This window comes from Acipenser ruthenus, chromosome 10 (assembly GCF_902713425.1).
Source record: "Acipenser ruthenus chromosome 10, fAciRut3.2 maternal haplotype, whole genome shotgun sequence".
Taxonomy (NCBI): Eukaryota; Metazoa; Chordata; class Actinopteri; order Acipenseriformes; family Acipenseridae; genus Acipenser; species Acipenser ruthenus.
In genome coordinates, this window is record NC_081198.1 from 33,940,990 (window position 1) to 34,085,168 (window position 144,179).

Below are 144,179 nucleotides of genomic sequence, written 5' to 3' on the forward strand. Positions count from 1 at the left end.
TTTTGAGTTGGCTCTGTTGGGAAAATGAGCCTTGTTCTTTTCTTTATTTTTACTTTAAACGCTGGGATTACTTCATCCTCTTTGCCCAGGACTTACCTGTAGGGGGACCTTTAATTCATCGGTGGAACCTGGAAACAGAATGAAAGTTTGTGCACAACCCTGAGCAAGGATAATACAATTGCAGAGACTGGGAAGGATAACTTACTTTGGAGTCCTCCTGGTGGCGAGTGGTGAAATTGCAGGCCAGGAGGCCTACAAGCGATTGAACTCCTAACACACCCCAGAGTGTGGGGCGGTGTTTTGTGTTTGACAAGCCTGGAGTTAAATGGCCAAGAGCTGGTGAGAAAACTGCATGGGACACAGTAAACACAGATCTCTGCTTTGCATTGAAAAGGTTAAGAGGAACAGTTGAAAAGAAGCTGGATAAATTTCGGGACATCATCTACACATATGGAAGCGAGAGGTTTGGAGTTGAAAAAAGGAAGGAAAAAGTACAAACTATTCCTGGAAAGTCTAGATGGCAGCACGAGATTGAACGCTTAGTTAGAGAAAGGAGACAGCTGAGGAAGCAATGGAGAAGAGCAGAACAAAGTCAGAAGGAGGGACTCAATCTCTTACAAAGGGTCATAAAAGATAAGCTTGCAACATTGCGCAGAGCTGAGCACCTACGGAAATGCTACAAACAGAAGGAACGTGCGATAACTTTTTTAAAGACCCATTCAAATTTGTAAAGAAGTTATTCACCAGTGAGAAGAATGACACACTAAAAGCATCTAAGTTTGAGCTGGAGAGATATTTGGTGGAAACACATACAGATTCAAAAAGGCAATTTAGTTTTTCAACTTCAGAATTCAGCACTACATGGCAATGCCTAGAGGCTGGAATAATGGCAGGATGCACCATTTCTCCACTGACTTTTACCATGGCAATGGAAGTAATCATTAGGGCATCAAAATGGTTAGTAGGAGGAGAGCGCTTGGCTTCTGGAATGCGACTACCACCAATTCGAGCATACATGGATGACATGACAACCATGACTACAACAGTAGCCTGCACTAATTTGTTATTGGGCAAATTAACCAATAACATTGAATGGGCATGAATGCAAGTCAAGCCCACTAAATCAAGGAGCATCTCTATAATTAAAGGCAAAGTAGTAGATAAAACATTCTTCATTAATGGTGAGGTTGCTGTGGCCACTGACTGTGTACGAGGTTTCTTTGACAACAGTAGAGAAGCTGGAAGCTTTAATCAGTTCATACATCAGGAAATGGTTGGGAGTTCCACGCTGCCTCAGCAGAGTGGGACTTTATGGTAAAGGAATACTGCAGCTACCATTCTCCGCTCTAACCGTGGAGTTTAAGTGCGCCAAGGTCAGACTAGAAATGACATTCGAATTGGTGATATCATGGGGCAAGTTCAGCATGGAAAAGGAGGTCTTGGTCTCAGTTCAGCTCCTCCTACATGGCACAAGGCAGCCCCAGCTCAACGGAGGAAGCTGGTAGTCAACGAGGTGCAAAAGCAGGAGGAGAGGATGAGGTGTATAAAGGCCATTACCCAGGCCAAGCAGGGAGAATGGATGAGATGGGAGAGTGTGGAACAATGCAAGATTGGCTGGCAAGACCTATGGTCAGTGGAACAGAGCAGGATCAGTTTCCTCATCAGGTCAACATATGATGTTCTCCCATCACCACAGAACCTAAACCACTGGTTAGGAGAGGACCCCTCATGTCCTTTGTGCACATCACCTGCAACATTAAGGCACATTTTGACAGGATGTAAGGTGGCTCTTAGCCAAGGATGGTTTACTTGGCGCCATGACCATGTGCTGCGATGTTTGGCCTTAGCATTGGAAGACAAGCGTAACATGACCAATAAGTTGCCACCTGTTCCATCAAACCATTACACACAAAAGACAACATTCCTCCGCCCAGGAGAGCAACCACCAAGAAAAGGTGTTAAAACCAATCCTCGCCCAGGACAACTGGAAGCTGCTAGAGACTGGAAAATGCTGGCAGATGTTGGTCAACTGCTTATTTTTCCACCTGAGATTGTCATCACTAACCTTCAACCAGATATTGTCTGGATCAGCACGCCTTGTTCACCTGGTAGAGTTAACAGTGCCATATGAGGATGCTGTAGATGAGGCGTATGAGAGGAAGAAACTGCGGTATGCTCAACTAGCCACTGAACCGGAACAGCGAGGATGGAGTCCAGCGAGTCCAGGTTTACCCAGTGGAGGTGGGTTGTCGAGGATCTGTGGCACACTCTACAACCCGGTTTCTCAGAGACGTCAGATTCAGTGGCCAAGAGTTGTGTCAAACAGTGAAGAACTTATCTGAAGCAGCAGAGAGGAGCAGCAACTGGCTGTGGTTGAGACAGAAAGATTCTGGCTGGGGATCTCAAGCACAATAGAAAGAAAGAAACGCTGATGTACGGGTAAGTAAGCTGGGCTGAGTTGAGTGGGGGACGGAGGGGGGTGATGCTGGGACGCCAGAATCACCATCGAGCCCTCTTGAGGTGTCGTGGGCTAGTCGACGAAACACTGAGGATGGAAGGTGCCCACTTGAAGACCCCAGAGATGTACCCTACTTAGCTCAATCCAGACGGTTGTCATGCTGATGCGCCGGGGAGACCGCACTGTGGTTGATCCCTGGAGCCAGCATCGCAGCCGTTGTGTGTGCTGATGCGCTAGGGAGGCAATAAGCTGATCCCTGGAGCCAGCATTACACTTCAGCCATCAACACCAGACAGAAGGATATCTACATCATCATATGGAAGGAAGCACAAATGGATGGAGACACAGATGGATCACATTAGTTTACTATAAAGCTATGTCTTAGTTGGTGCTTATCTTGGCAAGAGCCGAGTTCAAATCAGCATGAAGTTGTAACTTCTACTCTTGTGTAATGGAAATCAAGATAGATGGCTTTTTTTTTTTTTTTAAATCTGTGCCGTCCGATTTTTACCCACACGCCAGATAATCGTAAATCACCATTGTATATGTGAAGTTATCTAAATAAATGTACATTCTTGTGACGGGCTGACCGGGGTAAGAAGACTCAGAGTCAGGATGTTCAGGGAAAATAAAAGACTTTTAATTAAACAAAATACACAAAACAAAAGGCACAATGGCCAACCAAAAAGACAAACACAAAAACAGGCTCTAAACAAACTATACCAAAAATAACCACTCACTCTCTCATACAGGTCTTCTCACTCTCACAAACACTCACCAACTAACATACCCAACCACTCCCTTTTATACAGGTGCCTGGGCTAATTGGGCAATTCGCACCTCATTAGCCCAGGCACATTCCACACATTCCTCACACAAACTCACTGAACCACACCCCAAACTCACTCTAAACAATACAAAAAACACAAAACCACCACAAAATAGGCTGCACCCCATCACACACCTCCCCTCCTTGTGCGCAGCACAACATGGCCTAAATGGCCACCTCCCCCCTTAAAGTCCCAAAATTGTCTCTTCTGGTGCTGGGGAGAAGGCAGAGGCTTCCCCTGGCCCACAAGCAGTCCGGTGGTCCCAAGCAAAGATAGTCCGGCAGCCCCGGGCCATAACAGCAGACCCTCGGGAGGCGACGGCGGCAGCGGACCCTTGGGAGGCGACGGCGGCAGCGGACCCTCGGGAGGCAAACTCGGGAGTGGGAGCTCCACTTCTCCCTCGTACTTCGTAACTGGTGATTCCCCTGGCAATGCGGAGCACCAGGCAACCCTAGGAGAAGCGGGACCCTCGGCGACCCCAGGTGAAGCAGAACCCTCGGCGACCCCAGGCGAAGCAGGACCCTCGGCGACCCCAGGCGAATAAGGACCCTCGGCGACCCTAGGAGAAACAAAAGCGGAGCAGCAGGCAACCCCAGGCGATGCAGAGCAGCAGGCAACCCCAGGCGATGCGGGCGATGCGGACGATCCAGACGTGGCATCCCTGAGCGGAGTGGCTGTGGCATCCCTGGGCGGTGTGAGGCAGGCATCCTTGGGCGGTGCGAGGCAGGCATCCTGAACCACACCCCAAACTCACTCTAAACAATATAAAAAACACAAAACCACCACAAAATAGGCTGCACCCCATCACAATTCTGCATGACAAAATGCACAATTTTAAATGAAGTTTACAAATTATACACAAAATAGGTATTCCCATTATTTTATTTCATTTCCATTTGGCTGCTGCTTGCAGGTGAGAGAGCCGTCTCGCTGTACGCTAGTAGTTTCCATAAGAGTTCCCCTTATTTAGTCGTTGAGACAGGAAGTGATGTATGTTACCTGCGACAATTACGTTTTTTAACGAGAAATGCATTCATTAACAACCTAATCGACTCCATTTTATAGGATTAACAAATTGATTTAATTAAAACATTTCACTTGAAAATCACTTACTACTAAAGCACTTGTTTCTATACCATGAGTTCGAAAAAAATAACACTGTTTTTTGAAAATCCTGCCCCTCTTTTTCCATTTATATGGTCGATGAAGTAAACTATTTTCTGTCTAATCTCATCTTTTTCACACTCAATCTTGTTAAACACATGTATACAATCACCTGACTCAGTTGCCTGCAAAACTGAAACTTGTGGTTAGATATAAAGGGGTACATGTAAGTATAGACGCAATGCAAATAATTGCAGATGAAAAAATCAAATTACATTGCGGCCAGGAAATTATTTTGCACTGTGCACTATGTAAGCTTAAGAGCAATGCAAATTACTCAACATACACAAATAATGATCTGCAATTATGATAAAATGTCTATTTAGCAGCTGCACTTGCAGCCCAGAGGTGACGGAGTTAGGAGTACAGAGAGCATGCGTGGAGCACAAAAATACAAACAAACAAACAAATGTGTCAGAGGAAGGGCAGCAAAGTCTTCTTGGAGCACGGAAAAGAAAATAAACGTTTTCTGGGAAGGAGCTGAGAGTCCATACGGCTGAACTCAGTCAGCATGAAACAGAGTTGTTTGGAAAAGCCTCAGCCAACATCAGTTATGCAAGTATCCTTAGGAAATTATATGTATTGGCCTGCCTTTTTCAGCATGACATCAGAAAATTGGGCTATCCTTCCAGACATTCCAACTGTGGTCTGAAAGGAACCAGAGGCTAAGTAGTGCAGAGAACACAGCACTTTCACATGCGCAGGGATAACGGTCCCTAGATTGAGGCTGGGGTCTAGCTCATCCCTCAATTCAGCAATTAGGTCTAGGATGACCTGCGGAGTGAGACGATAATGCTTTAGCACCACATCCTCCGGCATTCCAAACAAAGTGACCCTGGGATGAATATGCAGGTGTTTCTGCCTCTCCTTAACTAGAGCCATGTGTCGCTGCATCAGAAAGCGTACCACAGCAGCCATCCTGACGCCAATGACAGGTCTCTGCAGGTGTGTGCTTTTATACAGCTCTTAATTACTGGCTTCTAAAGTGGTTTGCACCATGTAAGAAGAGGTGTAAAGTTTTTGGAGGGTCAGCAATTGCCCAAGTGCAAGGCAAAGTATCCAGATCCCGCCCAATTCCATGCTCTTTTCTTCATTTGAATGCATTGCAATATAATTTTAATGGATTAATGATGGCAAAGTTCAAATCTGATAGTGGGTGTAGAACACCAGGTGAACACCATTCTTTACATACGCCGTATTTTTAGCGTCCGCTAACATCAGACTTCATGGCTGCTAAATACGATTTACAGACGCATTATGGGGGTTTCGCACCCGCAAATCACTTTGTGTGTGGCCATACGCCTACTCCAAAGTGGGGATCATGTGTAATACACGTATATGCTAATACATTCATTTAAGAAATCTTACCTTGAATGTAGTGATATTTGTATGATAAAGTACAATAGAGCAGATACAGTTATAAAAGTGCAGATAAAGAAACAAGACATCTTTATTGTCAATTACCAAGATCCAAATTGGAACAAATATAAGATCTGTTCCCAGAAACATGATAGGGTCCAGGGGCTATCATATCACATCCCCTCTCTGCCAAATAGTGTATTTGTATATATATATATATATATATATATATATATATATATATATATATATATATATATATATATAGACGTGCTCAAATTTGTTGGTACCCCTCCACAAAAAACAAAGAATGCACAATTTTCTCTGAAATAACTTGAAACTGACAAAAGTAATTCGCATCCACCATTGTTTATTCCATATTTAATAAAAATCAGACTTTGCTTTTGATTTTTTATTCAACATAATATTGTAAATAATAAAACAAATGAAAATGGCATGGACAAAAATGATGGGACCGCTAACCTAATATTTTGTTGCACAACCTTTAGAAGCAATCACTGCAATCAAACATTTTCTGTAGCTCTCAATGAGACTTCTGCACCTGTTAACAGGTAGTTTGGCCCACTCTTCCTGAGCAAACTGCTCCAGCTGTCTCAGGTTTGATGGGTGCCTTCTCCAGACTGCAAGTTTCAGCTCTTTCCATAGATGTTCGATAGGATTCAGATCAGGACTCATAGAAGGCCACTTCAGAATAGTCCAATGTTTTGTTCTTATCCATTCTTGGGTGCTTTTAGCTGTGTGTTTTGGGTCATTATCCTGTTGGAGGACCCATGACCTGCGACTGAGACAGAGCTTTCTGACACTGGGCAGTATGTTTGGCTCCAGAATGCCTTGATAGTCTTGAGATTTCATTGTGCCCTGCACAGATTCAAGGCACCCTGTGCCAGGCGCAGCAAAGCAGCCCCAAAACATAACCGAGCCTCCTCCATGTTTCACTGTAGGTATGGTGTTCTTTTCTTTGAAAGCTTCATTTTTTCGTCTGTGAACATGATGTGAGCTGATGTGACTTGCCAAAAAGCTCCAGTTTTGACTCATCTGTCCAAAGGACATTCTCCCAGAAGGATTGTGGCCTGTCAATATGCATTTTAGCAAATTCCAGTCTGGCTTTTTTATGTTTTTCTTTCAAAAGCGGAGTCCTCCTGGGGCTTCTTCCATGAAGCCCACTTTCGCTCAAAAAGCGACAGATGGTGCGATCAGAAACTGACGTACCTTCACCTTGGAGTTCAGCTTGTAACTCTTTGGCAGTTATCCTTGGTTCTTTTTCTACCATTCGCACTATCCTTCTGTTCAATCTGGGGTCAATTTTCCTCTTGCAGCCGCGCCCAGGGAGGTTGGCTACAGTTCCATGGACCTTAAACTTCTTAATAATATTTGCAACTGTTGTCACAGGAACATCAAGCTGCTTGGAGATGGTCTTGTAGCCTTTACCTTTACCATGCTTGTCTATTATTTTCTTTCTGATCTCCTCAGACAACTCTCTCCTTTGCTTTCTCTGGTCCATGTTCAGTGTGGTGCACACAATGATACCAAACAGCACAGTGACTACTTTTCTCCATGTAAATAGGCTGAATGACTGATTACAAGATTGGAGACATGTGTGATACTAATTAAAGAAACTAATTAGTTTGAAATATCACTATAATCCAATTATTTATTATCTTTTCTAAGGGGTACCAACAAATGTGTCCAGGCCATTTTAGAATATCTTTGTAGAATAAACAATAATTCATCTCTTTTCACAGCTTCTTTGCTTTATTCTATGACAGACCAAAGGCATGCAAGTATACATGATAAAATAGCTTTTAATTTCATCACTTTTCAGGAGGAATGAAGCATTATTTCAGTGAGCTGTAAGGGTACCAACAAATTTGAGCATGTCTGTATATATATATATATATATATATATATATATATATATATATATATATATATATATATATATATATATATATATCTCAGCACTTCTGTTTCTGATAAAAATCTGCATTGTCAATGGAAGTTTTGTTTCTGACTGCCTAGTATTGAAAAGAAACATTTAAGTTTTCATACTGTCAAGGATTTAGCCACAAGGTCACCCCTGCCAATCAGGGATGCAATGTGCCAGCATGACATCAGTTTTCCTTGGCGTATCCCTGTGGTGTAGTATCCTTCCGCTCTGGAAGTGATACTGAGCTATTGCACACTGCAAATATACAATGCAGGGCTGAAGTGAACAAAAAAACAAAAAAACCAAGTCAATCTAATAGAGACTGCTGGCTCACATGCAATTGAAAGTCATGCCACGTTCAAGCTGATCTTGTTGGGGATTGTGACAGAGAGCAAATGAATCCGACTCAACAATCTCCCTCCCGAACGTAAGGGCATGGTATAACAGTTACAATGTGCCCCGGACTGGATGGTTTGACAGTTCATTCCAGGGTCAGTCGGAAGTCAGCCATCCAAAAAGGAGGTGAAGCCACAATACTAGAAGTCAGCGCCTTACTGCGGTAGGCGATGTGTCAGTCATAGATGGGAGTCATAGATGTGATTGCAGTCGCTACCAAAGGGGGTGTGATTGAAGGTATATTAGGGGGTGTGGCCGAGTGCTCTGTTCCTCTGTTATGGTTACGGACTGACCGAGAGGAGTAAAATAAACCGTGAGTGTTTAGTGTTGTATTGTCTGTCTCATTAACTGTTATTTGTCATTGTAGGCGGCTGAATATCCCAGACTGCACTTCACCACTGTAATCACTATTAATGTGTATTCACAACACTTGCACCCAGAGCACTCACTATTGGACTGGTGACCATGTAGGTGTTTTAAAGTGTGTGTTTGTTATTGTTTCGGGACTGAACCCCCGTGGTTTTGACTGGCTGTACACATTGTTGTGTATAGTCAGTCTTATTAGTTAAAAGCAATTAATAAAGCTTAGTTTTCACCATTGAACTGTTGTTGGACTGTTGTTGTTAAGCACTGCATCACTACAAACCACTTTGCCACAGAGATCAATCATTGCAGGACCTGTGATTTTTATATTAAAAAAAGAAAAAAATAGCACACACAACATCATAACAAGTGCTCTGGCTTTTCTGTTCTGTACCAGATCATGGATCTTTATTGCTGTGTTACCTGTTTGACAATGTGGGCAATATTATTATTATTATTATTATTATTATTATTATTATTATTATTATTATTTATTTCTTAGCCGACGCCCTTATCCAGGGCGACTTACAATTGTTACAAGATATCACATTATACAGATATCACATTATTTTACATACAATTACCCATTTATACAGTTGGGTTTTTACTGGAGCAATCTAGGTAAAGTACCTTGCTCAAGGGTACAACAGCAGGCATTTTGAACAGAGTTTTGAAACAGACTTTAAAGTTATAATTGTAAGAGGTTGTCAGGATGTTAACAATGAAAAGAAATTACAGGTACGTTATTTAAACAGTTGTATCAACATGTGGGGATGTGTACCACTACACTACTTACTCTTTAACATTAGGAAAAAATAACACAACACAGTTTAATGATACATATAATATATAATAATAATATATAAATATATATAGGACACAGCAACCTGCCCATCGTAACTGATATTTGCATAAGGGATAACTTGCATAAGGGATACATAAATGCACAATGGATAAATCAGGAACATGAGGGATATTTACACAAACAAATGTGTGCTGCATTGTTTTTAACTCAAAAAGAAGTTATTTTAAAAATGTTAAATTAATTTCTGAAGCAATGTTTCAACATTCTTAGTTTACACGTTTGTGCGGATCTGCTTCATCAGGAACCACATTACTTAATACATGAGGTAGCTTCAGATACACAAAATTCACTCCTCTTTGTAAACTAAACTACTGTCCTCCAGGTACTACCTGTAGCAGGGGTTATGAATGCAATATTTAGCTATGTTATAGCGCCAGGAAGCAAAACAAAATGTTTTTGTATACTGATAACATTTTATAAGAAATATGTATAAAGCTAAAACACAAACCTTATTTAATTAACCATACACCTTTTTATTATTATTTATATAAATACCATACAAATAAAAGTGACTGGTCAGTGTATAGAGCCAGTGGTTTTACTAGCTTCTGTGGACCCGAACCAGAACAATGTTCAACCTATTCAATTCTAGGCTCTTTTCACATTCCTCCACTGTCCTTTTTCTTTATGTTGTTGTTTTTTTGTTTTTTATCACACGTCACATTCTGACACTTGACATTTTGCCTTGCAGTGGCAGCACTCCAAATGAATTCCTTTTACTGAGGCAGAGAAGTATGTTGAATTCCTGAAGACGGTTATGCAATTCTCAGAGACAGTCTGGACTGCAATGCGATCGGTCTTGGATTCACTGCTGGCCTGTTTGATGTACAGTATGCTGCAGAGCTAGATGGTTTGCATATGCACACAAACAAATAAGGGAAAACATAAGAGACTTACTGTAGGGCTAGATTCTTCTTACCTGACTTTAACCAACCAGCTATAATGGAATTATAACTGCACATTTGAGACCTATATAAGGAATAGAAGTGCAGATTTAGGGAATTATTTTAATAATTACACTACACTAACTTTTAGTAAGCTATTTTTATAGTATTGTACTTGGTATTTGTTTTCTTACAGAATGAAACGACACAGATGAAAATTTAGAGTAAATAGCTTTAAGAATCAAGCCTATACTCTCTTGAAATGTCTTAAAGGCAATACTAAGCCACTCAAACAATACTATGAGAGGATAGCAGCAGGAAAGAGACTCGGAGGCACAGAAGCTGCAGTTTAAGCACTAATATGCACTTTAATTAACAAAAATAGCATCAAACAAAAGGTTTAAACAGAATACACAAATGTACACAAAAACTGCTGTCAGGCTAGACATTCGCCTCACTGAACAGAAATTTAAACAAACAGCACCACACAGAACAAAAAAAAAATTATAAAGCTTCCTCTCCTTAATGGAGCCCTGGGCTCTCCTTTTATAGACTGTGGCTGCTCCCAATTAGCACCAATTATTCTATTAAGGAGCAACCACATTCTCACATGTTTTTGGCAGGGACAGGAATTAACCCCATCCCTGCCAACCACCACCAAAATACCACAATATTTACAGGCAGAGCTCTTGCTTTGCCACAAATACATTGCAATTGCAGTTGCGAGGAACGGAACGGTTGTAGTTCCCAACACTTAGGTGAAATTTAGAATAAATAAGTCAATACCTGACATACAGTAAGAGAAATAAGTCGCCAAAGTAAGGTCAAAATGTCCTTCTCCTTCTTTGTCTCCCAACGTATTTTTTTCCAGACCCCAGGCACTTTTATCCACGTGTATGTATATTATAGGACATCCGATTTTAATGACAATTAACTTGTTTTGTCAACATCAAAATATACTAGGCAACACACTTATTGTGATGTCTATATCATTTATATTAAATGATTTATTTCTGTTTTAAAATTGAATATTTGACTGCATTTTATTTTATGAAAATAAAAAAAAGGTCTGGTATACATGGGATTTGAAAACCTATTGTCTTCAGTATGCAAGCGTGTTGTGTTGTACTGTTAGTGCTAGACGATTAGTTGAGACAAGAAGTATTTTGAAAGATGAAGTCAGCCAGCTGAGAATTCTTGGGACTTTGCTATATTTTGGAGATTTTTCGAGTCATTATTCATCTTCATCATCATCATCATCATTCTGAGATTCTGATCTTGAGCTCCAAAGAATTTTGGTTTCCTGTCAGTGTAACCCTCACCGTGGTCCCTATTGGTGAAAGGAAGTACGGTTTCCTCTCGATACTGGTTGATGTGAGTAACTCTATTTTTGCTTCCCAGTGGACATTATTAAAAAATAACTTTATTAGCTATATGCTGAAGGATAGTCTATATACAGTATTTGGTAAAAGTAAAAAATAAATAAATAAATACATTAATAAATATTGAAATAAATGAATACATATATATTCATATAAGACATATATTTCTTTATTTCATTATCTTGATATTTATTTATTTTTCACTATCATATAAACACTGGCATTATTTACGAAATCTTTTTCGTTGTTACTTGTTAAAAACTGTAACTTTACTGCTATACTACTTGCAAATGTTGTGAAATGGAAGAACAAACTTTGTGACGTGAAAGCAAGGGTATCTGCAATGCAAGCTGCATTAGAAGCATGTCTTGGGTTTGATTCCCACAAAGGGTTTATATTGCAAACTTAAAAAAAAATTAAATGTATTATTTATGTGTAACAAACACATTTTTAACATGAACAAATTTAGCTGATATGAATGACACTTTCATTGAACATACATAGTTTTTCACACATAACTTTAATGTGTATATATACAGTGTATATATATATATATATATATATATATATATATATATATATATATATATATATATAGGAAACACTTCTTAGATATTGCCACCGCCGAAGAGAAAAGACGGCTATTCCCGCTAAATAAAAGTCTATATCCCAAACATGTGTCTCAATTATTCATACTTTATTCATTAAAACAATGTAAAAACAGGTATGCTGACACGTTTCAACATGTTGTCTTCATCAGAGTGTAATGAACTACAATTAAACAAACTTTTTTTTTGTTTTGTTTTTTTTTTTTGTTTGTTTTTGAACTTCAGAAAGTAAATTCTATGCATTTGTGATTTATAATGGACTACTATGTTTGTAAATTGTAGGTTTTTAGACATTTCAATTAAGTATAATTCTCAAAGATCTGATTTATCTAAATAAAAAAGTTAAATATTGCCAGTATTGTCTTGCAGTGTGTATAGCAGTTAATTAAACATTTACATGCAACTCATTTCTGTGCAAACAGACCACATTTATTGGCTTTGGTCAACCTTATTAATACTGGATTTTATTTCTGCATTGACTATTGCATCATCATAACTATAATGCATCCAGTTCACTCATGCAAAAAAAAATCTATTACTATACCAATGTTCTTTCTGCAATACATCCTACACTTGTATTGCAGAAAGAACATTGGCTTTGGTGTGAATGCATGAAGTGGACAGATTTTTGCAAGTCGGGTTTATAGTCATCATTGTGTATCGTGAAACATCAGTCATTTTCTGTGTAGTCATGGATACAGGAGCACCTGCTAATCAGTTGCCTACTCTATATACGTCTATGAGATCTGTAGTCTTGCTTTTGGTGCCTGGAACAAAGATATGCAACAGTATACATGTCAGAGATATAATTTGCAGAACAAATGAATCCGTCATGTGAGGGAGACTCATCTTCCTCCTCCTGTAGATGTATCCAGTGATAGACTTACAGTATACTCCTCAAGCTGCAATTTGAACCTAAGCGTGTTGAAAACGTACAAAACAGAGGTCAGACAGTGAACCCTGTGACATGAAGCAGATAATAGAACAATGCTTATTCTCTTCCTTTTGATTTTCTTTAATAAAAGTGCAGATGGATTTCACGGTTGTAAAATCGAATACCAAATGCTTGAAACCTGGCTTGGTTTTCTGTTTGAATGGAGCTATTGCCCATAAATTGGGTCTAATTCAATTGTGATTTTTAATCTAGGGCTACAGTATAACTGTATGGCTATAATCACACATTTTAGCCATATAACTGCATGGCCATTACATGGTTTGGGTTGGATTTGTGCTGTTGCTGTGTGAGAAATGAATGGCTATGATCTGATTGGCTGAAAGGACCTTAAACATTGTACAAATGTAGTAAGTGGTTTTGTTTTGGTGGGCAAATGTGTAATCATGAATTTTTTGTTCTTTCTGGATGTATAATCTAAAAGGATTCTATAAAAAATAAGTTTTGATTCCAAGCAGATGAGTGAGAAGAGATAGTGATCTTAAAGAAATTTAGTTTTTTTCTTTTGTTGCGCTGTGGTACTGGAATGACACTGCTGTAAATAATAATAGCTATCCCCTTATGAACCAGGGCCCCTTGCAATTGAGTTCCACTGTAACTTACATCCACCAGTACAAAAGCAGTTCAGTGTCTCAAACTGCTGAAAGCTTTTTCATTGTGCTTACAGAAAGAAATGCAGGTTGTGGTGATGGTGGTAGAGGGGTATGAGGGGTAGCAGAATTCAAGACAGGTTTGATCAAGTCTTATTTGTCTCCACAGCAAATTTCAAAAACAAGTGAGATGTATTATTCTGCACAATCATTAGGATTTCTATCTGCAAAGTTTCCATGATTCACTCAGGGTTGTTTTGGGGAGAGGGTGGAGATATTATAGTTTACTGCAATTACAGATGATATCAAGACTAAAAGAAAATGTATGCCTTTTGTCTTTTGGGTGTCAACTAGAATGTTTCACACATGATTGGGTGTAACTCACAGGTATGATAATACCCATGCTGAAATATTCTGACTTGATTTAAAGCCACAGTACCCTTCAATCCTGCTCAGTTTTATGTAACAGAGCCAAATATTTTGGTTCAAAAAGTCTAGTCTACACTGGTCTACACACTGCTTCAGTGTTTTTGTGCTCATTAGACAAGCTACTGTTTAAACACCAAAAACTACAGATTGTTCACCCTTTAAATCTCAGAAGAGTTGTATGTATTGCTCTCTGTCCGCCGCTGCAACCCCTGCACCGACTTTACGAAACAGTGGCAGACACACATGCCCTGCCACAGCAAAGCCATCAGACCTATAGTGCCGGAAGACAGCATAGATCTGAATGGCTCCACAGCAGACCCGTGGGCGCCCTGCCGACCACAGGAGCCACTTAGAAGCCCTCTTTCTTATGTTCTTATGTATCAAGTGTTGAGAGTTCTAGGGTTGAATATATTCTTCATATTAGCCCATATAATCTGTATAATGTATAACAATGCTTTAACAATGACCTGTATTAGTGTTTAATAACTGTATTTTATTGCTTTTAACAGCTTTTATAATGTAACAAATTATAGATTATATATTTTATATAAAGTGGATACTTGAACTTAAGTGACACCAGTACATGACTCAAATACGCCTGTTGTTTTACAATTTCCTGCAGTTTATTAGAAGTTTTTTTCTCCATATGGTATAGAACAGCAAGCTTAGACCATAGCTTTATCTTTAACAGTACAAATCACAGCACCAATAAAAGTCTTCTAAGCTTGCCAAAGCTGGCCGACCATATCTAATTGTAATCACTATTTTACTCTGTCTGTTTGATCCCCTGGTGTTTGCTCCGGTTGTGTCTGAGCAAGTCCCATCGCTTCCCACAGCCCTGCTGACTTATAGATTCTGAAAGCAGTGAACTCCTGGAAACGCTCTCTGCTCTGTAACCCAATCCCACTGAACACCGGGGCTGTATTTTTATCACTGGCCACTGGCTGATGCAGCTCCGTGAGAGGAGAGAGGGCATCGGGAGACTTCACAGTGGAGCTGTGCCAAAACGGTTGCGTCAGATAGGATAAGATTGGGACATAGAGGCAACTATGAATAAACAGAAAGTTAGGCTAACAGGCTGGTTGACTATATACAGTTACTAGATTTTTTTTTGCCTAATTTAATGAAATGCTGAGATTTAACAACGGTATAAAATGTCATGTACATGTTATACTGCACAAAAAAAAGGTTTAAAATATGCTGTTCTCAAAAAGACAATTCTTCAGCAGAAATTAGGAAACAGGTATATCAACAAATCATTAGATTAGGTAGAGAGATAAAAACGCAAAGTACTGTGCAAAGAAGTTAGATTTAAGACTGTTTTGTTTCTTCAACTTAATTTCATTACCTGTGCACAACATGCTGAACCGTACCAATTTAGTACAGAAGTGGTACTTCATGCTAAAAATAAAGAGTTAAAGGAATTAAATCAGTCTTCGGCAGGTTAGGAATTCAAAATCTTGTGAAAGATGTAGAGGAAATTGTGTTGGAAAGCTTTAATACAATATATGATGTTGATGACATCATTAAAGAGATAGGCGAGGAAGTGAATGTTTAAAAATGTACGTTTAGAATGCTATCTCAAGGGGGACAGGATACTGTTTAGGGGGCAGGTTACAGAAGGAAAACATGCTATATTCAAATAGCTGTACTTCAACAATGCCAGTGTGTTTACAGCAGGAAGTTGATGAGAAGTGATTTACTGTTTTAGGGATTAAAATACAGATAAGGATGTCTTATTTTATTTTTATTTTTTTCAGGCTACATTGGGAAATCAATACTGTAAAATGTAACAGTGCTACACACATAGATTAGGCCTTCATTCTAGAAGCTGGGCCCATCTTAGATTTAACTGCCACAATAACTTGGCCCAATGTTTTTCTTCTCAGCGCTTACAGTTCCAAAGAGCCAAAACAAGAAGCAGAACAGAGAGGCAAAGCCAGTTTACTTCCAGAGATACTATGCAATAATCGATCAGGTATTGATGGCCGTGGCTTTCATTTTGTGAGCCTCAATTAAACATGAATTGATTGATTAAAAGCCTAGTTGGTGCCTCATGTATATACAATATATTATATTACTTGCATGTTTTCAGTTTTGATTATTACCTGTTATTTGATTAGGATTGGTTGCTAATGGTGCCTCAGAAAAAAGATCAATACATTTATTTATAATTCCTGATTACAGTACTTTCAATCCAATCACAAAGTTCGACTACATGTGAAACGTAATAGAAATACATTTTGGAAGCTACTTGTGAATAATGTTCATGTGAAACCCATGCTTAATCCGACCAAACAAGATGAAAATGATGCAAAACTGAGTAGAAAAAGTCTTGAATGAGTCCCTTAAACTTGTTAGTGAACTCACTTAGAAACTTCAAAAAAACATAACTGAGGTTAAACATAAACATTAGTAGAGCAAAGGTAACAATACAAAGCATGTAATTAGTAATGCTTTAAAGAAACCGAACCCCTTACAATGATATCTCATTAGGAAACATACTTGTGGTATAACACCAGAGACTACTACTTATTTTTTGTTCATGGCGCAGTTTACTGTATTTTGTTGTAATAGAGTTACTGTGATTCCCATCCGTGCTGTTATTTGATATTAGCAGTTGTTAGGCCAGGACTCCAGAAGATTACCTTTGGGCAATACTAGCAAGAACTGAACAATGAACTTGTACAGCAGGATATATTTAAAAAAATGAGAAAAAGAATAAATATAAGTGGGAAAACAGACAATTATAATGCTAACATAATATACTGAACCATTAGTGACAGAGAATTTGAAACAAATATTCCAGTTTTTTTTTTTTCTGATTCACATAGCAGTGGTAAAATGTCACACTACAATTAATACTTTTTTAGTCTTACTACCTGTATATTAAAACAGGAAGTGTGAGAAACCTGGATCAAGACAAAAGTGTCGGGACAGGACACCAATGTGAGCCGTCTTGAAAACATTCATTATATGAATTTTTATATTTTTGTAAAATAAATAAAAATGCTTATAGATGTTTTGTATTGTTTTAGTCCCCTATACAGACAGGTTTGTCTTGGTCCAGCTTTCAAGCACTCCCGTTAAAACATACGTGCTGCTACAGGTGAGTTGCTTTTAGTTGACGAGATTATTAATAACTATAAACAGATTTTTGTAAATTAAGGAACAAAACACAGCCAATCAAGGAGAGACATCATTTGGGAAATCAATATGGCAGAAAATGCATGCTGTCGATCAAACAAAAAGAACTGCGAGTAAACAAAAAAAAAAGACTGACATAAAGAAAAAAAACTAAAGAAAAAATATCTGCGTGGGTGGTGGACCACATCTGGATAATCATTTAACCCCGCTGGGAATAAAAGCCTAATCAACTATGAACATGGAAAACATTGACAGAATTTGTGGAACAGATTCTGTATTCCGTCCTCGAACAGGCAATAATGGAATGTACTGTATGTCCAGATTTGTTTAATTTGGTTGTGTAATGAAAGCACACTTTTGATTTTATTTTGTAAATACTTTTGTGCATAACATACATTAATTGGGTGGGTGTGTATTTGCAATATGGGAATATAACAGGATTATAATATGTAACCCTATGTTGCATGTCATGCGTACAACTACATGCAGCCCTTGCCGTTATACAAAGTTTCAACTGTTTTCGTTCTGGTGCCCACAGGGTTACCGAATTGTACATGTATATAAAATTTACATTTTGATAAATGACGAAATGGGTGTCTTGATGTAGACATCATATGTATTGTTTTACATGTGTAGCCTACTTAACAGGCTAGTCAACAGATCCATGGTCATTGATTCAAACATTAACAAATATATCTCCCTGCAGCATATTAACAGAACCGTTTATGTGAAAGGCCAATTTGCAAGATACCTATAGGATATTCTTATATAGGAATGTGTAGTATTTTGGTGTATGACTCTTAATAATTATAATAATTGTAATAGGAAACAACATACTGTTAAACACTATGTAAAATTATAGAAAATGCAGCACTGTAATTGCTACTTAACCTTGCTGATGAAACCTGAGCCTCAACCGATATTGCATGTGATCATCTGGTACTAACACCACCAAAACATTCTGTGAACTGGACCCATAGTTTCCTATGAGCATCAGAAAGCAGAATACACTGCAGGTGGGGTCTTACAAAATGTTTTTTAGCCTTTAAAGTTATGTTTTGGTAACAGCAAAATTGTTATAACTTTGGTTGTGTGTAAATTGGGGTGAAAAAAACCTTTCTAGTATAAATAGTTTATCCACTTGGGAGTTGGTTTATTTCCTTGTACACTGAACCACCCTAAAAATGATCTCTTAAATATATTTGTAGCATCCTTGCTCTGATTGAAAGAAAGGACGAAGTGGGATAATCATGCAAAGTTTTATGCAAAGAAGTTAGAGTTAACTTCAAGACTGTTTTGTTTCTTCAACTTAAATTTCATTACCTGTACACAACATGCTGAACCTTATCTATTTAGTACAGAAGTGGTACTTCACACTAACAATAAAGAGTTAAAAGAATTAAATTTGGCAGGTTAGGAATTCAAAATCTCATAAAAGACATAGAGGCGATTGTGTTGGAAAGCTTTAATACATATATGATGTTGATGACATCAATAAAGAGAGGCGAGGAAGTGACTCATTAAAAATTTACGTTTAGAATGCTGTCTCAAGGGGGACAGGATACTGTTTATGGGGCAGGTTACAGAAAGAAAACATGCTGTATTCAAATAGCTGTAATTCAACAATGCCAGTGTGTTTACAGCAGGAAGCATCCTTGCTCTGACTGAAAAGAAAGGACAGGTGTAAAGTATCTGCAGATGGGCAAGTCATTTCAGGAAACTGATGTAATGTTTTCAAGTTTCAGTTTGGTTTGTCTAACAAGCTAAAAGAATGGCTACCTCCTAGCAATATAAATACAACAGTGAAACTGAGTTTGGTACTTAGTAACAGTGCCCAAGACAAGTCAAAACACTGTTTATTTTGAGATGTTTTGTTTTTGCAAGGGTGTCGTTTGAGATTATTTTAACAGAGCAGATTTAAGCAGTAGTATGTCTGTTTCTTCAGTGTTGTGTTATATTTAGTTGTTACATGTTTAGAATACTGTAGTTGCAATTTAATTGAAATACATCTACATGATATCTTACAGTAAAAAGGTTTTATTGTTTGTTTACTTTCCCTCAACGTTTTCCAGTAACTGGCTTTCAACTATATTTACTTCATCTGTTGAATCCCTAACGCTCAATCGCTTAGTAGTTGTTTGTGGTGTTGCCAACAGCCTTAACATATATATATTTTTAAAACAAACACCAATATACAGTAAATTTTGATAAAACAAAAAATATAGCTCCAAGCTTCCTAAAAAAAAAAAGGGCTGTCCATCAATTACAGCTATTGTATGCTGATATTAAAGTAATTATCTGTTTATATACTACCTGTTGGAATGCTTTGTCTTTGATATTCTGAGTGTGAGAAACGTACAATGTCACTTGCGGCGAAATTATAAGTGTAGTAGCTTCAAATAGGTTCCAATGGGAGCGTGTGCTTTAGACAGTAAAACACAACGCTGCACTGATCTTGTGAAAATGTAAATAGTAAATACTAATCAGAACTTCTAGAAATAACTAATCCAAACGTTGAATCACTTAAATCTTTTACCCTCTGGCATATTTAAATGGCATTTGAAGCTATATTTTCGAAGGCATCTATGTCTTCTAAGAATACTAAGAATATGTATTATTATTATTGTTATTTTGTTTGCCTATTGTTTTTGTATTTTAAAACTCAATTATTCTGAAAATAAAAAGAATGGCTTCTTCCCTGACACAATATTTCTTTATTTAAACTATTCTGTATACTCTCAATTTCAGCTGCAGCAACAAGCACTATTGTTCCTATAGCAACTCTTTCATTGTTGCCTAATCTGCTTTAAAAAAAAAAAAAAAAGCCTTGTCATCATTTTTGAACACCAATAATTTGGTGTTTCTGCCAAAAGAACTCAAAGTATTCATAATTGATTGGCTCTCATCCAGGAAAAGAAGCCACATATTACAAACAAGTCTACCAACCTTGTCTTCAGACAGCAGCTGCAGGACCAACAGAGGCGTTACGTGTTTTGAAGAGTAGTTAAGTTACCAAATTATCTCCAATGGCAAAGCAGTGTCACCATCACTAATTGCAATGATAGCATAAGGTTTCTCATACAATATGTAGAATGGTAACAATACAGTTCACAATACCAGTAGTATCACAATAGTATGAACCAATACACATTTCCAACCCATGAATATCTAATGGTATAAAAAGTGTTTGTGTTGACAACTTATAGATTGAGTGTTTAAAATAATATTTAAAAAGTATAGTCTTTTGCCTTTTGTTTTCGTTTCTGTACCTAATTACTTATTATTATTGTTCTAATTGTTAATAGAAGGTTTGTGATGGAAAGGTGATTAATCACCTGTGGAAAATTGAGTGTATAAAAAAAGGGGGTGTCTACTTGTGATTAAGACTCTTTGTCGAAACACGTTGAGATTTTGTTTGTGCTTTTTTTGTTTTCTAAAAAATATGTTAAGAGAGAAGCTCAAATAAAATATAAGAATAATGGAAATAATTTGTTAAAATAAATTATTTTTGTGAAGAATTGGTTGTCTTTTTCACTCTAATCAATCCATGGCAGTACCATGGTACCATATCAGTACCAGCGTGCTACTGTATTAGTTCCAAACCCATTGTGTTACCATAGCTGGAAACACTGTCTTCTGCTGAAGGTTCAGCAAAAGAAGTGGTCCACAAAGTTCCTGACCACAGGTCAAGGTCAAGGGCATGATAATATTTTTCTATTGATATTTACATCATGTGGCACAGAAGCACAGAGCACAGTAGATTGCAATGGCTTAATTTTCTCTGCACTACTACATCGGTATTGCAGTAGTCGGGATTATGTCAGGTGCAGGCACAACACTGGTGTGACAGGCACAGCTGGAAAGAGAGCTAGGATTAAATTTCAATGAACTACCCAAAGGGATTAGAAATTGCTTAAACAAAATAAATTGCATTTATTATACCAATTTCCACTGCTGTCATGTTCCAGATAAAATGAGTTAAATACTGACCATGATTAACCTTAGGGAGCCTGTGTCAGATATACACTGTTCTGAGAACAAGATATGACTGATGCCAACTAATCCCCCTTGCATAACTGGCTCTGTGTTTATTATTAAAGTCATGGGAAATGTCAAGGCTGGAACTGAACTCAGCAACATATGAGCTGAAGTTCTCTAGAAACACGTAGGTTAGATCCTATTTTATTTTTATTTTTTTAGTGGAGCCATGTCATGGTGATACATATATTGGCGACATCTATAATGTACAACCAGCTCCATCAGTGGATTGGATAGACATGTCTATATACTACTCAATCCAGCCCATTACACACTCCCAACTATCAAAGCTTTTCCGCTTGCTTATCAGTGGAAAGACAGTACACAGTGCCAAAGCATGCAACATGAACTAAATATCATTATAGCAATGATCATCAGAAGGGTTTACCCATTTTGAAACTGCAACTGTGTCAGTAACCATGATTGTGGACACTGTGGGTGCTGTTTTCTCTTTCAAAACACTACAAAGCTGGGGTGTGCCCAAACAATGTGGCATTTGCCTTTGCCTTTCTGCCTTTCCTGTTTGTGAGGTGCTTAGACTGAACGGACAAAAGAAATATGTCGTACTATAGACACCACCCTACAACACTTTTATGAACTTATGCCAGAAGAGTGGACTGAATATTCAGGCTGCTGTTCAGACTGCTGTGATTACTTACTGTACCTCAATATCTAAAAAAAAATCAAAATTTTTCAGAAATAGTGTGAATTCATGTGTGCTAAAGACTGAAACTATGTATCTATTTGGTGTTTAAAGCTGAGGAAACACACAGCCACTTTGTGGCTTGGAATTTGGTTTCAGGAGACTAGGTTTCAGGCCATACATGGTATACCAGGGGAGACAGGGTTTGATACAGGTTGCCTCAAAATAGGTCTCCTGGTCACCTGTTCTTGAAAAAGTGGCTTTGTGTTTCCTCAGTTTAAGTCTTTTGTTTCCTGCATATATAAATAGAAGTATATCCAGTAACATAACAAGACATTTCAATGTAGATGGGATGCATGCTCAAACACGCACCCTGTCTAAATAATATATTTTTTATATATATATTTTATTAAATGACTTCCCTTTTCCTATAAAATTCTTCAAATGGGGATTTCCTGGTACAGTATCTTACATTCACCTTCTTGGAACTAAAAGGGGATTCTTCTGCTCACTGACGAGAAACAAAGGCTGTGATTCTCACCTTTTGTGTTTTAGGATATTGTGGCTTTGTGTAGGAGTCAGCTGGGGATTTTCACTGCCTCCACAATTATCGAATTATCACTGACAACTCCAGAGATTTTCCCAACAAAATTTGTTTTCCTATTCCAAATACCATTGTGCCAAAATCTTAGTGATTCTCAGTTCTTTTTTCTTACAAAGTGGGTGGCGCATTGTTCACCTTGGGAGACCCGGAGATCCTTGCAGCTTGCTCTGGGCAGGAACTGGGTGGAACTGGGTCCAGAGAGATAGGAGACTTTTTGAAGGCTCATGAGACTTTAGTTTGCTCCAGGGACTGGGTGGCCCCAGGCCTCATAATTGCAGTAGTCTCACAATAAGAATCTAAATTGGGATCATGGCAGAGAGCACTGTTCTCTCCCCGATAACCCCAGGATGTTTCCTTTCCTGTTCATTTCAGACAGATAGGGTAAGATCATAGACAAGATGCACAAATCAATAACATGCCATTTTCTTCATACTGTACTGTACACAGCATTTGAATATCCAGCTGTACAGTTACATACCTGCCAATTGTAGGCTGTAGGCATTTCCAGTGCAGTGGTCTATACAACAGTACAGAGCGTCTTGCCAAAGTAGGCTACCTAAGTAACTTAAAGTTAAGGAATCCTTGGTATCTGACTAAATAAACCTTGTTTATTTGTAGTTCTATCTATATTTGTTTTAAAATGGCAACTTATTGTGGACTGCTGTATAAAACATTGAATTAAATGTATTAGACATTGAATTAAATGTATTATTTTGTTTCAATGTATAAATTAGCTACTGTGTAACAACATATTTTTTATATCAAGCCAATCATTTCTTCATACAAGGCCATGTGGATATTTTTGTTGATATTTGTTGCACTATTTGAGAGGATTTTTTTTTTTAGGCAGAAGATGTTCATGTAACAAAAACAAAGTATGTTAGGCTTTGTTATTGTGCCATATTATGACTGATTTTTCTCATTGGTTTGTTTATAATAAGGAACAGGGATTATAAACAAACAGAAAACACAACTAAACGGAGATTTATAAACTAAAGCGGTATTACCCCCATTTTCTGTTTGTTTTGGCAATAACATGTTCTGTTAAATATATCTCTATTATAATATACATATACAACCAATGAACTTGATGACTGACCATTTTTTGTTGTATTTTTGTCATGAATGTGTGAACATTTGGTACATCAGTTCAGGCTTTTCTGCTTTTTTCTGTTCTAATACAATATTACAGTACTTCCTGTAAGCATGGTTTATGGGAAAGTACCTCACTTTCTGTAGCTTAATTATTTTGTGTGTTTCTGGCAGGTTTTCCATATCCAATTCAAATGATAATATAACTTTTGATGGTTTATAATATTTTACCCTTTATTAATTAGCTTGATCACAACTCCCGGGTTTCATCTTGCGTTTGTCTTTTCCTCCACCTCCCTACTCCTCCACTTCCTTCTGTACCGCAAAGCAAACACACAGGGTAACCTCGGGGGGGGGGGGGGGGGGCAGTGAAGCTCACTCCCCCTGCCTCACCGCCCATATAGCAATATGGCAGAGGCTCTCACAGGAAGCCAAAGGGGACCCCCGGCCACACCTGTACTTTTGCAGCTCATGTGCTTTGCTCCTACATAGGCTCTACCCTAATCCTGTCTCAACTCTCGCAGCTCTGGCCTCTAACTGTCTTCTTATTCACAGGTCCCTTCAGGGCTCACGACCCGGCAGCAGCCCTGTCTAACTCTTTCTGTTTCCAGGTCCGAGACCTTCATTTTTTACTGAGAGATTGCCATACCATGATACTATATTAAAAGTAAGAATGCTCTCAATGAGAGATCTATACAGAGACTAAAATTTCCCTGCCAACATCAAAACTTTAGTTTTCTGAGAAGAAACTGTTGTGCCTTCTTATATATGTAATCAACATTTCCAGAAAACATAAGATTTTGGTCTAGCACAGTACCAAGATATTTAAAGCTTGAAACTTGTTCCACCTCTTGTCCCTTTATACTCAGTGGCTTAAAGAGGGGATGTGGTAAGCCTAATGCTTGGCTCCCTCCACAGCACATTTCTTTTGTTTTCTGAACATTGTTCTAAAAAGCTTTCAGCAAACCAAGAAGTCAAAGTGTTAACATACTTAAAATACTGAGATAGTGAAGATTCATCTTTGAGACATGCTACTAATCATCCGCATATTTGATCAAAGTACAGTCACTATTATTACACGTCATCTCATTTATATAAATTGAGAAGAGGACAGGGGACAGGGGTCTTTCCTGGGTGACCCCCGTATTTAAAACCAATTCATCAGATAAAAAACCTTTACATTGACGCGCTGTGGCCGATTGCACAGAAATGCCCTAATCCACAGCACCAGAGTTGTATTTGTTTGTAAATCACATAGACGTTTCAGTAATAAATATAGTTGAATGGTATTAAAAGCAGAGGAGAAATCCATGAACATAATACGTATGTTATAATAATAATAATTGTTGTTCATTTTAATATGATAGTGATAACATTTTACTATTAATACTCAGAAATATCTTCATCTAGACAATGTGGGGATGCTATAAAAAAAGGCCAACATGTTGCTTGGATATATAGTGAAAAGTGTTGAATTTAAATCAAGGGAAGTAATGTTAAAACTTTACAATGCATTAGTAAGACCTCACCTAGAATATTGTGTTCAGTTCTGGTCACCTCGTTACAAAAAGGATATTGCTGCTTTAGAAAGAGTGCAAAGAAGAGCGACCAGAATTATCCCTGGTTTAAAAGGCATGTTGTATGCAGACAGGCTAAAATAATTTAATCTATTCAGTCAAGACTACGCGGTGATCTGATTCAAGCATTCAGAATTCTAAAAGGTTATAGACAATGTTGACCCAGTGGACTTTTTCGACCTGAAGAAAGAAACAAGGACCATGGGTCACAAATGGAGATTAGATAAAGGGGCATTCAGAACAGAAAATAGGAGGCACTTTTTTACACAGAGAATTGTGAGGGTCTGGATCCAACTCCCCAGTAATGTTGTTGAAGCTGACACCCTGGGATCCTTCAAGAAGCTGCTTGATGAGATTCTGGGATCAATAAGCTACTAACAACCAAACAAGCAAGATGGGCCGAATGGCCTCCTCTCGTTTGTAAACTTTCTTATATTTTTATGTTCTTAAGTCTCATTTTGTGAACTTTGCAGACACAGCACTTTGTTCCAGTTTATGATTCGTCCCTGTAACCCAGATTGCTTGTGGGTGACGTCAGACCAGAAATGGACGCACACAGGACAGCGAGGTCAGCGCTGATGCACTTATTTATTTAAAAAAGAAATGTTTAAACAAAACGCTTTACAAAAACAAACGGCACATTGGCCAAAACAAAACAGATAAATAAACAAACACTGTGCATAACCAAGTCTCATGCTGGATTTGGACCAAATTGCTTATATTTCTGTATTTCTCAGTTCTCTTTACTGGCGTTCTGCTTCTGAAGAAACCAACACTGAGAAGTGGCTAATCCGCTCTTTTTATACACATATATTGCTTGTTAGTTATTCAGTCGGCTCAGACACAGTCTGAATGTGAAGTGATTTGGCAGGGAAGGTTATTATTCTAATGCTAATTCTAACCCTAATTCTATTATAAACAGGAAAAAATAAAACATTGTAAAATGTTTTTTATGGTTAGACTGGGGTTAGAAAGCTTGGAATTGACATTGATGTTTAAAGCAGTTTCAATATGGGTGTTTAGGGGTATGTCACAGCAGTTTCAAAACCACCACTGCTGTATAGTTTAATATCAAAGTAAAGCATGTAGCATATAAAAAGGATGAAACTTCATTCAAATTAAGAAAACAACCTGCTAAATCAATCAAGGGGATCAGATGACTAAAGGTGAAATAATAATTTTGCATACGCCTTGCATATCAAAAAAAGCAAAATGTAGTGTGACATTTGCGTACTAGATATTGTACAATAATGAATTTGACCATCACATGTTGTTAGCCCCTGGAGCAAAAGACATTGCATACCTCACAAATCTCTTCCCAGGGGTGTCTGCTGGAAGTTAAAGTATTGTTTTGACTGCTTTTAGCCTGACTGTAAGTGAAAAAAAAGTGTACTAAAACTTTCTAGAGTCACAGTAGAGAGATACTTTGACTCAAATGTAAAGGTTCGATAATCATAAAGTAACATTTTAGTATCTGTTATGGAATAAGAGAAACAAGCAAAATGAATGAGGATTTTCATGAAACTTTAAATATGATATATAAACTAGGGAATGTTTTTTAACTGTAGCTCATATTTTATTGTTATTATTTTAAGTCCCTGTATGAGATATTGGCTTAATAATCTTTTATTGTTGGTATCGTTCAGGACATATCAACCATTTTGTATCTGTAGTTTTACAAAGCTATACGTCCTGTCAACATGTCATATCTCAGAGACCGTTTGAGGTACTGTTGTTCACTTAATTTTTAGACAATTGTACAGGTTGAGCAAGTGTCCCATATGAAGCTGTTGATTTTACTTTAAAATATTACTTTGATAGTGTAGTGCTTGAGACAAGCATGGTCAATAACACTGTATTCAAGGTAACATTTTCTAAATGAACATATTAGCTTTTAGTAATTTATTAGCTCATTGCAGCATTATGTCATAACCTCTAAGTGCTTGTCCAAATGTTTCAACCCTCTTTAAAGGTTTTAATATCACAAAGGTATTTGAATGCAAAAACGTTTCTATGGCAACATATTTTTTTCATTCTAATATTTTGGTGATAAATTTAGTGGGGCAGAAGGCTTGGAAACTGAAGGATAGATTTAGGATTGTAAAAACTGAATTGGAGGCTATGTACAGGAAACATGGTACAGTGCAGGAAGCTGTTAAGTTGGATATTGTTTGCTGCAATCCATTTTAGTAAAAATGGACAAGACAACAGAACTTACAGACTTTTATTTTTTATATAGGGATGAACGTAGGCACTCAATTGGCCTCTATATACCAGACCTCACAAATGTCTGTTTTTTTTTCATGTGGAGAATAGACTTCTCTGCAGATTTCCACCTAAACCTCTCTGAAAGAAATAAAGCAGTATTCACTAAGGAATAGTCATGCATCCCTTCAGAAAAATCAATCAAATCAATGCTGCACATGGTGGCCCATAAACCCTTCAGGCAATATTATGGTAGATGTCTATCTGGCTGTCATTCTCTCTGTATCTTTAAATTTGTAGCACATTGGAACAGTTCACATCTGTTAATATCTCACTATCAAAGTGTCTGCCTCGCTCACTGTCCACCTACGATATGTCTATATAATTTGATATTTATTTGAGATAAGAATAAGAGAATAAGACACAAGTTTGGCAGCCACATAGTAGCATATGATTTATGAGGCACAGATTGAAAAACAGGTACATTTTGTTGCTTTGTTTCCAACATAAAGAGGAAAACCCTCTCGGAAACAGTCTGCCAAATTGCCTCCCCTCTTGTGCGTATAGTCTTACCTTTCCATTATTGATGCACATATTTACTCAAAACAATTTCCTCCAGAGAAAATTACAAACTTCTATTCAAGCGGTGCTGTTTACAAGGGTTGTGCCAGAGTACGAGCACAGATGAGTATTCAGAACGAGTATGGTCATTTTTTTCAGAGTACGAGTAATAAACAAATAGTGATGACTGTCAATCTCATCTAGGGTGGCAGGGAGGATAGAGCCAGGGGGAGCTACACTACAAACTACACAGCAAACAACAAAGTGCAACCAAATTGTTGCCAATGTTCATGAACTGAAATGCTTATATTTAAATGCAAGAAGTATTTAACAACAATAAATCAATATGGATTAAATTTAATGAAAATAAATCTAAAGGTTTAATAGTGGGAGTCTGATGAATCATTAAACGAAACCTTATATGCAAGCATCAAAAACAATAAGTAAGGAAGGGGACACCCTCATTATGGGAGACTTTAACTTCCCAAACATAAACTGGGACCACATGATCTCAGACAACAGTTCAGACAAGATTGTTTCTTATCACAAATGGTGAATGCCCTGACTAGATACAATTCATGTCTAGATTTGGTATTAACAAACAATGAAGCAAGGATACACAGCTTACACATAATAGAACCACTAGGGATAAGTGACCATACTGTGATAGAGTTTGTGGCAAATAAATCAACGGCAGTACACAAATCAAAGACAATGGTATACAATTTCAGGAGAGCAGATTACAAAGGAATGCAACAGGAACTTCTGAACATAGTAGACTGGGATAGAATACTAATAGATAATGCTGTTGAAAACAATTGTATTCAATTTAGGGATATAATGTTAGAAGTGCAGGATAAATTTATTCCAAAAATGAGAAAAGGTAAAATTAAGAAAAATAAACCACGATAGGTAAATCAATCTATTAAGCTGGGTATTAAAAATAAAAGGAAATTATATCTTTCTATTAAATCAAAGGAAGCAGCCTCACAAATACAATATAGAGAGGCCTGTTTTAAAAAGCAGACCAGGAGAGCGAAAAGGGAACTAGAGAGACAAGTAGCAACAGATAGTAAACTTAATCCAAAAGGGTTTTTTCAGTATGTTAATGCTAAAAGGAAACTGAAAGAGGAAGTCAGTAGTTTATGTGACAGCAGTGGTAATTTATTGCCTAAAGACAACCAAATCGCAGATGTACTTAATCAATACTTTGTACAAGTATTTACAAAGGAGGATTTATGCAATATACCAAGGTTATCAGAATGTACGCAAACATCATTACCAGAGTTTGTTATAGAAGACTTTCAGTGCAGGAAAATCCTGCAGAGATATTTTAAGACACTAAGCTACTGTATTTTTCACCCAATTTAGAATGCCTGAAGCGCTATAACAATCTATAAGGAAATGGGTGTCCGTGACGAAAGCACTATGAGCTTCTGAGCTTATTTCTGGCTAAAATAAATAAATAAATAAATAAAAGTAGTGCTGGATATTTTAAGTGCCCCGAGACTTTATTCTCTCATATGTGATTCTCGGCCGCTATCTTTAAGGATTATAAAAACTCAGTACACTGCAGTAAGTAAACAGTTTTGAAAAAAAAGACGATATTAAGTCTACTAGGTGTTGTTTTGCAAGCGGTGACTTTCGCCCCATTCATTTTGGGGCGCCATCACACCGAAGATTTCATAGTGTACTTTATGTTACCATGAATGAAAATGTTGCTCATTGTTTGTTCAATGTCGGAAAACTGTGTTTTTATATTTATACTGTGTTATAATACTGCTCAGTTTCATTGCACAATCGGATTACAAAACTCATCCAAGTGAGTCTCCAATGTAATAACTCCAACATACCTGTTTTGGAATTCACTAATCACTAATTCATTCACTAATCATTAAACTCTGATGAATACAATCAAAAAATCTGCCTACAGGTACAGTGGCTCTCAAAAGTATTCACCCCCCCTTGGACTTTTCCACATTTTATTGTGTTACAACATAGAATCAAAATGGATTTAATTAGGAGTTTTTGCCACTGATCAACACAAAAAAAGTCCATAATGTCAAAGTGAAAAATAAAATCTACAAATTGTTCTAAATTATTTACAAATATAAAAGAGAAAATAATTGATTGCATAAGTATTCACCCCCTTTGCTATGACACACCTAAATACGCTCTGGTGCAACCAATTGTCTTTAGAAGTCACATAATTAGTTGAATGGAGTCCACCTGTGTGCAATTAAGGTGTTTCACATGATTTCAGGTTAAATACACCTGTCTCTGAGAGGTCCCACAGTTGGTTAGTACATTTCCTAACAAAAACTACGTCATGAAGACGAAGGAACATTCAAAGCAAATCCGGAATAAGGCTCTTCAAAAGCACCAATCAGGGGTAGGATATAAGAACATTTCCAAGACATTGAATATCCCCCGGAGCACAGTAAAGTCCATTATTAAGAAATGGAGAGAATATGGCACAACTGTGAATCTGTCCTCAAAAACTGAGTATCCGGCCGAGAAGGGCACTAGTCAGGGAGGAGGCCTATGGCAACTCTAAAGGTCTTCCACGGCTGAGCTGGGAGACACTGTGCATACGGCAACAATAGCCCGGGTGCTTCACAAAACTGGCCTTGGAGAGTGGCAAAAAGAAAGCCATTGTTGAAAAAAACTCACATCAAATCTCGGCTAGAGTTTGCCAGAAGGCATGTGAGAGACTCTGACCAAGTGGAAGAAGATTCTATGGTATGATGAGACCAAAATATAGCTTTTTGGCCTCAATGCTAAGTGCTATGTTTGGCGCAAGCCTAACACCGCACATCATCCTGAGAACACCATCCCTACCGTGAAGCATGGTGGTGGCAGCATCATGCTATGGGGATGCTTCTCTGCGTCAGGGCCTGGAAAGCTCATGAAGATAGAGGGCAAAATGGATGCAGTAAAGTACAGAGAAATCCTGGAGAAAAACCTGCAGAAGTCTGCAAGAGACCTGGGACTTGGGAGAAGATTCATCTTCCAGCAGGATAATGACCCCAAACATACAGCCAAAGCCACACTGGAGTGGCTTAAAAACAAAAAAGGTCAATGTCCTGGAGTGGCCCAGTCAAAGCCCGGACCTCAATCAAAGTGAGAATATGTGGAAAGAGTTGAAAATTGCTGTTCACCAAAGGTCCCCATCCAACTTGACAGAGCTTGAGCAATTTTGAAAAGAAGAATGGGCAAAAATTGCAGTGTCCAGATGTGCAAAGTTGGTAGAGACTTATCCAAATAGACTCATATTTGTAATTGCTGCCAAAGGTGCCTCTACCAAATATTGACTCAAGGGGGTGAATTCTTATGCAATCAGTTATTTTCTGTTTTGTATTTGTAATTAATTTAGAACAATTTGTAGATTTTAATTTTCAATTTCACATTATGGACTTTTTTTGTGTTGATCAGTGGCAAAAACTCCTAATTAAATCAATTTTGATTCCATGTTGTACACAATACAATGTGGAAAAGTCCAAGGGGGGTGAATACTTTTGAGAGCCACTGTACATCTAAGAAAGGTTAAAAGAATTTATCAGAGCAAAATTAGTTGAAAGAAACTCTTACAGAATGCTTCAGGGCACTGCTAGTAGGAGCATTGTGGTTGGTGACTTGGATTCATTCTTTGTGGATAAGGAGACAATACTCATAGAACCCCACATGACCCAAGGGCTGTTTTATTTCATTTGTTTATTTGTATTTTTTGGCAGTCTATATTAGACTGACTGTCTTTTTCCAAAGCTGTCTGTATTCAAAAAACATTAACTGCTTTAGGATTTTCACCAAAAATGGGATTTTCGAAGTTCAGACTAATGTTATTTACATGTTCAAACGTAAAGACATACATAAACAAATCGGGCAATATAAGGTCATCGCAAACTGTCCATAAAACAGAGATTTGTTGAGGTCCACTATACAATAATGCCCAGCTGTCTAACATTAGTACATACAGTGCTTTTACAACATAATGGTGGATGTTGTTTATAAATCTATACAGAAAATATGGGAAATCATATAGCCGGTGTTATCAAGATTATCCTATGACAATATTCTGCGTAGCTGCCTGTACACTGTTCCAGTTGATAAAGCTTGATTACAATCTGCATTCCGCGTTTGGGTTTCTGTGAAAATTCAAGTGTCAGTCCTCTGAAATAATTAACCCATTAAGTACCAAATACATTTTTCTGTAATTATGTAATTTGGTACATTCTAAATCAATGTTTCTTCACAGAAAAAAATACAAATCCTTTGTTTTGGCTACAAACTGCTGCGTCCTGTTTTGAGAACATTCAAGATAGATTTCACACCGGCTATGATGCTCGACAATGTAGTTTTATTATCACTGTGGGGAGGAAAACACATTTTTAGGCTTCAGTTTCTTATTTTATACTGAGACATCATAAAAGCATCTGAAGATTTAACAGTTTACAAGTTATCAAGTTATCAAAACAATATAGTTAAAGAGAACATTCAAATAGCCAGTTAAACATGCTCCAAAAATGAGAAAGCAGCCTGTCCTCAAATAATGTACAATTACACTGAATGGGCTAAAAAGTCAACTTGAATAGGAATATTTTGTGTTGCCATATTTTACTAACACAACAGTTTTCTTTAGTATTTTGCCCTTTTGGTAACTAAGAGGTAGCAAAGTATTACTTTTCTGAATCAGATTTTTTGACCATGGCTGGACAATGCACACACCCAAATGCTAGCCCCCCAAACCCACCACTTAAAAAAAACAAAATAACAAAATAAAAAGAAAGTAGGCTTGATATCTGAAAAAGAAGCCAAAACCACAAATTATGATGGCAAAGAGACCCATAAAAAAAACTTAGTTAAATGTGACATGAAAACCCTGGGGAAGAGTTTATAGTTGCTGACTCATTTTATAAACAGCATGACTGGTATTTTTTTTTTTTAATGTTGTTTATTTTAAGAAAAACTGCATATCAGCACATTTTCCAATGTGATTCACCCTGCGTTGTGTTACATGCCTACCATGCAGCCCTTATAAAACTTTACCATGGTAAATTTGCACGAAATTGACATTTTGCTGTGCCTTTCCCATGCTTACTGGATACCATGCATGTAATACTTCTTTCTATTTACCAAATGTAGTAATCATAGCCAGAGGGCAAAGTTCAGGATTAAATCATAAGCCAACACATAACATGACTGTACAGTACAATAGTAAACTGTGGTTCAGAAACTCTCTATAGACTGAAACTCGCTAGACAAAGCTTCTTGCAGTCTTTGCAATTTCTCTTTGTGAGTAGCTTTCCTATGACAGTACTGTAAATGGTATCAATTCACCAGTGACTGCTCTAACTAGATGATCTTGACTCAACAGTATTCTTTCTAACATCATGTAATTAGACTAAGTTGATTTATCCAGATTACCCTCAAACCACATAAAAGCAGCATTGTGGGCAAAAAGAAAAAGTCTTTTTGGTGAAAGAAAAATAAAACCGATTATTCAGTACTAGTAACAAGGAGCCTAGTTCTTTGATGCTAGTTTTGTATCATTAACAATTAGATTTTTATTTCATTGAAAACTAAATTAGTACAAGACTCAGGCCTTTCATAAGTAATGTAGATAGAAAGCTAGAACACATCATAAAGTTAAAAACAGAGAGCTGTTGTACACGTTATATTGTGTTGTAGTCAAGAGTATATGCAGGTAAAGAGCATTTACCCACTTTTAATTTGGGCAATACAGCGCTTACCCACTTCTCATATAAGGGATACAGAGTTCACTCATTTCTACTCTCTTGTAATATGCAAATCCTGGGTTAAAGACAAGATATTTTAACAGTGAGTATCTGTGTTGTTTTGCTGTGAGCAAGATTGACAGCTGAGAGCTCTCAGTCAGAACTGTGGCGGGAGCATGGGGGCGTGGCCACTGCACTGAGTGTTCTCTGTGTGTGTATGTGTGTGTGTGTGTGTGTGTGTGTGTGTATGTGAGTGTTATGTGATTGCTTGTTTATGTTCTGTTGTTCGCCACGCTGGACTTGCAGGGCTGTGCTAGTAGCCTTCATCCTAGCATGCGAAAGGACGCTGACAGCACCTGAGAGGGGGAAATAACTCTGGGGGGAGGGGGGGGCTCTGGTTGGCTGAGGGCCAATAACAATGTATCTGTTTGTGTTTATCTATTCAATCTATCTGTTCAACTCCACCAAACAGGAGAGTTTACCCACTTTTTTTATTTACTACTACACCACTACAATAATATCATCTCTCCATTCTTATGTTTTAATATCCCAAAGTGATATTAAAGTTGTTGAAATTTGTTAAAACTGAGGGATCTGATTGATGTTAACCTTGATTTGATTGATAATATCTGATTGTGAAAACAGGAGTTTTTCCCATTTACTTCCATTTCTATTTGATGATATTACATGGAGTGGTGCAATTAAGTGATATTAAACATGTTTATCTGTAGAAAGATAGACAGCTAGATAGATCGATACATAGATATATTGCTTAATTAAAAGGTACTTTACTATTGCATGATGATTACAGGAGATACTGAAGGCATGTTATACAAAAATGATGCGCTCACAGCAATTTGCTTGAACAATCTCTCTACAGGTAATAAATCATGCAGGGAGGTAAGCAGAGACCTGCCTTTTCCTGGAACTTCTCCAACGAAGTGTGGGGGGTTGTGCTGAGGTGTCATTTTCCAGGGATGAAGACATATACAGTATGTGTGGCCCAATCTACAGCATGTCAGATTGTCAAGCCAAAACATTTGTATTAAGCTACAGTTTTCCATGTTAGTGTGGAACCAGTAACCTGTAACATACTGCCTTTAGTGGATATCATTTATACATTGGTAAGAAATACTACATAGTACACATGTTATATTCCTAGGGACGGGTTAGTGTCTACACTCTGGTGTCTCAGATATACTTGTAGGGTTGACATGGTTCTAAGGGCAATATTGAGGCTACAAGGGTGCTTTAAAAAAAGGACCTAGGAGATAGTGTGGGGAGAGGGCAAGTTTCTGTGGGGTGGAATAGATAAGTGGTGTCTTATTACATAAATAAAACAAAACACAGTCCAGATACATAGGTGTCTGACACTTTCCATGTGTTTTTGTGAAGCCCCAGGCAAAGCATGCTTGTCTGTTTGTCAGGTGTGAGGATTTTCTGAAAACATGATATCTGTCATAGAATATAATATGCACTGTTATTTTAAAAGAAAACCAAATAAAGCTTTTCATTAAAGAAGTCATTATAATTACTGAAAAGGAAAATTATACAACAGTAACAGCAGAAATCCAACTCAAACCATGTAGCTATATGCAGTTATACTGCTAAATGTGTAATTAGAGCCATGCAGTTATACTACAGTCCTAGAGCACATCTCTGTTCCATTCATTTCTAATAGTTCAATACTGGCTGTGTCACCTTATCTTTCATTCAGAGTAGGCTATCGTACCTCCACTGGCCCACCTGTCACTAAACGCACCACGTTAAAACCGCACAGGCAGTAGAAAACTTTGCATAATTTAAATAATGAAATCAGCAGCATCACCTTCGGCAACTGTTTAAGAATTTGGAATAATCTCTCGGTTACCAGGAGTAGCTACTTGTGTTTTACATATAAAACCTACTGCAACTTGGCTATCACTTATTTCCAGGGGAGACAACCTGAACACAACACCTCAGACTGACTTTCAGTCAGTGACACATTTCTGACAAGATAAACAGAATACACAAAACATCAGGAGTTACACCACAAACACTTTTTTTGTAACTTAAAAACGCTGGGCTTAAACAAGTATTGCATTTAAATTGGGAATACTGGTCAGTTAGCACTCAGACATCCAAGGATAATTATTCACAGGTTTATAATTATAGAGTGATTATTTTGTGCTGAGTAGCTGAATAAAATAAGAGTGATGCACCCTGTCATTTTGTGGAGAAGATAAAGCTGCTTCAGTCATAAAGCTTTACCTTTTAAACTTCAGCACAGTTCTGCCTCCAAGCACTGAATGAAACTGACACCGGCCTGTACTTTCAAAGGGCCTGTCTATTATTTCAATGAAACTGACACAGACTTGTACATTCAAAATAGCTGTCTCTATAACTAATACTTGATCACATCCAGACACTGCACCAGTATTTTGATTTGACATCCAATTTAAATAACTGTGTCTTTCTTTTAAATAATTAATCTTTCAAAAATGGCTATGTTGTGTTGGTAAACAAAATACACTTTATGTTTTTAAAACCCACAGATATTAAAGATATTAATGGTATTTTGAAAACACTTTCTGCATAATTTGCTATAACTTTAGAGCTGGTTGCGGTGTAACTCGGACAAACCTTCTCCCTCCTTGGTATAAATAGCTCTCAACAGTCTTGGACACTGGAGTTGAATTATTGCCTCCCTTAACCAGTCCTACAGTTGTCTCAAGGCCACATAACATCACGTCCTTAATCAATAATTTATTATTATTATTTTTTATTTCTTAGCAGACGCCCTTATCCAGGGCGACTTACTATTGTTACAAGATATCACATTATACATTCTTTCACATTATACAGATATCACATTATTTTACATACAATTACCCATTTATACAGTTGGGTTTTTACTGGAGCAATCTAGGTAAAGTACCTTGCTCAAGGGTACAACAGCAGTGTCCCCCACTGGGGATTGAACCACACAACCCTCCGGTCAAGAGTCCAGAGCCCTAACCACTACTCCACACTGCTGCCCAATAATGTTGACACTGACAACAAAGCATGCTGTCAAAGATAAGGACACCCACTCATAAGTGTGTCTGGGGAACTGCTGTAAGCATTTCCAAAAGTAACATCATGTGGTGTCAAAACAAACATTTTTTTTTTTTTACAAAGAGTTGTTCAAGCTTAAGCAAGATTTTTATTTTCACACAGTCTTTAATAAGAATACCTTTTTTAAATGGTTGGGTTTATTAGTTTCAGTTTGTATGGATCACCTTCCCTTTAATTAGTGAGAGAGAGAGAGAAAACAAGAATGAAAAGCGGTTCCCAGTTTCAGTTGAGGCTTTTCCATACCACAGTGGTATTCAGAGCAATTGACCTCACGAGCAACAGATGTCTCACAGGTCAGTGAGTGAATGCCTGCCTTTGTTTTCGTAAAGACTCAACAAGTGTCCAGCAAGGTGAAGGGTTAGCCACAGCAAAAGGCATTATTTGACCAGTATGTTGACCCCTTAAATAACTGTGAGGTGATACTACAGGGGTTAGCTGTCCCTTATTGAAACCAGACACCTGCCAGGGATGTTGTACTGCATTATGTGATGAGATACAGCCTTGGTTTACAAGCACTGAGCCCCTAGCAACAGTGTGATACTGCAAATCAATAAAGGACATTGGCAGTAGAGGGGAGAGCTCATACTTCAAATTTCCACATTACCTTAACAGAGAATGATTATCTTCTTGGTGAAACATGGAAAAACATTTACAATATACAAAACCATAGAATTACTGCAGAGATTTTTAATTTTATTTTTCTATTTACATCTATATGGATTTCCACAGTGTGCACAGAGATTTTTGCAGAAAGGTTTGCAGTATGTTGTTGTTGTTGTTTAGAGAAATATTAAAACAGAAATGCCTGCAGAAAAAAATATCTGCAGTGTTTACATGAAATTGCGGTTACGAGAGGGGAATGGGGAGAGGGGGCTCCTGGTTCTAATCATATAGTGAGATCAGAGTAAAGCATAGGGAAACATCACATCCAAGTCTGGTTTTATGGTAAGGTTAAGATAAAGTAAATACATATAGTAGGATAGGATATGTAAAGTAACTGTAATATACTGTTGTTTTTATAACTGCGTCTTTACACCCGGGAACTTGAGAGCGGATGTCTACCAGCCTCTGGAGGACAAAGGCCATCCCTGCATGTGTCCATTTGAGTTGGCCAGGTGCCCGGACAGTAGGGGTCCGCTGTAACACAATGAGGAAAAACAGTCCCTGCTGGTTTTGCATCCCTAGCCCGTGGGAGCACCAGAACCAATATGGCGCTTCCTGTGGAATCCCCAGCAAAGACCACAGACTTCGCACAGCCAAGGCACAGACATGCGCCCCCCCCCTCCACTCATGTGGCTTGTGAGTCACTCGGGACCTCATCAGCCCTCTTACCCAATGGGATGAATCAGAAAAGGGCTTTATTTTTTAAAGTTAGTTCAGGGCTAGAGAATCAGTGGAATGTGCAGTAACCAATGACATTTCTTGTTTTAGTTTTCAATGTTCAGGCTTGTAATCAGATGGGGAGGGTGTGATAGATCTAGCAGGTTCTGGTCCAATTAGCAAAGAGGGGAGCTGGAAATGTCTTTGTGGATATCCATTATGGAAGGCCCCTATTGTGAAAAACATGCTCTCTACTAGTCCTTTAGAAAAACTGGTCCCCTGCCAGTGATGTGGTAACTGCTGTGGCAATGTTAGCAATTCTTTATTGAATCCAGACCCTTGTGTTATGCTGCTTACTGTCCTTGTTGAAAGATATAAAGTCATTCCTTTTTACTTTTGGACCTTGTTTTTTGGAACAAATAGGGACTTAAATATCTTGTGGAATGTTAAGTATTTCTGCTGTCATGATGGCTAGCTTGTTTAAATGTGTTGAGAAATCATGAAGCAAAGCGAGTACAAAAGATGCGACTTTTTATGGACTAAAGCAGTAAGAAGGACAAATCCCATACCAACAGATTTTCTGTTGCAATGTAATAACACTATAATGCTAATGCTATGGGGTATTGGCAGAATAGTACCACAGTTTTATTCTGACATACCATAACAACACACATTGATCAATTGTTGCTCAGCGTGTTAACATATCAGGACTACAGGGTGGGCCAAAAGTCCTGGTAAAGGCACCATGTTTTGTGGCTGCAGGGCTAGTCATACAGTCAGGGAAGAACAGGTTTGCATCCTGGCTTTGTGAAGCTGTCAGTCTTTAGCAGGGATCTGCTGGGTTGTGTTTGCTCTGGCGCTCCCACTGGTTAGGGAGGCAAAACCGGCAAGAAATGTTTCTCCTGAACATGCTACAGTAAACCCTATTGGCCAGGCAATTGGTGAACAAGTGGACATGGGGTACCTGGCCCTGGTCTTCCAGATGCTGGTGGCTCGATATCCACTTTAGAGCTCCTGGGTGTAAAATTGGCTTGGTTGTGGGATTGGAGAATGCACACTGATTTTGAGTTATTTTGAGCTGTGGTGGGAATTGCAGCGGTGAATGAACATAAGTGTACATTTTAAACCAGGTCAAAAAACGCGGGCACCAAAATGTTTGATGTATTTTCTCCAAATCCGTTGTGTTGCCATTGCAGGTCATAATGTGTTCAGCTGATGGTTCTGCTCCGATTTCTTCAGGATTATACACCTTACCCCTCTGTGAGGACCGGGAGTGCCTCTTTGAAAATAAAAAACACTTGCTCCAAACTCTTTTAAATTACCTCCAAACAATGAGTAATACTTAGTGTTGGTTCACCTGCAGTTTTGGCTGGCCTTGTGTGACCATCTCTTTGAGCCAATAAGTGGATTTGTACTTTTTTGTAAGTCATGTTTGTCCGCTTCAGTTAAACAATTCGAAATAAGCAATCAAACAGTGCTATTAAATATAAAAAGCTAAAAGTTACGCCATCCTTAGAGACATCTTTAACTGTTTAGATGTTTGCTTTGTCCAATAAACACCCAGATTAAGGAAATGTCTCTGAGGTCCTTCAAGTTATTATCATTTATTGCCATTAACATTCTTTCACATGCCATGACTGAGAGACATCTTGGGAAGGGCCCCCCCTAGTTCAGTGCTTTTAATTAAACAAAGGCACAGTGTTAGTTGCTGTTCAGTTATTTCACTGTGATTGTTTTGTTGAGTTTCTGTTGTTTTTATAACTGCTTAGTCAGTGCTCTGTTGTTCATTATATAACAAACAAACCTTTGATTATAATGGGACCAAGAATGCATTCACTTGAGTGACAACCAAGGCTTTAAAATTAATTTCCTTACTTCTTCTTATTAGCATTAGCAATAATGGTTATAATAGTTATACATAGTTATAACTGGTCTTCCTTTGTGCTGAAGATGTACAATAATTAAAAAATAGAGAAAGAAAATGTGAAAACCCACTTGTCTACATTGTGTGCAAACCTATGTGAGTCTCTAGATCTACTTTAGCTGTCTGAGAGCTGTGTGCACCTATTCAGTAATAAAAATGGGAAAGTAGAAGGATCTCAGTGCCAGTGCAACCAGCTTATCCCACAATGCACTGGCCAAGACAGTTTCCATCTAGACTGTCTTTCGAGAGTTTCTGGAAAGCCAACGTTTGCCGGAAAGCACAGTTTCAGTCCCTTTAGAGGCCCAAATCAAAGAGAAACCTACATAATTGGACACATTTATTTTGAACAGTGTGCTGGTAGATACTCTGCGTGGTCCTAGCATTATGTATTTTTTCAGCCAGTCAGCTTATATAAAGATTAAAAGTTCAATATGTTTATTATACCTTGTACCTAAATGTTTCCTGTGCTGTAGGTCATTTGGTCTGATCAGGGGCGTACACAAGAGGGGGGCGCAAGCAGTGGCACTGGCCCTTCCAATAATCATCTCCAAAATATTGATTTCTGCTTATCAATGTATTGTGGTTCAGTTTCTGTCACTGACACTCACAAACTGAATGTATTTCCTCATAACCTGCGGTTATGGACACGCGTGTAGTCGGTTTGCACACGCGCCCCCATAAGTGCAATTAAGGACGCGCGCGTATTTGTGTCCACTTAATGTTTGAGTCCAGCTGCAGTAGTACAATTAAACAGCACATTTTTTAAATTGTGCTATTTTATGATTGCACTTTTTTGCAGAGGGAGAACATTGATTTAGCCAGTGCAGTAAGTGTCGTAGAGAGCTATTTAAAGGTTTTGCGCAGCCTGAGAACGGACAAAAAGTTTGTTCTATGAGTACTTTTTAAAAGCTGAAAATCGTGCTAATGAACTGAATCTGCAAATGCCAACATTCAGGAAAAGGCGCCCGACAAAAACACTGGAACATTTTTATAGGACTCGCACAGCCAGAATCCTACATTTTTTAACCTTTGCAAGAGAACTATAAAGTCGATTTTTTTTCCCATAAGCTTGATGCTGCAATGAGATTGACAGACAACTTAATCAGAAAAGTAGAGAAACACTCCAAGCCGCGTCCTATCTTGAAAATTTGAATACTGTTAATATACTAAAAGGAAAGCACTTGTGAAGCTGAATCAAGAATTTCAATGCAGAGTTCCTGAAATGCAGTACGATTTATTTGTACACCACATTGAGCCTATATTAACGCTCGGAAATCGGACAATGCAATGGCTTTTCCAGAACTCATGAAGGTCTGTAACAAACACAACCTGGGACTTCTGTATCCTGATGTATTCAACCTATTGTTGCTTTAGGACACGCTACTTGTTACAGTTTCAACTGCAGAAAGATGTTTCAGTGTTAAAAAGCTCCACAGTGTGTGTGTGTGTGTGTGCGCGCGCGTACGTGTGTTGATATGGTTCTATAAATAAATAGCATTACACTCATTGTTTAATGTGTCCCCCAATAGCGGTCACATTTTGTATTCCTGAGCACGCCCCTGCGTCTGATGTATAGACCATTGGAAAGTGCATTGTTTTTTTTCACTGTAGTTTTTAAATCATGAAAAATTTGTATGCTAAAGATAATTTTGCCACAGTACCTCTGTGTTTCTTGTAGTTTTTTAACAATGAATTGCATAACAGTTCAACCCCTCACATAACCTTTCCTCTGTGGCTATCAATCCCAAGATGGACAAGTGTTTCTCAAATGTGGCCACCAGGGTGTGCAGTTACAGCAGTCCCACAGGATCAGCCTTAATCAACTCCTCATCTGTACAGATTTACATTGTCGAGAATTGGGCATTAAAGTGTCCTTGTGGTTTTGGGATGGATGTTGTGAAGTTTCCTATTTTTAACTATTTTCAACCATCCCTTTTTTATAATGTTTCTGAAAGCTTAACAAAAACTTTTCTTTGCTTATAATTTGTATTTTTTCACATATGTTGGCAAAAGAGGACCACATACTTATTTCTGGTGAGAGTATGCCTGTATTTAAAAAATAAATAAATAAAGGTATGGTTTTGTGTGGGTTTTTACGGGGTGTGGGAGGGTGATGTGAATTCTCACAGGACAGGATGAAATGATTTCACATATACAGTATAAATCAATATAACACACAGGTCATAGAAGGTGTTACACATACCATAAAAATATCTTGGTTGTTCAACGGTCTTGTGTAATCCACTTTGTTAGCCACTTATATGAAAAATAACTGCTGTTATCAACTATTTTGAACTAACCAAAAGCAGTTAACCATCCACGATATGCAGCCCACTGATAAGAGGTAGTGTATGGCAGAGGCAGGGAACTGGTGGCCGCCTGCATTGGTGGTCATAGAGCTTTTAACCTCATCTCGAGTCAGATTCTGTAGTGGCAGTGTATCATATAACACTGCCCATTACACTGGCTGCTTGCTCTTGCTAGTTGGAGGAGGTTGTAACAGCTTCCTGTTTCTTCCATCTTATGTTTTTTCTTTAGAAATTGATTGGCTACTGTGCAGGAGATACCACTTACGCTTTTTGATTTGCTGGATAATTAATAGTAAATATAGATAAAGTATTGTCTGTGTACTGATTAAAGTCAGTATTGAATCACATTTTCTTGACCTGGTTATTAGATCCTGTGATTTATAGATTAAACTAAATTTTTCCATTAAAAAAATAGCCTTGCTGTATCTATTATTATTTTTATACTTTCTATTACAGCCTACTTACATGTACCTAATTGAAAAATGCTTGAGGGGAATATGGCATACCTACTGCCACTATACACTGGAGGAATGAGAAGACAGACATAATGCACCGGTATTGGCAACAGTCTCTAAATAAATATTCAGCTGGCTTCTGAGAGAAAAAGCATCTTAATATAAAACAAGACCAAGCTAAATCTAAGAGACTAAAGCTCATGAACCGATGATGTAGCGCTTCAATGGCAGTGCAACAAAAGCGATGGGATTAGCTATCCCTTGCAGAAACTGGGCCCCTGGCAGTGATGTGGTATAGCAATGGCAATATTTCAAAGCAATGAGATTAGCTGTTTCTTGCACCAGCTGGCTGCTGCCAGTGATGTAACACTGCAGTGGCATTACTGAAAAAAAGCAATGGTGGTAGATTGCAATGAGCTATTTCTTACAGAAAGCAAAGCTGCAGCATTGCAATGGCAGTATTGCAAAAGCACTTGTACTGCAGGGAATCAGTCCTTCAAAGCATAGCCCTGTTTGCTATTTTTTAGCAGATTAGAACCTATCTCGTCAGAAAAGTTTAAAATCCTCTTGGCTAACCTGTTGCCACGGCTACCACAAAATTCATGCAAAAGCACGGCAATATTCACTGGCAAAAAAAAAAGGACAAATAGCGGTTACCATAGTTACAGTGGAACGCTGTGAAAATTCCTCCCTGTGCTCAAACACTTGGTACTGGGCTTTCCCTCTTTTAAAAACTAGTTGAATGCAACTTGTTCCCCGGAGCTTACAAGTTCCCCTGCTAGGTAGAAAGCAAAAGCAAACAAACAGACACTTTGAGGGCAGGCAGATAACGTTGATGGCTTATACATCTCTCTATCGGCCTATTCAAACTCAGACTGTGCTGCTCTGGATTCAGAGTCTTTAAATTTTCAGCTTCTGGGTTATGAAATAAGTGGGACAATTTGTTCTAATATTGCAACTTTTTACAAGTTGTGGGATGGGGCTTGAAGTACCGTCAGTGGGTTGGGGGAATGCTAGAAGGTGTTGTGTCTATAGTGTCTTATTGTTATAAAAGATAATTTGAAGGTTGAGCGAAAGGACCACAAAGCGATGCTTGTAATAAAGAGACACTATGCAAGTCATTCTAACTTACTATAAATCACAAAAACAGGTTGTACTCAGGAACTAGGACTATTAAACATAAAAGTGTGTTTTTTTACTTAAGGATTGTGTTATGTGTTCTATGCACATGATGACATCTACTGAATATGATATAAGATGTACTAGAATTTTAATAAATCCCTGAAGTTAGCTAATATAATTATATTCCCATCATGTCATAGATCTCACATTTTCCTATATGAAAGTTTTTCATTGCATTTGTAAACAATAAAACTGCTGAGCGTGTCTGCACTTCCTGTTGAGGGAACACATCCAACACAGGTAAGTTGCTTCTGGGAGTTATGACATTGTAGGAAAAAACAATTCAGAACATTTTCATTTTTTAGACAGTGACATTTCTTGGGTGTATGTTTTAAGTATATATTTTTTCAGAAAGAAAAACTTAAAAAAAAAAGCTTGCATTTGTATAAGCAATGGGATGTTGCTTTTTTCCAATTCCAATCACAATTTCTTTGTGTGACGTGTTTTCAATGCCAACTTAGTTCCTTCATGCAACCTTTCAAAGTTGATTGCCTTTACCAACATGGAAGTTTTTCATACAGAAAATTGTGTTATTTGACTTGAAAAAAAAATGTGAAGAAGCTGATAATTACACATGTGCATTGAATCAAGTGTGACCTATGATTTGTGGTGTCAAATGCCTTTTATATGTGACTATATTGCTCCTCAGATTTTCCTCTGTCACAAAGACAGGCTGTGGGCTGTTGAAGCTGTTTAGTTGTGCGTATTGTTGTTGGTGATGGACCGGTGAACCTGTTTTTTGAACCACTGAAATGTGCCCCCAGGCGTCTTGAGAAGGAATGCCTCTGGTGAACAGGACTTCTAAAACAGGTACGATCCCTTGTAGGAATGTCCTGCTTTGTGTGTGTGGATGCAGAATGATTGAGTGGACTGCTTTGATCTTCTTCATATAGAACCCCTGAAGCATGGTGCACAGACTGACATATCCATCGTGTAGAATATAGCCAAACCCTATTTTCAGAGGTGAGGAAAGTTGCGGCTTATGCTTTCTCAAGCAACTGCTCAGATTCATTCTATGATCACCTGAAGCTGATGTTTTCATTTCTCTGTTTGCTGACTTTACTAATGTTGAACAGGCTGCAGGGTTACTAACTCACCTTAAACCCCCATATCATATCCTTACATTGCTTAACAGAATAAGATGTTATGATTTTTAAATGTTGCCTGTCATTTAGAAAGCTGTCCACTATAAAAGAAGGATGGCGGGAATAAAAAAACAGAAAGTCCTCCCTTTGTCAGCTAAAAATAATTCCTATTTACATTGTGGAGATTCATGTGTGGATACATTCCTTTAAGTGTTCGCTAGTGCTATAGCTAAAGTTGAGCAACATCCCATTGCTTATACAATATTGGTATAGAGCATAATACTCAAAACATGAAGTTACACGAATAAAAACAATCATATCAAATGTCTAATGTGTAGGGACAACACTCCCAAGAATACACGGCTCAGAGTGTAGCTGCTTTTTACCAACACTATCAGCAATTTAGAATAATTATATACAGCAGGATAAGTGAGTGTAACTGCAGTTTAACATCAACACAACTGCAAACAGGAGAACAGAGATTCTCAAGCATTGGAAATCTCAGACTAATCTCTAAGATTTCCATGATATGTGTTTCTATCTACAACAAATGTCTGCTCAAAAGCATGATAATACATTGTTTTTCAGACGTATTATCATCACACAGCAGGATTACAAAAAAGAGGGTGTTTCCACCATAGTTTTGGTCCTCCCAGACTTCCCAGTTCGCAGGCATAACTTACTAAACTACCAGATGAGTTTCCTTCTCTGTGAATGTCCTTCTGAAGCTCTTACTGAAGCACGCTCAGTAAGCATGCATGAAAACCTCTGCTTAATGTAACAGCATGTTTGTGACTGTCGGTTTGAGCACATACAGACGTGCTCAAATTTGTTGGTACCCTTACAGCTCACTGAAATAATGCTTCATTCCTCCTGAAAAGCTATTTTATCATGTATACTTGCATGCCTTTGGTATGTCATAGAATAAAGCAAAGAAGCTGTGAAAAGAGATGAATTATTGCTTATTCTACAAAGATATTCTAAAATGGCCTGGACACATTTGTTGGTACCCCTTAGAAAAGATAATAAATAATTGGATTATATTGATATTTCAAACTAATTAATTTATTTAATTAGTATCACACATGTCTCCAATCTTGTAATCAGTCATTCAGCCTATTTAAATGGAGAAAAGTAGTCACTGTGCTGTTTGGTATCATTGTGTGCACCACACTGAACATGGACCAGAGAAAGCAAAGGAGAGAGTTGTCTGAGGAGATCAGAAAGAAAATAATAGACAAGCATGGTAAAGGTAAAGGCTACAAGACCTTCTCCAAGCAGCTTGATGTTCCAGTGACAACAGTTGCAAATATTATTAAGAAGTTTAAGGTCCATGGAACTGTAGCCAACCTCCCTGGGCGCGGCCGCAAGAGGAAAATCGACCCCAGATTGAAGAGAAGGATAGTGCGAATGGTAGAAAAAGAACCAAGGATAACTGCCAAAGAGATACAAGCTGAACTCCAAGGTGAAGGTACGTCAGTTTCTGATCGCACCATCCGTCGCTTTTTGAGCGAAAGTGGGCTCCATGGAAGAAGACCCAGGAGGACTCCACTTTTGAAAGAAAAACATAAAAAAGCCAGACTGGAATTTGCTAAAATGCATATTGACAAGCCACAATCCTTCTGGGAGAATGTCCTTTGGACAGATGAGTCAAAACTGGAGCTTTTTGGCAAGTCACATCAGCTCTATGTTCACAGATGAAAAAATGAAGCTTTCAAAGAAAAGAACACCATACCTACAGTGAAACATGGAGGAGGCTCGGTTATGTTTTGGGGCTGCTTTGCTGCGCCTGGCACAGGGTGCCTTGAATCTGTGCAGGGCACAATGAAATCTCAAGACTATCAAGGCATTCTGAAGCGAAACGTACTGCCCAGTGTCAGAAAGCTCTGTCTCAGTCGCAGGTCATGGGTCCTCCAACAGGATAATGACCCAAACACACAGCTAAAAGCACCCAAGAATGGATAAGAACAAAACATTGGACTATTCTGAAGTAGCCTTCTATGAGTCCTGATCTGAATCCTATTGAACATCTATGGAAAGAGCTGAAACTTGCAGTCTGGAGAAGGCACCCATCAAACCTGAGACAGCTGGAGCAGTTTGCTCAGGAAGAGTGGGCCAGACTACCTGTTAACAGGTGCAGAAGTCTCATTGAGAGCTACAGAAAACGTCTGATTGCAGTGATTGCCTCTAAAGGTTGTGCAACAAAATATTAGGTTAGCGGTCCCATCATTTTTGTCCATGCCATTTTCATTTGTTTTATTATTTACAATATTATGTTGAATAAAAAATCAAAAGCAAAGTCTGATTTCTATTAAATATGGAATAAACAATGGTGGATGCCAATTACTTTTGTCAGTTTCAAGTTATTTCAGAGAAAATTGTGCATTCTTCGTTTTTTGTGGAGGGGTACCAACAAATTTGAGCACATCTGTATATGCTCAAGATGGAGCATTTTTCAGAATGACATGAGATGGAACGAAAAGGTGTCAAAGGTCATGTTTTCTTCCTCCTGTCTGCACTGTATTTAACTGTTTCCTAGCGGTTTTGCTTAGTAATGTTTATCACAGGAATCTGAACTTTTTTAATCTGATTCTGTGTATTTTGAAAGACAGTGTAATTATAAACATTTGATTGTATGTACATTCCATTCATTGATGGGTTCTTAATTCAAGAAAATTAACCAATATTACTGTTTTCTGTTGTATTGTTTCTAAATGTAATTTTAATAATAATATAGGTCAGATTAATTGTCCAAAATTTCTTGAGGAAGGGGGATCATATTTTCTGTTCTTCCTTTCCCTTGATGTTTATTTAGAGTGGTTCTGGATCCTGTTTCTCCAATATTAAATTATCATCATTTCTCTCTGTACTTTAGCTGTCTTTCACTAACCCTGAGCTTGCTTTGAGCTTGCCTAGACAATCCAAAATGCCAGGTACTGGTACACGTTTGATTTACAAGTATTTACCTCTTATCTGAACTAAGTAGTCACCTACTCTTAACAGCCACTAAACCCCAGAAAAATATTAGTGAATGATAGAGGGCACCTTGAATAAGCAGTCACCTGTCTTATTATAAGCAGTCACTAATATTCAGTCTCTTTGGTTAATTCAGTTTTTATGTTTAATATTTACTTATAAAGATATACTTTTTCCTTATTTTTCTAACCTGTTTGATATTTTTTTTAAGATCATTATTTTCCTTGCAAAAAGTGCTTGTGAAAAGACTTCTCAAGGCTGATTGTGGGGAATGTTCACAGGCTTGTGTATATATTTTTTGTTTAATCTATGTGCACGTGCACAGCTTAACACTAACATGCTTCCCTGCCTCATTGTCTGTAATGTCTGTCTCCCAATACTTTCAGCAGAAATCATTTGTTTGAAAATATTTGGGATTTCTGTGCAGATTGACTAAGCCAGTATTAATAAAAATTTAAAAGAAAAAGGGCTGAATTGGTATGCTGGTAGTCTGACACCCCCTCCAGATCTCCACTTCAAAGAACTAATTCCCTGTGGCATAGTTAGTGATACATAAAACAATTAAATAAATAGAATGTAACCTTTGACCTCTGTTAGCCCACCTGCTCATATTCAGAAGCAGTAGTTGGGGCTAGCAGAGAAAAGGTCACATTGTCACATCATTTCAATGGAATGAGGAAGTCTGTTCAATCCCTGGCATTTTGGATTGTCTAGGCAAGCTCAAAGCAAGCTCAGGGTCAGTGAAAGACAGCTAAAGTACATAGAGAAATGATGATAATTTAATATTGGAACAACAGGTTCCAGAACCACTCTAAATAAACATCAAGGGAAAGGAAGAACAAAAAAATATGACCCCCCTTCCTAAAGAAATTTTGGACAATGATTAATCTGACCTATATTATTAAAATTTCATTTAGAATCAATACAAAAGAAAACAGTAACATTGATTAATTTTCTTGAATTAAGACCCCATCATTAATAATAATATCTTTATTTAGCGCTTTTCATAGTGGACCACCATCACAAAGCGCTTTACAGAGGTAGGCTGTGAACTGTGTATTATATGCAGAGTCGCTTACAATAGGACATTGATTTGACATCTCATCCACAGGATGCAGCACAAGGAGGTTAACATGACCAATAAGTTGCCACCTGTTCCATCAAAACATTACACACAAAAGACAACATTCCTCCGCCCAGGAGAGCAACCACCAAGAAAAGGTGTTAAAACCAATCCTCGCCCAGGACAACTGGAAGCTGCTAGAGACTGGAATATGCTGGCAGATGTTGGTCAACGGCTTATTTTTCCACCTGAGATTGCCACCACTAACCTTCGACCAGATATTGTCTTGTGGTCTGGATCAGCACGCCTTGTTCACCTGGTAGAGTTAACAGTGCCATGGGAGGACGCTGTAGATGAGGCGTATGAGAGGAAGAAACTGCGGTATGCTCAACTAGCCACTGAAGCGGAACAGCGAGGATGGAGAGTTCGGGTTTACCCAGTGGAAGTGGGTTGTCGAGGATTTGTGGCACACTCTACAACCCGGTTTCTCAGAGACGTCGGATTCAGTGGCCAAGAGTTGCGTCGCACAGTGAAGAACTTATCTGAAGCAGCAGAGAGGAGCAGCAACTGGCTGTGGTTGAGACGGAAAGATTCTGGCTGGGGACAGGTAAGTAAGCTGGGCTGAGTTGAGTGGGGGACGGAGGGGGGTGATGCTGGGACGCCAGAATCACCGTCGAGCCCTCTTGAGGTGTCGTGGGCTAGTCGACGAAACACTGAGGATGGAAGGTGCCCACTTGAAAACCCCAGAGATGTACCCTACTTAGCTCAATCCAGACGGTTGTCATGCTGATGCGCTGGGGAGGCCGCACTTTGGTTGATCCCCGGAGCCAGCATCGCAGCCGTTGTGTGTGCTGATGCGCCAGGGAGGCAAAATAAGCTGATCCCTGGAGCCAGCATTACACTTCAGCCATTAACACCAGACAGAAGGATATCTACATCATCATATGGAAGGAAACGTAAATGGATGGAGACGCATATGGATCACATTAGTTTACTGTAAAGCTACGTCTTAGTTGGTGCTTATCTTGGCGAGAGCCGAGTTCAAATCAGCATGAAGTTTTAACATCTACTCTCGTGTAATGGAAATCATGAAGATCTGGATACGTCCAGTGACTGCTGTGAATAGTGCAGCTGGCAACAAGGGAAAGACCTTGTGACAGCCTGGAGAGACAGCTGACAGGAGGAAAGAGACCCCATTGGGGCTGGTAAGGGTTAGCTACCCTTGTCGGCAGTATCCAGCTCTGTGTTTACAGGATGCTGGAGACACCCGCCCAAGGCTTCTAAGAAATTAAAGAGAAAAATACCCCTAGAGTCTGCGAGAGCGGGGGCGGAAGATGACTCAACGTTGGACAACACGGTTAACGACTTAGGAACGGAAACGGATATGAGTATGGAGAGTACTTCACAAAAGACTAGTTCAAGATCTGCAGTTAACAAAGACATGGAACTCCAGGTTTGTGTCTGCGGCTGGAGCAAGGCGACAACGGTCAGGGGTTTGAAGATTCATCAAGGGAGAATGAAATGCTTGAGGGAGAAGGGACAAGGGCCTCGCATTGATCAGTACTTCTTACGAAGTCAGTCAAGTCAGTCGAATGAAATCCAGCGACAGGAAGCAAACCACAGTTCGCAGGATATCAGCACCCCTGTCATAGATGTGAGGAGGACTTGCATGGACACAGTTAGTGATGAACCTAATGATCCTTGTGAACCCGGTCAGACAAACCAGCATAAGAGAGAAAAGAACCTCAACGGGCACAAGCCTGGAGTTAAATGGCCAAGAGCTTGTGAGAAAACTGCATGGGACACAGTAAACACAGATCTCTGCGTTGCATTGGAAAGATTAAGTGGAACAGTTGAAAAGAAGCTGGATAAATTTGGGGACATCATCTACGCATATGGAAGTGAGAGGTTTGGAGTTGAAAAAAGGAAGGAAAAAGTACAAACTATTCCTGGAAAGTCTAGACGGCAGCAGGAGATTGAACGCTTAGTTAGAGAAAGGAGACAGCTGAGGAACCAATGGAGAAGAGCAGAACAAAGTCAGAAGGAGGGACTCAATCTCTTACAAAGGGTCATAAAAGATAAGCTTGCAACATTGCGCAGAGCTGAGCGCCTACGGAAACGCTACAAAAAGAAGGAGCGTGCGAGAGCTAACTTTTATAAAGACCCATTCAAATTTGTAAAGAAGTTATTCACCAGTGAGAAGAATGGCACACTAAAAGCATCTAAGGTTGAGCTGGAGAGATATTTGGAGGAAACACATACAGATTCAAAAAGGCAGGAGCCTATGTCAATTCCGTCAGACATCCCACCTATCAATCCACCAGAATACCAAATGGAGGACTGTGCACCTAAGTGGAAAGAAATAGAGCAAGCTGTGAAAAAAGCAAGGGCTTCATCATCTCCAGGGCCTAATGGAGTTCCGTACAGAGTGTACAAGAGTGCTTCAGGAGTTCTACGAATTCTGTGGAAATTGATGAAAGTGGCATGGGAAAAACAGGTTGTACCAAGAGCATGGCGCCGAGCAGGTGGAGTCTTTATACCTAAAGAAAAAGATTCTACAAGCATCAGTCAGTTTCGTCCCATTTCCCTATTAAACGTAGAAGGCAAGATTTTCTTCAGCATTATTGCTCAGAGATTGTCAGCTTACCTATTAAAGAACTGCTTCATTGACACTTCAATACAAAAAGCGGGCATTCCAGGTTTCCCAGGTTGCTTAGAACACATCAATGTGATCTGGCAACAAATTCAATCAGCTAAAAAGGAGAGGAAGGAGCTCCATGTGACATTCCTGGATTTGGCTAATGCATATGGTTCAGTGCCACATGAACTACTTTGGGCAGCATTTGATTTTTTCAGTGTACCGATGACAATAACAAATTTAGTGAAAGCCTATTTTGGAGATTTGCAATTCAGTTTTTCAACTTCAGAATTCAGCACTACATGGCAATGCCTAGAGGTTGGAATAATGGCAGGATGCACCATTTCTCCACTGGCTTTTACCATGGCAATGGAAGTAATCATTAGGGCATCAAAATGGGTAGTAGGAGGAGAGCGCTTGGCTTCTGGAATGCGACTACCACCAATTCGAGCATACATGGATGACATGACAACCATGACTACAACAGTAGCCTGCACTAATCGATTATTGGGCAAATTAACCAATAACATTGAATGGGCACGAATGCAATTCAAGCCCACTAAATCAAGGAGCATCTCTATAATTAAAGGCAAAGTAGTAGATAAAACATTCTTCATTAATGGTGAGGCAATACCAACAGTGTCTGAGAAGCCAGTGAAGAGTCTTGGGAGATGGTACGACGGGGATCTAAAGGACACAGTTCGTGTGGGAGAAGTTAGACAACAAGCAGTGGAAGGGTTGAAGAGCATAGACAGCTGCGCTCTACCAGGTAAACTAAAACTCTGGTGCTTTCAGTTTGGTCTACTGCCGAGGTTGCTGTGGCCACTGACTGTGTACGAGGTTTCTTTGACAACAGTAGAGAAGCTGGAAGCTTTAATCAGTTCATACATCAGGAAATGGTTGGGAGTTCCACGCTGCCTCAGCAGAGTGGGACTTTATGGTAAAGGAATACTGCAGCTACCAGTCTCTGCTCTAACCGAGGAGTTTAAGTGCGCCAAGGTCAGACTGGAAATGACATTAGTAGAGTCACGCGATAAATGCGTAAGGGAGGCAGCACCTGTGTTGAAAACTGGAAGAAAGTGGGCGGCAAAGAAAGCTGTGGAAGATGCAAAGGCTGCCCTTCGAATTGGTGATATCATGGGGCAAGTTCAGCATGGAAGAGGGGGTCTTGGTTTCAGTTCAACTCCTCCTACATGGCACAAGGCGGCCCCAGCTCAAAGAAGGAAGCTGGTAGTCAACGAGGTGCAAAAGCAGGAGGAGAGGATGAGGTGTATAAAGGCCATTTCCCAGGCCAAACAGGGAGAATGGATGAGATGGGAGAGTGTGGAACAACGCAAGATTGGCTGGCAAGACCTATGGTCAATGGAACAGAGCAGGATCAGTTTCCTCATCAGGTCAACATATGATGTTCTCCCATCACCACAGAACCTAAACCTCTGGGTAGGAGAGGATCCCTCATGTCCTTTGTGTTCATCACCTGCAACATTAAGGCACATTTTGACAGGATGTAAGGTGGCTCTTAGCCAAGGTCGGTTTACTTGGCGCCATGACCAGGTGCTGCGATGTTTGGCCTTAGCATTGGAAGACAAGCGTAACATGACCAATAAGTTGCCACCTGTTCCATCAAAACATTACACACAAAAGACAACATTCCTCCGCCCAGGAGAGCAACCACCAAGAAAAGGTGTTAAAACCAATCCTCGCCCAGGACAACTGGAAGCTGCTAGAGACTGGAATATGCTGGCAGATGTTGGTCAACGGCTTATTTTTCCACCTGAGATTGCCACCACTAACCTTCGACCAGATATTGTCTTGTGGTCTGGATCAGCACGCCTTGTTCACCTGGTAGAGTTAACAGTGCCATGGGAGGACGCTGTAGATGAGGCGTATGAGAGGAAGAAACTGCGGTATGCTCAACTAGCCACTGAAGCGGAACAGCGAGGATGGAGAGTTCGGGTTTACCCAGTGGAAGTGGGTTGTCGAGGATTTGTGGCACACTCTACAACCCGGTTTCTCAGAGACGTCGGATTCAGTGGCCAAGAGTTGCGTCGCACAGTGAAGAACTTATCTGAAGCAGCAGAGAGGAGCAGCAACTGGCTGTGGTTGAGACGGAAAGATTCTGGCTGGGGACAGGTAAGTAAGCTGGGCTGAGTTGAGTGGGGGACGGAGGGGGGTGATGCTGGGACGCCAGAATCACCGTCGAGCCCTCTTGAGGTGTCGTGGGCTAGTCGACGAAACACTGAGGATGGAAGGTGCCCACTTGAAAACCCCAGAGATGTACCCTACTTAGCTCAATCCAGACGGTTGTCATGCTGATGCGCTGGGGAGGCCGCACTTTGGTTGATCCCCGGAGCCAGCATCGCAGCCGTTGTGTGTGCTGATGCGCCAGGGAGGCAAAATAAGCTGATCCCTGGAGCCAGCATTACACTTCAGCCATTAACACCAGACAGAAGGATATCTACATCATCATATGGAAGGAAACGTAAATGGATGGAGACGCATATGGATCACATTAGTTTACTGTAAAGCTACGTCTTAGTTGGTGCTTATCTTGGCGAGAGCCGAGTTCAAATCAGCATGAAGTTTTAACATCTACTCTCGTGTAATGGAAATCATTAGTGACTTGCTCAGAGTCACACAGTGAGTCAGTCAGTGGCAGAGGTGGGATTTGAACCGGTGACCTTCTGGTTACAAGCCGTGGACTTTAACCACTGGACCACACTGCTCTTAATGAATGGAATGTACATACAATCAAATGTTTATAATAACACTGTCTTTCAAAATGCACAGAATCATTAAAAAAGTTCAAACTCTTTATATTAGAAAAAATAAGCATAATGCTGTAATTCCATTTCAGGAATTTGATCTGTCATGCAAAAATAAAACTGCTTCAGCTTGTGCCTTGGAGATATCATAATATCCACTTTCAAAACTAATAGTGTAAAGCCTCTCTGACTAATTAAGCCAATAATTGGTGCAGTTAAGTATGTGAGCTTGGTTGAAATGAAAACCAGAAGACCCACTAGCTCTCCAGGACCAGGTTTGGAGACCCCTGCTGTATAGTTTTTGCCAGTTTCTGTATGGGATTAGAAACTCCACTGCTTTTACAAAAACTGACTTTTTGAGAGCGTTCCTTGTAAAAAACATCAGTCATTTATGCAGGCTTGGATATGAAAGTTAACCAAACGCCAACTATAAATCCTCTCTCTGTCTGCTCTGTTGCCCATTATGACTGAACCCGATTAATAACATGGGAATGTCATTACAGCCACATTTATGTCTGGGGATGTCATTTTCCTAACTAATAAATTAGTTATATATGGGACAGCCCATTATCCAAACATTCGCTAAACCATTGTACCATGACCATGATTGTGTCATTTTGACTCATGTTATAATAATGACTAGTTGTGACAGCCTACATTATAGTCTATCTTATTATAAATCACAAGATGGTATTCAGGAACTACTATTACATATAGGGCAGCAGTGTGGCGTAGTGGTTAGGGCTTTGGACTCTTGACCAGAGGGTCGTGGGTTCAATCCCAGGTGGGGGACACTGCTGCTGTACCCTTAAGCAAGGTACTTTTATCTAGATTGCTCCAGTAAAAACCCAACTGTATAAATGGGTAATTGTATGTAAAAATAATGTGATATCTTGTAACAATTGTAAGTTGCCCTGGATAAGGGCGTCTGCTAAGAAATAAATAATAATAACATATAAAAAGTGATGTTTTTTGTGCCGTATGTTTCATGCACGGAATGTCAGCTGTACATAGGACAAAATGTACTGGAATTTTAACAAATCTGTTTGATTTCTTATACGTGATTTGAAAATGTGTATAAGTTGAACATGATTTGGCTGTGGTGCCATATTACCAAGCATGATTATGAGTGGTAAATCAGGGCTGACCAAGATGATAATTCATAATATTTTATTTAACCCATGTACATATAATATTGCCAGAAATAATTCATTCTGTTGCTTTTATAGTATTTCCACTCCAGTGCTACTATACAGGTGCTGACTGCCAAGGTTCTTTTCTGGAACGGAGGGTTAATCCCAGGACATTACAGTACAGTATTGCCATTGTAGGGAGCTTGATGTATTTTGTGAAAGAGTGATATCAAGCAAAACAAATTGCTGGAAGGAGAAAAAAAGAGTTCATCACAAGTGACAAAATCAAGAATGACAGCAGGGCATGTTAAACATGTGTCAATCTATCATGCACCGGGTTTCAGACAATGGTGAGGGAACTTTGATAACAGGTACACGTTTCCAAACCTGCTATCTTAAACTTCACAACTTAAGCCTAGTAATTAGCGGGTATTGGAAAAGCGCTGGAAGCTTTTTCTTTTCTTTTCTTTTTTTTAATCTACTGGTTAATCATATGATGACTCAGCCTAGTTGTAAAGCATAAAATGAGTAGACTGGGGCTGCCATTGGGATTAGCATTCCCTTAGAGTGCTGAGGCCTTGGTACTGAGGTGGTACTGAAGTGGTAATACTGTAAATTCAATGGGATTATCTATCTTTTACAACCGTGAATGGGCTGCAAAGCACCACTATAAGATACCATTATCAAAGAATGCCACCGTGTGTTATACCTCCTTACATTATAGTAGTCCGTGAAACCCCACTTATAAAAGGTTTACAAGTAAACATGGTAGTATATTTGTATGAAAACATTATGTATCCCAATGTTATTGGCAGTTAGGAATGTAATATATCTGCTAAGGGGCAATGGTTTAATATTATTTTTACTTTTTTAACTAGGGCATGTTGAGTCCTTCTATTCATGCTTTCCAATGAATAATTAAGATTTGAATATTGTGTGTGTTAAAAACAAGTTTAATTTTTTTTTTTACCTGGTAATAAAATATAAAATAAAAGTGTCATTTACAGTCTGCTTTCTAAATTGTACGTGTGAGGAATAACCAACTTTGAGGGGGGCTTGACGGTTTTTCATTCGTGGAATAGTTACAATACTCCATGAACGTTCAGGGTGTATCTTCGTTATGTACAATGCAGTAGATGAGGTAATACAGGGGAGTTTTTTCTTGATGTGTGGAATACACTGTGAGCTGTCCTGGAGTGTGTTTGAAAAGAGAAGAAACAGACATGTTTCTAGCTGTGAGTTTTGTGAGCAGGCTTCTTGTTTCTTTTAGGCCTGTCTTCGTTCACAAAGCCAGATGTCTAATCCTGGGTGGCAGCAACGCTCTGAGAGCTGTGAAAAGCGGGAGCTTTGCTGCTGATTGGAGCTCGCGGTCTGGATTCAGGGGCCGGGTGGTAAACTGGCAAGAGACTCAAGTTTCGAACCCTGAAGTCTGTGAGCATCCTTTCACATATTATTTAACAAACAATATGAAATGTGTGTTCATATACTGTATGTATAGTGACCCCAAAAATGATTGAGATGCTTTTGGTAAATTTCAGTAGCCGTATAGATTACAATTAGGTTGAATTGTGTACAAAGAAAATGTTGTAGTAAAGCAGAAGAAAATATTGAGTTTAGATGACAGCAGTTGTGCAGCTATTTTCCAATTAATTCCTTTTAAGAAGTTTTCAGTTGTTAGGTATTAATTAAATGGAATAAAACAGTGATCACTCAAAACAGTTACCCTTGTTTACACCATTTTTGAATAACAATAACAATCTGACAGTGTGATTAATATATTCTGTCTAACTAAACACACTCATATCTTACATGCAACTGCTTGTCTTACCTTTCTTTTATCTTTTTGATATAAAATCATTTTGATTTCGCTTTGCATGTTTCCTTAGAAATGCGCCATCTTTGCAGTGAATTGTGGGATTTTAGTCCTGAGCAAGATCTACATTTTGATTAAACCCGAAGAAATACATCTCTCAGTAAATACAGTGGAAGATATTTAGTCAGCGTGATTAACTCTTCATTTTGCCATTGATTGGTACTCAATTGTAAAGGTGTGGTAAAGGCAGTTTTTCTTGTTGTGAAATTAACACATTAATTAATAGACTTGTTGGGTTTCATTTAATACCTGCCGACAAAATCTTCTTAAAGAGAATTAAAGGGAGATTCGAGCATCTGCTCATCCCTATAAATGAGCATGTTTTCAAATCAACTCCTATTTTTTTAAAGGGAAAAATGCAACGGAATGCAAAGTTTCAGGCACTCTCAGGTTGTTTCCTTCTCATTTTTACCATATTTAAACTACCCAGATAATTTACGATCTGCTGTAACATCAAAGTGGAATGTTCTTCTCTCAACAAAACAGGAGTTAATTCGAAGCTGGAGTAAACAATTTAAAAGGATGGTGTGATAAATTAAAATTGTGTCAAGTGTGTATTATGTGGATGTTTAAAACAAGCAGTAAATCACTGTTATATTCACAACTGTAAATTACTGTACAACTGACTGCATTGGAATGTTTCATTAACCCTTCTGCCTGATTAATTGAACTAATCGCTACAAAAAATAAGCAGCAGATTGTGCATTTACTTGGTCCCATGGTCCGTAATGTCATCATAACTTTGATGTTAGGCTTAGTTAAAAAAAAAAAAAACAACTAAACCTACATACATGGGGCACAAGAATTGGACATATCTTGTGTCAAATTGGCATCATAAAACAAGTGGTCCATATAGGACAGCTTCATACTAAGAACATTGCTCAGGACTTCCCTATAGAACACCTACCAGAACCTCAACCTATTATAATTACTTTCTAAGCATTTTAAGTATTCCTGTTCTCTCCCCTCTCTAGCTCTAACATGTTATGACCATGAATTATTAAACTGATGAAGGATTTACAGCGTCTTGTTTCATGCATGTACCTGCAACAACATTTAGAAATGTTTTTGATTGCTAAAATACCTTAACATGCCGTCTCATTTACAAGAGGGGAAAGTTAACTTTATATTCCTTAATGTTATACAAACCACAACATGCAAATAGAGAACATCTTACAAGTTGATTGGAAACTGTCTGAAATGATAACATCTGTCTGGCTGTAGAATGCTTGTCTTCTCATTCCTGCATTGTTGGTGTTGCTGCTGATGCATTTCTAAATGAGATGTTCCCGTTAACCTCTATGTGTGATTAACTTTGAATAAACAAACAATGCATTTCATGATCCCTTTTTCTTACAAATAGCAGCAATAGAGCCTTTATGAAACATGTAATTGCAGCATCAATGTACAATTGGTATATTGCATCAAACCTCAATGGCAGTATAGCAAAACTGCAGTCTTATTAGCTATGCTACTGTTTTTCCTGTTTTAATGCAGCTGAATTGCAGTACAATATATGGTGTTGCTAAACGTAACTCTGAAGCAGTCTGCCTTACTAACACCTTTTTCTTAGGCCTTCTTGATTATCAGATCCTGTAGGACAAGGAAGAAACAAGAAAATCAACTCTGTGAACCCCATAAATCAGTCGTAAGCTTGGCTCATTAGTAATTAAACACAGCTGCGCTTGAGGGGATTTGAAATAGAAGTGCTGGAGCATATGTACCATGACATAATTTACCCTGCAGTTCAAGACTCTCATTTTCACAACTACACATACAAACGTGCTCACAAAACTTACACACGCTTGAGCACACACAAGGCATGACTGCATAAACACACCAACTGTATACAGGGTGTGGACTGTGAATGGTAAGGGGCAGTTAGAAAATAAAGTAGGTACATTATTTGGTACCACTTAACATATAATATTATCCAGTGTGGCCTGTAGAAGTTAGCTGTCAGCTGGTGGCCATTATAAATCACGTATGAGAAATCAACGATTTACTGTTAAGAATGTGTCACAATTCTAGTAGATGTGTCTAGTGGTCATCCTGTGCTTAGAACACAGTATAGTATATTTCTAAAAAAAAACAACACCATATATAGTGACCAATTATTCTACCCCCTATTTTCTTGACCATTGAAAGTCCAATTACATTCCCTCAGTGCAACAATTACCCACAACAGCTCAGGGGCCCGTTTCACAAAAGTCCTGCAAATGCAATGTGCTTGCAATGAGATTGCAAGGACGCAGAAGTCGGCACGGCGTGCGTTTCATAAAGCACTTCAAGTGCCGGCGTTTGCGTTCACTCTTTTGCGATCGCAAACTCGGTAATCCATTTTAAGGCACAGTGACCGATTAGGTAAATACACAATGGCAGGGTTGCAAAGGAAAGCTATTATTGAAAGTTACAATTATTGAAATGGCTGGTCAACACAAATACATTTTTATTTTGCAAGTTTTCTGGAAGTTTTAGTCACGAAGAAAAAAAGTTGCAGATGATCACTGATGCAGTAAACACTTTTGGGAGGAGCAAATAACAGTAGCTGAAATAAGAAAGAAATGGGTAGATCTAGTGAGAGTCACTATTTTTGTCACTTGAATTTGGTCCATTTTATTTATTTGTATCACCTTTGTGTTATATTTAACTTATTTTATTGTATACATTTATTTTTGTTTGTATTATTATTATTATTATTATTATTATTATTATTATTATTATTATTATTATTATTAACATCATAATTGCTGCACGGCATTGTCACCAGTTTAAAGCAAGGCAATCTGCCCAATAATGCTATTATCATACTGAATAAATCTGTACTTTTGGTATACGATCCTATTTAATAAATAAACCGTGTTTGTTTTTACAACTTGACCTTGCCTTAGTTACTATTATTTTTCACCCACATAACTTGGGTTACACGTCATTAAATAAATAAGTTTGTTTTGTAATTATTTAAACCTTTTGTTAACCGGTATATCCAAAAGCAAATGAAATATTTTTTTTGTATACTGCAGTTATACCTCAATTTCAGTCCTATATATATGTTTGGGGGGGGGGGGGGGTAAGATACAGGGACAAGTTCATATTGTCATCAGAATGTTTTACCTGAGAAATCGGTTCAATAAAGCGTACAGTTCCACAGCGAGCTGGTAGTATGAGCGCCATGGTATATGTCCTAATACAGGATCTGCAATTAAAATTGTTACTTGCAGCTGCTGTCTGGCAGTCGCAGGTTTCTGGTGACAATCGGCGATGTCGCAGCCCTGCAAAAGTTTTATGAAACACAATTTTTTATTTGCTTGCGATTGCGAATTGTCACAAATCGCTTTTGTGAAACGGGCCCCGCAGGAGAACTAAAGGTCAGTTTGTGTCCTCCGATTCCATGATCCACTGTATACCCAGTAACTCGAGAGCGGAAGTCAACAATCGACCTGCCTAGTCTGGAGAACAAAGGCCATACTTCAAATTGTTCAGTTTTTAATAGCATTAATATCCTCTGTAATTGTCATTACCAGTAGATAACTGACCTTTTGATAAGTGTGATCAGTTATCTAGCATGTAATGGTCTTTTGCGTCAGACAATACATGTTTCCACTGCGTCAAAAATATATTCAAACTTTTATTGCTCTTTCATTGTTGCCCTGGTTCTTTAGATGGAATCTTTCACTTTGGCAACTGCTGATAAAATGTGGAACGGAAAATAGGTTACTTGAATAAAACATTGTAATTTGCATGACAGAGAGCATCACAGAACAGTGCTCTCATAACCATACTGTTACCCCAGTGCTTACTTGGAATGTTTTAAATGCATTCTTCATGAAGAAGAAGAATAACATTAAAAGCATGCTTGAAGTATTACAATTCATCAAGTGTGTGTTCTGATTCTCAAAAAGCCAAGGAAATAGATTGAAATATTATTAAGAGCTCTCAAGAGTTTTCTCACTGTTGTATGTTTAAATTTGAATGAGAACATTTGAACAATCATTTAAGATGCATATAATATAGTCCGGTCTATAGCAGATTTTTATTTTAATGTGTGACTGCACAATAAATTATTTAAATGATCCCATTTGAATCTATTTTTCACTTAAATACACTCTGCTACACAAACACACCTGTAATTTGGATATACATCTACCTAAAGGAAAATTATTATTAAAAAAATTGCTTTTATACATGAAGTGTTGGAACTGCCTCATTTAAATGTCATATCAATAATAACTATAGCTCTACAAAGTGTTAACTGTGTATGCTTGCTATGCAACCCCAGATGTCTAATTTTCCATTTAATTAGTTGGTTAGTATTGAAAATGAGTGCAGGTTTTCTCAAGTCCTTTTTTCCGAATACTAAATCTGAACACAAGTTTAGCACCTTCCTGTGTTTACAGTTAATCCAGTAACAATGTGATGTTTTTTTAAAAAACTATATTTACGTTACTTTACATTACAATAATTTATTGAATAATAATAAAATAATTTTGTGTAAGTGTATATTTGCTTTTATTAGAGTGTGCATATTCAAAATAAATTGCTTGTTACTTTGGCTGTGTAGGTCAAGATATTTTCTTAACCTCAAACCATATTATTTAAAGACAAAAGTCTTACCATGCAACTAAAGAACTCTGTAGATCAAAATCATATGTGCAAACAAGTTCCATCATGTTACATATCATTTTGAATATTGTTTGTTTAATAAAAAAGTTGTGTCTTAGAGCATGTGGGTCTTATTAGAAAGGTTCAATAATTTTGGGACTTATGATGATGCCCTTAATACTGCATACAGGAGTAGCCTTGTTATTGAATGTAACTTTACATTACCATCAATAGGAGCAAGTTGAGACTGTAAAAAGTTACCTTATTGTGAGGTTGTCATAAGTAGACCCTATTCACAAAACTTAAGGGCAGGTTTCACAGACCTCAATTAGCACTAATCTTGGACTACCTAATGTTATCTTTGGGAAGGTAATCCAAGATTAGTACTAATCAGAGTCTGTGAAACCAGCCGTAAAAGTTTTAAAGATTATTTTTAAGGACTGTTTTTTTTAAAGAGAGTTTAGAAACATTCTCTGAAACAAGTGCATTGAAAAAATGAGAAAATAATAAAACTAAAGCAGTTTTAAAACGTTTTGTGAACTGGAAATTAAAAAAAAAAAAGTGTTATTATTTGTCATCTTTCTATCAGTCATTAACTTGTAAACAATAATGTAATACTAATAAACAAACACACAAAATGTATTTTAGCAGCTGTTCCCTAGTTGTCTTTTACTCTACAGCAAACCCAATAACTGTTTTACAATTTCCATAAAATTTGCATATCCAAATCATGCCACTGCACTGCCATTTAAGCCTTCATTTGATAAGGGCTAGTAAATACCATGATATTTAACAACCCTTATGAAATGAAAGCCTAAATGTCCCTGCAGGGGCATGACAATGGCAACTGTGTAACAACGTGTGAGCAATGGCATCACAAGGGGCTGCTGTAATAGTTAGACTGGTACCGCAACATATTTAATAATAACATAACTATGATATCCCAATGGATTTCATTGCACCAATACACCAAACCACTTGCAGGGCCACCACTGTCGAAGTTTTCTAACCATTTCCCAGCAAATGCCTACAGGTTGGAACATTTTTAGCCTCATCACATTCTTAAAACTTAAATGAATTTGGCTTCACCTCGTGCCTCACCACATAGTATATTACACGAAGACTACATACCCTGTCTTGTGTTATTGCATACTTAGTACACCAATTAATTCAATGAAAAAATCAATACTTTCTGTCTTTGATTGTCTTTCCTTGGGAGACTGAGTTGATCCTCAACTGGCTAGAGGATGGGATGGTGAAATAGGTAGAAAATTAGCTGCATTTTGGTGGGAGGTAGAAGTCGCTTGAAAACAATAAGTACAAGTCATTTCTGTTTGTTCCATAGCTTACTTTGTGCAGTTGTACAACCACAATTGGTAAACACAAATGAATCTTTGAAGTACTATATAAAGTCAAATGCATAGTGCAGCTAATTTCTTAATGGCAAGCTGTCATTTTCTCTGTCTACTCAACGTAAACCTGTTTGTCAACAGCACAGTGAATGTGCTGCTTTGATTCTCAATGTGGTTTTCAAGTTTGTTCTCTGTATCACAAAGCAGCATGAATTTGAATAAATTCAAATAGCACATACGCTGTCCCCAGTTTGCCTTTCTCTTAATTGGGACACAGTCTTTGCCAAGCAGTCTTGTCCCAAATTCAGTACTCCAAATTGACTATAATATTTATCATACAGCTGAAATTTGGTAGTGTGATGCAAATAAGCATGCTGACAATGTATTTGAACAGTAATCAAACATGAAAAGCTCACATACTGAAAAGTACAGTAGTGTACAATTTTCATGTGTACATTATATGTACAGGTATTGTACCATGGTATCTTTGTGCATAGGCAAAGACATATATTTACAATACATGTACAATGTAAAGGAATGCTTTAAGTATTTATATTGGTTAATTTTACTATTTATGTTACTGTAGTATTCCATTTCAGGTGTCAAAAAGATAAAAGGTAGACAAACCAAACAAATGGCTTTGTGGGGAGTTTTTACAGGCCCACTTCACTATTTCACTACTTGGAGATCATTTTCCATAAAGGATAGCTAATGCCATTGCTTTTTTTTTCTCTGCTTCTCAACCCACAAAAGTTAACAGACAGTTACATTAATAGAGCATTGAAAATTTGAGCGGAAATACTTACATTTTATAAAAATGGACGTATCCGAAAATCTCTTGTGATTGGTAACAGCTCCTTCTAGTGGTCACCTGCATTATTGCAACTAAAAGTTGCATTATTGCAAAATGTTGAGAACAAGGTGGTAAGGAATTTTTTTTTTTTTTTTACTCCAATACAGAAATGTGTTTATTGTTGTGCTGTTTATGGTTTATTATGGAAAATTTGAATGGACATTTTGCAGATGCATAGGCTATGCATTTTGCTGTGTATCATAAACTTAACTATGCTTAAAATATGCTTTAATACACAGCACAACATATGGATAGTTAGAAAGAGAGAACTAGATAAAACTATAAGATCTGTATTTTAGATTATTATATGCATATCAATTAAACTACAGTTGTGTAGTCTTAAGACGTTTTATATTGTTTCAGCATATTTATTTTCTTAAACTGGGAGACAATGACTGGACAGTATAAGGAAAGGAACAGAGCCAGTATGCTTTGAGAGAGTGGAATCTAAGCTGATGGTAATGGGTTTAGAATACAGTCAAATAATCATGTATTTCAGTTGGAACCAAACTTGGTTCTACAGGAACTGACACCACTGCTACACGCAAGATCTGATAAAATGCCCTATCCTCTTTTTAAGCACTGCTACCTTTTCTGTTATAAATGGTGCTCAATAGATATAACAGGTGCAGGGTTTAAAGTGGGGTTATTTATAGAATGGAATTGCCAGCAACAGCCCATGATTATCTAAATACAAAACAGGGATCAGTTTAGCAAGCAGAGCATGTGGGACACCAGGGGCTAACACACACTGATGGTTCAGGGGAGGTGGCATTGAACAAGTGGCCAAGGAACAAATGCAAAATCTGGCATTGTGACTCAAACTTCATCCATCCCTGTGAATCCATGGCCCGTGCCCTTTTCTATTGGCTGCCAATGACCCTTGACCTCTGTCTTGGGTTGATGAATGTAACCTTCTGCTCCTAATAGAAAAGCCTTAAGAGCTCTTTTTATGATTTAAGCTATGTCTCAAGGACTAGGTAATTCACTGCGGGTTGCACAGTTTTGACGCTTAAGAATGTGGGTGTCTTTTTAAAAGCAAAAGTGTGTGATTACAGATTTGTTTATTTTTTGATGCACAGAGCAGATGAGTTCAGGTAGACAGGAAGCTAAAGTGGTGAGACCAGACTTGGAGACAGACAGACAGACAGATAAACACAGATGGACAAACAACCAGCCAGGTGGAAAGGCAGGGGGTATGGTGCCTGAGGCTTGACTTTAGATTTTCAAGATGATTTAGAGGCAGACAACAGACTTGCTGATAGAGTTGACAAGCATACTGTATGTATAGACTGACAGGTAGATTGCACAACAGAGATAAAGACCCAGATTTAAAGGACACACAATTGAAAAGACAGATCATGCATTAAGAAAGACTATTATTATTATTATTATTATTATTATTATTATTATTATTATTATTATTATTACTACTACTATTTTCAGATTTTTGTGATAGGGTGTTTGAATTGAAAGAAATGAACCCTCTCAAAAAGACAGCACATAATGTTCACCTGGACTCTTGCTGTGATTTATTTTTTTTTAAACACACACTATCAGTTTTTACAAATGGCCCCAGGTATCCCGAACATTTTAAACTCAAAGTCACCTACCTGCCTTCATTCCTGCTGTTTCCAATATTGTCACTGAAGGTGCTGAGTCAGAACAGTCAGGGCAGCTAATTTAAAATATTGATGAACTCCCATTGCTAAGTTAATTGCAACAACACAGAAGTTAAATGTATAGACAGTTCACAAAAACTCAAAGTAATGTTGCTACAAAGTCTTAATTGAACAGAGTACTGCAGCACTTCTGGATATTATGGCTTTTAGGAATCCCCATTTGATTCACGTGAGATATTAATTTCTTGTTTCAGGAGATCCATGAAAATGTACTGGTTATTATCCCTTCTTTAGTTTGCGTATAAAACGTGACACAATAGAAATGTTTTAAAACAATAATAGAAACAGAAGGATTAATTTCTAGGCGATTGGTTGTTATGTTACCTAAGAAAATAGTTTGTATGTAGTAATTTTATCACAAGCAACTTCCTGGACATATATTTGCTATCATTTAGCTTTTAAAAGATGCAACATTGAGAATGCATTGTACCTAACCTCCCAATGTTTCTTCCTAAACACACGCTCCCTTGAGAAAGGCATCTTAACCTGCATGCCGAAACCTGGGGAAGCTGGCAGTTGGGAGAAAATTATGTATTATAGTGAAACACCTCCAACACCCACACACATACAACTGACTTTTTACACTGACATACAGACTCAATATAACGTACAGTGTTGTGAGCATTTTAACCTAAGGCACGCGACCATGAAGAATCTTAGTCTACTTGTGTTTTTTTGCACGAGATTTGAGGTTGCACCGGTTACTTATACTGCTTTTCGCTCTTGGCATCTTCTTAGCCTCGAGTGTCAAAGGCAGCTCAAATTGCAGAGAAAGACTGGCAGCGAGCCAGCAGCGTTTTCAAGCGCCAGGAACTCGCCCCAGAATCTGCACCTTGCATAGCTTGGACGTCCGCCTTCTTTACTCCCATGTGGGTTATTCATGGTCCCGGGCCGAGGAATTCACGGCTATTTAAAAAGGCAAGCCTGCTCTGAAGTTGATCAGTCGGCTTAGAAAGTTTTCTAGAAGGGGTGGTATTGGAAGGGCTTAAAAAAACTTTGGGTTTTGTGCACAGATTTGCAATTATTTGCAGACAGAACATTTAGCAGTTTTTATTTATTTATTTTTTCTTCCAAGGAAAGAACTTTTGAAAGCGTGTATCCCCATACTGGTTAATTTGCACCTTTTTGGTGACATTTGGTTAATTTATAGAAATATATATTTTTTTGCTTTGCTTTTTTGCCTACAGCATGTGAAGCTAACTGAATTTTGTGAACCTGTAGAGAGAAAAACAAAACAAAAACCCTCTGTCGTTTGAGGTATTCTGCAGGGTTGTGTTGCAGGTGCTGTAGATGCTGAAACATAATTCTTGAATTGACAACTCCTAAAATCTTTTTTTTTTTTCAAGTTTCATTTTTGTTGTAATTTATCGAAACGTATTCGGTGAGCAGAGTCACGCTTAGTTGAATTTTGAAGACTTTTCTTTGGACGACTTCAATAAAGACTTTTATTGTTATTACTGCAGTACTATTATTTTGCGATAAGAAGATGATCAGTTTTTGCCTGTTGCTGTCATTTTTCATGGGACTGCCCCAATGCACGGGCTCTTACGTCCATTGCGACCCCTGTGACGAGAAAGCCCTGTCAATGTGCCCTCAGGTCCCGGTCGGCTGTGAGTTGGTTAAAGAGCCGGGCTGCGGCTGCTGTAGGACCTGCGCCCTGTCAGAAGGACAGCAGTGCGGCGTGTACACCCAGCAGTGCTCCCAAGGACTTCGCTGCTTGCCACGAAACGGCGAAGAAAAGCCGCTTCACGCTCTGCTGCACGGCCGAGGAATGTGTAGGAACGAGAAGGGATACAAAGAGCACCATCCACCCACCGGTAAGTGCAACCTGGCTGGGGGTGCTGTTTTTTGGTCTCTAGACAGTAGCAGCTAATGTAATGTACGTGTGTATGTTGCTTTGTCTTCCCCTCACCCTTGTATTTATTTCTGCCTCTATTTATTGTACTGAAAAAAAATTCAAAGAGCAGCCAGTTTTTTACATCCAGTAGTAATAACAGTAGACCGTGTTGAGTAATGTTGCGTGTGATTATACAAATGTTATTTTAAAAAGGGAATAGTAATGTAATTATGCATGTAGGTAAGTTATATCAGTATTTGTTACAAATTATACCCGTCTGTAACAAGTTTATATATATAACACTGACTGTGTTACGAAGGTGGCAAAAAAAGTTGGGGGTACACTTTAACGCAGACTATCCACACAGAGATTCATAGAAACAAGAGTAACAGGTTCACCAGAACAGCCGGGATATATAAAATAAATAAATAAATAAATAAATAAATAAAAATCCGTTTGACGGAGTGCCAGTCATTTGTTTAAGTGTAAACAGCTGAGGTAAGACTAAAAAGTACTACCTTACCTAGTGTAATCTACCAACCTAACTTTCCTCACAGTCAGTGTATCTTTCATGCGTTATTACGCATCGATTATTTATCAAACTCTCCGCGAACCACCCCACAAATGTTTGTTGTGTTCCTTCTGTGAGATATTCTGGCCGTTTAACATTAATTACTGAAAACAGAAAACTTATTTGAACCATGGAAAACATAGTTGACCTTCATAGGGTCATAGAGTACGGTATGCGTTATATGACAAGCAACGCGTGGGGTTTTACTCAGCTCTGCGCTAGAGTGATGGAAAGGTAAAGGTGACAATGGAAAACATTTCTTGTGTCGAGGTGTGAAATGCTTGCTCTGCATGACATACATAATGACCAGTTGGCACAGCTAACACAACGGTTTTAATGGATTGATTTTGTATTTGATGGTTCACAAATCTTGTATTGTACAGTAATTCAATTAGTTGGAATGATTTGTTTTGGGAATGAAGGTATGGGCTCTGAGGCATCTTTGCAAAGAAGTAAGCACTATCTAATGGGAACCCAGAACTCAAATATGCTGAGACAGCCCATAGACTGCCCAACATGCATGTGGCTAAATCTATATATCTGCATACTCTTCTTCTATTCCTTCAAATATCCAGTTTACTTATGTATTCTATATCCAGTTTACTTATCTATTCTAAATATGTCTGCCAGATACACACCACTTTGCTTACTGTAGTGTTCTATTTGAATAAGACATTTGGATTTTGGGGTTTCTATGCTTTGTAAAACATTTTTTCCACGTTTTATTGGATTTTGATTCAAATCGCAGTTTGTTTTGACCTGACTGTGTTACTGTACTGTAAATGCAGTGTTTGTACTTGACAGCAGTGTTTAGAGACAGTACACTGTAGGCTGAATGCAAAATGTAGCCAAATGTCATACAGCACTCTAGAGCTACTAGAGTAGAAACAAACAGCTCCAGTACTTTGTTTATGTCTTAGTGGGACAATCCATCTTTGCTGGAAATTTCCAAATTGAAAGAAATGGACTTTAAATTCCTGGGGGCAACAGATCTTGGCAGAGCTGGCCGGCCTGAACTAAGGTTTATATCTGTGGGTGGTGTCGAGAGTTAGATTACTGTTCAATGATTAAATCTGAAAGGGGGGGGGGGGGGGGGGCTCCAATTAAAAATAAATGAATTTCTGACTAACTGTAAACAGACAGACAAATCTGATTGAAGGTCAAGTGCACAATTAATTAACCTCTTGGTTTCTGGATATTTTTGTAATAGTCCTTCAGTTTACAGTACAAGCAGAGCATGTATAGCCACTGTAATGCCACAACAGTTACTACAGTGTTACAACTGTGCTGCAATGTTAATCCAATAGTAGTTCAATGGTTCAGCAACATGTTTTTGGAAGTCCTCTTTATAGAACCACTGGTCTGATAATAATGATTTTTTGATGAATTCATTTGACCAGGTTTACCTTGAGCTGAGATGTGTCATCTCTGTTTCAACCTGGTTTTACAATAGGGTATGACTTGACCACAGAGAGGTTATGTGACCTGCCGAAGTGAAGCCCGGGATCTCTTTAACTCTTTTACCGTGCTACTGTACACCTGCTTCCTATACAAGTAGTACACTATTGCCATATATGACCAATTACATAACTATTAGGTCTTGTCAAAAACAGTTGATTTGCAAGGTAGATTAGAAAAATCAGCTAGTACTGCACACTCAGTGAAGTGAGACTCGATTTCTTTTTAACTACTAAAGAACTGGCACCTACTATTAGAGCTAAATCTTCTGGTGTCTTGATAAACACACGACTTATTTATCAGTGTCACCAGAACCTCACAGGTGGAATTGTAACCCTGTGTGTACAGGTTTTAGGGATGGGACAGTATAACATTTCGATTGTAAGTCGCCCTGGATAAGGGCGTCTGCTAAGAAATAAATAATAATAATAATAATGGTATGATAACCTTTAAAAAAATACCATGGTAACCCTAATAGCACGGTATCAATCATTCAAGTTATAAAATGAAGCAAGGTGTGTAAAAGGTTAGATGTGTTTACACCGCGAGCGGAAAATGGTGTTCTGCAATGTCTACAAAACGGCGCTCAGTCTTCAAATAATACAGCATCTGTTTTCTTACATCCAATACATCCATGCAGTAGATATGTTTTGCAGGTGGGGTAAGATCTTCCTCAGGCATTTCGCTAAGGCTTGAATTGTCATTGCTTCGTTTGGAAGCAGACATTGTTACTGACATACTGCATTAGCACTCTTTCCAACACATGTGTTTGATGTTTTCAGTAAAAAAACAAAAAAACAAAATGGCGAAATGACGGCGATGATGCTTAACTGCAAGGTACGTGGAGGGAAGTGCACGACTTGAGACAGTAGAGTAATAAAAAAAGAAGTTGTTCAAGTGAAAATTTAATTTTCCTTCACTTTGTTCATAGGAAGACGAGCTTTACCATTGTATACCGTAATTACCTTAATTGTGGTGCAGCGCAACAGAAACGGTATCTATACCGTAATGTATCTAAACTGTGGTAACCTCAAATCCGGTATACCAATCCATACCGAACAGGTTTAGTGTATTTTATTTGTTAACAAGTGGTAGATTTATAGTACTAGAGCAATATCAGATATCAAGTATTGTAGCTTGCCGGAACTACAAATAAAACAGGTGAGCAGCCACAATTGGCTGCAGGACAGCAAGAACTGTTTGCGTGTTCATTACAGTATTGGCAGCTGCTTGGTAATGACCAATATGTATCATCATTTACTGTAAGACCACCCCTGTGATGGCTGCCTGCAGATCTGCATCTGTCCTCATTTATGTGAACATTACCAAGGTTCTTTTCTCACAGCAAAGATCTACAGTCTATGGGGCACGCTCAGTTAAAGCACATGGTGTAGGAGTGGTTTAGTCGTCATTAAGCTGCTACTGCCAAGCAACATGACATTGCAGCAGCTGATTTTTGTGCCCTTGCAGCTCTTAAAGCCTTATGTTTGCTCATTTAAACGCAAAGCATCCACTGTCTGGTTTAATAAAGGCATGGTACAGTCAAGCAAGGGGAAAATACAGGGAAAGAAATTATGGAGTAGCATGTTCAACATTTCTAGGTAAAGGCATTCTATGAATGTGCACTTGCTGCAATCTGTGCCACATATATGTATCACAACTGCTTGTAGCTTGCATAGCCGCCCCTGTAAGCACTTCCAAAGTATAATTATATTTAACATGAAAGGCGCTGAACAATTGCAATCTTTTAAAAGAAATGGTTTGTTAAGGACTGCCCATTTTTTTAACTCATGAAAAAAGCAGTGCTTAATTGTGTGTGGATAAGGGCCACTGTATGTGGAAAAAGCTTTGATACTGAAACCAAAAGTGTGAATTCACAATGTCAGAACAATAAAAAATATACTTTTTTACAACTAACAGAGATCTTGTTTTTTGTTAATTTATTCATGTTAAGAGGAGCCCTTAACAAATAGAGGAGCTACTGTAGCCAAACTGGACGCAACATGCATTATATCAAAACACGTAAAAATGACTTTCCCAATATTCGCAGTGGAAATGATAAAAAACACTATAAAGATATTTCATTTCAATATTCAGCTACTATGGCACCACAAAACACTAAATGGTAACAAAAACACCAATACCAGCAAAGTTTCAAGTTCGCTCAATGTATAGAGTTCACTCTCTACCCTCTTCTTGGCAACTCAGTGGAGCTTATCTTGAATAAGTGTTCCTTAATTTAGACTTGAATAGCATATCTGCGCTATATATAACTTGGCAGGCTGCTAGAAACTGAATTAAAATGCAAGCAGGAAACTAGTTTGATTGCGCTCTATTACTGTTTTCACTTGGTATTATGTTTTTAAAATGGTAATTTCCTGTGAAGTACTGGCTATAGGAACCGTTCTGAATTTGGTCTGTGCCAACTCAACTTTCAAGATCTTTTTGAACCTATGGAAATAGAACAGCTATAAATTGAATACAGAATACAGTTTTTAGATTTTTTTTTTTTTTTCAACACAAAGAACTGAGTAACTGGAAACATGTACCATCTATATATATGTCAAGGGTTGTGATATTGTCTTGGACCTAATTCAGCTGTTACACGTGTTATAAGCAGATCATTCTCAGCTTGAAACAATTATGGACATTTCAGTTGGGCCAGAGAAAATCTGAAAACCTCCTGAGCCATTGCTATTGTTGCATGTGCATGTATCTGATTAAGGTTGCACATGCACGCAGGTGCTCTAACTATTGAAGTATTCCAGTGTAATGTGGCCGCTGCTAAATGGATTCTTTGTTTTTGTTTTATTACTGAGGATTTATTATCAGGGATTACCTTACCAAGGTCCGTTGAGTTGTAAGCCTACCTGAAATTTGGAACCCTTGTGGGGTAACCAGTTTTCTTGATGAGATTACCAGCTTCTCATTGAAATGCATTTCCATGTGTCTTAAAGGACAAAGGTAGGACAAAAAAATTAAATAAAAACTTGGTAATCAACTGAAAGCAGTTCTCAAACCAGTTTCCTAAGGTTTACCATTTGAAATAAAAAAAAAGCTGCATATATTATCTCAGATTAGTATCTTGTGCTGCGTGGAGCATTGCGATTCCTTATCAATTACTGACATTCTCATATGAAGGTGTTTTTGTTTCCTAATACTGAATAGCTTATAATTTAGTGTTTTAAGTGATTGGTGACATGTTAAAATGATAAAACTAAGAAATAATGAAACAAAAATATGTGGTTGATGTACTCAATTTGCCTTTTGGAAGGTGTCTCACTTTTCTATTGTTTTTGTGTGACCTTTAAACACAGCAAAAAGAAGAATTTATGTTGTCCCACATATTTGTTTATAGAGTACGTGATACCTGTTTATGTATATTATTTAAATGCAAGCAGGTACCAAAAGAAAACAAAAAAACGCTGATCTCCCTTATATCATCCGAGTCTGAACAGAGTATTCCTTGTCTGAGCTTGTCTGTCATTAATTGGTTACCTGTTGGGAGTTGTCCAAGCAGCAATGGCAGAGGAACAACACATCAATTCAGAGGAGATTTAACTGGGATAGGATTGCTTAAATTCCTAGCACCGTATGTTTAAATGGGGGTAATTCTAAAACCCAGAACTGGTTACCAGGCCTCTCTTAAGTTTAAACTATGGTTTAAACTTACCTGTACTTTCACTGCCAATTACTAGCCAAGCTGGCCCCACACAGCAGTTAATTCTATTCTGAGGAACTTTATGGCACAGAAGTGTTTTGTAGTCTCTGGTTTGTCTACTAAAAAGTCTAACATTTCAAAATGTTACCCTGCCAATTTATAAAAATAATTAAAGTTAAAGTTGTGATCTGCATTATAAATATGGTGGTATCTTATATGGGGTAAAAATAAAAGGCAGTGCCTTGAATCAGTAGGACATGTAAAAAATGAATACAGCTGGGGATGCAATCTGATCATTAACGTTATCCACTTGCATCCTTTTCTAGGCTGAGGGCTATTTTTAGGCCCAACTCATTATCTGCTGGAATGAATGTCTGCAGAGCTTAATAGCTACCTCAATAGCTGCTATTTCCCTGAACTTCATGTTTTCGGGAGGCTTCCATGCAGTGCACGCAATGTTTTTCTGAAGTTTGACAATATGTATCTACAGTGGGATGTCTGTAGAGTAATGAGGGTTCTTGCAAAATGATAGCTTCTTAAGCATGCATTGGTTGCCAAAAAGCCCTGTCTCTTTACCAGGGTGGAGAATTAAATTCATAGATAATAATTGCTGAAAGATCCTCATGATATGTACATCTTCAAAGCCATCTGATACCCCTATATTTTGTGGAAACTTTATTGTGGCAAAACGGGTAGAGATGTTGACCAGTGTTCTGTATGTGATGCCATGTGCTGGAATCTCTCCAACAGATTGGCATTGATTCAATTGTAAAACATGGGCTCACTCAGCCGTCTTTTAAAACTAGGTCAAGTTTTAGTGCAATGAAATCAAGCCCTGGCAAGAAACATTCAGCTTAAAAAAAAATAAAAAATACGGGTCCCTGCATGGCTCACCTCATAAAAGCACTGCCACGCTGCGTGCAGGGTGAGTCATTCAACCAGAGATCACAAGTTTGAACCCTGGTTGTTTGATGTAGCCGGTCTTCACTGGGGATTCCGTGGGGGCGCCGCATTGGCTTTGACGATCCCAGTGTTGGGGAGGTGGGATCCAGTTTAGACTGTTTATCTTCACCGCTCTGTAGTGACCGCTATAGGCTTTGTGAGCTTGGGGGAGAGATTTGCTGGGCTGGTCTTTGTCCTTCAGAGGCCGGTAGCCTGCAGACATCTGCTCTTGAGTTCTTGGGTGTAAAAAGACGCAGATTGGCCTGTGGGATCAGAGGACGCCCACTGAGCTGTGTGGGGAATCGCTGCAGTGAAGGAGAAATAATAATAATTGGGCATTCCAAATTGGGAGACAATCGGGGGTAAAATAATTGGAAATTCAAAAAAAAAAAAGAGACTGGAATTGTATAGAACACATTCTGTCTGTATCATCTACCCATATACGCAACACAAAAACCCACAAAACATACAGTACTTCCTACATTCAGGCCATGGTAATGAAACTGTGGTATCAGCATCACTTAGAGAGCATCAAAATACAATCAGTTTTATATGCCATAGAAAGTATGTGACCTTAACATTGTAGAGAATGTGTTTCTAGGCACGATTTCTATCCATATTACTCAAGACAGTCTTGCACGAGATGGCAGAGTTGTTCAAGAGTGTCAATTCAAAGATGAAAATGTGATTGTATTGCGGCAAGTCCCTGCTATTACGATTTCCACTAGCTTGATGTGATTAAAATACATGCAAGAGATATATTTATAGTACTTTATTACATACTTACTGACAGGGACGAGTCTGGGAAAGTCAACGCATCTGTATGCTGAACTTGGATAGAAGCCTGTCGGCCAGAAATGAGAAATTTGCTCCATTTCTTTTTTTTTTTTAGGTGGGGTTCAGATCCCAGCTGGCTAAGTTTTGAATTTAGAACCTTCTGATGCTACAGATCAGATCTGGACAGATCAACAGCACACCCCTGAACAGACCTTTTTTTTTTTTTTTTTTTTTAATAAAACGCCTTTTGCAGGGCACATTCGCAGAGCATACGATTCTTTGTATTCCATCCAGCTGTCCTGTAATATCTCACTGCCTTCTCTGTAACAATACTTGGCACATTTTGTCAGTGTTCCGGCCAGACTTTGACTGCCCATCGCAATTCTGCTGGATTTCCTTGCTGGATAAATATAACAAGTCATGCACTGGCACAGCAGTTCAGTTAGTCACGGACTGCCAGACACCCCAGTTATTTCAGACCCTGCTATACAGTACAATGTGGCTGACCGGCTCTCTTCTTAGAAGTTGAGACATGTGCTATTGCCACTTCTTTGTGATTTGTGTTTCTTCCTTGCAGCTCGCAGTGGTGGATTCCCCATGGTGTCTGCAGCTGAAACATCTTGAGGTTGAGTGTAGATCTCAGTTAAACAAGAAAATATTTGTCTTTGTAGCAGATGTTGTTATTTACCTTTTAACGGTATTCCCACAAAAAGGAAAGTCCATCAATATTTAGGAAATAAAATGTTTATGTTGGTCAGTTTTGAGATTTAAATGGTTGAGCTATTTACAACATGTTCAACAGGCAGTACTACTGAAACTTGAACTGGCAGGGCACAAGCACCTTTCCAGAAAGATTCACGCTAGAATAAATGTACCAGAACAGAACTCCTTGCTTTGTTGCACCCTGCTGCCCGTACACATGCTGTTATCATCTTTCTGCAAAAAAGCTGACTGTGGAATTTTGGCCAGATATTTGTTCAGATTTCAGAATGACATCACACTGATTAGATGGATTGTGATAAGTGGAGAATTACTGAAATACTTCTAAACGATAAAACATCTGCCCTCATCTCTGGGATTAACTGGGATTTTTTTCCTGACTTAATTCTGATCGTTATCTTTGGCCAACATCACTCAGGGATATGTTAATCTTTTTCAATACCATGGCCAATAGACTGCTACGCCACTGCTGTTGAATACAGTTGCAATGTTGCATCATTCTATTGCCATACTTTAAACACAAAAATCTGGCCGTTCTACTTAGTTAAGAATCTGAATAACTGTGTGACTGAAAGCACATTCCATACATAACCTGGTATGGTAAGTGGCTTCTAGTTCTGTTTCAAGCTGTTTTACCATAGTTTAGATTTTAACCATCTGCACCAAGAGAAAATAGTCCGATGAGAGAGCCTAAGGCCATGCTTATGCAATGAATTTGACATGCTTTACCACAATGTTACTTATCTTGCTTTTATTATTGTTTTACCATGGTAATACAGTTCATAAAAATAAGTAAAATCAGAGCTCACTTCAGATATTTCCATATTCTAACAGCAAGAGAATGCCTCGGCTAATGACTAGTCTTTTAACATCGATTTAAAACTGTCCAGGTTTTCAGCACCTCTTCTTGTAAGAGAATTCGGGCACAAGGGTGGCATCTGGCCACCCTCCTCTGGCATCTGCAAAACGTAAAACACGACCAGGAGCGTGATTGAAATCTGGGTCAGAACCTTCTACTCAATGGCAGTTGCTATAGCTTACTTTGGTTTCTGTGGCTTCACATGAGCTTGGGTTAGGGCATTTACAGAATCTCATGAGCAGAGAGGAAGTTTCCACTCCCTGTGCATGGCCGTTGGACCAGTTTTTTTGAGATGAGAAATCGGTTAGGTCAAGCTGTCTCACAGATTGCACCCTGAAACTACAACTGAACCAGACTTGTACTGTAGGTTTCAAAGCTCAGCACAACCATTGCATGACCATGACTATTGAGCAGGACAACAACATAGCTAAAGTGTGCAGCAGTGTGGAGTAGTGGTTAGTGCTCTGACCGGAGGGTTATGGGTTCAATCCCAGGTGGGGGACAGTGCTGCTGTACCCTTGAGCAAGGTACTTTACCTAGATTGCTCCAGTAAAAACCCAACTGTATAAATGGGTAATTGTATGTAAAAATAATGTGATATCTTGTAACAGTTGTAAGTCACCCTGGATAAGGGTGTCTGCTAAGAAATAAATAATAATAATAATAATAATAATAATAATAATAATAATAATAATAATAATAATAAAACATTGTCAGTGGGTTTTAGGGTCCCCAGGGGCAGCAAGGACAACACTGATTCTGCTGTCTTACACATCGTTACTAAAATTAGCAAAGAATAGTGTTTGCTTAATAAAATAATCACGCAAGGGACATCCCATTTTCTGTAATAGATATGCGTTGTTTTTTCCGATCCCTATAGGATATATGTATAGTAGTGAAACAACTAGTGTACAGAAGTGCCCTCTGGTGGAGAAATAGTTCCATTAGACTACTGTTATTTAAATACAGAGAATCCAATTTTTCATCTAATTTATGTAAATCCATTGGAAAAATGTAATGAAACTTTGCACTGACAATTTCTTTAGAAGTTATTTCATGTACCATGCCTTTTTTTATTAATTATTTCTGGTGAAAGTGTGCACCCTTTCCTTAATGTCTGGACATTTTCAATAAAGGAATATAACAAGAACTCCATGGCAGAGTAATTTGCAGTTAAGTTAAAATGCCTTACCCATACTTTACAGTTCCTTGTGTCAGCATAGTCCCACTGTAATTAAACTACCTTTGTTTTCTACAAGGCTGAGGCTGTAGAACACTAATGTAATGTGTTTACAAAAGCTCTGGGTTTGTATATACCTGCAGAGTATCTAACTCGATTTCTCGTGTTTGTGTTCCCAGATCATGATTCACGAGAGCCTGATGACATCCCTGAGATCACAGAGAATCCACTCCCTGCCAAGGTGCCTCTCCACAACAAGAACCGAGTGTCTGACAAGAAGGCCGAGGCATTGCGCAAAGAAAAGCGGAAGAGGTTGGAAAAATCCAAGACTGTCATTCAGGCGGATTACACCCCCTACCCCATCGACAAGCAGGAAACAGTCTATGTAAGTTTAAACACCTGCTATAACACTGTCATTTTACCAACTGAGCCTCTGTGTTCGAGAGGGACGTATGACTAAACAAGGAAAATTGTGGGGGCTATTGATCGAAACAATGGAGTTTCTAAATAATGGTGCTGTTTTATTCTTTCCTGCTATTTTACACATTACATACATTACATAGTCTTGGCCCACAAAGGGCCTTTATGAGGATCTGCAACTGTTTAGATCAATTGAATAAACTCCACAAAGTTCTCATTTTTAAGACCTTCTGAAACATGATTTACTTGTAGTCTTTGTGGGGGAAGCCCCTGCTTACCAAGCACCTTATATATGGAATAGGATACTATACGATAATATACAAGTACAGCACTACTGAGGTCCCATGTCACATATTAAATGACTGGTAAAAGGATGCATGGATGCTGTGTGTTTTGTTTGGTAGGTGCATTTAAGATATGAATCTGTAACACTCCTGTCATTGTTCTCACAGGGTCCATGCCGAAGACAGATGGTAGAGATTCTTAAGCAATTAAAAAACTCATCTCGAATCTTAACCCAGGCACTGTACCTACCCAACTGCGATAAAAAGGGCTTGTACAAGCGGAAACAGGTATGGAAGAATACAATTGAAATTTTAGTGATTTATTAAAGGAAAACAAAAGGCAACATTTTAAAGTAATTTCTTTCCACCAGTCAAAGAATAAAAAAAAAAATGCAAAAAAAATAAATGCAATAATCCCTTCCACATCAGGAATTACTCGAGATTATGGACTGGTCTTTGGGTTTAGTATTGCCAGGGTACTAAATAAAGATCAATTTGGCCATCCTTTAAGTGTAGTTGGTTTTCTTCCAAAAAAAAGTTCTCACTTTTCCGTTACTTCTAGCCTCTCCCTTTTTTTTCCCCTTTTCCTTGTGCTGCAGTGCAAGCCGTCCCATGGGCGGAGGCGTGGAATCTGCTGGTGTGTGGATAGGTATGGGCTGAAGCTTCCTGGCTCCGAGAACAAAGGTGCTGACATCCACTGTCAGGAACTGGAGAGCAGTAACAATGAGTGAGGTGGAAAGGAGGGGTCCAATCACCACACTCCCCGAGAAGGTGACCCAGGGCCTTCCTCCTTCCCTCTTGCCCACCCGCCAGTCACTTCGGGATAGAAAACCTTTTCATAAAAGAAAAATAAAAGGAAAAGGAAAAAAGACATTTGAACCTTCAACTGTGCGCTCATCTCTAAATAGCTGGGCTCTCTGGCTCTCTGCTCTCCCTCTGTCTTTGTCTCTCTGTCTTGGGGCCTCTGTGGAAAGGGCTGGGTCAAAGCACTTGATTTGTAATATATATATATATATATATATATATATATATATATATATTTTTTTTTTTTTATACAAACTGAGGTTTGAGCACAACACTTCTTTTTCAAAAAAACAGAAAGAGAAGACTGTGATGACAGGACTGTCTTTGTCTTTATGTTTCTTACTTTGTAAAGCCAGGAAGTAGCAAGAACTAATACTAAAGGCTATTTTTTTATTATTTTAGTTAATTGTATTATTTTTAATTTTATTTTCATTTTATTTTCCGACAAGTTACGTAGCTGCAGAAAAAGTTCTCCTTATCCGGACGTTTGTCTTGTCAGAGCACTTACTTATGTTGGAGGAGAGGAGGGGAGAGAACCTTGTTAGCTGTAACATTTACAGTTTGTGTGTTTGTATGTGTCTGCATTTACTATGTATGTATATGTGTATAAATTGGGCCCAGTTTTATTGTCGTTGGATAGGTCATCTCTTACTGGCCGGTATACACAGTATACATACCTGGAGTTTCAGCAAAAATAATTCCTGGTGCTCTGTGACACCGACCATACTCAAACATGCCTATGTCTGTGGACTGGCGGTTTTGAAACACCCCATAGGTAAATGCTTAAAATATATTACTTGCTAGGTTTCTTAGTTGACTGAGGATCACCATGTCTTTGTGCTATATTCTTGCCTTCAGTGGAGTAAGATATAACTTCCAGGACATTTTGAGCCATTTTTTTGATTATGTATAGATAGCAGCAGAGGTATATTCATATAAACATCTATGTACAGGTGGCCAGTAAGAACGCTCTTAAAAAACAATGTGTTAATAAGAACTCGCTAGCCCCTGAAAAAGCACCTTTCTTAACAAATGATACAGGCAAGTCTAAAACACAGCCTTTTTTTCAGTAGCAAGAACCATTTTCATTGATCCTTTCAGGTTCTAGCTAACAATGTTTGGCTGTTTCTGTTTTCTATGTAAAACCAGGGAGGAACAGTTTTCTCTCACCCCTGGGTTTCCATGAGCAGATGCTATCTAGCTGGATACTGTTTTTGTCTGCACTCTCTTCAAATGTTAAAGTGATTGTAAATGTTATCCTTAAAGAGACACAAACATAAAAACACACACCCTTTACAGTGGGGTCTCAGTTATCTGAAATTTATGGAGCGACCTTTTTGTTATACATTTAAAAAAAAAAAAAACTATATGCAAATACAGTTGAAATGCGTAAATGTGTCAGTCTGGTTTTGGGATTAGTGACATGAACAAGGTCATCCATTAAACAAACAAACAATAAAAAAAAATCACCTCCAACTGGCCAAACATGTTCAATTCTATTCCAGGACAGCAGGCAAAAACTGAATGAGTGGCAATGCTAATTATAACAGCTGCTACATTATATAAGTACCATGTAGCCTGCAGTTACAATGTTATATAAAAAGCAGTTGCAGTAGATGACTAGATTGAAAATACCTGTGCTGTAGTTAGTCATTAAATGTTTTTATTTGTGGTAGAGCATAACTCTTTTACAAATTCACAAATTGACAGCTATTTATATCTGTTAATTGTTTCGACAAACAGTACTTGTGAGACTTCCGATATATAGCAAAAATACAGTTGACAAGAGATTCTTTCTTTTCTCAGTGGGCAGAAAGTGACCATTCCATAAATGAAGTCATTTTTTTTTTGTTTTTTTTATCAAAAACCTGACTGGGTATGTTGAAGTTGAGAGGCTTTCAGTAAGCTTTACTGATGTAAAGACAGCATCTAAATCCTTCTGTATTGTGTTTTTCTTTAATTTTCTCTCTCACTGTCACACTCTCTCGCGCAATGACCCATTGCTTGCCCAGTTCACACCCTGACTGACCCCAATACCTGGAAACCCATGTCAAAATAAGCTGACTTTTACTGAGCTATTTGTGGCTTTAACGTTCATATTTTAAAAAGTGCTGCACCCATAGTAGTTATTTTCTCCTGCTTTATTCCCTTCCTGAAGCTTTAAAATGGGGTTTTTATACATTGTCCGGTCTGCAGAAATCTGTTAGTAACATATAACGTTTAAACCCATTGCAGAAGTGTTTGTATCCTGTGAAATACTCTGTCCAAAAAAAAAAAAAAAAAAAAATAGAATACTGAATGTTTCTTTTATTGCCTATATATCTTCATTTGTACTGTACAGGAAACATTAATAGAATTCAGTGCAAAAAAAGAACTGCCGGGTATCCTTGTGTACATAGCTAACCAGTATCAATATAAAGGAGGTGTTGAAGAACATTTGGCCACCAGGTGGTGCCAGACTCAATTCTTATTTAGAATTTGCAAACAATAAGCTATCTTTGAGGTGTATTTTCAAAAAATCTTTCTGCACAAACACAATCAATGTTATCACGTACCCCAGCATTGGATGAAAAAAAAATCAATTTAATATGGTGTAATTAACTTTGACAGGGGCTGTACAGCCCAAGCCTGGGATGTGGGAAATGCAATTTGGGACAACAGCTACAAGTACAAGTACAACACAGCATGTGGAGGTGTTCCTTAGCTGTTAGATGTAAATGGGCATTGGGGAGATCAGGTGTTTTTCAGAACTGTACTCTTGACAGCCGATCGCCGAGGGGTGAAATATGTTTATTTGCATCACACGCACTTAACACAGACAAAGGGGCTTTGGAAACTGAGTAACGTGAGACATTTTATTGAAATCTTTTTGCTGCAAAATTCGCTTTTCCATAGTTTTTAGACTGATTATAAATCTGGAAAAAAAAACCCAAAACCCCCCACAGTTGCTCAATATTAATTAGACAATCCCCAGAGGTAATTTTCCAGGTTTCCTACCAGGTAAGACTAAAGCAATATTCACTGCTGATGTTACAGTAGCTAACTATAGCTTTTTTTAGTGCATAACTTTTTTTTTTTCCATGGAGAAAAATAAATTATTCATTATCTTAACGTGTGACGTAAACCAGTTTGTGAAAAAAAAGATTGGCAAGAGGAGGGTGAAACGTATAGCATTTTGAACTTTTATTAAAAAAAAGGAGAAAAAAAATCACTGTGTAATATTTATTCAACCTGTAATTTATGTACTCTTTTAACCTTTGTCTTTTTGTTATGACAAAACATTTATTTAAATAAAGTTAAGTATTCATTTAAATATAGGGTCACAGTAAATGTTTTCTTTTTTCCCCCTGTGTGAATGATGTGTCAGAATGAGTATGGCTGTTTTTAACATTTAAGAAAAATGCATGCATGAAGAAACAGCAATTGAATATATCAGTAAAAACCAAACCCTCAGATGTAATTTTCTTTTTCTTATTGATGTTATTTACTTTTTAAACATCCCTGTAAGGGGAGATTGCATGAGTTTGTCAACCTTCGACTATGACTGCTCAGGCTGGCAACTTCAAAGTTTCAGTTCAAAATCTACTTAAGTTCTGAAGTTCTGAAGTTACAGCTGCATGGAGACTGTACACTTTTTAATGTCTGGTACATAGCTGACTTTTCCCCCTGACCCTGTGGGAGTGCAAAGGCCTATGCAGCACTCCCTGCTCCGTTCCATGTTAATAAATTATTGTTGTTTGCAGTGAACTGGAGTGGCTATGAGAATACTCCATAATCTAGCTTTCTGATAAAGTCACTGATAGTAATCAAAATAAGACTTCAAAATGCTCAAGTCAAAGCTTGACAGAAATATGTAAGCTCCAGACAATCTATACAGTACCAGTACCTATTTTAACGCTTAGGTCTGAACTGCAGACATCTTGCAGTATAATAATAACCTGAGGACCTGCTTACATGGTCTTTGTAATTTCATATATTCTTGCTTTCTGGACATAATCGTATGTTCTTCTTTAGTTTAATAGATCCTAAATATTGATAATACCAAAAGGGAGCTAATATATGTAAGATAATGCTAGAAGAGGAGGTAGACTTGCAGCAAGGTGACTGGCAAAAACATATGTTGATCCTTGATCAATTGGTATATCCAAAACTATGAGCTAAAAAGTATCGATATGGATCATTTTCCACTTGTTTTGATGGAATTTAATGACAAGGACACTAGAAATATAGTGTTCAAACTCAAAACAGTACAAAGCTGTCATTTAATTTCCATACTATCAGGGACATATTGGTAATAGGAATTATGTAAAACTGTCCATCTTTGACCCTTATGTAATGTCCCAGATTGACATTGCAACAAGATAAGATTGAATCTCAGGGTGCTGACGGGATCATGACATTAGTCATGATGATAAAGACATTAGGCGACATCTGTGTATTTGATTCTTACAGATTTATAGAAGGTAGTGTTTGCTCTTCTGGAACTGGTAGAATGAAATGTAATTCTTTAGTAGCAGGAAACACTCAATTATGGCGGTTTGATAGGGTACAAACTGACCACAATGATTAACCTTAACACATCTGATTCATATTTTTGATATTTTTTATTTGTATTTATTTATTTTACAAATGCCATATTTACTTTCATTTTATCTGACAGTCATGTGACAAATAAGAATTGTGCTGCGCTACAGGCACTGTTGCCAAGGGAACAGAGAGGACAGAAAGAGTTAACCTCGGCCAAGACCACAGAACCTGCTTTTAAGTATCTTGAAGAAGTAAGATTAATACTGTAGTCTAAATTCTTAATCATCAAAGATAAAAAGTGATTCAAAAAAAAAAAAAGAACTTCCAGAGCCACTGATATAAACTTTAGGACAATCTCATATTATACAAATTTAATTACAGACATTACTATATGTCTCAGAATACTATTACACCATTTTCTTCATACTGTTAAAAGACCAGGCCACATTGATACAGGATAAAGATACAAAAACGTTTTAAGAAAATTTCTGGGTTTTTTTTGTAGAAAACTGTTAAAAATAGCTGTTGTTAAACTAATTGTAGGAGTGCCTTAATCAAAAGTTGCTAAAACATTTATAAATGTGTTCATTTTTTTGCACCATTCTGGATGTGACAAATGTGTTCAATTTACAACAAGCTTGACAAAACAATTGTAAAACCTGCCATCTGTAGAATGCACTTTTGTTTAATAACTTGCTAGAATTACAGCAGGTAACGATTAAGGATTGGGCATGTATCGCTCAAGAACAGTTTAGATGTCTTCCAGACTTGTTGAATCAGGGCTGTCCTTTGGCTCCCTATGGCGGCTCTACATTCTGTTAAAATCCAGGGGATATATACCTACACCACACATAATTGTTTGATATTGATTGAGCTAAGCATAGTAGCAAATATGACACTGTTTAAAATCAACTCCATAACAAGCAATTACACTACAGCTATAACTAATTTATAATAGCATACACAGCTAGTATACCATGGTAAATTATAGCACACTTTATACACAGTAATTAATAATTCACAACATTGGTGGAGTTTCCATGCATGTTTTTTTTTTAGCTCGAGACATTTGCTCATGCAAATGAAGGGGAAAGGTGGGGGTTGATATGAAAATGAACTATGTGTAAAGTACTTGTGCTGTTTTTGTAGCTTACTAATTAAATTTTGTGAAAATGTGGTTTCCATGCGCAGAGAACTTGTACACGAGTGAATCTAAGCTGCTGTAATAAAGCAAAATACCTTGTGCCTGGTTGGTTAATAATGTGTTTTACTGCTCTTGCCCAAATTGTTTTTTAAATGTCATTGGCGGGGTGGCATTTCGTTAGTATTGAATCTGTTTCAACTAATTTATCTTACGACTCATTTATTAAAAATTAAGGATTAAGGATTGGGAACAGTGGATGTTTTCCCTTTGTTTCAGGAGCTTGAATCTCCAAACATCCTCTACCAGCAAATCCTTATGCCTTGTTATCTAATGGCTAGCGTCATTTCACGTTACCAGGGCAACATTCAGCATTTTAGTGATCTCCAATCTGTTGTTTCTCCAGGGGGGGGGGGGGGGGGGTACTTGTTAGTTTTGGGGTACGATGTCCTCGTTTTCATTGTAGTATAGATTGCACTCGGGGTCCCCCCTTATCACGGGGGAGTTTGGAATAGGCTTCCCTGTGCTTGGGTTCACACACCAACACTCGCCTCGCTGTCCATTCACAGACATCTTGCACTGAAATAAAAGAGACAACACAGAATGGTTTCGCATGGAACAAAGTACAGTCCTATTTAAAACAGGGGGATTTTACAGTAAAAGTGTATGGGACAATGTGGAACAGTGGCAGGGTGCAGGTGTTTCTGTAGACTGCTCACCTGTTTGAGGTTGTAGAGCCCCCGCTTGTCACAGTTGGGCATGTGCATTGTGTACAGGAACTCCAGAGGTCCCTTCTCATCGTGGATACGCATCATGGAGATCTTCTCTAGGACCTGGTCCAGTTGCTTTTGGCACAGACTCTGCACAGCAAAGAAAAAAAGACAGACTGGTTTCTGCTGCTGAGCGCCACATTTACTACTAATGCAGAATGATTGGGTGGGATATTTTGGTGCTGAAGCATTTCCAGCATGCATACTGTTTTATACATATTCTTTTATGGCTACTGCCATGGAAGTTTGTGACTTCTGAACAATTTGGATTGAACATTTTTATACGCCTTCATAATAGTGAAAAATTCACAATTTCTGATTTTTATAACAAAGCCACTGTCTATCAATAGCTCTATGAGCATAATTATCTAATTCCCCCAAAATATGGAGTTCTGCTATAGTGTCTGTCAAGACAGGCTTCACATGGAAGATTGTACAGTTGTATTTGAATAATTTCATGGCAATGTCTAATAATCTGTAGGCACTGATAATGTGTTTAACATTACATAAAGACACTTTGACAATAACACTTGTTTGCCAATAGAGGGCTCTGCTGTACTGCGTTAACCGCAGTATTAATCTTGACTAAGTAAACTTTGGTTATGGATAGAACCTTCTAAGGAAGCATGTTTTTAAATGATATCAGTACCCAAAGAAGGGGTGTTCTTAAAATTTTGAAGACTTTTCCTACATACTTTTCAGTCGTACTGGAGTATATATTTTTCCATAAGCAAATGAAACAATACAAATAATAACGAAGTACAAAAGTACTAAAAAGATAACTTTTTAATTTTTTTATTCTAGCTCCAAATAAAGAATTGTCTTGGTTAAAAAATAGTTCTCATTTTAATATTAGAATTTTTTTATGATTTTTTTTTGGGAGGCGGGGGGGGGGGGGTTCTCAAATCTTTCTCATTATTGGTCTTAAATTTCATCTAATTAAGAAAAGTTATTTTGGGCGGTGTGCTGGTGTATAGTACATATGTCTTTGCCCCCTTCTCTTACATTACCACATATCTTTAGCATGCGCTTAAACTTAGATATATACGCACAGGACTAAAATATTAAACCAAAAAAACAGTCAATGCAGATATGCAAATATAAGATCACAACCCCAATTTCAAAGGTTATACTGTAAAGTGGGATTTCCACTGACCGGTTTGAGTCTAGTCTTCTTACTGACTTCTGGGGTGTGGGGCTGTTTCGGTCCCTTGGACATCTGACGTTCCTGTTCGGTCTGCCGGAGTCGGATCACAGCCAAATCCTTTGCTTCATTCCGCTGACCGTTCGTCTTGCGGGCCTCTGGTATGGCCTCAGTCAGACTCACCTCTGAGTGATCAAGAAACTCTGCTGTTGAACAGAAGTTACCGAAATTAGATATAAATTACACATATACCATTACCAACACCAGTAACTGTCTTTTGGATGGAGAGACAGACAGCCTCTATTTACCCCCACATTCCAATACTAGCAATAACCTAGGCAAAATAAGATTCTGAGCAAGTTGCACCACAATTGGGTAAGCGGTTTTCTAGAAGAGTTTTCCACCTTTACATATATATATATATATATATATATATATATATATATATATATATATATATATATATATATATATATATAAAACATTATGACATACAGTGTACCAGACCAATAGACTCCAGATTGTGATATACTTGAAAATGTGTGCTAAAGAGAGTAATTAGCAAATTTTATCACAAGTTGTTCTGTTTTATATATATTTTATTTGATTTATTTATTTATTTTTTCAGTTGCCTTTTTAAGATATGATACATTTTTTGACAAAATAACTGGGGGGAAAAGTATCTGAAATTGATTTCTTTTGGGTTACTAAGCATAGGGTTAAAGTACAGGTGATTAGCCGTAAACTGGGGATAAACAGAGGGGTGGCATTAAATACAAAACATTCATTCAATCGAATGTTCAAATTGGATCAGGTTTGATGATGTCAGCACCCAAAACCCATGAATGAAAACTACTTTGGTTTTATATTATAGATTTCATTAAAAAGAAAGTTGATGAGACAGAATAAAGTTGGAACAGTATGATTTGGAGAGATACAGAATTAGGGACAAAACTAAAGAGAGACAGGGACACAACAGTGATTTCATTTTAAAAAGAAAAGTGAGGCTAACAATATCTCACAGGCCTGACTTAATAATATGTGAGCTGCAGATACAGCAAGCGAATTCCAAATAATACCTTAAATTAAGCTTAAGTTAAGCTGGGGCCTTTTGAACTCAGACATGGGTGTGCTTTAGGCTGCTGTTTCTTTGATTGAATTGAGGATCCTATAACCTTGGAAAGGTACCTGCCCGCTATCCAACTGTTTGGACACCCGTTCAAAGGCAATGACAGATATTTTGTAAAGGGGGCCCTTTACAGGTTTGTTTGTCAGTGCAGACAAAGGGAGAGTTGAGCCAGTGCATTGTGTGTTTCTCTGCTATCCAAGCAGTTGGCCGCAAACAAAGTCCTCCAGCTGTTTGTTAAAGTACAAGGCTCCTCCTTCTCAGGAAAAGGGAGGCGGCAGTGAGGTAGGTTGTTTCAGTGATCTGTATCAATACTTGTTGAGCCAGTTTCATGCTGTTTTGACTTTGGCACAGTTGATGGCTTACCATTTTTCCGTTACAATTGAATAAGAATACAATTGTGTGGAGGTAATTTTTTGTTTCATAACCACTAAGTTCAGGGTCAGGAAAGGAAATATGTCCCCACCATACTACACATTCACCTTGAGTTGGGAAATCACTGTTATATAAACCAAAGACGTGGACTTGTTTTTGTTGAAAAAACACGAATGATGCTTCTCCCTTTAGTGGATCTGTAGTAAAAGCAAAACAACGTACTTTAACCTTGGACATTTAACCAGGTTAGTTCTACAAACCCGATAAAGTATCAAACATTTACAGAGATGGCGTAATATCCACAAATGTAACTAAAAAGCATGTAGTTTGTATTGTATAAGCATTATACTCGGTTAAACAGTTCTTAACAAATATCTAACCCCCTATAAAAAAAAGTTTCATGCACTGCAAACTTAATTCAATTATTCAAAATTGACTTTATAAAAAAACGGTCTTTAAAAAAATTCCCTAAAACAGTCCTTAAGGTTGTGTAAATAGGCCCCAATAGTTGTACTTTTTACTCCTCTTACCTCAAAACTTCAAGGGGGTACATCGTGTGTATCTTTTGGGGGTTCACTTCAGATTTATCAGGGTGGAATCATGACCTTCAGTCTAGCTGGTTTGGAATGATTCACAACAATACTTGGGTTGCTGAGTTGCAGCTCCACAGAGTGCTGAGCAAACAAATACTTTCAAACATCTTTCATTTTTTTATATTTATTATTGGTTCCTGGATGAAAACTCCTTTTAAAAAGAAAAGCATGCTGACTCACCTGGCACTTAACAATGACGAGAATATTATTAATGATTTCATGGTAAGAACGTTTAGTATTTATATTTGCAATTACAGATTAGTCAAACCTGTGTAAAATGTGCTGTCACAAGTTCAGGAAAAACCCTTCCAGCAGGTAGCATGCCAATAATTACACTCAATTGTATTAGCCATCTTCGTCAGCATGTATCAAAAAACACAAGTATTAGAAAAAGGAGCCTGCTTTATGGTAACTGACTAAAGAAACTGGGTGAATACAATCTGCCTTTGTTTCTATTACTTTTAAAACCTCTGTTCATTCAGCACTATAAGAAGATTAACTTCCTTCCAGGGTTTTCACAGTTTATATACATAATCTTTCAGGTAATATTACATTTATATGCCGAGCCATCCTATGCCACAGGTTCTCTCCCTCAACTCAAAGGGAGTTGGTTTAACCCGAAGAGTTAGATTAATGATTTCCATTACATGAGAGTAGGTGTTAAAACTTCATGCTGATACTGGACTCAGCTCTCTCCAAGATAAGCACCAACTAAGACATAGCTTCTTTTACTGTGAACTAATGTGATCCATCTGCGTTTCCTTCCATCTGATGAATTAGATATCTTTCTGCCTGGTGTTGATGGCTGAAGTGTAATGCTGTCTCCAGGGATCAGCCTATTTTGCCTCCCTGGCGCATCAGCACACACAACGGCTGCAATGCTGGCTCCAGGGATCAACCACAGTGCGGCCTCCCTAGCGTATCAGCATGACAACCGTCTGGACTGAGCTGAGTAGGGTACTTCTCTTGAGTCTTCAAATGGGCACCTTCCGTGTTTTGTTGACTAGCCCACGACACCTTAAGAAGGCTCGACAGTGATTCTGGTGTCCCAGCATCACTCCCCTCTGTCTCCCCTCAGCTATGCCCAGCTTTTCCTTTTCCTTTACATCAACATTGCTTTCTTTCAATGATGCTTGAGGTCCCCAACCAGAATCTTTTCGTCTCAACCAGAGCCAGTTGCTGCTCCTCTCTGCTGCTTCAGATACGTTCTTCACTATGCGTGGCAACTCTTGACCACTGAATCTGATGTCTCTGAGAAACCGGGTTGTGGAGTGTGCCACAAATCCTCGACAACCCACCTCCACTGGGCAAACCTGGACTCTCCATCCTCACTGTTCCGCTTCAGCAGGCAGTTGAGCATACCAAAGTTTCTTCCTTTCATACGCCTCATCCACAGTACCCTCCCATGGCACTGTTAACTCTACCAGGAGAACAAGGCGTGCTGATCCAAACCACAAGACAATATCAAAGTCAAAGGTTTGTGGTGGCAATCTCAGGTGGGAAAATATGCCTTTGTCCAACATCTGCCAGCATTTTCCAGTGTCTAGCAGCTTCCAATTGTCCTAGACGAGTTTTGGTTTTAATACCTTTTCTTGGTGGTTGCTCCCCTGGGCGGAGGAATGTTATTCTTCGTGTGTCATATATTGCTGGAATTGGTGGCAACTTGTTGGTCATGCTACGCTTGTCTTCCAATGCTTAGGCCAAACATTACAGCACCTGGTCATGATGCCAAGTAAACCGTCCTTGGCTAAGACCCACCTTACATCATGTCAAAATGTGTCTTAATGTAGCTGGAGATGAACACAAAGGACACCAAGGATCCTCTTCTACCCATAGATTAAAGTTCTGTGGTGATGGGAGAACATCATATGTTGACCTGATAAGGAAACTGATCCTGCTCTGGTCCATTGACTCGCCAGCCGATCTTGCGTTGTTCCACACTCTCCCATCTCATCCATTCTCCCTGCTTGGCCTGGGAAACTGCCTTACACACCTACTCCTTACACACACTCCTCCTGCGTTTGAACCTTGGTGACTACCAGCTTTCTCTGTTGAGCTGGGGCTGCTTTGTGCCATGTAAGAGGAGTTGAACTGGGACCAAGCCCTCCTCTTCCATGCTGTACTTGCCCCATGATATCACTGATAGGGCAGAATTGTCCGAATTTTGATTAGAATCCTATCGCTTACGTCTATTAAAACATTTAAGAAAAGGTAAAGTACCAATGAAAAGGTTGTAATCATTTCTTATTATGTAATACATTTTACACCTGTGACTTGCTGGTGCACTTGGTGTTACAATAGTCAGAATTTTGATTAGAATCCTATTGTTGATATAACATTCAAAACAACCAAGGGGGAAAAAGAACCAGGAACAAAACACGTAATATCCAGATATGTATGAGTGAACATAAACAACAACCATCAACCAACATTATTCTTTAGCAAAGGGAATCTGCTTTGTTAATATCTACAGACAGGGTTTCAATAAAGCTGGTACACAACACAGCTGAAACAGAAACCTCACAGAATAACAATGAGGAGACAAGGAGACTTCAATAAATTGACTGACTGTGTGACCCTGAGCAAGTCACTTAACATCCTTGTCTTTCGGGTGAGACAATGTTGTAAGTGACTCTGCAGCTGATGCATAGTTCACACACCTTAGTCTCTGCAAGTCACCTTGGATAAAGGTGTCTGCTAAATAATAATAACAGAATAGACTTTATGCGCTTGTGAGTGTATTGAATCAGTAAAAGGGACTTCTTGAATGAATAAAGCTTCATTAATTAACACATCTTTAAACTAAACTTAAAGGTTTAAAAACGTAAAGGCGCATGAAAATAGCATTCTTGTTTTTGCCTGTCAACCAGAGCCCACACACCCATCTCTCGTACCAAAGTTGATATGACATTTACCTGCTGTTGCATTTCTCTGTAATTGCTTCAGGTTATCCATACATGCGTGTCTTGGTTAATCTCTCTTGGACGCCAGCCAACTAAAACTGGATCCTTTCCAATCTGTCAGTCAGTTCACTCGGTAGGTGTTCACAGCTTGTTTCATTTGTAAGATTTGAACTCTTAATACAGGATCAGCAGGGTTGTGGGATAGCTCAACCTGATTCATCTCGGCCATCTAGGTCATCTAGGGATTCAGCAAAATACAGTACTGCTGGCATTGGATCCAAAATATTCCAAATATTACTTTTCAATTAACCAATTTGTTTTAAATATGTTGCCCAGTTCCTTAGCGGTCACTGTCTGGCACTGTCTGTCTTGTCAATAAGGAGTTGGAAGCATCTGAACGTTTCAACTGAAGGGGCTTTCAAAGTAACTTCAATGGTGGTGCCAGAGAGTGTTCATTTATCTGCAAGTCACTCTGCAACCTTCAAACTTTAAAGAACAACATCACACTACCTAGCTATTTCTACCATGCTATTTGAAGAAGGAGGAAGCCAAAACATTGAAGCTAATTAGCAAGTTATAATAAAATAGCAAGTTATCAGTTTATCAGTTACTTCTTTATTAAGTATTTCTAGTGATTGATGAGTATCCTGTTGGATCCTGATTCTCCCTGGATATAGAGCGTTTTGCTGTTTTTGAATACACTCCCTCTATATATACTGTATATACCCTCTATAATTAACATAAACAGCTGCATTAACTCATACAGCAATCATACTTCATGTTTCCAATTGTAGCACAGCGGTGACTCACACGTGCCACCATGTGGTTTTTTGAGAAGTGTGTCATTTGCTGTTTTATTTGAAATATGCCTGTACTTCTGCCCGTATGTCCAACATTTCCAGTGACTTTTTGGTAGATTCCAACGAGGCAGAATTACAGTAATCATAGAAACAGTGCAAGACAACTGTATAGGCTACACCCAGTATGATGAGGGAAGGTTAAAGCAGTAAAAACTGGTGTTAAAGTTAGTGCTGTTGTTATGGTTCAGACCTAGGCAGCATATGGGTTACATATGACTGTAAAACGAAGATTTACAATTGAAAGCGATAGTTAATGACAATGAATAATGTGGTCCCATTCCAGTTGTCCACATATCTCTCACACTTCTATACAGTATAAGCTCACCATTGCCAAGGCAACACCTAAAAGGCTTTTCAGTAGCCCAGCGTTATCAAGGAGTTCAAAAAGGTAAAATAACTTGGGAACACATAACGGGTAATCAGAACAGGCTGAATGTTACAAATCAGAGAAGAAATGTCTTTTTTAATGATAGGTCGCCATGATTAATTTGTAGTTTACCAACTATGGCAATCAAGCCATGAGCTACAGTTAAAGTAAATTATTGATTTTACAGCAGTCAACTTTTTGTGTAAATAGTGTTTTACTATTAGTGGCGCGCACTATGGTTGTCAGTTAGTTTGTGTTGGCACAGATAAGGGATATGCTAAGAAAAAACATTATTTTTTTTTATTTCTTCAAATATTCTCACTGTAAGCAGGGTTCGCCAAGATGCAAGCATAAGCAGACATTGTATAAGAAAAGCTACCAGGCTAATACAGAATTGAATTTGCCCTTGGAAAAGTCTGCCATTAATGTGAAGTCATTTTGGGGGGGACACGTTTAAAGTGTATACGGAAAGCCTTTTGCTCATCCCTTCTTGTTGCTGAACTTGGCTGTGAAGATATGTGGTGGGGTATCCCCCCCCCCTGCCCCCTTCATATTTTTGTGTTATATGTTGTATGTGGTATGTATGTATTGGTGCACAGAGTGTGGGTTATCAGGGGTGAGTTAAAATATATAGTTGTATTTAGGCACAGGGATTGCACAATCACTTCACGTGCAGATAAAGTGTGTATTAGCATGTGGGCACTGGGATTGTACAAATGAGTTCACGTGCTGGGATTCAAGTGAATAATGAATTAGTAATTGAATCCCGGCACAGCTGTATATATAGATGCACAAATCACTCTCTCTGGGTTGGGAGTTGAGTGAGGAGAGAACGGGAGAGAAAATATGAGGGTAAACTTTAAAACTGAAAGTAAACAATTGCTACTCCTGCTGGCTTTAAACCAGCACGATACTTGTTTGATTTAGTGTTCACTTTGTTTAGTGTTTTGTCTGTTTGGTTTGGCCAACGTGCCGTTTTGTTTTGTGTGCAGAGTTTTGTTTTCTGTTTTAAACCTTTTTATTTTACAATAAACCAGCTCAAGCAGTGCTTTCATTACCCCAGCATTGTTGTCTGTGTCCACTGCCTTCCTGGTCTGACATCACCACCAGCCATCCTGGTCAAAAGATATTATCTGTTTGTTTGTTTGTTTGATCTGGCAACTTTCACAACCACAGTCGGTTGACCTGATGATTAATGATGTGTGCCAATGTTTAGTATAGTGCATCATAGAATGGAAATGTGTTAAATGTTTTACTCTTGTGTACTCTAGTGTGTTTACCAGGATCTCCAAAACAGGCAAGCTCCAGGCTACCATCCATTAAGCAATTAATGAGTGTGATGTTGGAACAGAGCAATACAGATTGCTATAAGAATGCTTCTTGTATCTGCTTCCTGCCATTTTGAACTTCATCACTCTCTAAGCCATAAAGATATGCTTCTGCTACTACTTACAGCAGTAGGAGGTTATAAACCGTATACACCCATGTACAATGTTATATCAGAACAAATAAAAAAAATAACACATCATTTGGATGACCCCTTTGTTCCTTGAGACGTGACATAGCTTCAAGTTTATAACATCCTCCTTCTGCAAGTAGTCGTATCAGCATGCCTTTATGACTTATGAACTAGTAAAAGAACTACAGGAAAGAGTTATGGAAAAGAACGATTGACAGACATTGAATGACTATTTTCATTGTAGCAACAAGTATAATAAATGTAAATATATTTGTTTCTGAGAACTCTATACCTCTGTGAGCAATCATTTTATTTACTCAGTCTGGCAGCCATCCCATGCACTGTAAATTCAATAAATGGGCATATGCGTGGGAGCAGGTGACAGGCTTTAAAAAGCTTTTTTTTTTCATATCCCCAGGGAGGGTTAACCAAGTCCTACGAGAGACAGCTTGGATTCCTCATGCTTCAAGGCGGATCCCTGCTCCTTCTCCCTGGCCTCAAACTGCACATTAAATCCTGGCCTGTCTGTGAGGGCCGCTCTTTAAGACAGGTTCTGACACAAGTGCCGTGAGGAGAGAGAGAGATAGAATCAGCCTCTCCCCCTCACCTATTAATTACACACTGACAGGCTTTTAATGACACCCCGGGCAGACGAAACTGCAGTGCTGTGCGTGTCGGAGTGAGCCTGTCAGCCAGGAGCAAGCCTTGGCACGACTGGTAGTCACAGGGCTGGTATGGTAATTACAAGGGAGGATCCCCTAACCACAGCGACAGTGTGAAAGAGAGGGCTGGCAAGTGAGGAGTGTGAGGAGTGTGGGGAGAAGAGGTGCCACACCATGATTCTGGTCTTGGCAGAAGTAAAAGTGCCCGGTTGGCAGAAGGTTTGGGAGAAGCTTGAATAATTTTGCTGCCCTGTAACACCTGTAAGTCACATTGGATAAATAAATAAATTAATACATTAATGAATTAATTATTATTAATAATAATAATAATAATAATAATAATAATAAGATATCAGAAGTAGTTTCTGAATATTTTGTCTGCTATGCAGAATCAACACTGGTAGGCAACAAGGTTTTATGGCCCACGGCGCAATAGAACACAGAATACTTGCATTCTACCAATGCTATCACTGTTCATTTCCTCTAGCTAGGGCATCTGGTTGCAAGTGTGACAAGACCTTAACCATTCACAGTTCTTGCCCCTTTAAAAATTGACCCAGGACACCAGAATTGAGTTTTTCAAGCGTGGTTGCGCTATTTTTTTTAATAAACACAAAACCACAAAAATAAACTAAACACAAAATAAACACCTATCTCCTCAATGAGCACTAACTAACACACAGGAACCTAACTAGCACAGGACAGCTAGGCCGTTTACCTGTCACACAAACCTCACTTTACACAAACCACGCAGGTTGACACTGCACGTAGTTTCGTCTTGACTGTTAGGAAGCAGCGCACCTCTTCTGCCTCCTTCTCCACCACAGCCCCAAACAAACTGTCTGCTCTCTTTTTATACCCTGCACCTGGCTCTAATTTAATAATAAGCACCAGGTGCAGGGGATAATTAATAATAAAACAATTAACAAATCAAAATGAAACAATAAAGCAAAACAATCAAACAATAAAAGAAACTTACAAAAATGTGCCTGCGCACATATCCTACGTAGGGAGGATTTTAACCCCCCTCCCTGCTGTCTTACACAAGATAAACCATCAATGTCTCACTGGGATGCTGGTCTCCTTGTAGTCCCTAGGCTGGAGTCAACTGGAGATAAGGGTTTAATTGTTCAGTGAATGTTTTTAAATCTAGGATGAAGCCCTTCTTTTACCTGGCTATAAAAATGTAAGTTTGTATTGTATTCTAATGTCTGCAGCCATACCAGCCAGCTCTTAAAAGCTATGCAAGGTTGTACCTTGTTAAGATATGTACCTCCATGGAAAATTTTTTGCCACAGAAAGTTCACCCAATGCCCCTTAACCAATGATAATGTGCTGCAGGAGGTGCCCATTTTTGGAGAACCTAAGCAGGTCCTTGCACTGTAAACATGATTGCATAAGTATAAAAAGTAATAAACAAAAGATTTTCAACACAAGAAACTAGTGTGCACTACATTGCTATTAGACCTTCTGCTTCTGTAGCTGAAAAGCTGGTTCATGTATTTGATTTTTCGAGGATTGATTATTGTAACCCTCTGCTTGCAGGTGTCTCCAAAAGCACACTGTCCAAATTACAACATGTTCAGAACTCAGCAGCTCGTATCCTGACAAGGTCACATGCAAGGGATCATATCACTCCTGTTCTAGAGTCCCTGCACTGGTTGCCTGTCAGGTTTTGTGTTGATTTTAAAATTTTACTTCTTACTTTTAAGGCTTTACATGGTTTGGCCCCACAGTATTTATCTGATCTCTTATCAGTCTACACCCCTTCACGCAACCTTCGCTCAACTGATCTTGGATTGTTATGTGTTGCCTCTGTTCACCTCCGTTCTGTGGGCGACAGGGCTTTTTGTTGTTATGCCCCAAAACTTTGGAACACCATTCCTAAAGAGATCAGGGATTCTGCCACTCTCAATGCTTTTAAATCTAGCTTAAAGACCTACTTTTATAGAAAGGCATTTTTATGACTGTTTTTATTTTCTGTTTTGTTTGTTTGTAAAGCGCTTTGAGATGTTTATTTTAAAGGCGCTATATAAATAAAAGTTAAATAAATTATTATTATTATTATTATTATTATTATTATTATTATTATTATTATTATTATAATAGCCGGAACATTTACTAAGACATTTTACTATTTTGAAAAATATAGAGGTTGTTAAATCCAATTCCATCATGACTGGCTAAATGACACAACCCTCCACAATTTGACTTCAGGGTTGTCAAACCACACTGCATCTAATATATATTTTGTTAACCTAGCACCTCTAAATATGATAGTGTGGAAAAATGACCTCATAATTGGGTCTCCAAGAGAAAAGATTAACCATGATTCAGCTATTTAAGTATAATGGTGACTTCCATCTCACCGTCCAGCATTAGTCTGATAGGATTGTCCCAGACTATACTTTCCTTTGTCCACGATACTATACTCCAACTTTTTCTCTGATTCATAACTTATTTCACCTGAACAAGCTCTCTGGTGTTAGTTGGGGTCAAATGAATACAATGACGCAGGATTTGAAACGATGGTCTATTGAAACTAATCCCCAGGTTATACACAGTCTACCTGTCTTTCAACTTTCATAAATTGCCCTCCCAATTACCTCTTAAACAGCAAATAACACTGCTTCACACTTTTCTGTATATACTGAAAAGTATAAACCCATGGTATAAACCCAGTGACTTAGACTGGCAGTTATCATTCGCCTCAAGTATAAATTAGATAAATTAAAATAATTTTAAATATTTTATTTATTTGGCAGATAATAACGATTATTGCAATCGTTTGCAGACGATAATCGATAGCTGAAATTTTCATTATCGTCCATCCCTATGGTATAGCATTGCAATGCATGCTTTCAACATAGTTTCACATGGGCAATGCACTTGTGTCTTTATCTGAAACCATCTGAGCAAGTGAAATCATAAGCCAATCATCTTTGTAACCACTAACATGTCTACTAATCCTAGCATGGAAAGTACATTCTTTTGATTTAACATTAAAATGGAGCAACAAAATTGTACATCATTTAGCTAGCTGATGTGTTCTCAAGGAAGACTTCCTCTTCACCTACAACCATTGGAGAATGTAAACAAAACAGAGTCAACAAGGCCTTAGACTGCGTAAAAAGGCTGGAAAACAGACACCAATAAATGCTATTTTAGTGTTAACCTAATTGTAAGACACAGCAGCTTTAATCTAATCAGAGGAAATAGTTTTTACCAACACCATAAATTATTTAGCATTTCACATTGCATGCTTAACGATCAACACTAAGCACTCAGAGTTTGCACAGTGGATTAGCATATTCCAGCAACAATGACCTTTCATGTGGTTGTTAACGTATCGGTGCCTGCAATTTTTACATTTTACACAGCAGGTGTTTTAGGTGTCAATAAAGGTGTCACTGATTAGCAGAGACAGAGAACTTCAAAACAGGACAAACTTGGGGGTGGGTGCGACTGATACACTTCTGTTGGCACTGCCACCCAGCATCATACCAAATCAAAACTGACCAGTCAATCGATCCACCAATATAAGAGTATATTTAGAGTAATATACAGCATAGAGTATATCTTTAGTCCAGACAAAATGTATATCCCCGGGCCCTATTAGTACAGCTTTAACTAATTAATTCATTAATTAATGTTCTTATAAATAAAATATAGTTTGATATTCATTAAACTTTCTGTATTGGACTTTAGTAATAAGACCATTGGTTCTGCTTAGTATCAAGCTGTTTTCCAAATGGTATCCAAGCATTAATATTGACTGTTGAGGAAATTTCAGCCAAAATACATGTTGTATTTTAATAATGAAATAGTAGATGATACATGTATAGGCCTGCAATCTCCAGTGAATGGGTTATATTGACACTTGTGGCGTGTTTACTGCTAATTGTTTGCTGTCCTATGACAGAAAAATAATAATCTGTTCTTGATGAGAAAGTGTATCTAATTATTTTCTAACAATATACAAGACATCTTTCTATTTTAAAACCTTACCAAACATAAGTTATAAAGTGGGTAACTATTAAATATGTATTCCGTATACCGTATGCAAATTAAGGTGAAATATTAGGTTTCTAAGTTAATACACTTCAAAGGACCTTTGGACATAAGTAAAAGATTGTACTGCTCCACAGGCAAAACAAAATATGATATTGTAATAGTGGGTCAATTTGAGACTGCTTGGGTTTGGACGCTGGGGAGGGTGGGAGGGGGGGGAAAGGGACCGTTAGTGTTATTGTACTGGTGTGTGTGTGTGTGTGTGCGCGCGCGTGTGTGTGTGTTTGTGTGTGTGTTGTCCTGTCTTCCCTGTATTTCCTGTATGAGAGAGGGGTCTGTGTTGGCTGCACTGTGATTTGTGTTCGGTTCCGCCAGTCAGCTGTTTGCGCGGGACCAACGGTCTGAGCGATTGGACTGTGTGTATTTAAATGTACCCCTGTGTGTGTGAGCCAATAGGGTTTGGGGGGATCACTATTTAAGAGCTTAGGGTCGTGTTGTGGAGTGTTCGTGTTGTTGTTGCTAGGGAGTGTAAACGGGCTAAATCAATTTTCTGAAAAAGCAAATATTAAACGGCACTTTTAAGGGACAAAAAAAATTCCCAGTAGCGTCTTCATTACCGCCGCTTAGAACCCAATACATGCCAACGCAACACTGGTGTCAGAAGTAAGCGGGATATGAAGACTACAGGAGATGCCCGGTCAGAAGAGACCAAAAGAAGCAGGGAAGGGCGTCGATCTGCGAGCCACCCAAGAGAAAGAGCCCCAAGGAGACAGCCTAGCGCTACCACCTGAGAAAAGAGAGCCCTGCGCCGCAGCAGCCGCCAGAAAGCTCTGCTCCACAACCTCCGTCTGAGAGAGAGTGTCCTGTGCCACCCGGGAGAGAGTGTCCTGCACCACCCAGAAGAGAGTGTCCTGTGCCACCCAAGAGAAAGTGTCCTGCGCTACCAGAGAGACAGTATCCCGTGCCGCCACCAGTGAGAGACTGCACAGCACTGCCAGCGAAAGAGTACCTCATGCTGCCAGGAAGAGACTGACCTGCGCTACCAGAGAAAGAGTACCTTGCACCACTAGAGCCCCAGAGAGAGAGCCCAGTGTCACCAGAACCCCCAGGAGAGAGTTCAGCGCCCTCGCCCGAGAGGGTGCCCAGCACTGTGGCTGCTGCACCCAGCCCTCGCCAAACAGCAGCTGGGTTTTCGAGATTGCTGTTGGGGCTGTGCTAGCTAGCCTCTGCCCCAAAGAAGCCCGGACCCAGGAGGGACTGCCATCCAGGACTGGCACGGGGGTCTGGGATTGGTGGCAGCCCTGGAGCCCCGTGATGTGGCCCAGCCCCTGAAGTGGTCATCACATTGTGTCACCCTCAAACATGCCGCTAGGACCCGTCCATTGCTGTCCTCCTGGCAATCACGCAGCCTGCCACACCGGGACAAGATCAGCGCTTCCCGGGCCAGGAAGCGTTTGAGCGGGGGGCACTGTAACGGCAGGTGAATTTGAGACTGCTTGGGACTGGACACTGAGGGGGGTGGGGGAGCAGGAATGTTAGTGTTAGTGTATTGGGGCGGGTGTGTGTGTGTATGTGTGCAGTCGTGTCTTCCCCGTCGTTTGTGTGTGTCACCTTCCGTGAGTCTGTATCACACGGGTGCATGAAGTAAGTCCATTACTTAGAAATTTCAAATTGAACAGAGTCCTCACACACAAAGATAAACGTGTTTGTCTTCAGAGAAGCCATTTTTAGCTGTTTTCTGTGTTTACTCTGCTGTTGTAAGCACAAAATTGAGTATATTGTTCTTTAAAGCAATTTGGGTGAAATTACTGTCCTTATACTTCATATTCTGCCAGATTTACTAAGCTTTTGCTTTGTGAAATACAAAATCGCTGATGTTTTAGAACTTGGCATAAACAACTCTGAATATTAAATCAACATCTCCTTACACACCTGTATTGTTATTTTAAATTACTGGATCATTGTTTTTTTTTTTCTTCTTCTCTGAAACAGTCTAAAGTTTTTACAGCCATCTTAATTTCCTAAAAACGTTCACCATGAATAAGGCACAAACTGTATGATGTATTGTGACTAATTTCAAGGCCGATTTTAATGATAAAATGAAAGACTTTTTTGCATGGTTTTTTTTGTTTGTTTTGTTTTGTTTTGTTTTTGCGTTGTAAAGTAAACTACTTCGTTTTGTATTGGAACAAAATAAGAAACTTTCTTATCGATCCAATTGTACACACTTACACAATGAGGGAAAACACCTGCTTTTTTAATATCAAAGTGTTGATTATATCCTTATCCCTTTCTGTTTGATGATGGTTCATATTTATCCTGTTTTTTTATTTTTTATTACCAAGTAGTGCTATTTGCAGCCCAGTTATGTTTCGTACTAACTGTATAACTATACTGCGTGCTTGTATTCTACACATCGCATCTTGAAGTCAACAGGATAAAAACATCCACTGAAGGTTCTAAACGAGTTCAACTTAAAAGATTTATTCTTGTTTCTTTTATTATAACATTAGCGTTTTCTGTTTGTTTGTATTTGCATATTTCTTCTAATGTATATTACAAAGACCTGTGAATTATCCATCCTTATGTGTTTATTTTGTGCTGGGAAAGTTCTGTTACCACTAATTTTATTGCTCTTTGGAACTAGAGCAATGTATAAACATATTGTAGCGATGACACATTGACCTGGAAAATAATAACTATAAAAAGAATATTTGCATAGTTTATTTATGAAGGTCTTTCAACAATTACTGTTTACATTATTCTATACCGTTGCAACCAAAGTGCTTGTTTTCTTGTGCCTGAAAAACAAAACCACAAACATAACACAATTGGTTGTATTTTGTATCCACATAACGGTGACTTCGTATTAAGTTAGTGGCGTCTGTCGAACTATTAGTGTTTTGTCAATGTATCCAAAAAACAAACCAAAACTATATACTGCTTAATTCTCACTAGCTAACAGGTTATATCTACTACTTACCAATATCAGCTCCATTTTCTTTACTCCCCTTACTCTCCCCGTCATTTCTTCGCCCGCAACGCCCGTACCCCTGCACCAGCTCCTGCAGGGGTACCTCTGAGCCTGGTTTTGGGTAACACCGAAGTCCGGTGGAGCAGCGCGCGGTGTACACCCCACAGGTCTCGCCCTCTTGTCGGGCACATACCGGGCAGCAGCCACAGCCGGGCTCCCGCACTAGTTCTGTGCAGGGCGTCCTGCGCTCAGGGCAACTAGCCTGGCGCTCGGCAGCACAACTCGGGCAACGAAACACCACCTCCCCAAGTGAGGTGTCGAGGATGGACACCAATGCCAACAACAAGGAACAGCCAATATACGACAGCATTTTACCATCAGAGTTCAAACTACAGACTAATAGCACAAAACAGGGGAGAGCAACTCCAGGTGAGAAAGTGAAGGCTGACAGGTAGGACAAGTGGAGGGTGCCTACTTGGTCCTACAGACTGACAAATTACTGTGCATACTGAATTGACAGGACCAAGCCACCTAGTGAAAATGATAGGTAAAAGCAGAATGTGTTTTGTTATATACAGTAGATAAAAACATATTATCTCCTTTGGTCACAATATTAAAATCTTGGTATATATCTGCATTGTTTTCTTCTTCTTCTTCTTCTTCTTCTTCTTCTTCTTCTTCTTCCATCAACTTCAAACTGCTCCTGTTCACACGCGGTGTAATCATCCCGTGTAGATTACAGTTCAGATGCAAAAAACTTGCACTCCTGTGTCAACCATTCTCCTTGGGCAGTGGTGAACCGATTGATCTGAAACTTCAAGTTTGCAAAGCAGAAGTTGCTGAGATAAACTTTACTATCAAAATGGCTGCCACCAAATTTGCCAAAACACTCCCCAAACATCAAACTGCTTCTGTTTACAAACTGTTTTACCAACTAACTCTAAACTTGGTAGGCATCATCCTGTGGACAATGGAATTCAAATATGGCAAAATAGTGCCATAACTTCTTAAATTTAAAACTGCTTCAGTTTAAAAACAGTTTACTTGATTAACTCCAAACCTGAAAACCATCATGCCTGCATCCATATGCGACGTGTGAGTCTTTCGTTTGGGGAGGCTATTCCACACTTTTCCCCTTGAATTTATTGAACCCAACGATGTACAGTAAGATACACACACATTATATATATATAATTAAGACTTGCATTATTTTTTTTTATAACTCTGTTACAAGTGAGTCTGAATACTAAGTTTCATTCATTGTGTTGAGTTTGAAAAATAGTCAGACTGACGGACACAAATAAAAGCTGTAAACCGGATTCATTCTCCTGTGTCTTTTAGAGAACTTGTACTCAAAAAGTCACAGCCTCCCCAAACCTCTTATACGCGCCGCCTATGCCTGTATCAGTGTTTGTGAGTGAGCCAAGATGGACGACCTGTCACATTTTTGGGGAAAAAAAAACTTTCAAAGTCTTCTTCTAAAGAACTAAACCCGCTTCTTCCGTGTTTGGTACTGATACTGGGGCTTGGGAGCCGTAAAACTGCCTGGCAGTTCTAGTTATTATTATTATTATTATTATTATTATTATTATTATTATTATTATTATTATTATTATTTATTATTCTTTATTTCTTAGCAGATGCCCTTACCCAGGGTGACTTACAGTTGTATACAAAAAAAATACATATCAAGAATTACAGTGCAATTAAGAGCAAGATACAAAATACAGTGACTACAGTCCTAATAAGAGCTAATACAAAACACAGTAAGATTTGATATCGGGGCAGTTTAAGATCAGATAAGTGTTGATAGTTACATCAGGGTTAGATACGAGTGCAAGTGAAATACACAATACTACAGATTGGGTTAAGTGCAGGATTAAATACAGTAAAATAGGGAGCAGATAAGTGCAAGTTAAAGTGCATTAAAGACAGAGTACTATATTGTCCAGAAGGGAAGAGTTGAGTTTTACAGGTGTGAGTTTGAGGTGTGTCTTGAGAAGGCGTCGGAAGGTGGTCAGAGTACCAGGGCCTAGACGAGGAGTTGTGTGGAGTAGTTGGTGAGGATTCTTTGTATGTTGCTAGGTTCTTTACTGAGGAGGAGGGAGAGAGCATGATAGATTCCAGAGGAATGGAGATAGAGAGATCAGAGGAGGGGAACAAAAGGTCAGATTTAGAGAGGTTGAGTTTGAGGTGATGCAAGTACATCCAAGAGGAGATAGCAGACAGACAGGTAGAGAAACGGGAGGGCATGGTGTGGTCAGAGGGGGGGAAGGAGAGGAAGATCTGAGCATCATCAGCATAGAAATGGTATGAGAAACCATAGGATGCAATGAGGGGGCCCAGGGAGCGGGTGTAGAGAGAGAACAGGAGAGGACCCAAGAATGATCTTTGGGGGACTCCTGTTGAGAGAGGATGAGTTGTGGAGGTTGAGCCGTGCCAGGGTACCTGGTAAGTGCGGTCGGAGAGGTAGGAGGAGAACCAAGCCAGAGCAGTGCCAGAGATTCCCAGGTTAGCAAGAGAGGATAGTAGAATATAGTGATTGACAGTGTCAAATGCAGCAGAGAGATCAAGCAGAATTAGGACAGAGGAGAGAGAGGCAGCACAGCCAGAGTTTAGCGAGTTAGTGACAGACAGGAGAGCAGTTTCAGTGGAGTGAGCAGAGCGGAAACCAGATTGGAGAGGGTCGAGCAGAGAGTGGTTAGACAGGAAAGCAGAGAGCTGGCGGTGTACTGCCCATCAAGGGTTTTAGAGAGGAAGGGTAAGAGGGAGACAGGATGGTAGTTCTGGAGGGAGGTGGGGTCGAGGGTAGGTTTTTTGAGGAGAGGGTGATAGAAGCTTGTTTGAAGGCAGAGGGAAAGAGGCCAGAGAGGAGAGAGGTGTTGAGAATGGAGGGGATGAAGGGAGTAGAGCAGCAGCAGCAGCTTGAAAGAGGTGAGTAGGGAGGGGATCCAGGGAGGCACATGGTAGGTTTGTGGCCCTGGAGAAGGGAGGAGAGGTCAGAGTCTGAGAGGGGAGAGAGGGAGGAGAAGGAGGGTGAGTTAGTAGGGGAGACAGAGGGTGTTGGGGTTGGAGCGAGGGAGGGAGAGGTGTTAAAGAGTTTCGGATATCAGAGATTTTAGAGGAGAAGAAAGAGGCAAGTCATTAGAGGAGATAGAGGAGGGAAGAGGAGGGTGGAGAAGGTAGAAAATAGTTTCCGGGGGTTGTTAGTGGAGGATTGGATAACAAATTGGAAATAGGAGCATTTAGCAGAGGAGAGAGCGGCAGAGGTCTAGGGCAGCAGGGAGCTTGGTTCCCTTCCATTTCTTTTCAGCAGAGCGCAGTTCTTGTAAAGTATAACATAGATAGGAAACTTAATATGGTACAATTATACATGCAGTCACAGAAGGGATTATTTACATGTCATATAATACCAGAGTATTACCCTGAAGAAACTCCAGCAAGGCCATTGGCAGACTACAGCATCGACAACACATTTGAAGCAATATTACACATGATAAAGATGCATACTAGTACTGATATTGTACTGGTATGTATTTGTTCATGCCATTGTGACATCATTGGTATGCCAAAAATGGATTTTACCACTGTATGGAACCAATTCACCAATTTTATATAGCTTATACATAGTGTGTACAGCACATAGCACATTTTCAAAGTCTATGTTGTTTTAAAGTTTTAAGTCATAACTGTAATTAATTTGTAATTATTTATTTGGCCATCTGTTCACATCCATTCATAGTGGTTTCCCAAAAAAAAAACATTTAACAAACCTTTTAAAAAACCTTTTAAAAAACATTTAACAAATATCTTGTAAAGATATTTGTCCACTTCAGGGTTACAAGTAGAATACAAGTCAAATAACCTTTTAAGATCCTATCGTAATCCTTTTGTTTTAACTGTGTGCACAGGATGGAATGCCCTGGAAAAATCCATCACTGTGATTGGTTAATTTAATATAGAGTGGCGCTTACTGTTCCCCATGGTCATTTTTATTTGAGATTGTGAAAGGGGCTTGTTATGTAAATCCAAAACCCCAATGTGACTGCCCCTTCCATGCCCAAACGATTTTTTTCAAGTACACTTTAAGTATCATGTCACAGGTTCTCAAGTGGTTGCACCTGCTTAATTAGACCAGGTTCTTCTAGAAATGTAAAGGTTCTAAACATTTTTATGGAATGTAGTCAATTCAGTTGTGTATTAGTAATGTCTGGGAATCATAATATGCATGCATTGCTGGATAAACATCTGGGTTTAGCAAAAGGTATAAGAAAAAATCAAAGAAAGCAGACCGTTTTTTTAACGTATTGTCAAAATGCTCTACAAATTATGGTACCTTTGATGTGCAGAGCTTTGTCACAGCTTTGCACAGTTGGTCCTTTAAAAGTAATTTTTTTATATATGTTTGTTACAATTTTACCCACTAAGTAAGGATAATATGTGTACTACAGATGGAAAAATATACAGCATGTGCATACAGGAATTTGAGGAATTTACAGTCTTACATTCATCTGCTATTCTGCCCTTACTCCACAATAATGAAAAGTAATTACAAAGTGTACCTGAAAATCAATTCTGCCCAGCTTAATATGTTAATGCAGGTTTTAAGAATTGTTCAACTTTAAAACAAATACTGTTACGTAAGGACAAAACCTGAGGTCTGAAAAAGAAAGATATTCAGAAAAACCATATCAAGGAACAAAATAGGTAAGGGAATGTTTATTTATTTATTTTTTTAAAAATCTTGCTTATTACAGATTTTTGCGTGTTACCTTGCTTTCATGATGCACTATGGTTGTAATACACTTTGCTATGCTTTCACCACATCAGTAAACTTTTATTATCATTTTAGGCTGAGATTTGGGTGAGGATTCATGGGGGCTTGGTTCTCCTCCCAAATTTATCCAAATCTCAATAAGCCTGCAATCCCAGGCGGAACTTCATCCTCCACCTCCCTAACCTCCACTTTACTTGCCCCTTGAGGGTAGGGGTGGGTGTGTTTTATGCAACCCCCCCCAAAAAAAAGTTATTTACACATACAGTGCAGTAGTCAACCTTGGTTTCCCTTGGAGACAGGCTGTTGTTTACATAAGCCTACAGAAATAGCAACACTAGTTGAAATCCAATGCTCCACTGTACAGTGGCCTGACACACATAAACAAGAAATATTATGTTTTGTGTGTGCCTTCTGATTTTATAGCTACCTTGGAAAAAGTGAAATGGACTTTGAGCTTACAAAAAATCTGTGCTGTGCTGGCATGAGGAGGGTTCAGTTAAATTAACATTATAAAGTATATATTAATTTTCAGATGTAATATTTTACAAAATGAAGGGATTATACGCATACTTTTCTACATGCTATCCCCCAACAATTTTATACAAGTATTTGAAAAAGTAAACTTCATTTTTAGTGATTGTTCGTGAAACTTAAAATTAGATTACTTTTAGTGATCAAACACTAAAACAGTAAAACTGTAGTACATGTAGTACGTATTACAATTCAATTAACATACATTTAAGTTCATGCTTAAAACCATTCCCCCTAAAGGCACGGCCGTGTGGTGTGGAGGGTGAGTCATACAGTCTGGGGAGTGCAGCTTTGCATCCTGGTTTTTTTTTAAGTTCCTGACATGTGTTCTGGTACTCCCACAGGTTACCCTTATAATATGTTACCACTGTAATTGTGTAGTTTTTCCATGCTTTCCCCATGATCATACTATGAATTTGCTATAGTTTACCATGGTTTTCTTTGTTTTTAATATGCTTTACTATACCTTTCTGGGTTTTGTAATGTATAACTATGCTTTAGAAGTTAGCTGTGCTTTTACTATGGTACATTGTTATAAGGTTAGGGAGGCAAAGTCAGCAGGGTCACCTCACTGCGCTGCAGCGGCCCCTACTGGCCAAGCTCAGTATCCTCCAGGGTCCTGTAGCTCACCAACATCCACAGGAGCTCCTTAGCATACTCCCTTTTACAATTGGCATCAATCACATGCTTACATAGTGAAGATATTCCTTTCATTTCCTGATTTCAATGTCAATGTTTGCTTTGTTATCAACATGAATATGCTTCTTTTAACATTTTCATTTCATGGGAAAATCCATCTGATTAGAAGGCAGTTTGTTGACACTTTCTCCTTTGACTCTAAAAGATATTCTGTACGTCACAATCTAAGGCTGTTTCAGAAGCACGTTGCTATGTTTGCTACAGTGTGTGTGATGAAGCTAACACAATCAAAGTTGAAGGAATTTCGGCCAATGAAGACATTTCTTTATTTACCCAAGATACTTTTATTTATTACATTTGTATACCAAAAACAAAATGAAAATGCATGTTAATGTGTCAGTAAGCTAGTTGTTAAAAGCTTATAAACTAAAAGAGTGTCCCTTAAAATATTTTTCAATAGTGCTGAATTATTCTGAAATTATATAGAAATGATTTTTGAAAGAGCAGGTCAACGTCAGTTCGATCAAAATGATAGACAGGTTTAAAAACTGTGATGTTGGGTCTTTCACACTATATACGATTACTGTACTCCCAAGTGTGGCAGTTAATTCTACTGTTCATGATCCAAATGTCTGTTGGATTTATTGAATAAACCCCATTGCTAACCCTTTGAAAACACTCCTAGCCACTAGATGGCGCTGGGTTTCTATGATTTTCCAGTTTTTAAAGCAGTAGGGGGTGCTGTGCATCCCTCAATTACATAAAGTTGAATACAGTAGCACCTGTGCTATATTAAATGCAAAGATCACATGTTCACAATAAGCTTTGATGTGTACTAGGGCTGTGCAGTTACTCAGATTTCCTGAGGAATTCCCTTTAACATGTTTTTTTTTTTTTTTTTTTGTCTGCAGGAATTAAATAAATCAGAAACAAAGCTTTTAAAAAGAGATAATTTCATAAGAAAAGGTGCCTTTGCTCTTGTCTGCCTGAATTGATTCAATTAAGTACCGATCAATGGCAATTAACTTCCACATTGCGTGATTTTAAAGTTGATTGGAAGCAAATTTGCCTTTCACTCGGGGTGCTGATATTTTTACTGCCATACCTCCAGTTGGTGACGTATATTGACACAAAACAAAACATGTGAAACTAGCAAATGCAACTGATTAATAATAATAATAATAATAATAATAATAATAATAATAATAATAATAATAATAATAATCATCATCAACAACATCACCGTGGTATAAATTTAAGTTTTCACTACATAATTCAATTTAAACCATGGTTATCAGAAACCCTGAATTATCAAACATATCGGAAGATGTAACCTTATCAGTCCAATGCAAAGACAACCTCAAACAGCAAAAATATAAATACAATGTAGGCAGAAATGGGTCTGTTCATTCTGATATCATGGAAACCAGATTGCAGACTACAGCTAGAGCCCCAGTTTCATATTAGACCAAGATGATCTTGAGTTGTGCTCATTATTTTCTCTGGTTCTGGCTTAGCACTGGCAGATTGCTCAAATTTACATAATTATTTAGCAGAAATGTATTTGATATATTGTTTTGAAATAACAGCATTACCAGCAATGACAACACAATAGACTTGGAACAAATAAGGCATGATGGTCCCAATACACTACAGTACTGCAATGGAATGTGTATATTATTTGTATAAATAACAAAACTTTGGAACTGTGGTACCATTCTATCAATGGCTTAAATGTAATTACCCTTGTGATACCATCGTCATTGCCATTGTAGTGCCACTTCATTGTCATAAATGGTTGCTTGGTCAAAATACAACATGTTAGTTCTATAAGAGGTAGCACAGAACCCACTTGTTATGCCAGGATTGTCTTTCTTGCTTGCAATCTTCCCCCTATAAATAAATAATTATAATAATAAGCTATATTGTACTAATAAAGGTATTGCTGTAAATGTCTATTTGAGAGAGAACACATTGGATGAACTGGAAATGATGGAGATAGTATCTGGACTGGGGAAGTTGCTGCCCTGCACCAACTCCGGATGGATCTCCAACCCTTCTTTCGCTTTTAGTTTTTCCTCGTGTTCCTTGCAGCGATCCTGGATCTTAACAAAAGAAAAGCAAGAGAAACCAAAATCAATTGTAAAATGAATGTTTGTTTCTTGGATGTCTTCTGGAACACTTGATGAAAATATCTTAATGGGTTCTCACCATGGTTAAATAAAATAAAAAATAACAGAAAAAAATCCCAGCTTATACTTGCAAAATAATAATAATGAATACACTGATTAATTAACCTAAATATATATGTTACTATTCAAAACAGATTTTGAACATGGGAATCGTGCATGATTCGGTTAAACTTTCAGAAAACTGCCTGGTGGGTTTTTACAATTACAGCCCGACTTACAGACATTGAAAGGGGAGGGAAAAATAGCAACAGCTTCATTCAGTGCTGGTGGCTTTGTGTTATGTTATATCCACAGGAAGACCACAAAATGAGGCCTGAGCTGGATTGAACCCTGGCCAGCAGAGGTAAAAGGCATGTAAGGTTAGTGATTTTGCCCACTTAGTAAAGCATAGTTGAAGTATAATGAAAAACATGACCAAGCTGAGAGAATTATAAAGTATGAAAAAAACATAGTAAATGCCTAATATAAGCACAGGGGAAGCATTGGAAACTGCACATTTAAAAAGTATTCTTTAGGTGAAAAGTGTCAAGTATTAAGAGAGATGGACAGGATACAGGCTGTCTATTTGACAGTTTCTCAAACTACCATATCAATTTGGCGGATAAGAGCTGGCCGGATTTCAAGCTCAAGCATCCAGTCTCCTTTCAGAATTTTCTGATGGTATTCCTCCAGTTTCAGGTGCTTTTCCAGATTCTGAACCTGGGCAGCCGTTTCCCGGTACTTCTGGTTCAGCATCTCCTCTTCTTCCACGTCTCTTGCCTCCCACTCTGCCCTGTGCAGGAGGAGGTCCATTTCATTCCTCTTCTCCCCTAACATAAATTGAAAGGTCTGGATCCTCTGTGAGACCTCCCTAATCTTTTTCTCCAAAGCCATAGATCTTTTGTCCCTCCAGGCCAACATCATCAGCTCCATTCTGCTGTCCCTGAGCTTGGCTCTGATCTCCCCCATCCTTTCTCCTTGACTCTCCCAGCTAGCTGTTTGAAGGAGTCCAGATGTCACCTGTATGTTTTCCATTCTTTCTGAGTCAAGGCTTTTAAAACTTTCTGATCCTGCTTGAAAGTTGCAATGAGTAGAGAGCTTCTGGGGAACCCTGTCACTGTATTTCCTCTGGTGGTGATCCAGCCATTGAGTTGCAAGATTGCAGGCCAAAAGACTCTTGTAGAAGACATCTGGCACCAGTCGGAGGACCTTTTCAAAGCACTGAGTTCCCCAAAGTCCATGAGGAACACTCTGAGGGCTAAAGTTCTCTGCTCTGATGGGTCCAGGAGCTAGAAGCAAAGCCCACTTCCGCCTAATGCTAAAAAGCTCATTGGCCACTTCAGTAATTGACTCCATGGTCGACTCTCTCTGTCTCTTATGGCCAGACATGGGCAAGGACCCCTGAAGAGAAGATAAGGAGGAATCTGAAGAAGATGCAAATGAAGTGTCTAGTGCCACCTCTTCCTCATTGACATAAAGATTCTCACAAAGAGGGATAACTAGTTTTTCATCGAAAGTTTCTTTTAGCTTCCCAAGGTGACCCAGATATGAAAAGAACCAGGAAATGTAACCGTCAATGTCGGCACTCCTGTCATTAAAGGTCAATTTTACCACGCTTTGCTCTGTGGATTTCTGTGCCCTGGCTAGATGCTGGATAGTGTCCAGGCTCTCTATCTCTCCATGATGGCCCTCTGTGAGTAAAGCCAGTACACTTTTCAGAGTGTCAAGGTCAAAGGCAGCCTTGCAGTCCTGCACATGTCTCTCAAAGGAATGGACTTCTGTCCGGAGGCTGGAGTAGAGCTGTTCCATGCTGCTCACCGTACAAAAACGTCCTAAGACAACAAGAGATATGGTATAAAAAAAAACTAGCTCAGAACAACATCCCTCTGTTTCTCAGCATGTTAAGTCTGAAAGAGGCAGGAACTGGTGATTATTAGAAGAAGACAAACACTTTAGGTCTTAATCATTATCTCTACACACCTAAAGCACAGACTCCAAAACCTGTATATGAAGAGAACTACTTTCATACTGCTGATACAGCCTCCACACCTGTTGCGGGACACCACTGTCAGGGAAGGTGGAGCATCCTATTGCCTCTCCACTGTACCAGTTCCACTGTACGGTGTCCATATTAGGACATCGTCATTTCTCACGTCTCAGCGTCAGTTATCAGGAATTTCTTTGTCATGGATCATTTAGTTTGTCGATCAGTCGTCATTTCTCAATCATTTTTTCTGTTATCCCTCATGTGTTTTTTATGTCAGCCATTATTTGTATCAGGTATTATTTGTATTTTGTGTCTGTCGTCACTCGAATTTCGAGTCATGGAAAACCTCTGTCACTCAAATTTCGAGTCATGGAAAACCTCTGTCAATGAAATTCTCTGTCAACCATCAGACAGCATGTTTTCTGGGACTTAACGTAACAGCCAATCACATTTCTAAATTTGCATATCCTATGATTTCATTAGCTACCGCGAATGTCAATCAACTGAAAACAAAAAACTGGACCCATAATTGTACTAATAATTGTCTTTGTCATCTTTTTTATGTTTTCAGCTCTTAAACTAGTGGAGATTGTTTAGATAAGTGGTAGCAGTGTGGAGTAGTGGTTGGGGCTCTGGACTCTTGCCCGGAGGGTTGTGGGTTCAATCCCCAGTGGGGGACACTGCTGTTGTACCCTTGAGCAAGGTACTTTACCTAGATTGCTCCAGTAATAACCCAACTGTATAAATGGGTAATTGTATGTAAAAATAATGTGATATCTGTATAATGTGATATGTTGTAACAATTGTAAGTTGCCCTGGATAAGGGCGTCTGCTAAGAAATAAATAATAATAATAATAATAATAATAATAAGTGTTCAATCCCATAACTGTCAAGGCAGTAGTTGTGAAGCACTGTTTTAAATTCCAGCAATACATTTCATTATTATTATTTATTTCTTAGCAGACGCCCTCCTTATCCAGGGCGACTTACAGTCGTAAACAAAAATATATTTCAAGAATACTTTTACAGTCATATATAGTATTAAAATATGCTTTCGTAATGGCTTCAGTGAGTCTTGCAATTTCTTTATGGGTGTATCCTAATGACACTTAAGGAATAAAGTGCGTTATTTTGCGTTTTATTTGTTCACGTAGCAATACTAAAATTTACTTAAAGTTGTTGGTTTTTTTTGTCTTCATATTTTTCATTTACATTTTTCAGTTGATTGACATTCACAGTAGCTAATGAAATCATAGGATATGCAAACTTGATTGGCTGTTATGTTAAGTTCCAGAAAAAATGCTGTCTGATGGTTGACAGAGAATTTCATTGACAGAGGTTTTCCATGACTCGAAATTCGAGTGACGACAGACACAAAATACAAATGATACCTGATACAAATAATGGCTGACTGTGACAGTCTGGCTCGCAGTGGTGTGGTGGATGACGTCACGGACCAGGAAGTAACTGACTCCAAAACAGTGGATCGGCGGGTGAAACCGAGTGCAAAAGCACTCAGCGTATTTAATAATAAACAAACTAAAGATTTAAACAAAATACAAACAAAAGGGCACGAGGGCCAAACGAATAAATAAACAAACAAGTAAGTGCCGTGCTGGATAATCCAGCACGTATTAGCAATTGTTTTTTAAATGTTATTCCTTCTCTCCGCTCTCCGTACTCTCTACTCCAACACCCCAACCCCGAGTGCAGAGAGCTGCTGGTTTATATACTCTGGCCGAGGGATTTAACTAGTTGGTAATTATCTTATTATCCCTCGGCCAGAGTCTGCACGCGTTTGGTAAGGATGCATGACTGTCAGCTATTTAAATAATCAGTAGCTGATCAGCCATGCATCCTCACGGGGTTTTTAAATAATAATAAAAGACGCGGCGCTTTTACCCGCACCGCAAACAAAAATACAAATAATAATAAATAGGGGCGGGACACTCCGCCACACATGCCCCCCCTTGTGCGCAGCACACATGGCCCCAACGGCCACCTCCCCCCTCAGTCTTAAAGTCCCGGAAGAGGGGGAAGCAAGTTACTTCTGGGGGGTGGCCATGGTGGAATCTCTGGCACCCCCCCATTCTTCGTGGCCGGCAGCTCCCTCTTCCGGGGCTCCCGCCACACTCTATCCTTCCGCAAAAGTGCGGCTGGGGGAGCTGGTCTCCTGACCTCTCCCCCCTTCTTCATGGCCGGCAGTTCCCCTCCGTGGGGCTCCGACCACATGATCTCCAGCCGTGAAAGTGCGGCTGGGGGAGCTGGTCTCCTGACCTCCCCCCCTTTCTTCATTTCTGGCAGCTCCCTTTCATGGAGCTCCGGCCATCGTGTAGCGACCCCAGGCGAAGCAGGATCCCTGGCGACCCCAGGTGAAGTCGGACCCTCGGCGACCCCAGGCGAAGCAGGATCCCCGGCGACCCTAGGCGAAGCCGGACCCTCGACGACCCCAGGCGAAGCAGGATCCCTGGCGACCCCAGGCAAAGCAGGATCCCCGGCGACCCTAGGCGAAGCCGGACCCTCGACGACCCCAGGCGAAGCAGGATCCCTGGCGACCCCAGGCGACGGCAGCAGCAGCGGACCCTCGGAAGGCGACGGCAGCAGCAGCGGACCCTCGGAAGGCGACGGCAGCAGCAGCGGACCCTCGGAAGGCGACGGCAGCAGCAGCGGACCCTCGGAAGGCGACGGCAGCAGCAGCGGACCCTCGGAAGGTGACGGCAGCAGCAGCGGACCCTCGGAAGGCGACGGCAGCCGCAGCGGACCCTCGGAAGGCGACGGCAGCCGCAGCGGACCCTCGGAAGGCGACGGCAGCTGCAGCGGACCCTCGGAAGGCGACGGCAGCCGCAGCGGACCCTCGGAAGGCGACGGCAGCCGCAGTGGACCCTCGGGAGGCGAACTCGGGAGGGGAGCCCCTGGCCATGGAGGCGGCAGCGGGAGCTCCACTTCTCCCTCGTACCCTGTGTCCTGTGGAGAACAAAAGGCAGCCCCAGGTGATGCAGAACAGCCATCCCCAGGCAATGGCGATGGTGGGAGGGGAAAGCAGTCCTCCCACAGCGGTTGAGGCAGAACCAGCAGGCATTCACCCTCTGCTGGTGGAGGTGGGAGGGGCAAGCAGTCCTCCCACGACGGTGGAGGCGGAACCAGCAGGCATTCACCCTCTGCTGGTGGAGGTGGGAGGGGCAAGCAGTCCTCCCACGACGGTGGAGGCGGAACCAGCAGGCATTCACCCTCTGCTGGTGGAGGTGGGAGGGGCAAGCAGTCCTCCCACGACGGTTGAGGCAGAACCAGCAGGCATTCACCCTCTGCTGGTGGAGGTGGGAGGGGCAAGCAGTCCTCCCACGACGGTGGAGGCGGAACCAGCAGGCATTCACCCTCTGCTGGTGGAGGTGGGAGGGGCAAGCAGTCCTCCCACGACGGTGGATGTGGAACCAGCAGGCATTCACCCTCTGCTGGTGGAGGTGGGAGGTGCAAGCAGTCCTCCCACGACGGTGGAGGCGGAACCAGCAGGCATTCACCCTCTGCTGGTGGAGGTGGCGGAGGCAGAGGCAGCTCTTGCTGCTCTGCTCCTGGTGATGGTGGAGACAGAAGCAGCTCCTGCTGCTCTGCTCCTGGTGCTGGTGGAGACAGAGGCAGCTCCTGCTGCTCTGCTCCTGGTGGTGGTGGAGGCAGAGGCGGTGGGGCGGATGCTGGCCACTCAGAGGGAGGCTGTGGCGGTGCTGGCTCCCTCTGCTGTGGCGGCTGGGCTGGTGTGTGCCGTGCTCCCTTCAGCAGCATAAATAGAGGCTGCTGGGGAACACCAGCATCCTGCCCTTCTCCCCCCCAGAAAAATTCAGGGGGTTGAGCCTGTAACTCCTCCCCTTCTGGCTCTTGGGACTGCAGCTTGGGTCCTAAGGCTGTGGAAGCGCAGACTTCCCCCTCTTGGGCTATGGACGCACCGACTCCCCCCTCTTTGGGCTGTGGACGCACCGACTCCTCCCTCTTGGGCTGTGGACGCACCGACTCCTCCCTCTTGGGCTGTGGACGCACCGACTCCCCCCTCTTGGGCGTAGGACGTTCGGGCTCCCCCCACTCGGGCGTAGGACGTTCGGGCTCCTCCCACTCGGGCGTAGGACGTTCGGGCTCCTCCCACTCGGGCGTAGGACGTTCGGGCTCCTCCCACTCGGGCGTAGGACGTTCGGGCTCCTCCCACTCGGGCGTAGGACGTTCGGGCTCCTCCCACTCGGGCTGTGGAGGCGAAACCAGCAGGCATTCTCCCTCTGCTGGTGGAGACGGTAGCGATGGCTCCTCTCCCTCTGATGCTGGAGACGGTAGCGATGGCTCCTCTCCCTCTGATGCTGGAGACGGTAGCGATGGCTCCTCTCCCTCTGATGCTGGAGACGGTAGCGATGGCTCCTCTCCCTCTGCTGGTGGAGACGGTAGCGATGGCTCCTCTCCCTTTGGTGCTGGAGATGGCAGCAGCAGGGTCTCTCCCATATCCGCAGCCAGGTAGTTGAGCACCATGGCTGCGATGTCTGGGAGGGATGCTGGGTGGTGTTGCTGTTCCCAGGCCTCCCAGCGCTCCCCATCTCTTGCCCACAGGAGGTTGATCACTGCAGGGAGGGCTTCCTCATAATCCCTCCCCGGCTCCACCAGCCAGTCCCAGACTCCCTCAGAGGAGAGTGCATTCGTCCTCTTTGGAGGATGCAGGTCCTCCCTCACTGGACGCTCTGGCTCCTCTTTCTCCTGCCATGGAGGGGGTTGGTCGGGTGCTATGTGACCCACCTCCCCAACAGCGAAGCACCACTCCTCACCTTTCAAGCAGGTGGGGCAGACGTCCAGCATGGTTGAGCTACAGTGGGACCTGCGACCGGCCCCACGCTGCTGTAGCTGCTGCTTCCTCCGTCCGCTTCTTCCCATATTTTTTTTTTTTTTTTTTTTTTTCCCCCAAAAAACACTTTGAAAAAAAAACGAACAAAAAAACGAGCTTTTCTTTCCTGGTCCGGCTATTGGAGGCGTTTGTTTTATCCCACCGCTGCCACCATATGTGACAGTCTGGCTCGCAGTGGTGTGGTGGATAACGTCACGGACCAGGAAGTAACTGACTCCAAAACAGTGGATCGGCGGGTGAAACCGAGTGCAAAAGCACTCAGCGTATTTAATAATAAACAAACTAAAGATTTAAACAAAATACAAACAAAAGGGCACGAGGGCCAAACGAATAAATAAACAAACAAGTAAGTGCCGTGCTGGATAATCCAGCACGTATTAGCAATTGTTTTTTAAATGTTATTCCTTCCCTCCGCTCTCCGTACTCTCTACTCCAACACCCCAACCCCGAGTGCAGAGAGCTGCTGGTTTATATACTCTGGCCGAGGGATTTAACTAGTTGGTAATTATCTTATTATCCCTCGGCCAGAGTCTGCACGCGTTTGGTAAGGATGCATGACTGTCAGCTATTTAAATAATCAGTAGCTGATCAGCCATGCATCCTCACGGGGTTTTTAAATAATAATAAAAGACGCGGCGCTTTTACCCGCACCGCAAACAAAAATACAAATAATAATAAATAGGGGCGGGACACTCCGCCACACTGACATAAAAAACACATGAGGAATGACAGAAAAAATGATTGAGAAATGACGACTGATCTAAATGATCCATGACAAAGTCCTGATAACGGACGCTGAGACGTGAGAATTGACGATGTCCTAATATGGACACCGCACCACTGTGCCAAGAATCAAAAAAGGTTCTGGTATATACTGATAAACAATGAGAAGTTGTATTACGTATCCAAGCATTTACTTCTGGGGTTTTTATTATCAGAATGTGAAGAAAAGCACCATGATGATATGCTGTAAACAGGGTGATTAGAAATAGTTGTATGGTGATATGGTGGATTGATGTGGTAAACTTACTTTCTAATCAACCTGTATAGTCCCCACCATACTGAAAATTCTACAGCAAAAAAAAAAGTTATTTGCAGGGGAACAAAGTAAAGTCTTATCTGTGTGTCTCATGTAGATCTAAGCTTTCTAGTTTAATTTGAAAGCAGGAAATTCAGCGTGCATTCACATTTATTTATAAGCCCACACCTGTGACTTGAGAGATTTATTAGACCTTTATTTGTTTTCTTATCTTCCCAGTTCACTTAAAATACCTTTCAGTATTGCTTCATGATTATGTGGCAGCTTCGGGTAACTCCGATCTCTCCTGAAACTTGATGGCTTTACATTGGCATTTTCATTATTTTCTGGATAGGCCCACCTATCAGTTCTTATTCACTGTGCTACTATTGCCCCTTTTTATAGAGCAATTTCATTGCCAAGCCCCATTGACATTGAAAATCATTAGTTAGGTGCTCTTTCACCCAAAGTGCTCACAAGAGTGCAGTTTAATATACCTGTAGGTATTATACATTAGCTATCACAGTATTTAGCCATATCAAAATGAGAAGCTGTTTTGACCCCCAGCTGGTTTTTACCCACAAGACTAAAATTAATTCTCCAATCTCTAGGGATTGAATAGACTCATAAACATGTGTGAACGTCATCTTCAAAACAATACTTAACAGATAAAATGTGATCCACTGAGTGAGATCAGACATCTAGACAAAGAAACACACATAAAACTTACCGCAGCTACACAGGTAAATAACTTGCAGTTTCCTAGAGTTGTTGAAAAATCCATTCAATTACAATTGTTCATCAAAGTTCAGACATGCTTCCAGTTTCCATTGTTAGCAGACAGACATTCTCAAATTCAGGAGAATTCTGAATGTGAAATTATAATAATTATAATTTTAAATGTTTTGATATTTTCTGAACCTTCACTACTAGTTTTTCTAAAGCAATATATTTAATTTCCAGCCAGCTTTTACAGTTATTAATTTCTACCATGATTTTGAACTAAAGTATTTATTTATGTTATCCATGATGTTTCAATATAATTACTGTCTATGTCTAAAACAGACCTCCAGCAGTGCTTTCATAACATTTAGCACACCAACCTAAGTTATCTGCCCTAACTTGCTAGGTGAGTGCATTGCAGGGCCCAAGCTTTGGGAGATACAAACTTTGCTCTCCACGGTAACCACATGTTCTGACTTGCATTACATAAGCAATAAAGCCTTCTATCATCATCAGCTTTTTCCAACACAAACACCTGCCTGTCAGTCAAATAATACAGCAAGTTTACTGTAGCAGAAACTTCAAACATATTACGGGAAGTCGATATCTTCTGGGTCCTAGAGTAGCTAGCTACTGTATATATCAACTGTGGCTTTGTTTATAGTAGACAAAAATAACAAAAATATGCTGTAGTTGTAACTTTGTAATATGATAAAATCGATTTACCTGCTTTTTTTTAGGAGGTTTTACAACAAACTTGTCTGTGTCAAGAGGTGGGCGTCATTGTATTTTAATTCAGATGGGGTTATGCTAATAATTCTGAAGTCAGGCATTGCCTTTAAGTGGTAAAAGTAATGAATATTAAAATTAAAAACATTTGGGATATAAGGTATAGTAAAATAAATATAAGTACAATATAAAAGACTTCTATTTGTTCCTGCTCACCAAATTGTCTGTACTAGTTAAATAAATCCTGATGATTTTATATGTGACTATCACAAATATTTTCTCAGGGGGACACCCAAATGTAATTTTCTATGTTTTTCCCACAAAGTTACAGGGCGACGGGGGCCATATATCTCCCTCTTGCCAATTGCTGCCCCTTGGCAGTTCTGTCAACACTGGGTCGGTTTCTATTAGCTGATTGATCTAGTTGACACTTAAGAATCCCTATGACTCGGTAGCACCATGGCATGGTAACCCATTCCATAAACTTACCACTCCCTGTGTAAAAAGTCTCTGACCCTCGTGAACTGTCTGTCTCCACTCAGTTTCCAGCTGTGTTCCCTTCAGGCTTCTTTATCAATATCGATGCACCTGGAACAGGAATTACCTTGTCCGTCATTAGGTTTCCTCACTATCCTCCCAGCGAGGCTTGTTAAGGCTCCAGTGAGGCTCGTGAAGCACCACCATTGTATGTAGAGTTCACAATGAAGCAGTTATGGTCTTTGTACCTTCCTTAATGCTACAATAGCACCTTATTGTAGAAATATACATTGCTGCTGTAAATCCACTGCCCATCAAAATTGTGCAGCCTATACATCAAACCAAGTCCACTTTATCTCTTTTGATTTGATTGCAATTGATTGGAAGCTCAGATTGCATTACATTTATTATTCTGGAGAAGACAAGCCCAGGGGATGTATTAAACATTACATAGATTAATGTTTAATTATATCATGTCATTTTTGTGTTTCTTTTTTCCTGGTATTCTTTCTGCACCTTTTTATATATTTTATTTTAAATGACTTACATTTTCTTCTGGTATATGCCTCCTTTTGTTTCATTTTCTATGAATTCTTGATTTGTGTGTAATTAAAAATAGGTACTGTGATTGCGTAATTTTAGAAGCGACTGCATATGTCCCTCTTCTGTTAGTATTCCCTTCCTGATTAAACGCTAGCTCTTTTCTTCAGAGTGGAACGTCTTTACTAAGGATAATCGTACCAAATGCAATGCATCAAACCCCTCCAGATAATCTGCAGGTAGGATTTAAGGTAGGTTCTGCCCTCTAAGAACTTGTTAAACAAGGTACTCAGTGTATCATGTGCTGTACTAACTAGAGTAACATCTTACTCTCTGGTCATTTTCCCACTCATCTTCCTGAAGAAGAAATTATCTATTTAATCTGAGGTTCTGTACTAAAATTAGGGAACAGCTGATCTAAACTTTGGTCACTATGTTTTCAGTTAGTACGAAGATATGAAGATCTAGTTTGTTGAAACTGGCCAGTTGTGTTTCTTACTCTATATTGTCATTAACAAGTCTCTGCTTTTCCAATGGCTATGCATGAGTTTCTTCATGAGAAATGAAGACATGCCACAGAAGTGCAGTATTGAAATATCTGGAAGGAGTAATTGGTAAATGAAGTTCATGGCTATCTTTGAAAAAAATATATACCATTGAAAAATAAAATACATGTTTACCATAATGTGTGTGTCTTTTTATAGGAAAATTATGCATGTTAGGTAAGATTTACCAGAATTACTTTGTTAGCTCTGTGTACTTTAAAGCCTTGATGAGCACTACTTTAATACTGCAGTTTCAAGTGCTGCTGTTTTTGCCAATGCACTTCCACAGTACTTTTCCCTGAGGAGCACTTACAATAGTGGTATTTGTTCCAATGGAATTAGCATTAGAACATAAACATCTAAAAGTAGATTTCTCTTCTTGTTAACTGATCTGATGAATTGAATCTCTGGTCCTTCGGTGCTTCAGTCAATATTTATAGCGCTAATTGATCCCTTAAACAGAATTTGACTGTACTTAAGACTGGTCTGATAAACATATTTAAAATAAGGTTGGCATACACATTGAAATATAGGAAAATGATGCTGTCCTGGTTTTCTTCTCAGTTAATTGAAAAGGTAAATATTTCTTCAAAATGAGGCACTTGTTTAGAACGAAGTAGCTCTCTCAATATAGTAACATTTGAGAAGGTACTAAACAGGGTCTGCCATATACTTTATTATGGACATTTTATTATGGCTGATGAATGAGGAGTTTACAACCTTACTCCATCATACCAGTGCCCTCCTATAAATAAGGTTCCTCACAGTAAAAATCTTTGAAATCCTGCAATTTTCATCCATTCATTTATTTTAAAAATGTCTAAGTGTGTGTATCCTTTTATACTGAAGATAGTGGGGGCAGGATTTTCAAAAGGTTGTAAATGATAACTCCAGTGTTAATCAACACATTTATAGGTAGCATTGATTTTGGCATTTTCAAGCGGTCGTTATGCCTATTTTGTTATTAAATAATCGTGCTAATGTGATTTCAGAAATTAAGTTGATTTACGAAATAATGCTAATATCTTAACGAGCAGTGCTTCTTATGACTATTTCTTTTGTTTGCGTGGGAATTTAAAAGGAAATCTGTGTTAATTGTCACAATTTATCAGGAGTTAATTTGCACTTGGAAAATAAGGTCTTATTTCAATTATTTGGAAAATGGAAAACAGCTTGGTTTTTGTTTTTCAACGTTTGTCATGAAAAACCAAAATAGAAAAACGTTTTGGAGTGCTGTGTTCAGCAGGCAGAAGGCTATGCCCTAGTGCTTCGAGAGCAGAGAGCGTTTTGAAGAAGGCAAGGACTACATTACCCAGAATCCAAAACTGTAACTACAACATTTTGAAAACATACATTTTAAAAAATATACATACATAATGTAGGTTTCACCTATCACTACACGAAGCAGCTTTTCAGACTATTAGATAACATTTGGTAGCGGTCTGCCTAGCCTACTGAACGCACCCCTGGTTTCCCGAGTTCCGATTCAGAATGCAAAAATGATTGGACGGAATGAACCTCCCCTCCTCCCCTATTGGCCAATTGTCTCCACAACGAGTCTTGCTGCACAATTTTACAGCGCAGTCAATTGAACTCGCCATTGTACGATTGATTGGTCACTTAATGGGGACAAAACCCGCCCCCTCAAGTGACAGCCTTTAAAGAAGTCTTTGTTTGCCAAATGAAAATGAAAGATCAATTGGCAGTACATGACTTATGCAATTAATTAATTGATTTCGAAATTAATTTATGAATTGACAAATTAATTTAAGAATTAATTTATGAAACAACAAATTAATTTAAGAATTAAAGATTTAATTTTGACCATTATAACGCTCCATAATCTTTCCTACACACGCATATAAGATAACGATAACAGGTTCCTATTCTGACCATATGGGAGTCAATTATCAAAAATTATTATTGACGTAGTTCGTAAAATATGAACAGCTATATTTCAATTAAATTGTGCAAACAGGAGTGATTTCCTGGTGTTTGACATGCTTTGTTTGTGTAGCAATATTGCAACAGTGCATTGAAGCTATTTATGGTGACTGAGGGGAGAGATTAGATAAGAAAACTGCTGGGATACCAGGCTTCAGTGGACTGGAGAAGTCTGTAGGCCTCAGGTACAGAGACTGCTTCAAGGAAGGGAATACAGTGTAGATGTGAAAGGTAATAGGTTTCACTAACCCAGTAGTTATAGTGGATTATCTTGTGAAAGATGTTCTGGCATGTAAATTGTTACAAGGCTTGGAGATAGAGTAGAAGGGAGTTGAAAAGACTGGGCTGAAAGCCAGAATATTTCCCCTCCCCTTTAGGCCACAATTTCAGTGATTTAAAATTGGATTTTTAATTAAATAATTACCTTTTAAAATTGTTTTCCCTCAAACCCCAGCTGACAGCATTGCCAATGGCAATATACTGTTTTTGTAACCATTATTGCATAGTGGTCTATATATGGTATAATTCTGGTACTGATATGGAACTGTAAAAAAACTAAAAACTAAAAAAATTTTGCCATTATACAAATGAATCACACAAATAAAATGTAGCAGCTGCTGTTGCCCCAGTGCATCATTTCTATAGTACTGTCACTGCATTACCAATGTTTATGTAGGTTTTTGTAGGTTTACAAGGCTTCACTCTGGGGCAAATCATGGGTTGAGTCAGAGCAGCATTCCTATTGAATTAAGACACAGACCTTCACTCATGAGCTTACTAACAAAAGCCAGTGGGTGGTCAGTACCTGGCAGCCATCGGCACTTCTGTATATGAAAACATGTACTGATGTTTAATCTTAGTCAGGGCTGCTCCCACAATGGGAGCAGGGTAGCTATGAGCAAGAGTCTGGAAATGTTTGCAGAAAAACTTCCAATATGAATTATGTGGGGTGTCCTTGCTAGGGTACAGAGGCAAACACAGGCAGGGACATTTCCAATACAATGGAGTTTACAGATGAATAAAATACAGTGAACTTTATTTCTTCCACCAGCATCTTGGCAGACACCAATGAAGCTTTTAGTGTGAACACAATACAGATCTTCACTGCACTGTGTCACTCAGCTGACCTTCCTTTGTGTTTTGGTGTAAAAAAAACTTACTGAAGGCCTAGGGGCAGAATTTATTTTGTTTGAATGCAGAACACATTGATGATGCATTTGAATAGTTTACAGTAAGTGTAAATGATACTCCTAAAATACACTATGAAATAGGATGCAACAAGTTATGATCAGAAGAGGTTATATCTACAATGACATAATAGTAGTGCAGTAGTGCAAGGACAGTGCGTTAGCTGAGGATCCAGTAACGTGGTACGTAGATCAGGGAAGTCCAGTGCATAGTAGGTGTTTTGGTTAAAATGTAATTTTTTCTTGCATTTTAGACATTGTTTCTTGCATTTAGTTTTTTTTTGTTTTATTGAACATTATTATATTAATGCTATACAACTATATACTATATATATATATATATATATATATATATATATATATATATATATATATATATATATATATATATATACATATATAGACACACACACACACACACACACACAATTTTGAGGAGGCACTGCCTCCCTTGTCTTCTCTAAGGGACCTCCACTGACCAGGAGCCTATGTCATCTGTTGATCTAGTTGTGGGGGCAGTGAAACCACAATGTAAAGTGGAAGTGGTTTCAAAGGAGGAACTTGAGGTCTAGACCGTGGGAAATAAAGCAGATGTGCCTCAGAGGTAGCTTTTAATGTCTGCTTTTACGTAAGTGGTCTGCAAAGAGAAACCAGTTGACTGCCTGGCTGATAAGACACAGACCTACAAAGGGGTATAGTATCGCTGGGCCTCTCACACTGCAGCACAGGTGATCTGTCGGAGCACCTTTGGAATACATCTGGATTGAATCCTCTCTCTTTTCTCAGTTGCTGAGGGGAATTTCAATATTTTTTTGTGAAAGGTGAGTCTCGAAAATTGACTATTAAGAGACTTGTATGTTTGTGCATTTGTTTTAGCCTACCGGTTGTTATCCATGACTATAAAATACTCACTAGTGCTAAATGTAGAAATCATACAAGAAACCTAATACAGTAATTGTGTAGTGTATAAAAATGACTGTTTTACATGGTATCAGACTGTCTTGTGAGTGCTTTGTGTAGGCAAATACTGTCTGTCTCGAACCGTGCAATGAGTAGACCACAGAGCAGGGTAAATTCAGAAAGATTTTTGGTTATTTAAAGAATGCTTGACAGATGAAGTACAGTTTTGTACGTATGGAACTTGTCTAATCTGTTAAAGAAATCAACAATAGTTTAAAGCAGTTTAAAAAAGTACCAAATAACAAGAACTACAGCCTAACATTTCAAAAAGTCATGTTTATCACAGTTGTTGTTTGTTTTGTATATTTGTTTAAAAAAAAAAAAAACACTTTATAATTAGTGATGTCATAATTCAAATCTAATCCTATAGTAAGTGATTATATTTAGTTTTAGATTGGGGTTTAGTTTTTGAAACTGTGTTAATTGTATTGAAGTAATATGGGTGTCTATAGCAGACGATGTTTACCACGGTCTGAAAATACTGACACATCACATTGCTCTTCTCACCTATACAGCTTAATGCTTTTACAAGGACACCTTTGAAAAAGGTTTCATCAGTAGTGTGCAAATAGGTTAATATAGTAGACAGGTTGTAAAGCAACAATAAGCGTCCTAATGTGAAAAGAAAAAAGAAAAAACAGTTAGAATCACTGAAAAAGTCAAACGTGAAAGCCTGGTTCACACTTTGCTGTTTCATGTGTTTAGACCATGCAAACATTTGTTTTTAAGATGCTAATATTTGTGTTCACTTGTGTTCAAATTGGAATCCCGTTACAATAGAGACAATAGAAGCACATGAGTGTGGCTATCTATTGTCTGTAATTTTCTGCATGCAAGCGACTCACCACCCCCTGTGCTACTGATTAGATATTCTGTACCTGGGTTACACCTTTAAACAGCATCTGCACTGTGTAATCAGTCTAAATTACACACTTGACAACAAGCATCATTGACCTCACCTACAGTATCCTTTTCTCATGGGTTCAAAGTTTTCATTTAGGCATTAGGTTAAAATAGACCTACCTCCAATAGGCTCAACTCCATACCCACTACATAAGGTATACTATAAGGTAACTACTCCATCTTAGACTTGGTCCAGTGGTTTCTCAGAGTCTGGGAAAATGCAATGTTGAGGAATATAAAACATGTTATTGGTGATAGATGGTGAGTAAACTCACTGGTCAGGTAGAAAGATTGTCAACAGTTATCCCATTCATTATAAAGAGAAATTGCTGAGATAACGATCATGGTAAGTAGTTGAGTAGTGAGAAATGAAGTTAATATTTACATTGTACAAAGTGCCAATGCACTACTACTAGCCTGGTAATACAATGCTGGCTTTCATAAAGCTGGCTAACTGACTAATTGGCAGGCAGACCAAAACAAACACACCCATTATCAGGGCTCTAAATTAACAAAAAAAAGGCCAAGGCCAAAATGTTCTTCGGTTCAGTACATTTGTAGAGGGCACCAAGGCCACTAAACTTAAGTCAAAGCCAAAGTGTAAGATGTTGTGTAATTTTATTAATTAATAAATATATCACGCTAATTATTGACCACAGAAAGAAACAACACAGTTTAACTTAATAATAGCTTTATTTATTCAACAAATTATGGGATTGTTTTTGTCAACCAGCTGCCTAAATTCAAGCCTGCAAGGACATAGCTCCCTGCACTGGAGCCAGGCATTAGCTTTTATCGCTAATCCATGGGACTGTTTTTGTTAAATTTTAGTAGCATATATTCTACTCAGTTTAACATAAACTAAACTCAGAAATCTTGTTCCCGCACCTAACATGCAAGACTCACTGTGTTGCATTTCTAGATGAACTGAAAAAACAAAAACGTATCTTTATCATAAGATGGACAAATTATGATAATAAACACTGTAATACAATGTAGAATATTATTTCCTACCGTTTTGGTATTGTTGTGGTAAAAATAAGGAAGTTAAAGTAAGGGGATAAAATCAATTGAAACATATTCAAGTTAGTGTACGATTGTTTTTGTTATTGTTTAGGACCAATAAATTCAGGACCAGTAAGTATTTAAAAGTTAGGTTAACATTTATATTTACACAATTAATAATTCATGTAAAATATATATATATATAAAAAAATATATATTACAATTAATATCATATTAACCAGACTACTAAAATACGTTTACATTTTGGCATTTTTCTTAATTATTTTATTTTTACTCACTGCATCAGGGTGGATATTGATTAACAATGTTGATGCGGTTTAATCTGGTGGATTCGGATGCTTGCAACCTCTCGCTGCTCTACCAAGTGTCTGGGCTAAATCCCGCCAGAACTGAGCAGCTATGAAATTACCATATTACACATAATTGTAGAATCATACTGAATATAAACAAAATAAAAATGCATGGCACACTGAAGAATAAGCATGTATTTGTCTGTGTTAATCACTTTATAAAAATAATGTTCTTAATTACCATAGTACCTTTTTATCAAAATAATGTAAACAACCACTTCCTGTATAACTTAGTTTATGCAGGTGCCATAAACTAAGTTATATAGAAATCGGTTGTTTATGTTTTTTTGACAAAAGGTATTTAAATTATGTTGCGCTACAGGAAGTGCTTGAAAACCGTAACTTTAGGAAAATGTCGAGACACCAGGGCCTTGGACTGAAAACCGGGACTGTACCAGCTAAACTGGGATGTCTGGTCACCCTACCTGTTGACAATGTTATGGCAGGTTATTCAAGCCCATGGTATACACCCGATTGACAGTGTTATAGCAGGTGAATAAGTCCCAGTGTGTCCCTTGACCCTATTGGCAGTGTTATGGCAGGTGAATCAGTCCCAGTTTGTCCCTTCACACGCACACAGTGTCAGTGCTATAACACAGTACTAATTTTAATAGCAGCCTGAGTATTTACTGAGGAGCTTCATCTCTAATATTGTGTGCATTGCATTTTGTTTTCCTCTGAGGAAACAGTTTTATAAGATCTTGAGCAGGTATCATATTAGTGAAGGAGCTGAATCAGCCAACGAGAGACATGTGTAAGAGCTGAGTGCACGAGATAGAAGGAACAGATGGGGAAAGGATGTGAGGAGCAAGAGTTGGGTTTGAGAACAGAACAAGATACTTTAATACATTCAGGGGCAGTAAAACCTGCTAATAACTACTGGTTATGTCAACAAGGTCTTTAACAATGGGAATATACACACAGTCAAACCTGCAACATGTTAGCATTAAGCATTACAAATCACAGCAAGTTAAAATACTGTATTGGTTGATAAGGCTTTATTAAATATCAAAATACACTATCAGCATAGACTAAAAAACAAAACAAGCCAAAATCTACTTTGACACAAATCAAAATATAAACAACTTTATGAATGTGATATTTATTTCTGTGATATTTTTGTACTGACCAGCTGATTTCCTCCTAAACAAGTTACATTCAGCCAGGTGGTACAATCGGCATACAGGCTGCACACCTACAGATGGATACGTACAAATACTTTTGCATGCTTCAAGTTGGCGACACCAACCCTAGGGTCACTAGAGTCAGATATACAGTACATTTTTAAGTCTTGCCTCACAGCTGCAATGATATAGTGTACTGTGTGCAAAGATAAACACAAACCAAGCACATCCCTATGAACTGCTTCAGAACTGAGTCACTGATTGACGTCACTCTGTCATTTGATTATCTACAGTTACACTTACAATTTACTAATAATGAAACATATTGGTTAACATGATTGTAACCTAAACTAAAGCTTTAACCGTATACAAAATAAAGACGTCAAAATTGGATGCTAATAGAATGCATTGCTAAATTCAGTACATAATAAACTTGGTGTGTACTTTAGGCTGCTGAAATGCAGGTGGGTCTGCACCCTGTTGACAGTGCTATGGCAGGTGAATCATTCCCACGGTGTACACCCTATTGATAGTGCTATGGCAGGTGAATCAGTACCATGGTGTACACCCTATTGACAGTGCTTTGGCTGGTGAATCAGTCCCATGGTTTACACCCTATTGACAGTGTTATGGCAGGTGAATCAGTCCCTTGGCATACATCCTATTGACAGTGTTATGGCAGGTGCTATTGACAGTGCTTTGGCTGGTGAATCAGTCCCTTGGCGTACATCCTATTGTCAGTGTTATGGCAGGTTAATCAGTCCTATGGTGTACACCCTATTGACAATGCTATGGCAGGTTAATCAGTCCCATGGTATACACCCTATTGACAGTGCTATGGCAGGTTAATCAGTCCCATGGTGTACACCCTATTGACAGTGCTATGGCAGGTGAATCAGTCCCTTGGCGTACATCCTATTGACAGTGTTATGGCAGGTGCTATTGACAGTGCTTTGGCTGGTGAATCAGTCCCTTGGCGTACATCCTATTGTCAGTGTTATGGCAGGTTAATCAGTCCCATGGTATACACCCTATTGACAGTGCTATGGCAGGTTAATCAGTCCCATGGTGTACACCCTATTGACAGTGCTATGGCAGGTGAATCAGTCCCTTGGCGTACATCCTATTGACAGTGTTATGGCAGGTGAATAAGTCCTATTGTGTACACCCTATTGACAGTGCTTGGCATACATCCTGTTGACAGTTTTATGGCTAGTGAATCAGTCCCATGGTGTACACCCTATTGACAGTGTTATGGCAGGTGAATAAGTCGTATTGTGTACACCCTATTGACAGTGCTTTGGCTGGTGAATCAGTCCCATGGTGTACACCCTGTACCATGGGTCTCCAACCCTGGTCCTGGGGAGCCCCAATCCTGCAGGTTTTATAGGTGTCTTTACATCAAAGATCTGGAACACATGTTAATCGACTAATATAGACAATAATTGGTTCAATTAAGTAACTGTTGGTTGAAACGAAAATCAGAAAACCCTGTAGCTCTCCAGGACCAGGGTTGGAGACCCCTTCCCTATATGTACAAGCTTAGACCAAGTAGACAGACCTCTGTCTCCTCCGTCCATCCTTATCAGTGTCTAAAACACACACATACATCTCACTGGTGCCCTTCTATGGAGCTACTGTATTAAGACATACATCGATGAAACTGCGATTTTAAAATGCTATAGTCAGGTAATGCCATAGACTTTAATCCCTGGGTTTGAATCTGGTTTAATTTAAAAGTTAAATAAGTTTGGTGGTCTTAGCCTAGATAGACAACCAGTACCTATTTTAATATTATATTTAGAAGTCACATAAAGAACTTGCTAAATCTGGGGCCCGGTATAAATATTCAACCTTTGAATGTTCTCAAAAGAGGAACCAGTTAGATGTCCTCTGTGAGACTAATTTCTTTCATTTAGGTGAACCAGAAAAAAAAATGTACTGGTATTCTGAACTTGAACTTGAGTTGATTCCCCCCCTTTTCTATGAACAGTTTGAAATTAATTTTCACTACCATTACATTTCCATCTTTCAGACTTTAATGGTCAAGTCATAACTTTATTTTAAGAAATAACAACAAACTCTAGAATGTGCCCAGTATTATGTATTTTGCTGCCATTTGACTGCATTTGATTCTATCAAAGACTACAGATATCTTTTACAGTCTGTTCAAACCCATTAACAGTCCTGAACATGATACATCCCCTCTAAATCAAGAGACATAACGTGGACCTCAATGAGCCACATAAGGCTCGAGAGACATATGTTGGACAGTCCTGGATTAAGATATTATTTGAAAGTAATTTATTAGGTGGTTCACATGATTCACAACAGAGAGGGATCTTTGAGGGAATGGTGTTTACAAGAGCAGTTACAGAGCTCATCCATTTTAAAAATGATTCCATAGAGAATGCAAAAAAATGTACAGGGCATGCTCACTTTTACAAGGAAATTATGTGCTTTTTCCCATCAAGGCTTTAAAAATATCTAAATTTACAGCTGGTTTCAGTAAAACAAAATCCTTGCAGAGTTTTGCATGGGGATTTTAGCTGGCTGATTTCCAGTTCAAAGGAAGGTTGGCGTTTTGCCATAGTCCAAAAAAGTTTAAAGTAAAGAAATGGAAATACCGTACATTCTGCAAGGTAATGGGTCTGATTTATTGTGTGGCATAAGTGAGTTATGCTCACAGAACTTAGTGCTATGGGCCTGTATTCTTTTTCTTATCACAGGGCACAATCATTTCACATATAGGAGGCTGTGTGGTCCAGTGGTTAAAGAAAATGGGCTTGTAACCACAAGGTCCCTGGTTCAAATCCCACCTCAGCCACTGACTCACTGTGTGACCCTGAGCAAGACACTTAACCTCCTTGTGCTCCGTCTTTCGGGTGAGACGTAGATGTAAGTGACTCTGCTGCACAGTTCACACGCCCTAGTCTCTGTAAGTCGCCTTGGATAAAGGCGTCTGCTAAATAAACAAATAATATATTATTATTATTATTATATATATATATATGTATCCATATCTGTATTTGCTTAGAATTCAGAGAGCATTGAAAGGAAAGTTAACCATTTTTAATATCACCTCAATGAGACTGAGCAAACATTGTAACAATAAGCAAAGTTGCATTATCAGGAGTTTACCTGATAAAGTACAGCAAATAAGCCTGTTTGACATAGAACGCAATTATTACTATAGTGTTTAAGACATTTTTCACAGTACAGTCTACTGTTGTGTACATGTCATTAAAATGATAGGAAATAAGCTTTTGGTTACTGTATGTATACATTCAGATGGTTGTCTGAATTTGCAAGCTCTCCTATAGCTTAAAGTAAAACAAAAATGAAAAAATAGGGTCCATCTGGAAATACCTGTGTAATGAGCCCTGTAGATAATGTATGATATTATCTTTTTATTTATACCAACTGGAACTGGCAGTGCAATGAAGTATAAGGTTATATTTTTCCTCCACCTAGAATTATTTTCTGAAGAGTGTAAGACATTGAGGAATGAAAACAAGAGATAAACCAGGCCCAGACCACAGAAGCTGATCTTTAATTACTATAAGCAGGGGTGTAGTGGAGCCGGAGCGGGGCGGAGCTGTGCTCCGGCACTTTTTCAATCCATGTTTTTTCAATTGCAAATATTCACAATTATAAATACATATATTTAAAATATTTTCGTGTTCGAATTTTGTCTAAACACTTGTAGTAAGCGTCGCCTGCGGCTCTGTGCAAGCTGTGCGAATTTGCGACAGACAGACAGCTAGCTATACGTTTAATAAAGACAAGCTGTCGGCTAAAACATCAAGTAATCTGAAAAACGATGTCACCACAATAAGCAGCACAGTTGCTGCTTTCGATTGGTCCATTATTATGCCATTAAAATATGCTGTCATTCCAGTTTTTCTTTTTAGCAAATCACTTTTGAAAGTGATGTTGCTGACAACCAATCAGAGAAGGAGGCGGTTTGTTCCTTGGCCGTAACTGAGGTGATGATATTAGTAACGGTATTAATAATAATAAAAAACAACTTGCAAATCAAAAATGTCTGGTCTCGGAGGTAATAAACGAACTCGTCAAGAGACTTTGATCCAATATTTTGGCAATAGTAGTAAAAAACAGAAGATCGGTTGTTGTACGGCAGAAGCAGAACCTACAGTGGAACCAGAACCTACAGCAGTTGAAGAAAAAAACGCGGAGAAACAGCCATGTCCAAACATCTGGAGTTCTGAGGTATGGGAAGAAAAGAAACAACTTTACACTTTCCTTGACTGTGCGGATGGTAATCTGGTCTGTCGTGTTTGTAGACGTGTTTCTGCGCTGTCAGTTTTGAAAAGTCAGGGTGTTTCTCTGTCTTCTGAGTGGAAAAATTACAGTGTTGGGTACAATGGAAAAACTCGAGAGCAACAGCTACGATCTTTGCGAAAAAAAATAGCTGAACACAAGAAATCCAGCGCTCATAACAAGGCCACTGCATTGTTACAGCAGAACACAGAGGACATTATTGGGAAATGTGTTGACAGTGCAAAAAGGCGAGATCACGAAACTACCTGTAAAATATTTTCTACTGCTTACTACCTTGCAAAACAAAATCGACCCTATTCTGATCATCAGGCCTTACTGGAACTGCAAGAAATAAATGGTGTCAATGTGGGAACTGGTCTTCATTCCAGATACAGCGCCACTCAACCACGTTTCTGATGAAATGGTCAAAAAAGCCTGTGAGAGAATAATACACATCGATGAAAAAATTGCTGTGTTAATTGATGAATCAACAGCTCTGAATGGTTCCCCAGCACTTATTGTGCATCTCAAATTCAAGACAGACAAGACACGTGACCCTCACTTCATGTTTTTGGAGTTAGTTGAACTTTTTGATCAGTCAGCTGAGTCCATAGTGTTAGCGCTTACTAAGTGTCTTCAGAAACACGGGTTTGACCATGTATACTTACAGAAGAATCTTGTTGCATTTGCAAGTGACGGTGCAAGTGTAATGCTTGGGAAAAAATCTGGTGTGGCAAAACGAATTTCAGTCATGTACCCCAACATCGTTATCTGACACTGTCTAAATCACAGACTCGAACTTGCAGTTGCCGATAGTGTTTCTGAGACTACTGGCATGAACCATTTTCATTCTTTTGTGGACAAGCTATACTCAGTCTACAATAGATCAGCACTAAATTAGCAAGAACTCCGAAATTGTGCGAAGGAACTGGATGCTGTCTTGAGGAAAATTGGTCGTGTACTGGATGTGAGATGGGTTTCCAGTTCGTTCAGGACTGTCTCCGCTGTGTGGGAAAGTTTTGAAGTTCTGTCGGCTCATTTTAAAGCTGCAGTAAGCTCTAAGCGGACTTCTGCTGAAAGAGCGACATACAGCGGTCTACTGAAAAGGCTGTGCTCGCCAGAATTTCTCATTGACCTCGGAGTTATGTACGATGCCTTATACGAACTTTCACTGCTGTCAGAGATTCTCCAGAAACGGACTACTACATTGGTTTATGCAGATAAAGTGGCACGTAGAACAGTAAGGATTTTTGAATCCATGAATGAGAATGTAGGTACAAAGACTCTTGAAGCGCAGATAGCTGCCATAGAAGAAACATTTAAATCTACAGTGCTGACGTCGAATCCCAAACATGTAAAAATAAATCATAAACAATTCCTTACCAAACTCGCCAATCATATGAAAGAACGACTTTTTACAACCACTGCATCAAATGAGAAGGTATATTCATAAACCGTGTACAGATTTTTTAATTTTAATAGCTAGCCTAATTGTTTGCAATTAACGAGCAGTTAAGGTTTCGAAAATACATTTTAGAAAAGCTACCATTAATTTCAAATAGCTTATTCTTTCAGGCTTCTTCCGAGGTGAATTGCCAAAAATATGAAAGTCTTCTTTCTGAGCTCTTGGTCCTGGACCCACACCACTGGCCTGCAGAACTACCCCAGGGTTATGGTGAAAATGAAGTTGAAAGATTGTGTCGGCGCTTTCAGCTAAATGAACGTGTTATCAAAAATGCATTTCGAGATTTTAAGGAGAACAACGGAAGAATTCCAGATGATTTAGCTCCACTTATTAACTGCACACGTGTGATCCCGTGCAGTACTCCTGAATGTGAAAGGGGATTCAGCCAAATTACTTAATTATAACTGATCAGCGTTCCAAAATTTTAATCAAACATGCTTCAGCCTTAATGTTTATCAAGCTTCATCGACCCCCTTTGAGACAGTGGAATCCAAGCCCTTATGTGACCACTTGGTTGCGACACAATCATCGATCCGCAGATGACAGCCGTACACGGGTGGCAGCTCCAATTCCCAGCGACTCCCCTGACGCTCTGTGGCAGTTCCTATAGTTGACTAAAAACAACCTGTGATTGGTAAGTGCAACTTTTAATTTTCTATAGAGAGGGGAGATTTTACAGAAATTTGTTAAGTAAAATATGTGTTATATTAATTATTAAAAAAAAAAAACCTGATTAAATCGCGTTAAATGGAAAGTGGGCGTAACTGTTAATACCTCGTTAACTATTCAATTGATTCTCATTGGGACCGCTCCGGTACTTTTTTTTTATCACTACACCACTGACTATAAGACAATTTCACTGGCATGTTTGGTATGTTATGCTGTGGAACAATGATATTCTTCAAGAGAACATACTTTTATACTTACAGTAAATGGCTAGAGTGATGTTTAAAAGCTGACAGGAATCCCGAGATGAAGAGAAAAATAAAGTCAAATGCATTTGCTCACATTTATGTTTGCCAACACAAAATAAACAAACAGCTTGCGGTTTCTGGCTTTTAATGAGGAATCTTCCAGCTGGTGTTTTAAACACAGCACTTCATCAGCACCTTGGTATACAGGCCGTTTCTACAGGCTACCACCTCCTACATGCTGAAGTGTATTTAATCAATCACCCCAATCAATGTACACACAAGGGTTCATTTTGAATACCCAGGTACCTGTCACAGCACTGGGAACTTAACACATATTTACGAAATGTGTGTTAATATGGCCTCATTTACGAAAGGGCACTAAACATTATGGTTCACCGTAATTGCAATTAGTGTGCACATTCATGATATCCTTGGGAAGCAAGCGAAGTGTTCTCTTAGCCGAAGTGTTCTTTAAGACGGAGTTGACCACCAGACACAATATGAATCAATAATCAAATAAATAAATAAACATGTATTACTTGTCATGACGCACATGCATCAACAGAAGAAATGTGCAGAATAAGTAAGAGAAAAGCAATAGGCAAGTGTATGTTAATAAACTATAATAAAAAAAGTAACAGACAAACTAACGTTAATAAACTGTCAGACTAAATTAACACAGCACCCCTACACACATTAAAAAATGCAACAGCCACCCTAGATTAATTATGAATACCTGTACAGGAACAATATTCAAGACATGCACAAAATTATTTAACAGAATGGTGAAGCAACTCACCAGAACGGAAAACACCAGATTGCTCGACGACTTGATTCAGGTTTTTTTTCAGGAGCTCCACATGTTTTTGTAGAAAGAGAAACAGCGGCACATTTTACCATTTGTTTACATGCTATTTTGTAGCGATGAGCTGCACTCGAGGAAATCAGAATACACAACAAGGCAATGATATGATGGTGGTTCTGGAAAGATTTAATGAACCAACCAGTATGCCTCATGACACTCTCGCGATGTCAAGTCATATTTTAAAAGATTGAGTAAACCATTTAAATTTAGGTTTGATGATGATGAGTTATCAGTTGTGAACATATCGCTAGCGATGCCAAAAACGTGTTCTTGTTCCTGCGAAGTTCCTGTTCCTTTAGGCAGAGCATTTACAATTTGAAAAATCTGCCACAAGGGTGTTCTCTTAGGTGAAGTGTTCTCTTAGGAAGTGTTTCTATCCAATTTTATTCATTATTGCGTGAAATAGTGGGAATATTATGACGCTGTGGCAGGGCGGAAGCCCAGCCGGTGTAATGTGTGGAGAATATTGGGTTGGCAGGGAGGGGGTTAAATTCCTCCGTGCTATAAAACATGTGGAAATGTGGCTGGGTCCATAATCGAATTATTTAATGGTTAATGAGGCTCCAGCCACAGTGTATTAGAAGGGTACTCATGGGTGTTAGTAGAGTTAGCGAAGGTGTGTTTTGATGTGTGCTGTGCTGTTCTTTGTTTAGTGAAGGGTATATGTTGTTTTTGTTTAAACCATTTATGTTGTCCACTGCGCCTTTTTGTTTGTTAGTGTTTTGTTTGTTATTAGTTTTTGTAATTAAAGTGTGCAATATCACTTAAACCTGCAGCTTCATGTGTCTGAGTCTCTCTCCTGATATGTGATTTGTATGGTAATGCATGATAAAGTATTTAAATGAGGCACCCCGTTCTGAATAATGAGATGAGATTTATTCATTATTTAGTAAAGGGCGATAATCGTAGTCTGCACCTTACAGTGAGCGATAGTTTGTTTGGAAACCAGGCTTTAACCACTAATAGGCGGTTGTGACAGGCTGGCTGCAGGGAGCAACACAGACCAGAGAGAGAAACACACAGACAGACGGTGGTGATGAGTAATGCTGAGTGCAATGGTGGCATTCAGCATTTATTAAACGAAATAAAAGGTTTAAACAGACAGAACACAAAACAGGACACGGCGCTTGAGGCAAAAATAAACAGTCAAATAAAACAAACTAACACTTAACAAACGGTGCACAGAGATTTATGCAGGCAATTGCACATGAAAAATTTTCAGTATACTGAGCAAAAGGACCGAGGAGGATAGACACTGTCAATAGTGTGTAAAGCCACCACATGGGTCCCAGCTGCATTCATTTGAAGTCTGCATGGTGTTTAAAATGTTCAGGGGGGATACAAACCTTAAAGATTTTACCTTTGATTCATTCAAGAAACTTGGGGCTAAAAATATGCAGACAAATCTCCAGAATGGTGGCTGTCAGATTTGTCGTACTGCACATAGAGACCGAAACTGATTTCCAACAGGAAAATGCAGTTTGTCTACATAGCAGGAATTCTATTTACAAATGAAACCGTTCACATGTGGGGCATCTAATTGTCTTATTTGTCAGATGGTGAAATTACAGTCAGAACGGTTTAGCAATATCTCTTTGATATTGATATGTCTAATATGTATATTTATTTTTCTTTAGGCTGTTTAACATTCAAAAGGTACATAAATGTTTTTTAAAAAAATCACAACCAGTTTGTTATTATCTTAAATAGGGCGTTAAACTAAATGTGAAGAAAGAGGAATGGGAAAGTGGTGGGTATTGACTGCTCTACTATACCTGACAGTTTGCTGTGGTGAGTAACCTATAAGCTCAGTAATACTCAAAAGTCTGTGATACACAACCACGAAAACATGCTATAAGGCTCCTTTTCTATTTACACTAATTTTATAGTAATTGATACAAGATGCATCTCACTACAAGACAGAAAATGGTTAGCTCTCCATAAGATCTGCTGTGCTGCCTATCTTGACAAACACCAGTAACAACAGTGAGGAGAAGCTGTAGGGTGTTAAATACGCTATAGCTATGGCCAAAAATGTTGCATTACCTGTAATTTTAGGATTGAGACATAATGCGTAAATAAAATTTAAAAAAAAACTATATTAACAGAATTTTGATCTTTTATTTAACATCATGGAATCAAAGAAACTACAAAATTATACTGCAAAAGTCTATCGAAAGCCATAATATCATTACAGTATTTCATATTAGAATGTCCAATCTTTCCATTTTTGTCAGTTTTTCGTTAATTATATGGAAAACTACAAGGCCTTTTTTTAATTCAATATGTTAACGTAATATTATTCAGCAGGTTTCATTCAACTTTATGAAGCAAAATGAGTTAATTCTATAGGGTAATGCAAAACTTTTGGCCATAGCTGTATACCCTGAGGCGATTTTTAGACAAGGGAAAATGGGTTGTTGTATTATGTTAAGACTTGCTGTTCATTAAACCTCGGCACGCCTTTAAACCATTTAAGCAAATTAAGCACAAAAACACTAAACAACTTGTTCTGCATCACTATTAATTTAAATCAAACTGACAGTTACAGAACGCATTCATCCATACATTTAAACAGCAGTTGTAAAATCTGAACTTAAACGAGTACTAACCAAGGTTTTTAAATGCATGTTCCCACCTCTTCTTATTAGCACTAGAAATATTATCATTGAACCCCTCTTTTTCTTATCTTTTCTGCTTGTATTTTATACTCGGACACTATAGACGTTATAGATGAAAAGTTACCAGAATGCAGCAGTTTATCTATGTCATTGTATTTGAATTAAAGGGGGGTAGGGGACAGTAATTAAGTTATTAAAGCTAATAAAAGCTAACAATAAGGATTTTAAAGCATTTTTTAGCACGTCTTTTAAAATGTATTATGGCAGAAGACCTATCTTTCTACTTTTTCTCACCTCCAATGCCCTCTTTATTCCCTTTGGGCCCCATTACTAAATCCATAACCCGCTGTACTTTCTAATATCCCTGTTTTACATTCTGTATCTTGACTCCGCTGTTTGCTTTCTTTTCTTTATTTTTAAATCTTACTTTACCTCAGAATTCTGTCCTGAAAGACCCCTAACAGCTGTTCTAAAATCAGTTTAGAAAACAATGATGAAATAGTTCACTGCTAGAATACTTTACCTGCTTCTATACTCTAACATGAAGCCGACAGTTAAAAGGTTGCAATATCACATTATCCAAAGAGGAAAAACAACACAGACATTAAACATTAAACTGTCAGTTAGGAGGCCCCGAGTGGCTCACCTGATCAAGGCACCAACTGTGGTGTGCAATGTGAGTCATTAAGTCAGCCTCTAGTGACCAGGTGCACTGTGAGCTCAATCATACAGCTGCAGGCTTGTTCTTTCTCCAGGGACCAGTAGCTAGACATCAATGTCAAGCTGTAGTGACCTTAATCTAGCAGGAGAGGAAATTTGAGGTAAAGTAAGAAGTAGTTACTGTTTGTTTGACATTGGGGGCACGTTAGGAAGACTTGTCAGCTTTGCCAGAAGATATGTGTTTCATTGGCCAATCAATCTCCAGAACAGACATGACTGGGCTTTGTTTTGTCACTGTAGCAGTATTAGAAATGATCATGCTGAATGTATCTGGAACATTTAAACTATGACCATATAGTATCTTAAATTAAGCCACATCATCTTATGTCAGTTACATGTCATTCTAATTTCAGGGCTTCCTATTTGATGTTAAATTTTATTTCCAGTAACTGATTGTTTTGCTCACAGGTGAAGTTACAGCAGGTAAGCACCCCTCGTGCAACCTTGCGGACTTTGACAGTTATGTCAATAATTATTGCATCCTCCAGTTCACCAGAGTTATGGATAATTTGAACTACACTGTAGAATGTCCCTGGCCCACCTCGAAAATGTGAGTATAACTGTTATAACCTGTTAGCATGTTAAACAGCTGGAGTATTTTTGCATCTACAGTTTTAATTACTGAAGTCTATAACAAATGATCTTGTGAGAAACAGGATTTATGCAGTGTTTTAGGCACTAATAATAGGGTGTACCTTGCTGAATTCAATATTTTAAAAAAGCAGACCAATGCAAAACACATCCTAACATAAGCCATTGCAGTTCCATTCTGTATTATTATTCTTTCTTAGCAGACAGCCTTGGGGCGACTTACAATTGTTACAAAATATCACAGTACAAAGTATCACATTACAAAATATCACATTATAGAATATTACATTACAGATAAGAGCAGTTCTAAAGTACAGTAAAATCAGTAGAAAATAAGATCAAATTCAAATGAGCAAAATAAAGAATGCAGTAAATAATTACATTTAAGAGCGACTTCGACTAAGAGCAGTTAATTTATAATAAAAATATTTGTTTATACGAGTAAAATCCATTAAGAGCACGTAGTAAGTACGATAAATGGATAAGAACGATTTCAAATAAGAGCAATTACAAAAAATGTGAATTCAGATACCTATAAGAGTAAAATCAAGTACAAGATACAGGAAGTAGTTATAATTAAGAGCAGTAGTAGAATACGGCAAGGTATGGAGCAGCCCAGTGCAAGCACAAGCTGATGCAAGTACTGGTACAATTGGGTGCCATACAGTCCAGTGTACTCGAGAGTTGTGAGGTTTACAGATGCTGTCTGAACAGGTGTGTCTGAGGAGGCGCCGGAAGGTGGTCAGGGACAGAGCAGTCCTGATATCCATGGGTAGGATCCACAACTTGATTTGTTGTTTTAGAACTTCCCATCAAAAATTGGATCCTACATGACCACACTTATATTTTTGTAGGTTACATATTGTTCCGACCTTTTATATATTAAGGTAAATAATTATGTCAAGACCTCTCATCACCGGTACATTGGTAGAGATATAACAAGGGGTTAAACGTTGGGAAAGTTGGATCTGCAAACTGTTTTGGAGTAAAACTCACCTTGTTTCTTTTTTTTTCCTAGCCCCTATAGTATTTTGATGGCATGTGTGGATGCTATAGCTAATGGCACTTTCTGTATAGACCCTTCCTTGAAGAACCAGCTCTTCCTGAAGCTTCACCAGCAGTTCTTCTTCCTGTGCCCCTCCTCTCAGCTGGCTAACCCCAGCCTCCACATCGTCCTCCTGCTGGTGCTTCCCTGCGTCCTCAGCAGCTTCCTGCTGCCCTTCCTGTGCATCCTTATCACAGTCAGGACTGCGAACAAGCCCCTGTTCTTCTCTGGACTCTGAGTCAAGACAATACTATCACAAAACTCAGAAGTTCCACTGCCCATAATGCCATTCTGGGAATTGGAAAGGAGTTCTCAATGCAGGCAGAAGCCACTTTGGGCTCAGAAGAGAAAAAGATGTCAATGTCCTCTGCAGTTTTTTACATGTAAAAATAATTTCTAATTTCCAAACTGGATGACATTGTACGCCAGGGAACATGATTTCATACACTATATATATATATATATATATATATATATATATATATATATATAAATATACGGCCTCACCCACCGACATTTGTTTGCCCCTTTAAAAACCATAGGCCTGACAGAGAAATTTAGGTTTTTAGCGCTTATGTGCACTTATAATAATACAAAATAAACAAAACACAAACAAAAACCTAGCTCCACTTTGGAGCACTGACTAAACACTTGTCAGGAATCTTACTGTAATAACCCGGACAGCTAAGCTGTTTACTGGCAGAAAAATACACAGAGAAAGAACATTTTTCGTTGATACAACTGACAACACAGACAGTTGAGCTCTTCATACAGCAGCCCTGAAGAGACTACCTGCTCGCTTTAATTACCCTGCACCTGGCTCTAATTTACAATGATAGCCAGGTGCAGGTGATAATTAACCACAATAATAAAACAATTAACACACGATATTAATCCCCTCCCTGCTGTGCTACAATATATATTCTCCATATCCATACAGATTCCTCATATCCATATTTTCAGGTAGTTGGTCACTCAGTTTTATAGTTGCTGTAACTTTGTAAATGTAAAACAAGATGGCTGCTGGTACTGCAAATTCTGTGAGGCCACGCAATGATTACTAATAAGGTTCGAACTGTCCATATCCATCCAATTAGAAATATATATAACACAAATTAGAAACATCAGAACTTCCATGTACCAATCAGGAAGCTCCACCATAATGTCTAGATTTAAAAACAATAAATAAATCTGTAATTAAGTTTAATTAATTAAAATAACCATAAAGGCATGGTTTACTGGTTTCTTATTGCCTATAGCTCAGGTTCTGACATTCCTGCTGAGGTCAACTACTAGACGTTAAAGCACTCTAAGCAGGATTTTGTTGCCTGTAGTGTAAATCAAATGATCAAATGTTCTTATTTTTCTTTGTTCCCTTAGCCTTTTATGAAGCTCACAATCATTGATTGCAATTACTAAAATGTTTTTTTTATTTAAAAAAAATGATAAGTCTGTGTAAAGTGATTTTCAGTTTTAGTTGCCTGCTATAGGTATACTGTATGTAACATAAGCTTGAGTAGCCAGGGTCCTAATAGAAGTAAGAGCCAATATCATCTAGTGATCTACCACTTGCTGTGTGTGTTGAGGACTGAACCATGATTCTTTTAAGGAGAGGATTTGAAAAGTGAACAGCTCAGGTCCAAGGCACTCAGTTTATCAAATTTGTACTAATGTGCAGATCAAAAGGAATGCCATGTAGAGTAAAATACAAGTTAAAGGAAATAGTTGTATTACTATGCTATGAGTTCTGGACATTTACTTTCAGAAGTTTAAGGTTACAATTATCAGGATAATTTTGTCCTTTTTTGTTTTCAATTGCTTGATTAGTCACCTCACAGCGCCCAGTTAGACAAATAAGCATTTTTCCTACAAGCTGGTTTGGTAAGGTTTGCAGGAATGGCAGTTTAGGAAGGAGGAAGGAGGAAGGAGGAAGCAGGAAGCTTTATTCTTTCTTTGAATTGCTACAAGCTGGCCATTGAAATATGAAAAATAAAAACGGCCACACGCGTACTATAAAGGCTCCTTAATAATTACAATTACTCAGAATAAAAATGTGGATACAATTTCAAAACAATTGTATTTAAGTAGGCACAACAATATGAAATACAAAGGAACCCATATCCAGAGATCAGGGACAGCACAGCACAGCATAGCGCAACTTGGGTCAGGTCAACCTAAAGCACGGACGTTTACCTGGAGATGGATATGCTGCTGTAAAGCTGATTATCAACACCGTGGTTTGTTTCACTTTGGCCCGCCAGCTTTTTATTTTTTTAAATCAGATTCCAGTATAATTGAAAAGTGTTTTGGATTGTGTGGCTTGAAAACTGTGCATAGGGCACATTGCAGTACTACAGAGAATTTTTTAAAACCTGCGAGAAGCTAACTATTCGGGAAAAAGGGAAGTATCGTACCGTAGTAATATAGCTACTGTTTGTTTTAAACCTATTGTTTACCAGGTTGCAGTTTTAGAATCTAGCCGCGGATGTGGTGCAATTAAATGTTGAGTGAACAACCCCGTTATTTAAAGTGCTTTTTAAAGGTTTTAGTTTGTTTTTCTAAGTAGGACAAGGCTCAGTTATTTTAGATTTTTTGCTGCTGTTTTTTTTTCT

At 38.9% G+C, this 144,179-nt stretch overlaps 3 protein-coding genes across 4 annotated transcripts; 1 reads left to right on the forward strand and 2 right to left on the reverse strand.

The window, feature by feature from the left end:
• The first annotated feature begins 67,068 nt into the window (after window positions 1–67,068).
• Window positions 67,069–81,907, forward strand: LOC117411940 (insulin-like growth factor-binding protein 5). The gene is made up of 4 exons (XM_034019816.3): window positions 67,069–67,955; window positions 78,323–78,528; window positions 79,016–79,135; window positions 79,447–81,907. Exons 1-4 carry the CDS (start codon window positions 67,625–67,627, stop codon window positions 79,576–79,578), a joined length of 789 nt encoding a protein of 262 aa, XP_033875707.1. The 5' UTR covers window positions 67,069–67,624; the 3' UTR covers window positions 79,579–81,907.
• A 250-nt stretch (window positions 81,908–82,157) lies between these two features.
• LOC117413054 (insulin-like growth factor-binding protein 2-A) lies at window positions 82,158–103,119 on the reverse strand. Of its 2 annotated transcripts, none has more exons than XM_034021788.3 (4): window positions 102,573–103,119; window positions 87,273–87,439; window positions 86,039–86,179; window positions 82,158–85,898 (listed from the first exon to the last, which is right to left on the reverse strand). In XM_034021788.3, exons 1-4 carry the CDS (start codon window positions 102,931–102,933, stop codon window positions 85,749–85,751), a joined length of 819 nt encoding a protein of 272 aa, XP_033877679.3. In that variant the 5' UTR covers window positions 102,934–103,119; the 3' UTR covers window positions 82,158–85,748. The 2 variants fall into 2 exon arrangements, with proteins under 2 accessions (XP_033877679.3, XP_033877669.3); XM_034021778.3 differs by having other exon boundaries at window positions 87,246–87,439; window positions 102,573–103,108.
• A 5,729-nt stretch (window positions 103,120–108,848) lies between these two features.
• LOC131738171 (uncharacterized) lies at window positions 108,849–119,643 on the reverse strand. Its single transcript, XM_059032061.1, has 3 exons — window positions 119,285–119,643; window positions 111,288–112,513; window positions 108,849–110,615 (listed from the first exon to the last, which is right to left on the reverse strand). Exons 2-3 carry the CDS (start codon window positions 112,488–112,490, stop codon window positions 110,466–110,468), a joined length of 1,353 nt encoding a protein of 450 aa, XP_058888044.1. The 5' UTR covers window positions 112,491–112,513; window positions 119,285–119,643; the 3' UTR covers window positions 108,849–110,465.
• Window positions 119,644–144,179: the final 24,536 nt, after the last annotated feature.

Coding starts and splice junctions, on each gene's coding strand:
- LOC117411940 (XM_034019816.3), top strand. CDS start 67,625: ATGATCAGTTTTTGCCTGTTGCTGTCATTTTTCATGGGACTGCCCCAA. Junction 78,529..79,015: donor ACAAGCAGGAAACAGTCTAT/GTAAGTTTAAAC, acceptor TTGTTCTCACAG/GGTCCATGCCGAAGACAGAT. Junction 79,136..79,446: donor GCTTGTACAAGCGGAAACAG/GTATGGAAGAAT, acceptor CTTGTGCTGCAG/TGCAAGCCGTCCCATGGGCG.
- LOC131738171 (XM_059032061.1), bottom strand. CDS start 112,490: ATGGAACAGCTCTACTCCAGCCTCCGGACAGAAGTCCATTCCTTTGAG. Junction 110,616..111,287: donor TTATCCGCCAAATTGATATG/GTAGTTTGAGAA, acceptor TCTTTTGTTAAG/ATCCAGGATCGCTGCAAGGA.
- LOC117413054 (XM_034021778.3), bottom strand. CDS start 102,933: ATGCTGTCGTATATTGGCTGTTCCTTGTTGTTGGCATTGGTGTCCATC. Junction 86,180..87,245: donor AGAAGACTAGACTCAAACCG/GTCAGTGGAAAT, acceptor TTTGCTGTGCAG/AGTCTGTGCCAAAAGCAACT. Junction 85,899..86,038: donor GGCTCTACAACCTCAAACAG/GTGAGCAGTCTA, acceptor CTTTTATTTCAG/TGCAAGATGTCTGTGAATGG.